General features: G+C 41.9%; 1 protein-coding gene across 1 annotated transcript; it reads left to right on the top strand.

Annotated features, from left to right (window-relative positions):
• Positions 1-4,749: 4,749 nt before the first annotated feature.
• Positions 4,750-77,162, top strand: LOC128686402 (discoidin domain-containing receptor 2). The gene is made up of 9 exons (XM_053773307.2): positions 4,750-4,890; positions 41,577-42,007; positions 60,829-60,931; positions 65,589-65,820; positions 66,823-66,970; positions 67,835-68,014; positions 70,263-70,396; positions 74,365-74,575; positions 74,728-77,162. The coding sequence occupies exons 2-9, from the start codon at positions 41,938-41,940 to the stop codon at positions 76,446-76,448; spliced, it is 2,799 nt and encodes a 932-aa protein (XP_053629282.1). The 5' UTR covers positions 4,750-4,890; positions 41,577-41,937; the 3' UTR covers positions 76,449-77,162.
• Positions 77,163-126,377: the final 49,215 nt, after the last annotated feature.

Below are 126,377 nucleotides of genomic sequence, written 5' to 3'. Positions count from 1 at the left end.
CTCAGAGGATCGATACATGGAATGCTCTTACAGCTCACGTGTTCGGATATCGGAGCCCCTCACCTGAATCGATACCTGGAACGCTATTTCGGGTCACGTGTACCAGATATCAGATTCCTCGCCTCGATCGATAATTGGAATGCCTCCCAGCTCTCGAGTCATAGATACTGGAATCTTCACCTCGATCGATAATTAGAATGCCCCACCAGCTCACGTGCTCCAGATATTGAACTCTTCTCACGGATCGGTAACCGGAATGCCCTTCCAGCTTAGGTAAGCCAGAGATCGGATCTCTTGCCTGGAACTCTCTTCCAGCTCATGTACGACTGACTCTGTCCTGGCCTGACTCTGTACCTGGAATGGTCTTGCAGCTCAGGTGCGCTAGAGATCGGAAGCCTCGCTAGGATCAATACCAGAAACTTTCTTCCAGCTTATGTTCGACCGAGATCGGATCCCTCGCCTCGACCCTTTCTTCACGTGACGCTTTGTTCTTCACGCCTCGCGTCACGCACACAACTCCAGCCCTGGTCCTGCACTCTGCACCAGCTGCACCTTCCTGGAAGTCTGGAAAACTAATGCAGTGCCAAAATATGCTATATGACGTATGATTTTTGCGGAAATTCAATACAATAAGATTTTCATAATAATAATATTGTTGTAGTTGTTGTTTCTTTTATTATTGCTGTTGTGTTTATAATTATTTTTATTATTATTATTATTATTATTATTATTATTATTATTATTATTATTATTATTATTATTATTATTATTGGTGGTGTTGCTGCTGTAGTAGGTGATATCATCAATGGCAAACGATTTAATACTGTTTGTCAAGCTGACTAGACTAATAATATCACACTTCGCCCACTACCGCTCATGACTTCCGTCACCAGATGGCGTCCCAAAATACTCGCCTCCTTTTCTGTAAATGCTGTTGACTAGTTTTATTTTACACTGTCATTCAGTTTTAGACATCAGTCGACTGTAATGTTAACACAGATGGCACAGAAATATATCAGAGTTTTGCAATTACCTCTATTTTGTAAGTGAATAATACTGTGCACTGTTATTCACTTGGAGGAGGAGAAGAAGGAGTAAGAAGAGGAGGTATGTGCGATAGAACGGTCAGAACGGCATGTTATAAATCCCCGTTAGGCAGTGCCTGGCGGTACCTACCATGTACCTACTGATCTGAGTATGTCGGGGGTTAAAAGTCTTGGCTTCTGGCCTCATTTATTAATCTTTGTTGATCTACATTACTGGCTTCTGGCTCTTTATATCTATCATACCTCTCTTAAATTTATGTATTTTGTTTGCTTTCTTGACTTACATATCTCGTTAATAGAATTTTCTCACTGCCCTGAACCTAATAAAGAATTGATTACCTCTACGTTATTGTCTAATGGAATTTGCCGGAGTAAAGATTACGTCATTATCAAGAATATGTTATTTTTTCTCAGGATGAGACCTACAATAGTCGACCAGAACTTATATACATATTTAATGCTATGAGACATAAGGAAACTTGCCAAACAGTATCGCCTTTCACAGAATTTGAACCTATGAGCATTCTGGTGTGAATTTACAGGTTTTCCCGTGCCTAAAGTCATTTTTGGTATTTGACAAATCCTGCTTAACTTTGATGCTCGTCAGCCCACTTAGAAGTTGTTTTCTTTGTCAGGATACCGAACATAGTATTAATATTAGTTATATCGGCTATAATTTGTTGCATCTTGTCTCCTTACATTTTCCAGTAATCTATCAGATACGCTGTCTCAAGAGAACAGTTGAAAAGTTTCGCTACTGGGTAACACAGTAGATCTATTTTCCCACGAAGATATGGTGTCTGGTTCAATTGTTGTACATGTCAAACTCATTTAGTGGTTTAATCACTGTGTCCTTTGTGTTAACTTTTTCTAGCTCCTGCTGGTCTGTTCTAATTTCTCTGTTTTCAGTTAGCTTCATGCATAATTCTGTCAAGATTTCCTTTAATCTTTCGTTCCTCACTTTCATTGATCGTTCATGAATAATCTCCCTCTTAACATAGTCAAATTCCTTCCTATGTTGCTATAGATCAATTCTGATTCCATTTTCAGCTTATAATGGTTTATTATTTATTAATTAGGTATCCCAGAAGAAGTATTATTAAGTGGTTGCCTGATTTTTGTCCAACTTTATCGGGACTACTTTTGCCACAACACGAGAAAACCTCGTCTGATTGCCTTCAAAAGTGTTTTCTTATCAGTAAGAAGTCATTTTTGACTTTATTGGGTTATCCTAAGTTAAATTTACACGTAATTTTTTATGTACCTGTAACATGTGTGCGCCCTCAAGAGAACTGTAAAAAAAATTGAGTTATGTTTTCAAAGCCTATATAAAAAATCCTTATTCCTTTGATTACTTGCTTGTTTACCTAAAATTTGAAAGCGAGTCAATCTTACTTAGAGAAGAGTTTGGGTTGATTTTGGCCAGTGTAGGTCTAAATTTGACATTTATATGGAAGAAACTGAGAAATTGAAATATTGGTTTTTGTGCGTCAATTTCTGAGTGCGTCATTAGATTAGCATCAACAATTCAGTGCTTGATAATGCACATTCCGAGCGGCTTCAAACTTAATATGCTGGTGTATTCCAGGATATTGATCTCTGAGTTAACAAGAGAACTCCTCTTGAGTTAGAATTCAAACCTGGTATTTTTTAGTGAAACGTTTGAATTTTGCGTTAAGTCCTAATTTATCATCCTTATTAAAGAAATTCGGGTATTAGTTTCCATGTGATAACTTCCGAATGTATCTTCTGATTCCCTCCAGATATTCAACGCCGGCATTAGAAAATTATGCTGCACTCTGCACTGTTCCTGTCACGTATATTGAGATAGAGGTGGACTACTGTTATACAATACTGGGATACCTTTCTAATTCACCCACAATAGTTGATTTTTAGGTTCCACTTGTATCCTTGCATAGTCGGTTGTAGTTCTTTTGCTTATTTCCTGTCTGTAGTGCTTCTTTGTATTAATTCCGCGTCCTGTTGAACCTCTCGCTGGCCTCTTCATTTTTGGTCGAACTAAGAGATCTCTCTCTGGGTTTTTATCTGTTTTACTTTTTTTCGTGTCACAGCCTGACACTCCGGCTCTGTTACATCCATTGTCCTTAATTACCTGCTTATAGCTAATGTATGTATGTATGTGTGTGTGTGTGTGTGTGTGTGTGTGTGTGTGTGTGTGTGTGTGTGTGTGTGTGTGTGTGTGTGTGTGTGTGTGTGTGTGTGTGTGTGTGTGTATATGTGTGTGTGTGTGTACTCACCTAGTTGAGGTTGCAGGGGTCGAGTCCAAGCTCCTGTGTGTCCTGTGTGTGTGTGTGTGTGTGTGTGTGTGTGTGTGTGTGTGTGTGTGTGTGTGTGTGTGTGTGTGTGTGTGTGTGTGTGTGTGTGTGTGTGTGTGTGTGTGTGATGTGGTTGTTGGTGCGGTTGCTGGTGTGGTGTGGGTTGTGTGATGTAGTTGTGTGTATGGTTGTGTGTGTGCTCACCTATATGTGGCTGCTTCTAGCCCCATCTCTTCGCTAGCCATTGCTAGGTCCACTCTCTCTCTCCCTGCTCTAAGAGCCTTATCGTACCTCATCTTAAAGCTATGTATTGATCCTGCCTCCGCTACTTCTCTCTCTAGATTGCTCCACGTCCTGAAAAAATACTTCGTAACGTCCCTCTAACTCATCTGAGCTTTTATCTTCCATCTGCGCCCTCTTGTCCTGCCCTCAGTCCTCCTGTCCTCCAGAGTTGTCAGGTTGAACTCCTTTAATCTCTTCTCATAGGACATACTTCTCAGTTCCGGGACTAGTCTTGTTGAAAATCTCTGCTCTTTCTCTAATTTCTTTATGTGCTTGACCATGTGTGGGTTCCATACTGGTGCTGCATACTCCAGTATAGGTCTGACGTATACGGTCTACAGTGACCTGAATGACTATTCTTAACCGTGAAACGCTATTCTTAGATTTGCCAGACGTGCATTTGCTACCGTAGTTATTAGTTGATGTGCCACTTAAGGGATGTGCTCAGTATGACTCTCACCTTAATGTCCTTCTCCTTGAGTAAGGTTTGCAGCCTTTGCCCTCCCAAGCTTGTACTCCGTCTGCGATCTTCTTTGTTCTTCCCCAAGCTTCATTACTGTGCATTTGGTGGGGTTAACTCCAGGAGCCATTTGTCAGACCAGGCTTGTAGTCTGTCCAGATCTCATTGTAGCCTTTCCTGACCCTCGCCAGCTTGTATTCTAATTAATTGCAGGTCGTCTGTGAAAAGGGACACCTCTGACTCTATCCCTTCTGCCATGTCATTGACATATTCAAGAAACAGCACCGGCCCTGGCCCCCTAGGACTGATTCTTGTGGAACCCGTGTCGTCACATGCACTCATTCCGAAACCATGTCACGTACCATCACTCGTTTCCTTCCTGTCAGGTATTCCCTGTGTGTTACCATTTTGTCCTAGGCACATGTCGATTAGACACTCGGCCTGTTGTATATGCGTGCTTGTATATGTGTGTGTGTATATATACTGTGTGTGTGTGTGTTGGGGGGGTATAGGGGTAATGATGGCTGCCTCACACTGGCTGGGCGCAGGTCGACCAAACGCAGTCAGTGTCTAGCCGTAAGTGACGGAGTGGGGTTGTGTCTCTCGCACGCTCCGCCACTTGAGAGAAACTCTTTGACCGTTGTTGTCAGTGGACTTCGCTTCTAACTGACGACTTTTACAAGACATCTTCATGTGTTTCCCCGCTTGTGATGTGAGATTCTTACCTGTGTGTTGAAAATATATCCTCTTTTTTCTGTGAGTTTACAACATCAGTGGATTTAAAAAAAAATAATTCGAGAAAGGCCACTGAAATTTCCAGTCTCTGGTAAGTTTACCCAAAAGTTTGTTATAATTTAAAACTTGAAATTTCAAAAGTTTTCCCCTAAGTGACAATTAACTTCCTAGGATTTTTCTTAAGCTCAGTTTTATGTATATTTATTCCACTTTGCTCGTACTATTGTCTTGTTTTCTTATGGAAAACCTGAAACACATGGTAGATAGTTGAAAATAATTTACTCATTGCCAGCGTGTAGATTATCTACTCAGTACTTGAGTAGATTTACTCAACAAATAGTGAGTGATGATCTACTCATCAATATTTACATGGCTTCAACACAATTGAGTAGATGATTTTAACAACAGCTAGTAGATGGTTTAAACACTAACAAGTAAATGACTTCAGCACTAGGGAATACATAATCTACTCATTAAAACTAAGTGGCTGACCTCAGCACTAGTGAAAGGCTCTACTCGGCGTCAGTAGATGCTCTGCTTAATAGGCAGAGATGTAAACAATAGCACTGTATCATCCTTTGCAGACGATACTAGGATCTGCATGAGAGTATCATCCATTGAGGACACTGTAAATCTCCAAGAAGATAATCCAACTTTCCTAATGGGCAACGGAGATCACTATGATGTTCAATGAAGACAAACTCTAACTATTCCGTTTTGGAAAACTGGAGGAAATAATAGCTAGAACTGAGTATACTATAAACTGATCACACAGAACGAAAAAGTAATGTGAAGGCCCTAGGACTGGCAATGTGTAAGGATCTCTCCTTCAAGGATCATAACAGTGCCACTATCACATCTGCGAGGAAAATGACAGAATGGATAATAAGAACGTTCAAAACAAGTAATACCAAGCCAGTGGTGATCCTTTTTGTATCACTTGTTCTTTGTAGGGAATACTGCTGTACACTGACATCTCCATTCAAGAAAGGTGAAATCGCAGATCTTAGAGAATTTACAGAGAACCTTTACTGCACATGTAAGTTCCATCAAACACCTTAACAAATATATTGGGAACACTTGGAAACACTTGACTTGTACTCACTGGAGCGCAGGCGAGAGATATGCATCATAATCTACACCTGGAAAATCCTAGAGGAACTAGTCCCTAATCTGCTCACAGAAATCACTCCCTACGAAAGCAAAAGACTTCGCAGGCGGTGCAGCATATCCTCCAATGAAAAATAGGGGCGCCATTAGTATACTAAGAGAAAACACAGTAAGTGTCCGGGATCCAAGACTGTTAAACAGCCTCCCACCAGCCATTAGGGGAATTGCCAATAGTCCCCTGGCTACCTTCAAGAGGGAGCCGGACAGATACCTAAAGTCAGTACCGGATCAGCAGTAACAGCCTCGTTGATCAAACTCTGATCCACCGTGAGGCCTGGTCATGGACCGGGCCGCAGGGGCGTTGATCTCTGGAATACCCTCCAGGTAGACTCCAGGCAGAAAATCATCTCAATGTGTAGACTACTTCAGCATTATTGAGTAGTCGACTTCAGGACTACTGAGTAAGTTTATTTAAGTACAGGTACAGCATAAAAGTTCAATTATCATGCATGATGTAAATTACCTAAGATAACCCCCAAAACTCAGTGAATTTATTTTAAATTAGGGTAGTCGACTTCAGCACTGTTGAGTAGGTGACTGCCACCATAGTGAGTAGCAGACTTCAGCACTAGTGGATTGGTTGGCACTCCTCAGCTTACCTACAACTTTGTTACCAAACCATTGTTTTCCTAAGTTCAGGTTGAATGCATTGTTGAGAGTTCTGTCTTGGGTTAAGGCTCGTTAATTATAAAAGTGTCTTGCTCCGAGGAATACAGAAATGCGAAAATTCCCAATGTAAATTGGAATGAATGTAAATTAGAAGAACTCTTTTATCGTGAACGCATCAAAGGCATAAAGGGCCTGTGACATTACTAGCAGTAAGGAAAACTCGAATGGGTTGTACTATAAATGTTTTTTTATTCTGTTAGGGAAGAACAAGGTGAGTTTCCGAAAATAAATATAGTTAAATGAACGACTTTCGGAAGTATGGTAATAGTTTTCGGAACAAAGTTCGTAGTCAGACATACGAATTTAAGTATGTTCCTTATTTACCTCGATCCTACAATAACTGGCACTAGTGAAAGTAGTAGAGGACTCCAGCACCGGCTTTACAAATGAGAAATGGAGCATTAAAATCACGCTATCATGAAGTCTATTTAACATCTATTATGTGGAAGTCATACTTGCATATATTTTATACTCGATTCGAAAGACGCAGATTAATAAGAGATTCCCAGATTACACTTATGCTTCTCAAATTCTTTTGAAACGGTAGAGAATAGAAAATAATTTCATATATGCCTCGACTTTAGCATAGCACTGGATTATGACTTGATTCTGATCAAAAAATGGTGTGATTATTTAAATTTAGTAACTTCGTTGTAGTGTACTGTTGCGGGTGGAATGCTCCAAGGTTCTGTCTTGAAAGCAAGCCTTATTTAGACTAAATGTAAAGGTGTTTTTACTGACTCATAAGTTCAGTTTTATAGAGTGGTTGCATTAAGTACATGATTGCTTTAATCATATAAGCGTAATAAGCTTTTAAGAATTAACATGTAAGACACATATGCAACAGTTAGGTATCTTTATTTCGAAACGTTTCGCCTACACAGAAGGCTTCTTCAGTCGAGTAAAGAGAGAGACTTGAAGACGATGTAATCAGTCCATCACCCTTGAAGTTTTGAGGTGATCAGTCCCTCAGTCTGGAGAAGAGTATATAAGGCTCCATCCTGTCACTTCAACTCAATGTTGTTTCAGACTATGGAACAATACTCTTCTCCAGACTGAGGGACTGACCACCTCAAAACTTCAAGGGTGATGGACTGATTACATCGTCTTCAAGTCTCTTCTGGTTCTATCAACTTTTCTTTACTCGACTGAAGAAGCCTACTGTGCAGGCGAAACGTTTCGAAATAAAGTTGCCTAACTGTTGCATATGTGTCTTACCTAACAACCTGTCGGTATTTTATACCATTTTAATGTTCAAGAATTAACATGCAGTTCTAGCCTCCATGTTATCGTCTTCAAAAGTTTATATTAAGTACAGAAGGAGGATTAAGCTAATCACAAGCATTAGGAGCCTTACCTGGAGTTTACCTGGGGCATTCCGGGGATCAACGCCCCCGCGGCCCGGTTCATGACCAGGCCTTCCTTAGAAAGATCATCTTTTTCCAGATGATCTTTTTCCATTAAGAGTTAAGAAAGGGGCGACATATTAGTGCACAGGTTTATGACTAAGATTATTAAGGAGTTACTATGGCAAACATAACATGAATACATAGCAGTAGGACATCTTTTTAGGGTGAAGATTTAGATGGATGTGCAACATCTGGGTATCATTATTTGTAGACGTTTCGCCATCCAGTGGCTTCATCAATACAAATTCAAGAACATAATAGAAAAAAAATATTAAAATAATGAAGTTGATAAATAAAAGTATATCAATCACAGTTTGATAATGGTCCATATCGGACCGAAATATTATCTGAAGCTTCTTCTCCAAAGTAACAAAGGACTTTCTTAAAGGAGTTAACACAAAAAAAAAAAAATAAGATTTGGAAAAGACAAAAGGCAAAAACCTTTTCAAGATGTATACAAAAAACAGAGTCAAATGAATAAAACAAGCGAATTAAGACTATTTGCATGTGCGCAATCATGCCTTATTGGAGTAACTGACCCATCAAGGAACGTGTCTTGATGCCTATGTAGGGCTCTTGACTCCAGGAACTGGAGCTCGTCTTCCCTAACTAGGACAAAGCTTAATTCCCTCTCAATCCCAGGTGCAGTGATTCCCTACGGGGTAACCTCTTTCACATGAAAATAATAATAACAATAATAATTACAATAACTGAAACCAGGTTTCATTAAAAGAGTCAGAACTTGCATGTTGAGTGCTATACACATGGATAAAAGCTATACCACAGCTATACATGAACAAGAGGAACGGGGGCAGAATGACGTATGTTCAACATAGCTTGAGCTACTTTTACAAAATTAAAGTGGTTTATCCGAGCTTCCACTGAGCTATGAGAGGATACCACACAAGAGACGCGAAAAATTGCCGAGCACGGTCGCTCTCTTGGGTCGAGGCAGACTGACGGATGGGATACAGGGAACGTGCATAAATTAGAAGAAATCAGAAAGGGGACCAGTCACAAATAGTGATTAGCAGAAGTTTGTGATGACCCCCTAACTGCTACTTTTATCTTTGACATACCTTTGATGAGTTTCTACTCCCAGAGCCCGGCCATGGGCCAGGTTCGTCTAGTGCTAGCCTGGTCAACCAGGTTGTTGCTGCTGGAGGCTCGCTGCCCCACATATCCATCATAGCCTGGTTGATCTGGCACCTGGTGAAGATGTCCGATTTCCTCTTCGATATCCGTTTAGATAAAGGACTAATGAAATAAATAAGCTTGATAATTATATAATCTCGAGAAATAGGAAGAAATTTTGTTACTCGGTTGACTTAGATGGTTGACTTTGACACAGAAGTGGCAGACGCAGTTCAGTGAGAATAAAAGTGAGGTCGTAACCCCTTGGAAAGAAAACAGTCATGATTCCTATAAAATAAATAAATCACTATATTAAACCTAATGAGAAGAAAATAGAAGTATAAAAATAGAGTTCGTTTGAACAAAGACAAAAATGATGTTTAGAAAACTGTTTAAGATGGTTTACTTGGGTTTATATCAAGAATTATAACCAATGTAAGCGTCATGGTTATCTTATACGTCTTACCTGTGATATACCTGTGACTGGTTTCTACTACCTCAACCTGACCTGTGGTCAATGTTCTCTGGTGCTTGCCTGGTCAGCACCACACAAGCCTGGAACAAGGCCGGACTCCAGGAGTAGGGAAACTCTGGAAACTCATCAAAGATATATCAAAGATAAAGGTAGTCAACCGGGCAGTTGTTGTTGGCGTCCGGCTGGCCCAAATTCCATCACAGCCTGCTTGATCTGACTGATCTTCTTTAACAAGGCCGCATTTAGATTATGAGACGCAATTTTGACGTTCATATTACATAATGGATATAAACACGCTGGCAAGCATGCAGGAAAAGATGACAAAGTTAAATCCCGGCATTAGGAATTTTCTCCATATAGGTCAAGAACATTAATATTATATTTACTAAAAAAAGTTAGGGCAGATATGACAAATATACGAAATACATGAATATGAATAAGGTGCTGAAAATATCTAAGACACAACTCGCAAAAATTTACTCATTTCGAAAAAAATTTGAAATTACAAAAATCGAAAGGACACAGGAAAACACGGGTTTGTAGGCGTTGCGGATGGCGTAAACAAACACCCAGGCAGCCTCACGGTAAGACAAATTAGTGTAGATTTCATATTAGATTTATACACGAGTTGGGGATGGTTGAGTAATTAGGACATGCCTCACATGATCATGTGTATGATCATACGAACACGGGAGAAAAGCATTAGAGTTATACAGTATAATTCGGTATAGAGTTACATATGTGAGGTAAACCGTAAGCGGCGATTAATAGACATAATGATATCGTAAATTAGTTGTATAGACGGTTGACGGTATGTTAAATTCAGCATACCGTCAAACATACTATCGAATATATTAGACATACCCTCCATAACACAAAGTTTAAAAAATAGGTTAAATCGCTACGTGATTGATACTGGATGACCTAAATTTTCCCTTATTCAATGTTGTGATCTCACCTGCTGCTTTAATTCCATCTCCAAGAGTTGCACATGTGTCTAATTTATCAACGTGTCGGTTCTCTGAACCATTCATCTACATATATATATATATATATATATATATATATATATATATATATATATATATATATATATATATATATATATATATAGATAGATAGATAGATAGGGTCCACCTTCGGTGTAAATTGTGGGACCCATAGCCTCGGAGAAGTGGATAAAAAGGCTTCAAGAAAGAATATTTGGATTTCTTCCTGTAAGCCCTAATTTGCGTGTTTTGTTAAATCAGCTGTGATACTAGTTGCTGTGTAATAGCTAGAGAATGCTTTTCCTGATCGGCTTTAAACTATCGGTGCTAGTGTCTTTTACCTTAGCATTTTTTTTATTTAAAGAGAAAGATACCTAATCTGTGCTCCTTTCACTTTCTTCACACTTTCCCTTCCCTTCCCAACTACACCCCTCCCTGCTTCCCCTTCCCTCGCTTTCCTTCCTTTCCCTTGGTACTCACCTCCCCTCCCTCACTGCCCCTTCCTGATCACGTACATATTGCCCTGTTTCTGAGACAGCTCGTCAGCAACAGGCGATGGACACTGTCCAAATAATATACAGGAAAATATTTATGACAGCTCCCAGTCATAGTAATCAGCGAAACAAGCAAAGCGGAGATAGAATTATATATATGCGTTATTTCAACGATAGTTTTTCTATCCAATATTTGCAATCAAATACTGGATTATTACACGCCCCCAGGCGTGGATTATTACACGCCCCCGGGCAGGTATTGACTGTTGATTCTATTGTTGACTGATCCACCACATAACAGTTGATATTACGAGGGTAGATATGACTAGACATGGCAGTGGAAGTGACATGACAGACATGACATGACAGATTAGGCTGCGTAGGATGTGGTAAACGTATCAGTTGAAGTTCAACATGGGATAATAATTGTCTGCTGCTATATATTATCAAGTAACAAGTGCTGTGCTATATATCTTTGAGTGTATATATATGTGATAGGTATTGATAAATAATAAGCTCTGTAGGATGTCAAAAAAAAGCTAGTTAGCTAGGCTTTTGTTGGTCCATCACCCCTTACCAGCTCTACCGCCCCTCACTCTCACCCGTCCACCCCTCATTTCTTCCCTATCTCACTCTCCCCTCACCCTTTTACCTATCTTTCCCTTACCCTCTAACCGCCATCCTCCCCTCCCTCGCCATTCCCCCCTCAAACCGTCACCCTCAAGTCCCCTTACCTGGAGTCTACTTGGAGAACATTCTGGGGATCAGCGCCCCCGCGGCCCGGTCCACGACCAGGCCTCCCGGTGGATCAGGGCCTGATCAACCAGGCTGTTACTGCTGGCCGCACCACAGCCCGGTTGATCCGGCACCGACTTCAAGTATCTGTCCAGATCCCTCTTGAAAACAGCCAGGGGTCTATTGGTAATTCCCCTTATGCATGGTGGGAGGCTGTTGAACAGTCTCGGGCCCCGGACACTTATGGTTTTTTCTCTTAGTGTACCAATGGCGCCCCTACTTTTCATTGGGGATACTTTGCCCAATCTTTTATTTTCGTAGGGAGTGATTCCTGTGTGCAGATTCGGGACCATTCCTTTTAGGATTTTCGAAGTGTAGATTATGATATATTTCGCCTGCGTTCCCAATGATTACAGGTCAAGTGCTTCCAAGCGTTCCCAGTAGTTCAGATGTTTCATAGAACTTATATGTGCAGTAAAGGTTCTCTATGCACCCTCTAGATCTGCAATTTCACCTGCTTTGAACGGAGATGTTAATGTATAGCAATATTCCAGCCTAGAGAGAACAAGTGATTTGAAAAGAATCATCACTGGCTTGGCCTCGCTTGTTTTGAATGTTGTCATTATCCATTCTATCATTTTCTTTGCAGTTGTGGTCGTGGCACTATCGTGGTCCTTGAAAGTGAGACCTGGAGATTAGCAGACATTACCACTCCCAGGTCTCTCACATTATTTTTCCGCTCTGTTGTATGATCAGAGTTTTTAGTATATTCAGTTCTAGTTATTATCTCCTCCAGTTTTTTGTAACGGAGTAGTTGGAATTTGTCTTCATTGAACATCACGTTGTTTTCCGTTGCCCATTGGAAAACTTGGTTTATATCTTCTTGGAGGTTAACCATGTCATCAATAGATAAGTCTCATGCGAATCCTAGTATCTGCAAAGGATGCCACGGTGCTGTGGATTACATCTCTCTCTATGTCTGATATAAGGATGAGAAACAAGATGGGGGCGAGTACTGTGCCTTGTGGAACAGAGCTTTTCACTATGGCAGCTTCTGATTTAACTGATGACAATTACTCTTTGTGTTCGATTGGTTAAAAAGTTGAAGATCCATCTCCCCACTTTGCCAGTTATTCCTTTAGCCCGTATTTTGTGTGCTATTACGCCGTGATCGGACTTGGCAAAGGCTTTAGCAAAGTCTGTGTATATTACATCTGCATTGTTTTTCTTCCAGTGCATCCAAGTAGATACAGCAGTTGCGAGAGGCAGGAGCGACCTGCTCTGAACCCATGTTGCCCTGGATTGTGCATTTTTGGGGAATCCAAGTGGTTCGCAATCATTCGTCTTAGCACCCTTTCAAAGGTTTTTGCGATGTGGGACATTAGAGCTATTAGTCTGTAGTTCTTAGCTAATGCTTTGCTGCCACCTTTGTGGAATGGGGCTATATCCGTTGTTTTTAGTGACTGTGGAATTTCACTCATGTCCAAGCTCCTTCTCCATAGTGTACTTAGGGCACATGAGAGGGGTTTCTCGCAGTTCTTAATGAATACAGTGTTCCACGAGTCTAGGCCTGGGGCTGAGTGCATGGGCATGTTGTCAATGACTTTCTCGAAGTCTATCGAAGTTAGGGTAATGTCGGAAATCTGGCATACATTGATGAAGCTCTGAGGCTCATTCATGAAAAAATCATTTGGATTGTCGAACTTTAGACTGATTAGTGGCTCGCTAAACCCTCACCCTCAAGTCCCCTTCCGTCTCCCCCCCACTCTGTCCCATTTACTTCATCCCCCAACCAATATGGCATTAAAATCGCTTACATAAAGATAAAGGCAGAGTGAAAGCAGCGCCACGAAGAAAGGAGAATGAAGACAGTTAAAGCAATACAAATGAAGTATTTATTTCATTAGTTATAAATTTTGAGGATTGAAATGAATCGTGCAGAGCAGGTGGGAGGGGTGGGGGGGTTGTGAGGGAGGGGTGGGGTGGGTGTATTTTTAACAGATGGGCGGGAGACGTGTGGGAGGGATTAAAGGGTGGGACTGATAGAGGATGGGTGTGAATGATAGGTGGGAAGAATGGGTGTGAATGATAGGTAGATAATGTGTGAATGATAGGTAGATAATGTGAATGATAGGTAGATAATGCTGAATAAGACGGTTAAATCAACCGTACAGGACCGCTGCATACTTTCAGTTGAGGCTTCAGGGAAGGATGCTTAGCATGGGAGGGGGAAGGAACAGTCAATATGGAGGAGGGAGGAAGGGAGACATTTACAATAGGGGTTGGAGGTGGAGCGTTAATAGTGGGATGAGGGAGAGGGGAGACAGCGGAGGGGTGTGAGGAAGATTGTATAAGAGGAGGAGACTGTGAGAGGGTGGTCCTGAAGGAAGAGAGAGGGAGGGGAGTGGGTGGGGGAGTGGTTGGGGAAAGAGGGGGAGAGAGGGGAGGATATTCCTGTGAATATATGAAGAGTTAGCTTTGTATAATCATGGAACATGAAGGAAATAGTTTGTGGATTCCTCGTCCCTAGCTTTATTGACAAGCTATTTACAGGTTAAGGATTCCTAACTTTATTGGAAAACTAAGAGCTGTTACCTACATCAGCTCATTTAAAAGCATTTTTATTGTTATGAGACATACAAGTAGGGAGCAGGATGAAGTTGGAGCCATCTGTGGGCCAGCATTTTCATTTGATCAACTGACTTTATCTCGTTGACATCATTATGCTGTACGAATATGTTCCATACTCGAGTCATCCTGGGTATATATGATCTCAGATGGAGTGATGTTCTGGATAAGGGTACAGCCAGAGTGAAGTTGCTGCTTTCTGCCCGTCTTGTGGCATAAAAGCTTGTTTCACGCTGTCCTCGAAGTGGATCCAAGTGTGGTACTTTGACAATATTGGCCTTGTACATAACAGTAAGGCCACCCACATCACTCCTGTGTTGAAGGCTCTGCTGCTCTCTCTCTCTCTCTCTCTCTCTCTCTCTCTCTCTCTCTCTCTCTCTCTCTCTCTCTCTCTATCTATCTATCTATCTTTTTCACACAGGGTTTGACAAGGTTAGGTTAAGGATCCCTAGCTTTATTGACAAGCTAAGAGCTGTTACCTACATAACAGGCCTTTTGGACTCCTGGGTTGTAATAGAAACATACAAGTAGGGAACAGGATGAAGTTGGAGCCATCTGTGGGCCAGCATTTTCACTTGATCAACTGACTTTATATCGTTGACGTCATAATGCTGTACGAATATGTTCCATACTCGAGTCATCCTGGGGATAAATGATCTCAGATGAAGTGATGTTCTGGAGAAGGGTACAGCCAGAGTGAAGCTGCTGCTTTCTGCCCGTCTTGTGGTATAGAAGCTTGCCTCACGCTGTCCTCGAAGTGGATCCAAATGTGGTACTTTGACAATGTTGGCCTTGTACATAACAGTAAGGCCACCCACATCCCTCCTGTGTTGAAGGCTCTGCTGAAATGACAGATCTATCCAGGATGGGTCCAGGCGATAAACGAAACGTCTTGTTCTATTCTCTACTCTGTCAAACAATCGCAAATGAGGGGGGTGGGGCAGGCAAACAAAGAAAGTGGAGCGTACTCAGGGTGTGAGTGTACTTGTGCATCAAGCAGATGCGAGATACGTCGAAGTGCTGTAAGATTCCTGGCTCCCTTGTTTGCATGATTTACAACGTGGTTCTTCATGGTCAGTTTGGAGTCAAATTTCACCCCAAGCATATCGACTTCTTCCCCAGGTACCAATACTTTCCCATTCATACTTACTACTGCTCCGGCATTACCATCATGGTACCTAGAGATCATCATCATTTATGTTTTCTCAGGTGCAAATGTTACTTGCCATCGGTTTCCCCAAGCTGATATAGTTCTTAGCTGGTGATTGATATAGCTTAGAGTAGCTGGCATTTCTTCTCTTCGATAAGTAAATGTCATTGTACAGTCGTCTGCATATGCATGGGATTCTGGGATGAGATGAAGGTCATTGAAGTAGACATTCCATAACAATGATCCCAGTACACTTCCCTGTGAACACTTGCCCCAATAGGATGTCTTGCTGATTCTGTCCCATTGAGAATTACCCTTAGAGATCTACCATGAAGGTAATCACTGTGGAGACGTAGGTAGAGCCTGCAGTTCCCAGTGCTTGCAATTTTTCCAAGAGGCCCTGGTACCACACTCTCCTCCTCCCACCATCGCTCCCTCCCTCCCTCTCTCTCTCTCTCTCTCTCTCTCTCTCTCTCTCTCTCTCTCTCTCTCTCTCTCTCTCTCTCTCTCTCTCTCTCTCTCTCTCTCTCTCTCTCTCTCATCCCACCGGCTAGGAGGCAGCATCCAGGGGGGTCGATATCGTGTGTCCCAGCAGTAATTACGGGTTAATTCCCCGCTTCTCTGGACACGTGCTGGCTGACCAAGTTTCCCACAGGTGTGTGTGTGTGTGTGTGTGTGTGTGTGTGTGTGTGTGTCTGTCTGTCTGTCTGTCTGTCTGTCTGTCTGTCTGTCTGTCTGTCTGTCTGCCTGCCTGCCTGCCTGCCTGCCTGCCTGCCTGCCTGCCTGTGTCTGTGTGTGTGTTGTATTCACCGAGTTACGTCTGCGGTAGTTGAGTCTGAGCTCCTGGCCCCTCCTCTTCAAGTACGATCGCACCCATTCTTACTCTTGGAAACTGCGTATCAAATATACCTCTGCTTCTTCATCTTGGTCATCCCACTTCGTTACCATCCTAACTTCCCTGTTTACCTGGAGTTTACCTTGAGAGGGTTTCGGGGGTCAACGCCCCCGCTGCTCGGTCTGAGACCAGGCCTCATCTGTGTCTTTAACATCCATCTTGAATACCTCGTCACTTTACCTCGAATTTCAAGCAGTTTGTCTGCCTCTGTTCTGTCAAATGCACCGAGTATCATGTGCTTCGTAATCATGTTTTTCCTAGTTCTTCAATCTTCTAAATTCGTGGAATTCATTTTATTTAGCCTGTCCTTATATGAAGCCTCAGCTTCGTTGCAATCCTCAGGACCTTGTCGAGTTTTCATACACGCTTGACCAGGTGTGGAAGGTTCCTTGCTGGTGCTGCATACTCCATGACAAGAATGTCCTATGTCATGCAAAAAGTGGTATTTACTGAGGTTTCCGAAGGCCTCTCCGGGATTGGTTAACCTCGCATATGCTGTAGATGTTATGTGACTGATGTGCACCCCTGGCGTGTGAAGCCTACTCCAAGCTTTCTCCTTTATCAACATTTTTAATTTCTCGCTTCTTAAGCCTTACTGCGTTCCTGACCTCTCCTCATCCCCAGTTTTCACGAACTTACACTTATTTGGGTTGAACTCCAGTATTCACTTGTCTGACCACCCCTGCAGCTTGTCCAAGTCTTGCTCTAGCCTGTCTCTATTCACTTCCGTTTTTATTTTTATTAGCTTTACGTCATCGGCAACACAGACGCAGGTGATTCTTTTCCCACATTGAAGAGTAACTCATCGTCTTTCCTGAGGATGAGTTACCCATTGCATCCCTTTGAATTAATCACGTTTCCTCATCAATGTAACTCATTCCTTTCATGACGAGAGCTCATTCCCTCCCTAAAATGTAACTTATTCTCACCACTAATTATACTTGCTCTTTCCCAGAATATAACTCATTTTCCCAGCAGAATGTAACTCATTCCTTCTGAAAGTAAGTCTTTCCCTACCCTGAAGGTAACTCATTTTCACCCTTTGGATAACTCACTCTTCCCCTGAATGTAACGCACGCTCTTCCTAGAATGTAGTTAATTTCTCAGTCTGAATGTAACTCATTCCCTGCAGTGTATATAATTCCAACTTCTGAAGGTAATTCTCTTCCCCCATTTGAATGTTGCATTGATCTTCCCTGAACGTAACTCACCCGCCACTGGTCGCTTCTATTGTGGTACAAAAAAAAAGGTGACCACTAAATCTGCTCAGGGACCATGCAGTGATTAGCAGACGGAGGATCGAAACTGCACGTCTCCTTGAGCAGAATCCTCCAAAGAGGTTTGAAGCTACATCATATACAGTGCAGTCCACTTGGCTTCGTATGTTGTTCATGTTGGTATCAATTATCATTATTATTATTATTATTATTATTATTATTATTATTATTATTATTATTATTATTATTATTATTATAATTATTGTTGGCGAATACGTTCATTATTTACTGGTCCAATTATCGATAAATAACATAGTCTAACCCAACCTAATGTAACCAGGCCGAACTCAACCTACCCTGGCGTATCCCAGCTTAAAACTATCAAAATAAAGGATGACAAGCCAGTGATGATATTGTTAAGGACACTCGTTCGTAATACTAACGGACACTTCGAGGCTGGCGAAATTGTGGAACTTGAAAATGTACAGAGAACCTTCACAACTCGTATGAACTCAGCAGTGTCAGGTGTAGCAACGTTTGGCATAGCAGCGACTGGCGTAGTGACTGGAGTAGCAGTGTCTAAAGTAGCAGTGCCCGGCATAGAAGTGTCTGGAGTAGCAGTGCCTGACCTAGAAGTGTCTGGAGTAGCAGTGCCTGACCTAGAAGTGTCTCTCATAACGGTGTATGGAGTGGCAGTATCTGGCATAACAGTGTCTGGCGTAGCAGTGTATAGGTTAAGTGTTTGGCGTAATAGCGTCTGGCGAAGCGATGTCTGGAGTGGCAGTATCTAGCAAAGCAGTGTCTGGCGTAACAATGTCTACAATATCAATATCTGTCTTAGCAGTGTCTGGCGTATCAGCGTCTGGCGAACGTAAGTTACAAAGGACCATATTGGGTTATACTGGCACTAGCAGTGAAGAATTAATGTAACCTGGACAACCTGAGCGTATTTTAATTTTCATGCTTTTATTTCTCTTATGGGGCAGACATTTATTGTTTGCAGATTATGTTTTCTCTTTTTTCTTCAAGGAAGGACTGTACAAGATTATGGGTGGGAGTTCCTGCAATATTTTACAGGCAAATAAGCTGTTACCTTTTCCATCTCTCAACTGACACCCCTAAACTGCTTAGGAATAAACATTACTGAATACATTGGAACATGTATATACGATAAAAGGTAACGTTAGAGAAATCTTTCAGTTGGTCCTTTCAGTTATTATGTTTACTTGAGTTTTTATGTCTGAAGTTACAACGTGTTCTTATTCATCACCAGCCAAGTAATAATTCGACGTTGATGGAATGACATCTTTGATGAGGATACTGTCAAAGTGAGGTCGATTGATGCGCGTCTTGTTTCATAACAAACATTCCATATCAAGGGACGAAGCACTCCAGAGCTACGCTGGCGTCAGCTTGATAGCTTTCAGATTCTAATCTGTTACGAACTGATGAAAATTGGACACCTGTGCAACATCTGGATATCTTTATTGAAGACGTTTCGCCATCCAGTGGCTTTATCAATACAAATTCAACGACATGAATGGAAGACTGTATACAGAAATTACCTTAAGAAGTAAACCTTAGAGACTGTTACTGTTGCTAAGTACATGTAGAACTGAACCAGTAATCTGGTTACCAACAAGCATCCAGGGAGGTTTTACTCTCCTGTTATATGAGTGGGAAATGGACGCCCTGTTGACCGTTTAACACTGTCAGGACGACTATCCGTTTTCTTTATTTCTAATGGATAGGTAAAAATGGCAGATAATTTTTACAAAGATCTTCAGCCCGTCAAAGGTAAGTTAAGGTAGGCCTTTAGAACACTTGAAACTTTCCAGTGTGTTTTTCATTTGTTCTTATTTCTCTTCAATTTCTAAGGTCTGGTTTGAGACGGGGGAATAATCAGAGAACAATTAACGGAAAGAGGAAGTAACCGAACCAGCAAAGATTTCTAGGACCTAGGTGATAGTGACATATTTAACTTTGCAACAGATCAGCTGAAGTCGGACCGTTTCTGGGTATACCTTACCTTTGATATACCTTTGATGAATTTCGAGAGTTTCTACTCCCGGAGCCCGGCCTTGGGCCAGGCTCGCTATAATGCCGATTAAACGCAAACATGTGATAGATAAATGAATGTTCTTATTTGTGATGAAATTATTCCTTAAGCTTAGTTAACAATTGGCAGAAATTTTTTCCCAGCTGCTGGGCGCCTAACTCTTCTGCCATTTCACATGTGTGAGCCACAGTTGGTAAATGTGATGGTCGATGCTTAGCTAAACCCAGTAGCATCTTGTGTTGACCTTATCAGGCCCGACAACTTTTCCTGTCTCCGATGATTGATGGAGACAGACTGTTTCCTGTCATAGTCTGATAACAGTGCCATAGTTCGTGCAGCTAATTTTTTTTTACATAGGTTTTATAAGCTAATGCCGTTATCTTAGCTCATTTCAAAGCCTAACTCTATTGAAGGTAATACTCCCCAGGATGCGACCCACAACAAGAGTAAGGAAACATGCCCAGTGTTTCCACCCGTGCCGGGGATCGTAACATGAACACTCAGTATGTGAGCTAAGTGCGTTACCAACCAAGCCACGGAACTTCGTATGTTTGTATCTAGTATTTCTATCTTAACAAAGTGGGTCACCAGTAGGTCATCACTGTCTTGACTGAGGATTTAGTTCACTTCCCACCAAGATGATCCAGTGGTGGTTTTCTGACAGATATTAACTTGGGTTGGTTCAAGTATACCCCCAGCCATTATAGTTTTCATGTGAAGATGGAGACTTAAATGAAGATTTTATTAGTGGTGTCGAAAAAGGAAATTGTCATAAAGGATTCTGTTAAAATTGTCATTTATTCATATGCATCAGTTCGCTTTTTTTTGTGGACGGAGCCAAGTTCCTAGATCATTGTAAATCCAAATGTTTTCGCGCTACCGCCTGCAGGATTGATATGAGGTCCGTAAATATTAGCGATTCGGTGGTAAAATTGAACCCAATTATTAGTAATCTTGAAGAAAAATTACAAAATATCATACCATAGCTAAGATCATTTCTATAAAATAAATTTTTGCAAAAGCTTGAGTAAAATATATCGCTTGGATGTAATGCTTCAGTAGGGTCTCTATCTCAACCCGAGGCACAGCTGGTAGCGAGAGGCTGTACCTTGCTGGAGGCCCAGGCTCGTGCATGTAGTTCTCTCTTCACCACTTAAGTTAACTGTACTTAGGTAAGACAAAAGAACTGTTCACGAATTTGGAAAAATCATGCGAAAGCGTGGGTGGGGAAGCGATGTAGCTAGTTTTGCAAATGTGTGGAATAAGTGGTAAGATGCCGAAAGGTGTGGAAAGTGCGATCGGTATAGTTTTCAGTGCTAGTGGAGTTTTTACAAGGATATCCGATATTTCTGTGGTTATTTATCTCTATAAAGGGAGTCGTAAAAGGTGCGAATTGCCAGTGTTTTCGAGAGTGAAGTGGTTATAAGAACTAATGAATCTGTTACTAAGAGTGAGGCGTCATAATTTCTCCTAGCTGATTATATAGCATTTTTGGTAGCTTCAGAAGAGAAGTATCAGAAAGGGGCAAATGGCTTCGGGAGTGTATGTAAAAGACGGAAGATGCAAATGATCACAGCAAAAGCAATTTCCTGCTTGACCAATCAGTCATCGTCATCCGGGGGTGAAAGCACCGTCGAAGCCTGGTACGGTTGCGATGACAAGAATAAATGAGAAATATAGGGAATGAAATATTGGAAGCCAGATTGAAATATATTTATCGATTCCAGTGCGTATGTATAGAGTTGAATGCCTGTGAGTGTGTAGAGTATTATATGTATGAATGTGTACGTATGTGTTTGTGTAATTAAACTTACGTGTAACGGCAAGAAAGCCTACATGTATCTGTGTAGGTATGTACATGTTTGCATTCATGTGTGTTTAACTGTGTGTAGTGATTTCAGTGTTTATCATATATGTTAATTTCAAATTGTTCTTTCCATGATTATCTTTTAAAACTTCTTATATTCTTATATTGCTTTTGAGATTTTCTTCTCTTGATTCGTGACTTCTTCTGTTGTTTTCTTCATTTTCTTCTGTTATTATAACCTTCGAATTTTGTTTATGTTTCCTGCATGGTTTTCTTCTGTTACTTTCTTGATTTCGTAAAAGATTAAAAAGTTTCGAGCGGCTGGATTGATCTTTTTTCCGGAACTTGAAAGTTGAAATTCCCAGCATCGACTCAAAAGAATTTCATAATGCGTGATGTTAGCCACGGATAATTTCTGTTGATGTTGGCCATAACTTAAAGATGAGTTTTCGGGACCGAATATTTCCTATTGAGTGAATAAATGGCTCCCTGGATTGAGTGGTTTACTGGAGTTAATAGTTTCTAGAGTGAACAGTTTCCCAGAGTAAATATTTCCGTATAGTGAACTATTCTCTCCAGTAGTTTACGGGAGTGAATAGTTCCTTGAAGTGAGTAAATCCCTTAGTTGCAGCGTTTTCCCAATCATTTCTCATAGCTGTGAATTGCTGTGAACTTTATTGTTAAATAAATTTGTCAGTAAGTCACATTTGTGTTTCATCTCGTACCACGGAGTTTCATACCACTATTGCACGTTATTACACCAATCTGTATTTTAAAAGGACCTTGAGTTAGTAGAATTTCTTTAAGCTCTTTATGGCTAGAATAAAGTCACTTTGTAGGTTCTATGTAGGGTAAGAATATTTTGAGTTCTCTGAGACTCTCAGAGATTGTAGATTATCTTCGTCTTTTATGTAATGGGAGAGGGGGAACTTGGATTGCATATTACATATTGTAATTATACTGGGTGTGTTAGAGAGAGAGAGACAGACAGAAAGACAGAGACAGAGATGGACACATAGGGACACAGGCAGACAGACAGACAGTGAGTGAGTGAGTTTAACACAGAAGTCAGTCTGTCCGTGTCTTCTCTATAGCAACATCGTCAACACCTCCCGGCACCAGAGTCACCATATTCGGCGACCGATCCATCACATTGATGCTGCTGGCTACAGGCATGACCCGGGTAATCACCAGCGTTTAGTTCACCGCACCACATAGCCTCAACACACTTAACATAGTGGCTGCTGTGAGCTCCACTGCCACTTTAATCGCTGATATATACTGCTTGTGTGCACTCAGGAATGTGGATATCTCTCTCTCTCTCTCTCTCTCTCTCTCTCTCTCTCTCTCTCTCTCTCCTTTAGGTCTTGAGCTCATCCCCGTGAAAAATAATAATAATAATGATAATTGACAATATTAGGTAGGTAGACAGCAGCCACCCAGAGAGGTACTACCGTCCTGCCAGATGAGTGTGAACCAGACATCTGTAGCTGTTTTACACAATAGTAGGATTCCTAGTGTCTTTTCTGTCTCATAAACACACAGGATAACAAGTACGTCTTGCTACTTCTACTTACACTTAGATCACACTACACATGCATGTACATGTGCAAAACAACCACTGTGAAAGAGTAGTGAAATTCCAAGCGCTTTCGTGACTACTCACATTGTCAAGGAACTATGAAAGTAATACATCAAAGGAAGGCAATTAAAGGGCTTAGACTACACCTCACAGTAACCCCCACAACAAAGAAACACCTGACTGTGGGGGTTGACTGTGAGGTGTAGTCTAAGCCCTTTAATTGCCTTCCTTTGATGTATTACTTTCATAATTCCTTGACAATGTGAGTAGTCACGAAAGCGCTTGGAATTTCACTACTTTCACAGTGGTTGTTTTGCATATTTTAAAATCACCTGTTTACTGTGATCTTATTGCATGTACATGTATATGGATACTCGCTCGTCTGAGTTTTCTTCCGTCTTTCATACTTCTTGATCGTCGGTGGTCACTAGAGGTTGCTACCTTCCCTGAGCTGTTTTGGAGGATTAGTGTGGAGTGTTTGAGCACCAGGTCACACTTCTGTAGTGGCTTTGAATCTGAACTCAAGGTGTTGAAGGAGGTGGTTGTGCTTTTCAAGGAGGAAAATAAGAAGCTGAAAATTCGCCTGGATAAGTATAGCAATGAATGTGAGGTGGTTGTGGATTAGTGAAGGGAAACAGGTTACCAGCAGTGAGGAACAGATTTGCAGTCGGTTCAAGTGGAGAGATGTTTCCAGTCAAGGAAGAAGCATCAAAGTGAGGAAGGTTAAAAGAGCAGATTTAAAGGTAGGAAATCGTTCTCTGTTCTCCAGGACAGATGTACATCAGTGGTCAGTGAGGTTAAAAGTACCGCTAACTCCCATGCTAATGAAAGTAAGAATATCGTTGTGATCAGTGACTCAAAGGAAAAAAATATACTGACAATGCTTTCTGTAATATAGATAGGAAAGTGAGACTGTGTGGTTCCCAGGAGCTAGTGTTGGTGACATAGTCAACAGGTTGGATAATTATATGTTAGGTAATAGGAGCAAGCCCAATATTTGCCTCGGTGCTTGTGGAAACGATATTGGGAAGGGCAAGAGACAGTAGCTGCTAGATGAAATATTAGAAATATAAGGGACAAGATATTTTTGGAATCTTGTGGAAGGAACTTATGGGAACAGGATACATTGGAAATCTTGGGGAAAGGGATATAATGCCCACGGTATATGAGCCACTTCTCCGCACATAATGCCGTATTCTATTCAAGATTGATGGACTGACCACATCGACTCTATGTTGAGGGACTGATTGTCTCATTCTCCTCCTGTTCTTCACGATTTTTCTTTGTTGTTAGGTAAGACACATATGCAACAGTTAGACAACTTTATTCCGAAACGTTTCGCCTACACAGTAGACTTCTTCAGTCGAATACAGAAAGTAGGCAGGAACAGTAGAGATGTGAAGACGATGTAATCAGTCCATCACCCTTGAAGTCGTAGAATTTGAGGTTGTCAGTCCCTCGGCCTGGAGAAGTTCAGTTCCATAGTCAGGAACTATCTGAAGATCAAGCGACAGTGCGGAGACTTAAATATTGTCGGAAGGAGAGGTGCAGAGTAGTAGAAGTAGTGAGAATGTAGCCACTGAGAGGTCATGTCCCTCTCAGATCCAACACTTCTCACTTGAAAAGCTTGTCCAAGGTGTTTTCTGGACAAGCTTTTCAAGTGAGAAGTGTTGGATCTGAGAGGGACATGACCTCTCAGTGGCTACATTCTCACTACTACTACTACTCTGCACCTCTCCTTCCGACAGTATTTAAGTCTCTGCACTGTCGCTTGATCTTCAGATAGTTCCTGACTATGGAACTGAACTTCTCCAGGCCGAGGGACTGACAACCTCAAATTCTACGACTTCAAGGGTGATGGACTGATTACATCGTCTTCACATCTCTACTGTTCCTGCCTACTTTCTGTATTCGACTGAAGAAGCCTACTGTGTAGGCGAAACGTTTCGGAATAAAGTTGTCTAACTGTTGCATATGTGTCTTACCTAACAACCTGTCGGTATTGTATACCATTTTGATGTTCATTTTTCTTTGTATAGACTAATGAAGCCACTGTGTGGCGAAACGTTTCCTCAATAAAGATACCCAAGAATTGCACATGTGTCTAATTTATCAACATGTCGGTTCTCTGAACCATTCATCTACAACTGTATATTCCTCAATAAGTGGATAATTAAGCAAAGTGTTCATAACGCCGGCCATATACTTTGCATTAACCTTGATCATCTGTGTTTCTGCCAAACTGGCATACGTGCTTGTAACCAAGCCTAAGCCAGGCTACTACATCAGTCAGTACTTGTAACCAAGCCTAAGCCAGGCTACTACATCAGTCAGTACTTGTAACCAAGCCTAAGCCAGGCTACTACATCAGTCAGTGCTTGTAACCAAGCCTAAGCCAGGCTACTACACCAGTCAGTACTTGTAACCAAGCCTAAGCCAGGCTACTACATCAGTCAGTACTTGTAACCAAGCCTAAGCCAGGCTACTTCATCAGTCAGTACTTGTAACCAATCCTAAGCCAGGCTACTACATCAGTCAGTACTTGTAACCAAGCCTAAGCCAGGCTACTACATCAGTCAGTACTTGTAACCAAGCCTAAGCCAGGCTACTACATCAGTCAGTACTTGTAACCAAGCCTAAGCCAGGCTACTACATCAGTCAGTGCTTGTAACCAAGCCTAAGCCAGGCTACTACACCAGTCAGTACTTGTAACCAATCCTAAGCCAGGCTACTACATCAGTCAGTACTTGTAACCAAGCCTAAGCCAGGCTACTACATCAGTCAGTACTTGTAACCAAGCCTAAGCCAGGCTACTACATCAGTCAGTACTTGTAACCAAGCCTAAGCCAGGCTACTACATCAGTCAGTGCTTTTAACCAAGCCTAAGCCAGGCTACTACATCAGTCAGTACTTGTAACCAAGCCTAAGCCAGGCTACTACATCAGTCAGTACTTGTAACCAAGCCTAAGCCATGCTACTACATCAGTCAGTACTTGTAACCAAGCCTAAGCCAGGCTACTACATCAGTCAGTACTTGTAACCAAGCCTAAGCCTGGCTGCTATAACAGTCAGTACTTGTAACCAAGCCTAAGCCAGGCTACTTCATCAGTCAGTACTTGTAACCAAGCCTAAGCCAGGCTACTACATCAGTCAGTACTTGTAACCAAGCCTAAGCCAGGCTACTACATCAGTCAGTACTTGTAACCAAGCCTAAGCCAGGCTACTACATCAGTCAGTACTTGTAACCAAGCCTAAGCCAGGCTACTACATCAGTCAGTGCTTGTAACCAAGCCTAAGCCAGGCTACTACACCAGTCAGTACTTGTAACCAAGCCTAAGCCAGGCTACTACATCAGTCAGTACTTGTAACCAAGCCTAAGCCAGGCTACTTCATCAGTCAGTACTTGTAACCAATCCTAAGCCAGGCTACTACATCAGTCAGTACTTGTAACCAAGCCTAAGCCAGGCTACTACATCAGTCAGTACTTGTAACCAAGCCTAAGCCAGGCTACTACATCAGTCAGTACTTGTAACAAAGCCTAAGCCAGGCTACTACATCAGTCAGTGCTTGTAACCAAGCCTAAGCCAGGCTACTACACCAGTCAGTACTTGTAACCAAGCCTAAGCCAGGCTACTACATCAGTCAGTACTTGTAACCAAGCCTAAGCCAGGCTACTTCATCAGTCAGTACTTGTAACCAATCCTAAGCCAGGCTACTACACCAGTCAGTACTTGTAACCAAGCCTAAGCCAGGCTACTACACCAGTCAGTACTTGTAACCAAGCCTAAGTCAGGCTACTACATCAGTCAGTACTTGTAACCAAGCCTAAGCCAGGCTACTACATCAGTCAGTACTTGTAACCAATCCTAAGCCAGGCTACTACATCAGTCAGTACTTGTAACCAAGCCTAAGCCAGGCTACTACATCAGTCAGTACTTGTAACCAAGCCTAAGCCAGGCTACTACATCAGTCAGTACTTGTAACCAAGCCTAAGCCAGGCTACTACATCAGTCAGTACTTGTAACCAAGCCTAAGCCAGGCTACTACATCAGTCAGTACTTGTAACCAAGCCTAAGCCAGGCTACTACATCAGTCAGTGCTTTTAACCAAGCCTAAGCCAGGCTATTACATCAGTCAGTACTTGTAACCAAGCCTAAGCCAGGCTACTACATCAGTCAGTGCTTTTAACCAAGCCTAAGCCAGGCTACTACATCAGTCAGTACTTGTAACCAAGCCTAAGCCAGGCTACTACATCAGTCAGTGCTTTTAACCAAGCCTAAGCCAGGCTATTACATCAGTCAGTACTTGTAACCAAGCCTAAGCCAGGCTACTACATCCGTCAGTGCTTTTAACCAAGCCTAAGCCAGGCTATTACATCAGTCAGTACTTGTAACCAAGCCTAAGCCAGGCTACTACATCCGTCAGTGCTTTTAACCAAGCCTAAGCCAGGCTACTACATCAGTCAGTACTTGTAACCAAGCCTAAGCCAGGCTACTACACCAGTCAGTACTTGTAACCAAGCCTAAGCCAGGCTACTACATCAGTCAGTGCTTTTAACCAAGCCTAAGCCAGGCTACTACACCAGTCAGTACTTGTAACCAATCCTAAGCCAGGCTACTACATCAGTCAGTACTTTTAACCAAGCCTAAGCCAGGCTACTACATCAGTCAGTGCTTTTAACCAAGCCTAAGCCAGGCTACTACACCAGTCAGTACTTGTAACCAAGCCTAAGCCAGGCTACTACATCAGTCAGTGCTTTTAACCAAGCCTAAGCCTGGCTGGTATAACAGTCAGGCTGTTCACATTGCAAGTTAAGCGATAAACATTCTTATCTACTGTTATCGTAATGAGTGATAGATCTACTCAGTCTTATAATTGCATTCCTGAAATATACAATTTAATAATGTACTTCCCTATTAATATTATTGATAATGCGAGACACAGACACACCAAAGTCGTACTCTACATTTTCCATCAGGGTAACCTTAATTCCCCACTACTACTACCACTACTACTACCACTACTACTACTACTACCACCACTACTACTACTACTACTACTACTACTACTACTACTACTACTACTACTACTACTACTACTACTAACTACTACTACTACTACTAACTACTACTACTACTACTACTACTAACTACTACTACTACTACTACTACTACTACTACTACTACTACTACTGCTACTACCACCAGCACCACTACCTCTTCCTGCCTATATATACCCGTCCTGCTCCACTTCTCGTTAGTGTGACTTTGTAAATGGTCCAAGTCGGACCGAAACGTCGTCGTAAGCTCCTTTCTTCTATGTGCGGGTTATTTGTGTGTTGTTCCATCAAGGTACTTTTTTTTAGCTAACTTATTAACGTTATCATTAAGGAGTAATTTTGAGTGTCTGTAAATGGTTTCTCCAATACGCATGTTGTTAGAGGTAGGGGAGACAGATGAAAAGAAACCAGATTAATGGAGAGAGGGTTAGGGAGGGTCAAACACTCCCTAAACCAGTATGTTGAGTTACTGTAACAAAACTGTAATGTCCCGGAGACACTTTCTCACCGGAGAGAGAGAGATAGAGAGAGGGAGCGTACGTGCAGGTATTCAACACTGCCTCTCAGTATACGAATATGAACAAATACCCTCATTATAAAAGAGAATAACAGTGACAAACACTCGACTCGCGTTACAGAGTTGATCTTGTCTCAACCCTTCTGTCAGGATTATGAAGATAACACACGATAGTGTCACGCGGCTGCCCTGCCGTAGCCATGGATCACTGTGAGCACTTAGGCCTACGCAGGGATAAGTAATGGGGAAAATTGATTATATAACTGGTTTAAAAAACCGACAAGTCGCCAAAATGTTGCAGAAGTTTCTCATTCAGGAATATGATCGGCCGAATTTAATTTTGTTACGGAGAAAATGCGGACCGATATATAATGTATATATTATGTATATATATAATATATAATATAATGGTCAAGCACCAAAAGTCAGTACTTGGCCAGCCGGACTATGGTTCGTACGTCGGTTTGCTTGCGGCCAACAGTAACAGCCTGGTTGATCAGGCTCTGATCTACCACGAGGCCTGGTCACAGGCCGGGCCGCGGGGGCGTTGATCCCTGAAACCCTTTCTAGGTATACTCCAGGCATATATATAGGCTACAGCAAAGATAGCCCGGCACCACAGCTGGGCCCATAAACTCACATCTCATAGCCTCATTGCTCTATTAAAGTCTCGTAGGTCAATGTCAGATTTCGTTATGTATAAAACCTTTCCTTTGCAATGGATGGTGGCACGAAACATAGCTAGCTTGTTTCTATTGTATTTGCAGCACGACACTGTTGGATTCAGCTAGGCTAAAAAACAAAGCAGCCCTCCAGATGTGCCCGCATGAAGGACAGGTCTGGGGCGAGTGTGACGGCAGATAAGGTTGATCTAGGGTCTCCCGTCAACTCCAGAGACTGAGTCCATCTGTCGTGATTCTCTGCCTGTCTCATGAACGTAATTGACAGGTAGCTAATTCCATTCGTGCCTCACCGACGCTATCAGTGACAGCATCACCGACTTGACTACTGTGAACACCATCACCATCACCACTACCACCACCACCACACATGGTCACCACTGCTACCACCACCACACACGGTCACCACTGCTACCACCACCACACATGGTCACCACTGCTACCACCACCACACACGGTTGCCACTGCTACCACCACCACACATGGTCACCACTGCTACCAGCGCCATACACCGTCACCACTGCTACCACCACCATACACGGTCACCACTGCTACCACCACCATACACGGTCACCACTTCTACCACCACTACACACGGTTACCACTGCTGCCACCACCACACATGGTCACCACTGCTACCACACTACACACGGTCACCACTGCTACCACCACCACCACCACCACCACACACCGTCACCACTGCTGCCACCACCACACACGGTCACCACTGCTACTACCACCACACACGGTCACCACTGCTACCACCTTCGCCACAAACCACCACTGATACCACCACCACCACACACCATCAGTGTTGTGAGGTTTGGGGTTCGAATCGTGGTGCTGCGGTAATACACGACTGCTCTGCACTGGGTTTATTGGTATACAATGGGTCGTCTCGTCTGCCCTCTCCCATAATGTCCATACCTCTCGGCTTTTACATCTATACCCTGCGGCGAGCTGGGGCTTTCAACCGGAGGTCAGCGACAGTGATCCTAACATTCCGTCTATACCACTGATATTCTAAGTCGTGATACTGTAACGTCTATAACGCTGACACCCTCAGCTGTAACATTGTAACGGCTATACCACCGACATCCTAAGCCGTAACAGTGTAACGGGTATACCATCAGGAATGCTACCACCTGCACCACACACAGTCACCATTGCTGCCACCACCTCCCCATCTCCACTTCATCAGCAAAATATTGCTTATTAGTGGACCCCGGCAAAATGAAATGCAATGTTTCACATAAAAGACCACTTTGACAATGATATATGGATACCTGGATACAGTGTACCTAGATGTGACCCCAAAAATGAAAGGGTTTTGGTTTGTATGTCAGAGTCTTTCACTTGCACATTTTAAACCACAAATGATGAAGCTGACGATTTGACAGTAAAAACGTGAGAATTAGAATCTAGTTATTGTTTTCGTATGTACACTGCTCGACATAACTTCCCATCATAAGAACATAAGAACATAAGAAAGGAGGAACACTGCAGCAGGCCTGTTGGCCCATACTAGGCAGGTCCTTTACAATTCATCCCACTAACAAAAATTTGACCAATCCAATTTTCAATTCTACCCAAGAAATAAGCTCCGATGTGCAAGTCCCACTCAAATCCAACCCTTCCCACTCATGTACTTATCCAACCTAAATTTGAAACTACCCAAAGTCCTAGCCTCAATAACCCAACTAGGTAGACTGTTCCACTCATCTACTACCCTATTTCCAAACCAATACTTTCCTATGTCCTTTCTAAATCTAAACTTATCTAATTTAAATCCATTACTGCGGGTTCTCTCTTGGAGAGATATCCTCAAGACCTTGTTAATATCCCCTTTATTAATACCTATCTTCCACTTATACACTTCAATCAGGTCTCCCCTCATTCTTCGTCTAACAAGTGAATGTAACTTAAGAGTCTTCAATCTTTCTTCATAAGGAAGATTTCTAATGCTATGTATTAATTTAGTCATCCTACGCTGAATGTTTTCTAACGAATTTATGTCCATTCTGTAATATGGAGACCAGAATTGAGCTGCATAATCTAGGTGAGGCCTTACTAATGATGTATAAAGCTGCAGTATGACCTCTGGACTTCTGTTGCTTACACTTCTTGATATAAATCCCAGTAATCTATTTGCCTTATTTCGTATGCTTAGGCATTGCTGTCTTGGTTTAAGGTTGCTGCTTACCATGACCCCCAAGTCCTTTTCGCAATCTGTATGGCTAAGTTCTACATTATTTAACTTATAAGTGCTAGGGTTATGGACACTCCCGAGCTTCAGAACCTTGCATTTATCTACATTGAACTGCATCTGCCACTTTTCTGACCAAGAGTAGAGTTTGTCTAAATCCTCCTGAAGTTCCCTAACATCTACGTTTGAATCAATTATCCTACCTATCTTCGTGTTATCGGCGAATTTGCTCATATCACTAGTAATTCCTTCATCAAGATCATTGATATATATTATAAACAACAACGGGCCCAAGACTGATCCCTGTGGAACGCCACTTGTTACTGATCCCCACTCGGATTTAACCCCATTTATGGACACTCTCTGCTTCCTGTCTGTGAGCCATGATTTGATCCACGAGAGCACCCTTCCCCCAATGCCATGAGCTGCTACTTTCTTCAACAGTCTTTGGTGCGGAACTCTATCAAATGCCTTACTAAAATCTAAGTAAACAATATCAAATTCTTTATCGTGGTCAACAGCCTCAAAAGCTTTACTGAAGAAAGTTAATAAATTAGTTAGACAAGACCGGCCTCTTGTGAATCCATGCTGAGTATCATTAATCAAGCTATGCTTATCGAGATGGCTTCTTATAATCTCAGCTATAATTGACTCTAGCAACTTGCCTACAATTGAGGTCAGGCTTATTGGGCGGTAATTTGACGGTAACGACTTGTCCCCTGTTTTAAAAATAGGAATTACATTAGCCATCTTCCACATATCAGACACTACACCTGTTTGAAGAGATAAATTAAAAATATTAGTTAATGGTTCACAGACTTCCATTTTGCATTCCTTAAGAACCCTTGAAAAAACCTCATCAGGACCCGGTGACTTATTTTGCTTCAGTCGGTCTATCTGCTTCACAACCATTTCACTAGTGACTGTGATGTTACATAATTTATCTTCTTCTGATCCACTATAAAAATTAATTACCGGAATATTATTAGTGTCTTCCTGTGTAAAAACCGAGAGAAAATAATTATTTAAAATCGAGCACATTTCATTCTCTTTGTCAGTAAGATGCCCATAGTTATTTTTAAGGGGACTTATCTTATCTCTGACTTTTGTTCTATATACCTGGAAAAAACTTTTTGGGTTAGTTTTAGAATCCCTAGCAACTTTAATTTCATAGTCCCTTTTAGCTTTTCTTATCCCCTTTTTAATGTCCCTCTTAATGTCAATATACTGATTCATAAGGTGACCCTCGCCTCTTTTGATACGCCTATAAATTCCTTTCTTATGCCCTAGTAGATATTTCAGCCTATTATTCATCCATTTTGGGTCATTTCTATTTGATCTAATTTCCTTATAAGGGATAAACGTTCTTTGAGCAGCATGTATTGTGTTCAGAAAACTGTCATATTGATAGCTCTCTTCGTTACCCCAGTCAACAGATGATAAGTGTTCCCTAAGCCCATCGTAATCTGCTAAGCGAAAATCTGGGACTGTTACTGAGTTATCCCTACTATCATACTTCCATTCAATTCTAAATGTAATTGATTTGTGGTCGCTAGCACCCAGTTCCTCTGAAACTTCTAAATTATTAACAAGGGATTCATTGTTTGCCAGAACTAAGTCAAGCAGGTTATTTCCCCTTGTAGGTTCTGTCACAAACTGCTTCAAAAAACAATCCTGAACTACTTCTAAGAAGTCGTATGATTCTAAATTCCCAGTCAAGAAATTCCAATCAATATGACTAAAGTTAAAGTCTCCTAGAATTACTACATTATCGTGCCTTGTGGCCCTAACAATTTCCTCCCATAGTAGTCTCCCTTGGTCCCTATCTAAATTTGGGGGACGGTATATCACACCTAAAATTAATTTTTCATGCCCCTCTGAAAATTCTATCCAAACAGACTCTGTATGTGTTACTTCAGACTTAATACCCGTTTTTATGCAACAGTTCAAGCGATCTCGGACATACAATGCCACCCCACCCCCCTTCCCGATACTTCTATCTACTTGGAACAATTTAAAACCCTGAATGTGACATTCTGCAGGCATGTCCCGACTTTTTGAATTAAACCACGTCTCAGTAATGGCAAATACATCTATGTTACCTGCACTAGCAACTAGTCTCAACTCGTCCATCTTATTCCTAGCACTGCGACTATTTGTGTAATAAATTTTTAATGACCCTCCACTCTCTTTACCCTTCCTGCTCCTTTCTGTTATTCCACTAAACTTATTACTGTCCTTGTCAATTAGTGCCACTGGCTTTCCAATATCCACCTCATTTTGCCTATTACTAGTACTCATGTTACTACCCTGCGACTTCACAGTTTTCCCGCCAAAACCCATACCACTAACTATTCCTAGTTTAAAGACCTAACAGCTCCCTCCACTGCGTTGGCCAGTGCTCCCACCCCACACCTAGATAAGTGAACCCCATCCCTGGCATACATGTCATTTCTGCCATAGAAGAGGTCCCAGTTGTCAATGAATGTTACCGCATTTTCCTTACAGTACTTGTCCAGCCAGCAATTGACACCAATTGCTCTGGACAACCATTCATTTCCAACTCCTCTCCTTGGCAAAATGCCACATATGACAGGTTTCCCACCCTTCCTCCTAATTATCTCTATTGCTGACCTATACCTGCTAATCAGGTCCTCACTCCTACGTCTGCCAACATCGTTGCCTCCAGCACTGAGACAGATAATAGGATTGCTCCCATTACCTCTCATGATGTCATCCAGACGGCTAACAATATCCTTCATCCCAGCCCCAGGAAAACACACTCTCTGCCTCCTACTCCTATCCTTCAAACAGAATGCCCTATCCATGTACCTAATCTGGCTATCCCCAACAACAACAATGTTTTTACCTTCCTTGGCGTCGTCCGTAGTGATGCTCCGAGTAGTTGACTCACATTCGCCAGGTAGCATTACACCACTTGTAGAATTCGTCATGACGTTCTCGATGGTCTTCGTTGGGGTTTCTAGGGATGTCTCACTCACGTCTGCCAATGCTTCCTTGGTGCTCGTTGTGGCATTCCCAGTAGAACACTCACTTTAAAGATCAGCTGTCAAAAACTGAATACTATCGGGAAAGCCTCTCAACCCCAGACTTTAATATCTTATTGGTTGATGATTTCAGTTACCTGGAGGTTATTCCGGGGATCAACGCCCCCGCGGCCCGGTCCATGACCAGGCCTCCCGATGGATCAGGGCCTGATCAACTAGGCTGTTACTGCTGGCCGCACGCAGTCCAACGTACGAGCCACAGCCCGGCTGATCCGGCAGTTGAAGACATTTAAAATACAAGAATGTAATCAACACTGTAACAAGCGGTAATCCCACGAGACAGCTCAGGCGAACACTCACGCAAATGAACTGTCGAAACTCTAATAAATTCAAGGCTAGAAAATACCCTTGTCCTCATATTCATGAATAATGATCTGGTTCGATATATAAATGTGTAGTATATGGTAAACTCAGATTAACCTAACTGATGGTCAGACCTGTATGTACAAGAGTCCACAGCAACAAGACACAGTCGGGAGGATGTTCACACGAGATTCAACTTTAAGAACGGGAACATCAATTGAGATCAAGCAAATCGTGAATACCATAAACCCAGACCATTGTCTGTTGAGAATTACCTCTGTGGCACTAGAAGTATACATAAGGAATATACCCCTAAGGAAAAAATAGAGAGAGAGAGAGAGAGAGTCGCTCCCTTTACAGTTGGAAATGAAGAATCACAAAACTTTTTAATGGTGCTTAAACTATCTGAAGTGTGGGAGGAAACACTGGATAGAGAAATAAAAGATATTGAACCTCAGGTTGAGTGAATCAGGATTCAGGAGAGACAGAATGTGCTAAAAGCAATTAATGAAACAGAAAGAAGTCTAAAGGGGGACAATCCAAATGAATTCTTCGTGAACAAGATCTCCTAAATTTCAGACATAACCTAACCCCACTTAACTTCATATTGATCATGAACCTCAAGAAACCCGCTTAAAGTGCCTTAAGTATTATATGGAGAGGGAGCCTAAACTTGGGGATTATCCCACAGAAATTAAAAACAACAGATGTAGATTTACTCAATAAAGATGGCAGCAAAACAATAGCAAACAATAACTAAACAAACAATAGCTAAATAAGCGTCCCTCTGAACGACTTGATAAAATTTCTTACTCATTTCTGCAACTTTGTAAGCTCCTGATGATGTGTTGATTGCAACACGAAAGGCCTAGAGCTATTATTCAACTTCCCCTGGAAGGAATTCGCAAGAGCAGGCGAAATATACACAAATAAATAACAAAAAGGCACAATACCGTGACTGGAACGATACACAAATAACCCGCACATAAAAGAGAGAAGCTTACGACGACGTTTCGGTCCGACTTGGACCATTGACAAAGTCACACTAACAGAGGTGGAGCAGGACGGCTATATATAGGCAGGAAGAGGTGGAGGTAGTAGTAGTACAAGAATTGTATATAATACCGACGAGATGAAATTAAGACACATGCTCAACACCCGGGCATCCCCATCGTAGACGTTTCGCCATCCAGCCAGCCACTGGATGGCGAAACGTCCACAACAAAGACAACCAGACGCCGCACATGTATCTTAATTTCATCAGTAGTTGTAGTAGTAGTAGAAAAAGAAGAGGTAGTAGTAGTGGTAGTGGTAGAAGTGGGAAATAAGGATGACGAACCAGTCAAAAACAAAGGAAGGGGAGCACTGCAAGAGAGCTAGATGCCCACAGAGGGAGAGCTCGAATCTACGAACCTTGGAACAAGGTACGCAGTGCCTTGTGGTGTGGTGAGAATGGTAAGGCACTGTGTACCTTGTTCCAAGGTACGTAGGTTCGAATCTCCTTCAGCCAGAGATCAATGTTTATATATATATATATATATATATATATATATATATATATATTATATATATATATATATATATATATTATATATTATATATTATATACATACCTGTCTCCTAGCACGTCCGCTCCCTACACAAATTCTTTCACGTAACGCAACACAAGCGCAAACCCTGCACTCGCATACTTTAAAATTCTTCCATTCTTGCAAACTGCCTCATACTCACACGACATACACCTGCATATAAACATGTATGTTCACACACCCGTATAAATACTAACTGATACACACTCCTATCATTGCACACTCGTGTACACACACTGTACATTTTCCACCTCAGGATGTGTACCCATGTACACATCCTGAGATGGAATATGTACAGACAACCTTCACAGCTCGCATAAACTCAATCAAGCACTAAAATTATTGGGCGTGTTTGAAGTCCCTGGAACTGTAATCCTTAGAAATTAGGTGAGAAAGATGCATCATAATTTACACCCGGAAGATACTGGAGGGATTGGTCTCAAACCTGCACGTCAAAATTACTACTTATAAGCCCAGGACGGTGCATTATAATTTCGGTGAAAAGCAGGGAAACGATGAACACACCGAGAGAGGACTTAATAAGTGTTAAAGGACCAAGGCTCCTCATCGCCCTCCCTTCATACATAAGAATTACGAACAAACACCTGGCTGTCCTCAAGAGGGAATTCAACAAATTCCTCAAAAGGGTTTCTGATCAACCGGGTTGTGGTGCACACGTTAGACTGCGGCCGGCGGGCACTAACAGCTTGATCGATCAGACCAGCAACCAGGTCTGGTCTGGGACTTTGACGGTTGGTTATATATCCATCAACATTATGGAGCATCATTATTGTTCTCATATTTGTGTACACATCAGGTTCTTTCCCTACCCTGGCTGGCTGCCAGGGAAGTGCATCCGTTTCACGATTAGGGGAGGAGGATCGAGCCTCCACCACTCTAGCTGAATAACCCACACTGGCGGTGTAGCTTATATATATATATATATATATATATATATATATATATATATATATATATATATATATATATATATATATATATATATATATATATATATGCAAGACAAGCCACAGGGGGGTGGAAATCTTTAACTCAAGTACTTTCGCACTCTCAGTGCATCATCAGGAGCTATGCAAGGTTGCAACTGAAAGAGTGAGGGAGAAGTTTTTCTTTTTCTCAGAATAGCGAAGAGTGAGCCTGTCGTCTCCTGGTTCTCTTAGCATATGGCCAGCAGTCGGCGTCACCCCCACCACTGCCACCACAGCAGTCGGCGTCACACCCACCACTGCCACCACGTAAACAAGTGGTTTTAAAGCAAATGACATACTGCCACCAGCCGGGGATCGAATCCGAGTTATTTAGCCAGCGTCCTAGGAACCTTGTCCGCTACGTCACCATGCTTAAAATATTGGTGTCCAGACACTTGACATGCTGCTCCTAACGTGAGCACATTCTTAGCCATGGATAGCTACAGGAACAATTTCATTTTGCACACATCTACCACCACTACCACTGCGTACACCGCCACCACCACCACCACCACCACCACAAGTATTATCACCATCATCATCATGGTCACACACAAATGTACACAAGCCTGGTTCTCCCTGGCGGTGGTCAAGCCTGCAAGGTATCGTTATACGCCCATGTTTCTGTCAGCACTGACCTGCACGCCAACATGCCCGTACGTCCACATCTTACGTGACCGCGCGCCCACGCCCCCGCCCACCCGCCCGCACACCACGCTATCGCTCCCATCTTTTATAAGTTATTGACTTACTGTCTGTACTTAATCCTCCGAGTGCTGATGGTTCTTGATCCATGGTGCGTGATCCATCAGACTATTGGTGTAGACCATCTGTGGTTGCTCTCACTAACCAGATGAGAGAGAGGAAAGGGAGGAGCGTACAGGGGTTGGGATAGAACGTAGAAGTGTAAGAGAGAAGGCGTAGAGGGGAGGGAAGGAGTTAAATACAAAGAGAGGTGTAGAGGGGAAGAGAGGGGGCACAGAGGTTAAGAATAAGGGTGTAGAGGGGACGGGAAAGGAAGTTCATGGGACGGGAAGGGTGCATAGAGAGGAAAGGAGGGGAGTTCATGGAAGGGAAGGAGGCCATCCTAGGGAAGATGGTCCTGATAGGGGAGGGGGTCAAAGGAGGAGAGGGGGTCATGGTAGGGGATAATGTTAAGCTGCCCCATGAAAAACCATTTTTATTTGGTTTATCAGAATATCATCACTTGTGTGTGTGTGTGTGGGTGTGGGTGTGTGTGTGGGTGTGGGTGTGTGTGGGTGTGGGTGTGAACATAAGCATCAACTTTGCCACGCACTTTCCCCACACCCACAACCAGCACCCACGACAGTACCTGGAGGTTACCTGGAGGTTATTCCGGGGATCAACGCCCCCGCGGCCCGGTCCATGACCAGGCCTCCCGATGGATCAGGGCCTGATCAACTAGGCTGTTACTGCTGGCCGCACGCAGTCCAACGTACGAGCCACAGCCCGGCTGATCCGGCACTGACTTTAGGTATCTGTCCAGCTCTCTCTTGAAGGCAGCCAGGGGTTTATTGGCAATTCCCCTAATGCTTGATGGGAGGGTGTTGAACAGTTTTGGGCCCCGGACACTTATGGTGTTTTCTCTTAGTGTACCAATGGCGCCCCTACTTTTTATTGGAGGCATTTTGCATCGCCTGCCCAGTCTTTTACTTTCGTAGGGAGTGATTTGTGTGTGCAGATTTGGGACCATTCCTTCCAAGATTTTCCAAGTGTAGATTATGATATATCTCTCCCTCCTGCGCTCCAACGAGTACAAGTCAAGTGCTTCCAAGCCCGAGCCCACAGCCTACGCCCACCCCCATAGCCCAGCAGCCCAAGGCACAGTCTCTATGTAACGGAAGAAATCTGATCTAAACTAGAATATGTCTTGCTTAGTATTTCATGGTGTGGACAAAGAACAGTTTGTGTCAGACACTGGCGTCGTAGCAGCTGTGTCGTATATATAACCCTAATTTTTAAACGGGTGGACCGGTAAGCCAGTGGAAGGCCTCGGCCAGATAACCAAAAGCTCCAGCGGTGGGTCATCATATGACTTTTAAGACCCGCGCCAGGAAACACTTGTCCTGTTTCCTAACAAATCTTACCTTTGTCGTGTAGTGTAAGTGTTCAGTTCTTCGTCTGCCACCAGTGTCCAGGTCGTGTCTGTTCCTCCGTGTTACAACTGTTATCTGCAGTGTGAGTGTGTCTGTCTCGGGATCTACACGACCGTATTACCATACAGACGGATGTGCTGTCAGGAATGTGATATGATCTGTTGTCTGGTGAGAGTCAATATAACTTCACTTGAATTTTGTTTGTTGTTGAGATAGAGATATCTTAGTGTTTTTTTTTTTTTTCTTTTTTTTTTTACCTTTGAAGGGTGCCTTGTTGCTAGTGAAAGATATTTGAGTCAAGGAATTGGAGGGCCCCACCCCATTCCTCGGATCAAACCTTATTACCTCCTGTTCCCGAGGTGCTCTGTGACCCCCCTTAAGGGTAGTAGCTAAGGTCCCAGGAAAGAATATATTTCATATGTGTGTTTTTCACACAGGAGTAAATGATTGAGTGATGTAATGTTTTTGTGTACTTGATTAGTTGCTAAAAAATTCTGTAGTAGTTTCTTTAGCGGGAGAACTACACCAAACAATAGTCACTAAGATGGTCACCTGCGACAGTCACTAAGGTGGTCACCTACAGCAACAGTCACTAAGGTGGTCACCTACAGCAACAGTCACTAAGATGGTCACCTACAACAACAGTCACTAAGGTGGTCACCTACAACAACAGTCACTAAGGTGGTCACCTACAGCAACAGTCACTAAGGTGGTCACCTACAGCATCAGTCACTAAGATGGTCACCTACAACAACAGTCACTAAGATGGTCACCTACAGCAACAGTCACTAAGATGGTCACCTACAACAACAGTCACTAAGATGGTCACCTACAACAACAGTCACTAAGATGGTCACCTACAACAACAGTCACTAAGGTGGTCACCTACAACAACAGTCACTAAGGTGGTCACCTACAACAACAGTCACTAAGGTGGTCACCTACAGCAACAGTCACTAAGGTGCTCACCTACAGCAACAGTCACTAAGGTGCTCACCTACAGCAACAGTCACTAAGGTGCTCACCTACAGCAACAGTCACTAAGGTGGTCACCTACAACAACAGTCACTAAGATGGTCACCTACAACAACAGTCACTAAGATGGTCACCTACAACAACAGTCACTAAGGTGGTCACCTACAACAACAGTCACTAAGGTGGTCACCTACAACAACAGTCACTAAGGTGGTCACCTACAACAACACTCACTAAGGTGGTCACCTACACCAAACGTCACTAACGTGGGGTCAGGTTCTCGAATAATGAACAAGATTCATGTAGAACTAAAAGTCGTGTACCTCTCGGATTCACTTCAAGTTGTGGTGTACACTATTCAAGTTGTGGTGTACACTATTCAAGTTGTGGTGTACACTATTCAAGTTGTGGTGTACACTATTCAAGTTGTGGTGTACACTATTCAAGTTGTGGTGTACACTATTCAAGTTGTGGTGTACACAATTCAAGTTGTGGTGTACACCTGAATGACTCTCTTGTTGTTGATTTGCGTTAAACCCAGTTAATAAACCTACCTTTTAATTAAAACCTATCCCGACCATATTTTAACAAAGCTTATAAATAAAAAATAAAGAAAATTAAATATGTTCTTACTGAAGTGTTTCTAATTGAAAATAAACAGTATTTTTTTCTGCCTGAACGTAATCTATTCCACTCGTGGAAGGTACTGTACCATGTAAAAAGAAAAAAATTCTTGTTTGCGTTCCTCCCTCGACCAACGTCTGTTGTCAACCAGTGACTTACCAGCCACAGGTCGAATAGACAAACACCATTTATATGTTCAATGATCATGACTGTACATTGTTTGTTTTCTTTCTTCAGATGATGCATCGTGACTGCTGGTGAAAAGTGTGAAGACAGCGACACAGCAAATTTGAGAATCAGTTGCTCAAGTGAAATCTTCGGCCTTTATGGAAAAACCTGAATTCTTAGATAGCAGATAGAATACCAATTCAGGAATCAGCATGAGTTAAAGTTCAAGCGGTTAACAGTGCTAGTGTTAATGTGAAGATGGTATTGATTAGTGAGGGAAAGTATTTTGTGAAACGACGGCTTACGTGTTGAGGAGCAGCTAAGAAAACAGGGTATCTATTTCAACTGGTTCACTGACTGAAAGTGTATACTTGTAGTACCGAGGTACAGCATCACTCCAGATGCGGGTGTGAGGGAAGTCACCTGCAGGATGGACCCTCCGCTACTATTTCTCTTACTCTTCTGCGTGACTCTGGTCCCCGTCTCCTGTCTTCATACAGGTGAGAACTCCTAACTCATAAAATTTTCTAATAATTTTATAGTTATTTTATATTTATTACATTTTAATATGGGTGTATTTGAGAGGAGGTATCCCGGATGTTCAATAGCATCCGGTCAGATGCTACTTAACATTCCTCAGTATTAGCTACCCCGGAGAGCACCCATTTTTATTCTGCGTGTTTATTATCTGATCGCCTTCAGACCTGCTTTCAGGAATGTGATGTTACACACGCGCGCCCCTACGACCACATCTGTGATCTCCACGTTTACTCCCAGGCTTGTGATCTGCTATACATATCCACACCTACCTCCAGCCTAGGGATCAAAGACACATACAAAGACAAACAAACACACCTACTCTCAGACTTGTGATCTTCCTCTCACATATCCACACTTACGTACAGACTTGTGATTCACACCGACCACCAGACTTGTGATTCACACCGACCACCAGACTTGTGATTCACACCGACCACCAGACTTGTGATTCACACCGACCACCAGACTTGTGATTCACACCGACCACCAGACTTGTGATTCACACCGACCACCAGACTTGTGATTCACACCGACCACCAGACTTGTGATTCACAAGACGACCATACTTGTAATCTTTCAAACACTCATGCCCTGACCTGTGATTCACACCTACGATCACACTTGTGATCTGCCAAACACATCTATACTATAATGCCCAGATATTGATCTGTCACACACATCCGTACCTAACACCAGAACTGTGATCTCTCACACAAATTTCACATCCGATGTTGTTCCTGGTGTCGCTTCGCGTTTTGATCTCCGTACAAATCATGACTGACACTGATGCGCTGGAGCGAGGATAATTCCGCTAGAAACTCAATGCATCTATTTTCACATCGTAGTGAATATCAGTGTTTTTGTCCAGAACCAGACGGAAACGTATTCAAATGACCTGCCATAAGTTGTCATTCAAAATATTAACAAATTCGCTCAGCAGTTTACTTTGACAGTAGCATACAAAACTGAAGTGAAAGAATGTAGAACGAAGCAAAAATGGTACCAAAATAATAAGGTCTGCTTGCCCCCCACCCCCCTTCCACATGACAGCCGTTAAAGATATAAACTTAAGCACACAAAAATATAAATTTGAATTTGACTTGATGAACTACTATGACAAAATCACGGAGGCTGTGGAAGAAGGATACCTGAAGGATGCCTACTGGGGCCAACGCCTCCGTGGCCCCGATCCCAGACCAGGCATCATGGTGGATTACGGCCTGATCAGCCATTCTGGTACTGATGACCGCATGCCATCCAGCGTACGAACCATAGTCTGGAGGACCAGGAACCGAGCTGAGGAACACTTCCAGGTCTCTCTTGAAGACAGCCAGAGATTTCTTGGTAATTTCCTTCATGCATTAACATGTAGTCTACACGATGTCTCGAAAGCATTTGTTTTATCCTCGTAGCATCGTCTGAGGCCTACATGGCTATCATCCTGGCTGATGTGGAACTGTTGGTGCCATGTTCCGAGGTGCAGGATTAGCAATTGCCACCTGCAGGGCTTGAGTGGTAAACACTGCCACTTGCAATGATTCAGGTGTTGCTCGCTGCTACCTGCATCAATTCAGGTGTTGCCCGCTAAAACCTGCAACAATTCACATGTTGATCATTAACCCCCCTCCCCCCTACAGTGATTCAGGTGTTGCCCGCTGAAAATTTTAACGACACGGAGGTTGATGACCCAACAATGGTCTGGCCATCACCTCTGCTGCTCGGTCTCAGACCGAGGTTTCCACTCTCTAACCCACTGGTACTAGTGTGGTGCTCATCACCACCACCTACAAAGATTCAGGTGTTGCTCCCTGCCACCTGCAACGAGGCAGGGGTGACAATTACCACCTGTGAGTGGCAGCAACAGCTGCCACCTGTGACAACTAAGAAGTCGCTATATTGTATTCATGGTAGTCTGCATATTGTAAGCAGAAATATTTTCTTGGAGTTATATAGCGTAGAATTAAATTTAAAATATTTATAGAAAGAGTTTTTTGCATAGTTGGTGTTACGAAGGATTATGCTGCTTACAACACAATATATAATTAATGTATAGCGTATAACGTAACGTATGATAAGTGTTTAGTTTGTTGCCTGACACACGGTGTAGTGTATCTTTTGATATGTTGGGTGTGCTGTTGTGAGTTGACTAGATTGTGGATGAATGCGCCGGGTGTTGTGAGTTGATTATCTTATGGCCACTAGCATTAAAATATCACTGTCATCGTTATTCACAATGTAATTCACAATACTGAGACTTTACACAGTTAACTCGCACGTAGGAGACTTAAGCTTATGACGACGTTTTGGTCCGACCAGTAACTGGTCCAAGTCGGACCAAAGTCGGACCAAGTCGGACCAAGTCGGACTCAGACAACAAAGATAATCCCTCATCACTTAAAACCATACAGACCCCAAACATAATCTATCACCAGTCACTAAGATAATCCATAACCACCCACATCACAAACATAATCTATCACTATATAGACAAAGATAATTAATCACTACTAAGATCACTACAATAATTCATCACTCAGACTAAAAGCCTTCGACAAGTGCGACCATGGCGTGATAGTACACAAAATGAGTGAAGGAGGAATACCTGGAAGAAAGTCTCGGACTTCACTTCACAGAGTGAAGTGAAGTCCGAGACTTTCACAGTGAGAGGCTCTGTTCCTCAAGGTACAGTACTTGCCCCACATCTGTTTCTCATTCTTAGATCCGACATAGATGAAGATTTATTTCATTGCACCGTAACTTCCTTTGCTGATAACACCAGATTCTCTTGAGAGTAGCGTCCATCGAAGTCACAACGAATTTCAAATAATGGATTTTTGTCAAAATATTTTAATTTTAGTGTGTATGTCTGGGCCTGTCTGTCTGCCTGCCTGTGTCTGTCCGTCTGTTACTGTTACCGTCAGGCTCTAAATATTGCTGAGCTAGATAACGTATAATGAGTTTTCACTTGATCAAATATCTGAACTACTGGGAACGTTTGAAGTCCCTTCAACTATGTGCCTTGGAATGTAGGAGCGAAAGGTATCTTTGCCTTTCAGTGGTTCCCACTGAAAGGTTGTTGGCATGATCGACAATGGTATAAGTACCATGCGCAGTCCAGCTTATGCACAGCAGCCTGGCTGATCAGGAACTGATTTGAGGAATTTACCAAGTTCCCTTTTAAAGACAGCCAGAAATTTGTTGTTAATTCCCCTTATGCATGAAAAGACGAGGACCTCTTACACTTATCGAGTTGTTACTTTTATATGAAGCTTCTTGCTTTCATATGGAGTGATTTTGGTATGAAGGTTTAGGCCCGGTCCCTCCAGATCTTTCAGGAATAAATTATAATGCATTTCTCTCGTCTCTGTTCCAGAGAGTACATTTCAAGAAACTTCAAGTGTTCTCAGTTACTTTAGATGATTGACTTAATTTATACTGGGAATGCGGATCCTCTCGACGTTTTCTAGCACTGCCTTGAAGGAAGCCGGTAGTATACAAGAGAATTCCAGTTATGAGAGAACAAGTAACTTCAAGAATGTCATCACTGGCTCGGCATCTTTTGCTTTGAATGTTCTAGTTATCCAGCATATCATTCTCTCTATGGCAGTGATAACAACATGCTGTGAGCCTTGAATATGAGATCTGTCGTCAGTATCACTTCCAAGTCTCGCTCACTGAACTATCGCTCTCTGAATTATTCACGTTTGTCTTGAACTCAATTTCAGTCCTTATTTCCTCCATTCTACCATAGCAAGGCAATTGAAATTTATCCTCATTAAACTTCGAATTGTTGTCAGTGGCCCATTGAAAGACTTGATTTATATCTGCTGGCAGATCTGCTGTTTTCTTGACGGCGCCACTTTTACAGAAATGTTGGTATCACCTTTGAGAGTGGTGTCTATCGAGTATTCCAGTGGACCACTGAGAACATGATGTTCACTGAGGACAAATTTCAGTTGCTCTGCTATTGAATGGAGAAAATAAAGGCTGAAATAGCGCATTTCACATTCAAGGATCACAACTTTGCTGCTGTCTCTTCCACAAGGAGAATGATAGACTGGATAACTAGAACATTCAAAACAAGAGATACTCAACCATTTGCGATATTCTCCCACTCACTTGTTTCCTCCAGGCTGGAGTATTGCTCATAACTAACAGCCCACTTCAAGGCAGGAGAGACTGTAGAGCAAGAAGACGTACAGAGACGTACAGGCTCTGGTGGCCTGGTGGTTAACGCTCTCGCTTCACACAGTGAGGGCCTGGGTTCGATTCCCAGCCAGAGTAGAAACATTGGACGTGTTTCTTTCCACCTGTTGTCTATGTTCCCCATCAGTAAAATGGGTACCTGGGTGTTAGTCGACTGGTGTGGGTCGCATCCTGGGACACTGACCTAAGGAGGCCTGGTCACAGACCGGGCCGCGGGGGCGTTGACCCCCGGAACTCTCTCCAGATAAACTACCCTTAAAAATTCATGATTAATTTATAATTGAAAAATCCTGAAAAAAATGGTCCTGAATCTGCACACCGAAATCACTGTTAATAAAAGCAAGACTTAGGTGACGGTACACAGTACCTCCAGATACAAGCATACGGGAAATTTTCTGATTATCAGGGCTGTGGTGCATACGTTGGTCTGCCTGCGGCAAGCACTATCAGCATAGACGATCATATGAGCAATCAGACCTAATCTGGGACCGGATCGCGGGGGCAGTGGCGCCCTGGAAGCTTCCTAAAGTAAGCATAAGATAAATCACCACTCACAAGCAGCAGAGAGAATCAAGGCAGAGTCCATTAACTTCAATTCCATTAGACTTTACTATAAAAAAAAATATCTGAACACAGGAGAGGATACCCGACACTCTACATGGCAATTACGTCTTCGTAAATACTTAACAAAAGAAGTTCCTGAGAGTATATCTGTATTAAAGAGAAATAAATCTCCATTAAAATAATTTCACCCTGACATTAAGAGATAACAATTCTAAGCTTCCCTTCAGTTCTCTAACGCCGTACTGATCAACAAAGGTCGACGTGGAATGCCAGCGTTTGTTGTTCTTGCAGCGTAGCATAACAACCCATTTTTCTTTTTCAGAAGAACTCCACCCCTTGTGGGTTATGTAGCCCGACGATTGGTGTGTAGGTTCGATTCTCCGTTCACCAATTCTTGGCGCAGATCTTGGCTATCTCCTCTCCTCTCAGTGTTGTTTTTTCTTACGCTAAACACCATTTCAGACAAGCGACACTACTAAAGCTAAGTGAAAAATGAAGAATAAAATCACAGTACCGTCACTGTAAGAATTCACAAGTAACCTGTAAACTGTAGTTGAACTTTAGACGATGTTTTCATCCTTACGGAGCCATTATTACTAGTTAACGAGTGACTGGTGCTTTTAGTACACGATACTAACAATGAACTCGAGGCTTTCTGTTTAAGTGTTGTTGCTAAGGATTCAAATAACTTACGGACAAAAATAGGGAAGAGGAAAGTTGCAGAATTGGTTTTTATTTAGAACACTTTCGCTCTACGTAGAGGTTGATGGAGTTCTACGGAGAGCGAAACGTCGTTCTAACAAAAGTGATGCGTAACGTGTCTTTCTTCGCTTAGTGTTTAAAGAGATTTGAATATACTGTAAAGGGAGAGAGATTGCTGGTCAGCGTCTACCATCCTCCTCCCAGATACACATTTGGGCGGGTCCTCACAGCAGCAAAAGAGGCTAACAACCTCGGACACTAAATACAAACTACAGCGGCCAGTTGACGCTGACGCTCACGACAGGGAACACCTGCTGGGCTGTGTTCCCACACACTAACAACCCCTGACACACCAGGGCCACCGCCCTATACCTGGGACCCAGCCAACAATCTCGTGTTACCTGCTTCTGCTCTCTCTCTCTCTCTCTCTCTCTCTCTCTCTCTCTCTCTCTCTCTCTCTCTCTCTCTCTCTCTCTCTCTCTCTCTCTCTCTCTCTCTCAAGATCTGGTCGTTAACACCTGTTTGAAATTACTAGACATGCTGGATATTCAAACTTACCATGCAGGATGTTCAAAGTTATCAGACATGCTTCATGTTCAAGCAGCTGGAACTTATCACCATTGAACGTCATGTTGTCCACTGCCCACTGGAAAACACTGCTTATATTTTCCTGTAATTTTTCAGTGTCTTCTACCGAAGTGACTTTCATGATTATTTTAGTGTCATCTACAAATTATACAAAACTGTGACAGGTGTTTTTATCTGTCTACTGTGAGGATGAGAAACAGCAGAGGTGCCAGGACAGCGCCTTGGGGAACTGAGCTTTTTACCCCGCTGATGCTGTATTTTGCTCCGTTTATTACTATTTTTTGTGTTGTGTGTGTTACAAACAAGAAAATTCATCTGTCTGCCTTCCCTGTATTGCATATGGCACACATTTTGTGTGCAACACAATAAGTGTTAGGGGCCTAAGATTGTTCAGCTGCCTGCCAACATACATAAGGGAGATTACCAATAGACCCTTGGCTATCTACAAGAAGGCGCTGGACAGGCAAATAAAGTCAGTACCCGATCAGCCGAGCTGTGGTAATTACGTCGGTTTATTTGCGGCCAGCAGTAACATGCTGGTTGATCAAACCCTTATCCACCACGAGGCCTGGTCTCAGACCGGGTCGCGGTGGCGCTGACCCCCGAAACCCTCTCCAGGCATGATCACCCCATGATCACATCTGTCAGACACCTTTGCAGCATCAATGTATATCACATCTGCATCTCGATTTTCTTCCAACGCCTTTGTAATTCTGTCATAGTGGTTTAGCAGCTGTGACAGGCATGATCGTCTTGCTCTAAAACCATACTGGTTTGGGTTATGCCGATTGTGCTGGTCCATGAAATTTGTAATTTGACTTCTCATCATTCTTTCGAAGATTTTTATGTAGGAAGTTAGGACTAATGGTCTGTAATTTTTAGCTAGTGCTCTACTACCTCCTTTATGTAAAGGAGCTGTGTCTACACTATTTAAGGCCTCCGGTATTTCATCTAGATCTAAGCTCTTTCTCCAAAGGATACTGAGGGTTCTTGCTAGTGGTACTTTGCACTTTTTTTGTAAATAGGACATTCCATGAATTTGGACCATGTACTGAGTGGGCATGGTTTCAATTTCTTCGAAATATGTGGAATTGGTAGGGATGTCAGTTTGTCTACAAGGCCTCGTGATGGAGTGAATGGTGTCAATTATTGTATTGCTGAACACCGACTCATACTGTTGTTTTAAAATTTGGTTCATGTCTTATTTATCGTTGGTATACGAGTTTCCTGTCATTAATGGTCCGATTTTACAAGTAGAGTTCTTAGCCTGGTTTTTGCATATGAATAAAAATATTTTATTTTTTCCTTGCAATATCCTGATTGGCCTTTTGTTTCCTCTGTGCTTCTTCTGTTTGGTGTGACATCCTGAGTTTTTGCTCTAAATCGATGATCTCTCGACTATACTAGCTTTCCTACGTCACGACATGTTTATATTTTTAAGCAGTTCAGTAACTCCTTTTCTTTTGTCTCTCTCGTTACACACACACACACACACACACACACACAAACATATATATATATATATATATATATATATATATATATATATATATATATATATATAAATATATATAAAATGTCGTGCCGAATATGTAAAACTTGCGATCTTGGCTTAAATAGCAACGCTCATCTTGCCATATAAGACAAACTAAAATTTGTGTATGCAGTAATTTCGCAAAAATCATTCTGAACATAACGAAAGAAAAATATTTCATTGTGTTTATTATTAAATTATTGTAATCGTATCTGAAATATATTTAGCTGGATTAGGCTAAATTAAATTGCGCTTGTTATAATGTTAATGCAAAATTATAAATTTTTGCGTTAACATTAATAAAAAAAATATATCTTTAAACGTATAAAAGAAAATTTTAGAAAAGACTTAATATTAAATGAGTTGTTGCTAATTGACCAGTTTTACCGATTAGGCACGACATATATATGTATATATATATATATATATATATATATATATATATATATATATATATATATATATATATATATATATCTATGTCGTGCCGAATAGGCAGAACTTGCCATCTTGGCTTAAATAGCAACGCTCATCTTGCCATATAGGACAAGTGACACTTTGTGTATGCAATAATTTCGCCAAAATCATTCTGAACCTAACAAAAAAAAAATATATATTTCACTGTGTTTGTTTAGTATTAAATTATTGTAAACAAATCTAAAATATATTTAGTTGGGTTAGGCTAAAATAAATTGCGCTTGTTATAATAAGGTTAGGTAAGTTTTCTAAGTTCCTTTTAGTGCAAAATTTAAAATTTTTACGTTAACATTAATGAAAAAAATATATCTTTATACGTATAAGAGAAAATTTCGGAAAGGACTTAATTTTAAATGAGTTCTTGCTAATTGACCAGTTTTACATATTCGGCACGACATATATATATATATATATATATATATATATATATATATATATATATATATATATATTTATATATTATATATGCATATTATATATATATATATATATATATATATATATATATATATATATATATATATATATATATATATATATATATATATATATATATATATATATATATATATATATATATATATATATATATATATATATATATATATATATATTAATAGGTCATATAACGGCTATGGAACTGGAAGTAATCATGTTTTATCCTAGGAAATGTACATTAACTTTAATTCATTGGATCAAGAGCACTTTGAAGCATCTCATCCCCTGAAGACTTCCAACTCCCTGACATTTCTCTGCTGTCTGTTTGTCTTTGGCTACACTAATTGTGGGTGTGCAACTCTCATTAGCAGCCACAAGAGAAGCAACGACTACTGGTGTTTAATTAAGCCGGTGAGCGGCGGTGGTTTCTTTAATGTCAGATCAAGTCTGACAAGACGTGTCTGTGTGACAAGATGTTCCAGAGACATACTTCACAGTGTCATCTTCATAAATTCCTCTTATATAAGCTATGTGACATTGATAAAAGGGTAACAGTTACTCTTCTGTATTATTTATTATTATTATTATTATTATTATTATTATTATTATTATTATTATTACTGTTATTATCATGAGGTCCACTTCAAGTGCAAATGTGGGTATCCTTAGTTTCCTAGAGTTTATCAAATGTTTTCGGGGGTATACTTTTATATACCAGGGGCAGGTTTCGAGAGTTTTCTTACTCCCGCAGCGTAACTGTTGGCCAAGCTTGTCTGGTGCTTTCCTGATCAACTAGGTTGCTGCTGTTGACAGTCCGCTGGCCTATCCTGCTTGTTCTGACTCATGACGAATGTATGGATGCTGGTCCCGACAGCATCACTGATATCTTCTGAGCCAACAGATGTTGGTACATTGTTTTCTTATTTTGCTCACAGCACCCCTTTCTTTCATTGTGTTTATTTTAAATTTGCTTCCACAGCTCTTTTTCCATTACGTTACCATCATACTGGGTAGGTTTGGGACCAGGCCCTCGAGTATCTTCCATATATGTGTGTAACCATGTAACTCGCTGCTCCAGAGAGTACATCTTCAGTCCTTTTGGGCGTTACCAGTAGTCTAAATGTTTAATTTCCTCTATGCAGGCTGTAAACGATCTCTGTATTAGTACCAGCGCTGATATATCCCCTGCCCTGACAGGAGCTGTCAACACAGAACAGTAATTCAAATCGACAGAGCAAAAGCAATTTGAATTACGTGACCAGTCGCAATATTTCTCTTGTCTTGAATGTTTACGTTATCCTTTCTAAAATTTGTCTAGCCTTCACATTTGCCTTATTGCGTTTTCTAAATGACAGGTCAGCTAATATCATTACACACAGGTCTTTCAAATATTCTTTCGCTCTATCTGGCGGCCATCCCGTTTTGTATATCGTGTTCCTTTTTGATTTCGCCATTTTCTACATTTCTAAGCAACTGGAACTTGTCACCATTGAATATCATGTTATTTTTGTACTTCTAACTGGAAGACTTAGATTTTATCCTCTCACTTTTCCTCAGTGTCTTCTGAGGATATTTTCATGCTTATTTTTGTGTCATATGCAAATGATGAAAAAAAAAAAACTTTTATGAGTACTTTTATCTATATTGATTTTGTTTTTTATTATTACTTTTTATTTTCCATTTGTTAGAAAATTGAATACCCATCTGCCTACATTTCCCATTTTACTAAATGACCTCATTTTTATGTGCTGTCACTTCATGATCGCATTTATCAAAATCCTTCGCAAAATCTGTGAAGACCTCGTCTGTATTTTAAGTTTCTTCCAAGACCTCCCAAATCCCGTCATAATGGTTCAACAGCGTTGACGAGCATAATCTTACTGCTTCAAATTCATGTTGGTTTGGATTGTGTAGATTACGCTTTTCAATCCAAATTATAATTTGAAGTCTCATCACCCTTTCGAAGACTGATAATATGTGATGTTAGCGCTACTGGTCTCTAATTTCTTTTTCCACCACTCTGCTGCCTCTTTTGTGAAGAGGAGCTGTCTGCCCTTAGTAAGTCTCTTGGTATTTCACCTGCATTTTATACTTCTCCAGAGATTACCTACTGCCTGTACTGGTGGGATTTTACACTTCCATATAAATAACTCAATAATCCGGCCCGGGAACAGCATGTGTTTAGATTATTTCTGTTTCGAATTCCTATCTGGAGAGAGGGTTTCGGGGGTCAACGCCCCCGCGGTTCGGTCTGTGACCAGGCCTTGCAGTTAGTTCTTATGACAGATACATGATTTGAAATGATATTGTTAATGAAAAGTGTAGGTGAGATTTTGCCACTTTAATCTCTAAATGGTGATTATTATTTTACATTGTTGCAATATTTTACCTTGATGATGGTAATGGGCTCTTGATTTGAAGGCCTGGAATTATTCAACCTTCCTTGGGTCGAATCTGAATGTCTCCTATTCCTCAGGGGTTATGTAACCCCTTGATCAAAACAATTCCGAACGGTATCAGTCTTATAACTGCCGAGTCATCCTCCGAACTGGATTCAATATTTTTTGGATTAGGCTGTGTAGGTGCAGTTTTTTTTTGGTATCTGTGAAATAACTCCAGAATGTCTCATCTAGTAGGCTTCAAACTTTTGGTGTTGAGGTGTTTTCCTCAACGGAAATTTTGCCTTGAATTTAGGATGTGAAAGTTATGATGTGCCAGCTTTATTAAAGAAATTTAACTAGGAAATAAGTGGAAAATGTCTCTTCTGGTCAGAAATAAGTCACAGTGTTTGACTCTATTAAGTCAGACACTGTTAAATCAGCATAATGTACTTTTATGTTCACGTAACGTCTGTGTACCTTAAGACTGTTGTTAAAAAATAGTATATTACATATCCAAAGTTTAAATAAAACTTGCACAATTACTTACATATTAAACGCTAGTCAGTCTTAAGATAAGATAAGATAAGATTTCGTTCGGATTTTTAACCCCGGAGGGTTAGCCACCCAGGATAACCCAAGAAAGTCAGTGCGTAATCGAGGACTGTCTAACTTATTTCCATTGGGGTCCTTAATCTTGTCCCCCAGGATGCGACCCACACCAGTCGACTAACACCCAGGTACCTATTTGCTGCTAGGTGAACAGGACAACAGGTGTAAGGAAACGTGTCGAAATGTTTCCACCCGCCGGGAATCGAACCCGGGCCCTCCGTATGTGAAGCGGGAGCTTTAGCCACCAGCCCACCGGGCCACCATGATGTCAGCTTGTGTAGATTCCAATTTTCATCGAAGAAATTGAGAAATTTTAAATACTGCTTTTCATGAGAGATTTTCTGAGTGCCTCATCCAGTTGGCTTCAACTTGATAATGCAACATATAAACGGCTTCAAACTTAATGTACTTGTATATTTTAAGATATTAGTCTCTCTTAGATAACAAGAGAATGACACTTCAGTTTGGCACCAAAGATAGTGATTGTTAATGGAAGGTTTGAATAAGTTTTGGGCTGCTTATGTCCTAAATTGTCATTTTTATTGAAGAAATTTAATAGTTTCCGTGTGGTAACTTCTAAATACATCTGATTCGCTTCAAATGTTCAAAACTAATATTTAACTACATTAGATACTTATGCGACTTGTGCCTATCAGAAAAGGCATTCTCCAGTAACTGATCTAAATCCAACAATTCCAAGTTTTTTTAACATTGTCAATACAGTTTCAATTTTACACTAACACAGTTTGAATTCATTGAGCAATACCTACCCTTGTAGCCAACGAATTGGGTTTAATGTTTTGAAGCGATCAAAAGAGGTTTTCTTTAGTTACTGAATGTAAATTAATATGTATTTAATTAAATTGGCAAATTTGGATTTATATAGCTTAAGGACAATGCAAACATAGAGTCCGGGAAAACACGCAATGACCTAAAATTTAAAGCCGGACAGAGGAGGCTTTCTGTGGTTATCACGCCGATTCCAACTATTGCAAGTTTTTAAGTATTTAAGTATATTGACAAATTTTCCCGCTCACTAACTAAACTTAATACGTACTGTCGTGTTTTATGCATCAGCTGTTAAATATTGAGGCCATTCAGCAGAGGTAGACTTAGATATATTTAACGTGATTTAACGGGAAAATTTCTTGCAGATAAAGGCAGGAACACTTGATTCAAGGCAAGAGACAGTGTCTCCGGATAATTAATAATATCATGCCTCTCACAGACGATATAAAGGCGGGCCATTAACTCGTTAGAACGATTTTTAAAGCCTTTCTATTTTAAGGAAGATATCGACGCATACTCACCTAGACTTTAATTTTAGTATCCGCTATCGTCGAGGTAAGAAGTTCAGTTTTTAGAACGTTTAAAGTCAAGTATCCGAGGGTCACTTGAACGTTAATGTTGTTCTTCTGTGTTCACTCACCATAGTGAATTAATGTTGTTCTTACGAAAGTTTGCTAATTAACCAATTGTCATGTAGCGATGGTCTCGAACCCATTCCAAAAATCTAGCAATGGCTTACTCAGTTTTTTGCCAGAGGGCGCCTGCACATGGCAGTACCTGCATGTAACTCACACTATTACTGTACACTAGGGTTAAAAATTTAAAGCCAGTAAGTAAGAATCATTCGCCAGGTATGAACGAAATAAATAGGAAACTTTGAAAGAAAAAAAACATTCAGGCAACCACTTATCAGTTCCCTTCGGGGATACCTGGAGTATACGTGGAGAGGACTTCGGGGGGTCAATGCCCCCGCGGCTCGGTCTGAAACCAGACACATTTTCTAACACTTCACTAATCTGGCGATATTAAAACTGTTGTTACGTTTTTCTTAGCATTATAATTCGAATGTCCGTTTCTAGTGTTCTACAAACACGGACCCTGAACACACCCCTTACCCCTTAAATCACGGACTGATATATCTCCAGTCAAGAGTTGCTCGGTGAGCACACTAAAAGAATACCCAATAAGTGTACAGGGGCCAAGACTCTTCAACACGCTCGCTTCATGCTTAAGGGGAAATACCCGCAGGTCCCTCGCTGTCTTCAAGAGGAAATTTGATCATTTCCACGAGTCTGTTTCTGAGCAGCAGAGCTATGGTGCATTCACTAATTTGCTTGCAGCCAGCATCAACAGCCTGAGCGATCAGGCCAGCAACCGGGAGGACTTGTCTGAGACCGAGCCACAGGGGTGATGACACCTGAAACCCTCTACTGATAACCTACTGAAATATGCTAACAGCGACTTAGATAATGTTTAAAGAATAATAATTGCCTCTATTAATTCATTGCAAATGCTAAAAGCGCTGAGAGCGCTTAAAAACCTACTGTTGTCTCTGGAGCATAGACACCTGAGATTATAAATCATAAAACGTGCCTGAAAAACGCTGAAATTGCTCGGTCTAACCACCGGGAGATTTAGGCACAAGGAAGGCAGTCCCCAGGGAGATGGTAATGGGGAAAGGCAACCCTCCTGGGAGTTGGACACGGGGAAGGCAGCCCCCTAAGAGAAAATCGGGAAAGCAACCCCCCTGGGAGTTAGACAAGGGGAAGGCAGACCTGCGAGTGGTTGGCATGAAGAAAGTAAAATGTGTGAAGTAATCTTATGAATCTTGTGCAGAGGAAAACACGCCCATTAGAAGACAAAGAGGGAGAGGGGTTAAGGACAGGTGTGTCCGATGATCTTCAAGAGCGGACATACGAGTGCTTGTAAACGTGTCAGCAACGGAAGTACCTTTGTCTAGGACCACCAATCTGCTTGTGGCGGTGGAACCTGACAACTCCCACCTACAGCACAGCGACGTTACTGAACCCACTGAAACACACTAAGAACGTAAAACTAAATTTACAGTTAGTTTCGACTATTACTAGGCTTGGATATCACATATTTGTTTAATTCCACACTGGCGCACATGTGTCAAGCTTGCCATCGAGTATAAAGCACCAGACTGGAATCCACACTTGATCAAGCATGTAAAGATGCTAAAAAAAATTCAGGGGCGCGAATCGCGACTGGTAACATAGCTGATACGGCTGACATTTAGGGAGAGACTTAAATATACATAAATCTTGTGACCTTTAAGGGATTGAAGAATTAGGGGAGATACGATAATAGCATGTGAGATACTCGGCGGATGTATGTATAGAAGTTATAAACACAAAAGAGCAACAAGGATGTCAGTTAAAACTTATTCTGTTTCAGTGTAATGAAGATGTTAAGTATCGTACAATAGATAGTGATGTAAGTAGACTTTACACAAGTTTCAGATATGTATGGCAGGACTCGCAAGGCAGGAAAGTAGTGTTATCAGTCGTTTGTAGTCAGGAGGCAAAGACAGAAGTTGGTATTCTACACAAATAACCCGCAAATAGAAGAGAGGAGCTTACGACGACGTCGTAACGTCGTCGTAAGCTCTTCTCTTCTATTTGCGGGTTATCTATGTATCGTTCCAGTCACGGTACTGTGCCTTGTTTTAGTTATTTCTGGCATTCTACTCTCGCAACAATTAGACGAGTACAAATACACACAAACTGACGTTCGCAGGGAATCGCATTTGTAATTCGATCCTGTCACATCCAGACACCGGGAATCCTTTGAAACAATGTTAAATATACATCACTTTGACTTTTCCTCCCAGTGGAGATAACTGTAAAACGCGTGAGTTGGAATACGCTGTCGTGGTCCGCAAACCTATTAATTACCCTAAACACCCAGTAAACAAGCTGCTGTCTTGTGAAACCTCGCCAGGAACCCGGCACACATGCCAGCGATACCCCCAGGTAACCCGGAACACATGCCAGCAATATCCCCGGGTAATTTGGTACGCATGCTATCGATACCCCAGGTATCGAGAAATGTGGGATCCACACCTGAGTGGAGCCTCGACGATTTGTGGATCTTAGCAGTGTGTGTACTTGCTGAGTTGTACTCACTGCACTGCACTCAGTGTAGTGAGTACCCTCACCGTGGTGTGCATTATAGACCTGCCTGGGGTCGAGTCTACATGTTGTCTCCCCTCAAGGAAGGTTCCTTGATGTTGGTGAGGGGCTCTTGATTTAGGAAATTGGATCTATGCTCCAGTTCCCGAATTAAGCCTGAATGCCTTCCACATCCCCCCCCAGGCGCTGTATAATCCTCCGAGTTTAGCGCTTCCCCCTGGATTATAATAATAATAATAATACATGTCTATTCCGAGAGTTATTACCCCCGTAGCCAGGTCCTAGACCAGACCTAATGGTTGATAACCTGATCACTCAGGCTATTGGTGTTAGGAGCATCCAGTAAAACGTAGGCATCACAGTTCGACTTATGAGGACCTCACTTCAGGCATTTGAAAGATTTCCTCTTGAAGACAGCTAAGGGTCTGATGGTAATTTTCCTTATATATGAAGGAAAGGTGTTGACAAGTCTTGGGCCTCTTACTCTTATTTACACTCCTAGAATATTCGTCGTGTCTCTGGCATTCTTTGGGGAATTTTTCACCGTCTGCCGATCTTCTTGTCTAGGTTAATTCTTGAACGCTGTTCTGATATTTGTAACACACGTGCCACTAAAGTCGCACGGGTTTTGTGTGCACTTCTTGTAAAATATCTTGCATATTGTTTGCTCCTGGATCTAATTATTTTATTCAGTTTGCTGATTTATCTACGCCATTCCCATGGCTGTACACCATTCAACTCTGTTTACCTCCTCTCCTAGTTTGTATGTAAAATTCCAATAGCCACTTGTTCATCGATCTTTTTAGCTTATTTGGGGTTCTTTGGAACTCATTCTTGTCGTCCCAAATGTTATCCTTCTTATCAGTTTTAGATAACGAAAGACAAGAATACACAGTACCGTCTGCCGAACCACTACCTGTCGTAGAGAGTAATATAATTGTACAGGTTTGTTCTAATTATTCTTGAGAATTCAGTATCCTCTACAATCAAAGATACATAGGTTTCAAACATCTCAGGCAGGCCATTATTATTATTATTATTATTATATATATATATATATATATATATATTTATATATATATATATATATATATGTATATATATATATATATATATATATATATATATATATATATATATATATATATATATATATATATAATATATATATGTCGTGCCGAATATGTAAAACTGGTCAATTAGCAAGAACTCATTTAAAATTAAGTCCTTTCTAAAATTTTCTCTTATACGTTTAAAGATATATTTTTTTCATTAATGTTGATGTAAAAATTATAATTTTGCACCAAAAGGAACTTAGAAAACTTACCTAACCTTATTATAACAATCGTAATTTATTTTGCATACACAAATTTTCACTTGTCCTATATGCCAAGATGAGCGTTGCTATTTAAGCCAAGATCACAGGTTCTGCCTATTCGGCACGACACACACACACACACACACACACACACACACATATATATATATTATATATATATATATATATATATATATATATATATGTATATATATATATATATATATATATATATATATACAGTGCCTGCACTCTGAAGGAGGGGTGTTAATGTTGCAGTTTAAAAACTGTAGTGTAAAGCACCCTTCTGGCAAGACAGTGATGGAGTGAATGATGGTGAAAGTTTTTCTTTTTCGGGCCACCCTGCCTTGGTGGGAATCGGCCAGTGTGATAATAAATATATATATATATATATATATATATATATATATATATATATATATATATATATATATATATATATATATATATATATATATATATACATATATAATAGGTAGTAAGTTGGTAGACAGCAACCACCCAGGGAGGTACTACCGTCCTTCCAAGTGAGTGTGAAACAGAAGTCTGTAATTGTTTTACATGATGGTAGGATTGCTGGTGTCTTTTTTTTTTTTGTCTCGTCAACATGCAAGGTTTCAGGTACGTCTTGCTACTTCTCCTTACACTTAGATCACACTACACATGCATGTACAAACATATATATACACACACCTCTCTGGGTTTTCTTCTATTTTCTTACTAGTTCTTGTTCTTGTTTATTTCCTCATAACCATGGGGAAATGGAACAGAATTTTTCCTCCGTAAGCCATGCGTGTTGTAAGAGGCGACTAACATGCCGGGAGCAAGGGGCTAGTAACCCCTTCTCCCTTCTCCTCTATACATTACTAAATTTAAAAAGAGAAGCTTTTGTTTTTCTTTACAAGTCACCCTTCCTCGGGTGACCTATAAAGAAAAACAAGACTTTCTCTTTTGATTGTCATGCATAGTGTGCTTCAGAACACTATGCATGACAGTCTTCATTACTTTTGATAGGATGCACATCAGTGATAACGGCTTGCATTTCAGTTCTTTTTGTCTGTTACATATAGTGACTATACTGGCCGTCCTCCAGCCATCCGGACAGTTGTCTCTTTTCTAGCGATCTGATATACATAGAGTTTTACAAGATTACTTATCCCATCTTAATTAGACTTTACCCTCTCTTGACCACTATTTACATACCCCGCTTATTATTATCTCTGTATTGGAATGAAAATACTGACGAAACACCTGTAGCGACTTTTCCTCCATAAATGACCTGGTACTACGTGTCTTTTATTTCACAATTATTTTAAACAAATAAATACGTCAAAGTTTTACGTTTGTGTTCATCAGTTTAAAAGAAAATTTAGTATGAGCGACGATGTCTTAAAATTCAAATTTGCAATGTCGTAGACTCGTAGACATTTAGGCTTAAAATTCTTTTCAGCAGATATTAAGGTACTTCACTGCAGAACCTGGAACAATTGAGAATACATATGGGTTTCGTTACTTCCTCACCCGGATCATCCCAATTACTCGTGGTTATACTAAAGAATATGTACCTTTTTCTTCATCTTGACCCTAAATAAAAATAAAGGAATGAACATTTCAGTTGTGAGCGTACAAATAATACCTTAAAGTAATATCTTAAAAACAGAATAAGCGTTGAAACCACTGTGGCTGGAAGAGTTTGTAACTAGCACACAAATAGGAAATAAAAACTGGGCTAAGTTTCCATCCGTCCAGGACCATCATCAAGTCACGAGTTAAATGTTTACAATCTAGCAGACTTGCAAGTATTTTTTTTTTCTGTCTGAAGTACGTGTACGAAAACAGATAAGTCATAAAAATTTATTCATACATTCAGTATGTATTTATCTTTACTCTTAGTTGAGTTCTTAATAGTTCTTATTTTTGTAATTTATAAGGCCTGGTTTGAAAACGAGCTAGTGCCATTAAGAGATATAACCAGGCACCGTCTACCATCCTCTCTCAGGGCAGTGTGAGGCAGCGCTGGGTATGCAGAGTGGAGCCATCCCTGATGAACGCCTCTCTGCCTCCTCCTACTTCGACGCCGCTGTCAACGCTATGTACGGCAGGTGAGTGAGAAACAAAGCTCTCCTGCTCTAGTTATACTTGTTTCTTATCTCTCTTATTTCCTTCTTCTGTTGTACTTTATTTTTATTGTGGCGATGTATAACCCATTTGGGATTAGCACTGTTATGCAATGCAATATTCTGTTTTTTTTTTGGAGGAGAAGGGAATTTATAAGATGGGAGGGAGAAAGAGAGTACACGGGAAAGGCAAATAACAGAGAACTTAGTAGTCCACACCGAGACTGCTTCTGTCTTGATTAAGAACCATCATATATTTCCATGTGTATAAGTCAAGGATAGAAGAGCAGAAGGCTCTATTTCTTCTTTCCACTCTCTCCGGCGACTGCCAGCCTGATAATAAGAGGGAGGGATGTACCACACCATATTGGAACAACAACAGACACTGCAAGAGAAATGGAAGGCAGGGAATATTACTACTTGTACTTAATTAGTGCAGTTTCCAATTTAATTTATCGTATTACTTCACTGTCTCTCAGAGTTGTGTACCAGTGGTTCTGCTTCTGCTTATTAGTTTTTTTTTTTTTTTTTTTTTTTTTTTTTTAAGAAAATTAACATTCTTGTCCCTAATAATAGTCTCCATTAGTTTGCGTGAAATTGACGTTAAGATGATGGGACGACAGCTGAGGACACAAGTCTTGTTTTCCCTGTTATTAATATGGAGTAACTAGTTTCCAGTCTGTAGATATCTTACTTGATCTATCAGTATTAATTTTCTCCAAGTATTTTATTTTGTCAATGTTGCATTTTTTCGTGAATATTTAGTCAGCGTCAGGCCCTAAAAAATAAATTTTGCGGCCTACGAACGCCGGTGACATTCATCAAACAATACTACGGACCCGAGGGTCATGTGACAGTTCAAGTAAGAATGTTGTCCTCTGTCGTGTTGACAATTCTGGCGTCCTCCTGCTTCCCTCATAAAGTGCTGCAATAAAGTCATCAGCTACTATTACCTCTTTGTGTCTACAGATTGTCTGATTTCATAATTCAAGAGAGCATCGTTCCCTTGGCTTTGTTTGGGGGGGGGGGGAGACATAATATATCAAGCATAAATTTATTGTTTGTTTCCTTGGAGTTCTACTTACAGTCACATTCTCCTTGCATCATGCTTCTGAATTCCTGTATCATGTATTTCAATGTTGATTAACATAGTCACTTCACCTTGTTTTATGAGTGCCATCCTTTTAAAAATAGTGTAGCCCGTCAAGGCTGTTTCCGCTATTTCGTGATTATTTGGGCCAAACATAGATTTACATAGAGTAGAAATATTTCGATCCCCTGATAATGAATATATAGATTGTTGGTCCCTTAATTAATATACTGCGAGTGTTCATGTAAAAAACTAGTCTACCCAGTTGGGGTACTTAAATTCCTTATCCCACTGGTTACTTACCTTGCTGTGGTAAGCAGTCCGGTCCCCCATCCACACACACCTTGCCTTACCCTCGTGGTCTCCTCGACCTTCACTCTCAGGCAAGATTCTTCCTTATCTCGCGCTTCACACGTCGCTCAGATGAAGTCCATTTTGCTTAAACAAACTTCTGTCAGTATTGGAGCCGTCAGACAGTCCAATATTGTCCAGACTCGTCCTTTCCATTCAAATCCTTTAACCTCTAATTTAGTTCCATGGTTTTTGCTATGTGAAGTGTAATTACCACAGTCTCCTACTGTCTTTGAATTTCCTAAGAGCTTTGTATCTGCCAAAACTCTCATCTACTCTGATGTAAATCATTGATTCCGACGTGAGTCTTGAAAATTGTGTTTTGTGACTTTTTTTTCTTCACCTTTACTCGCACCTGGAAGACAACCTCCTACGCAGGCTGCTACGACAGAATTGTGTGTTCTGCTGCCTTAGAATGGAATCTCCCACCAAGACTACCTAAGGGTGGGTGGTTGGACCGTAATGTGTGGTTCAGACAGAACGTCAAATTTGTTCCATAAAGTAATGAATTTTATCATGACAATACCATTAACAACGATGTAGTTTGCTGCATCGTAAATCTACGCAAACTAGACATTCTTCATGTGTAGAGAAAGAGAGAGAGAGAGAGAGGATGATGAAAGAGACTAAAGTGATGCACACTTGATGGGTGCGTCAATATCTGGCCTGGAACAATAAATCAGCTGTGCTCCCCCGCCACCATTCCCACACCTCATTATTTACCCAATTGTCTGCCAGAGGTACGAGCGCCGCAGAATTTATCTTCAGACAATTTGGAAGTCCAGAAGTGTTGTGCTGGATTCAGTGGCTGTAGTTCTTAATGTCTTCCTAGTCACTTTTTTAAATAATAAATATTTCTGTAAATATTATAGAACCTATAATATTTACAAAGTGCCTACTCTGCCTGCTGAAGACTAAATTTGTTGAAGGTTGTGAAGAAAAGACACGTTGCATATAATAAGCTTCAATTGGACAACGTTTCGCTCTGTATAGGGCTTTCCCACGTAGCGAAAAGTTGTTTCAATTAAATCTTGTTGTGCGACTTGTCTTTTCTTCAATACTGTCTGCAGTAATCCATTAGGCTGAAACTGCGTTAATGTTCTTGTGTCTGGTCAGCGTCAGTTACAAGCCAAGGTCATCTCGGAGTCTGAAAAATCCGTTGATGCTTTTTTTGGTAAAATATCGACGCCGATATAACAATTTTTTTTTTCTGTTATCGGATGATGAGCATTCTAAATTTCAGTGTTTCGAAAAATTGTCTTAGAACTTTCATATTGCATTTCTGGAAATAAACTCTGGAATGCTGATTATTATTTCAGGCGGAAAGGTGCCGTTATCTGATGTGATCGAGTAACGTTTCTTGATGAAATCTGACCTTCTTATTAATCATATTTCCATCTTTTCATCAATATCTTTTTTCTTCCTCTTTTTTATCTTGCTATACTGTGGCTTATCTTTTTCACCATTTAGATGGAAATGTAATATAACTGACTGCAAAAATCTTTGATAAGTGTGACCGTGGAGTAATTGCTCACAAAAGGAAAAACTGGGAAGGTAGGTAGACGGATTTTTTACTTCCTCACAAATAGAACCCAATGAGTAATAGTAAACGGAGTAAAATCAGGGGCTGCTACAGTGAAAAGTTGTGTCCCCAAAGGCGCGGTACTTGCCCCGCTTCTCTTCCCCATTCTCACATCTGGCATAAACAGAAATATCAGTCATAGCACTGTATTATCCTTTGTAGACGATGCTAGAATCTGTACGAAATTGGTATTCATGGGAGACACAGCGAGCTCTTCCTGTGGGCCACTAACAATAATATGAAATCCTCTGAGGATAAATTTCAGTTATGCCATGGAAGAATGGAGGAAATTAAAACCAGGTAAGAGTACAAGACAAATTAAAACCACTCAATAGAAAGTAAGTTAAGTGTGAGAGACCTGGAAGTGATAATGTCAGATCTCATGTTCAAGGTACACAACAACTTTATTATCACAACTTCAAAAAATGGAGTTTGGATAACTAGAACCTTCAAAACAAGAGATGCGAAGCCAGTGATAACTATCTTCAGGTCATTCGTTCTCTCTAGACTGGACTAGCAGCCACCTTCAAGGCAGGCGAAATTGCTAAGCTGGAAAATGTAAAGAACCTTCACAGCTCGTATAAATTCAGTCAAGCACCAGAATTACTGGAAGTGTCTGAAGTCCCTAGAACTGTACTACTTTGAAAGTATGTGAGAAAGATACATCATAATCTACACCCGGAAGATAATGGAGGAATTGGCCTCAAACCTGCACACCGAAATTACTACTTATGAACACAAGAGGCTTTTCAGATGGAGCAGGATACCTGTCTTCAACAGGGAACGTGACATAGTTCTGAAAAAAGCTCATGATCAAACGGGTTCTGGTGCATACATTGGACTGCAACAGCGGGCACTACCAGGCTGATCGATCAGGTCAGCAACCAAGAGGCCTGATCTGAGACCGGGCTGTGGGGAAGGTGACCTCTGGAAGCTACTCCAGGTACCGTCACCACCTTGTTCACTGTCTATACTGCACTCAAAACTAACCTGACGAACCCGGTCTCCCAGATTCTCTCATTCTTAGTGTTCTAGTACTTTTAAACGAGTGTTTTGGCTGTGTATTTTTCGTGGTACCTCATCATTTTAAAACATAAAATGTTTTTGTTTCGTAATGTGTTCAGTGGGCGGGGGGTAACAGTGGTCTTGTTTGGCAGTAACAGACATCCTGACTGAGTTGAAGAGAGATCGAGCCGCGATTAATGACCGGAGGCTCGAGGTTCGATTACTCATTGCGCCAAATGACCCCCCACTGGTTTAGCCCTACATGAAATACACTAATTTAAAACAATATAATCTCACTTCCTAGCTGTGCTGAACTGAAGCTGTTGTGATAAGTATCTTCTCCACATGAGGACATTCGTAGGCTTATAAGCCTGTATATTATGCTGAGTGTAGTGCCATCATTTTAAGGACCATTCTTGGGGGGTGCCTTGATACTGTTCGTGAATGGCCTTTACTGCAAGGAATTCGTGGTACCATCCTCTTGGATCTGGAACGTTTAATAGTCATATTAACTCTGCAATATACTAACACTCAGTATACTTATACATTAAAATGGCAAATAATTTCCATTACTCCTGCAGTGCTACACATGATCAAGTTTGGTATTTGTACAGAGCCCACGTTGAGGCGGGAGGCGGCGCCTGGTGTCCCCGCGAGATGGTGCATGGAGGTGGGCAGGAGTTCCTGGAGGTGAACCTTGGAGTGCTGCACGTGGTAACCAAGGTGGAAGTGCAGGGCAGGTTCGGCAACGGGCAGGGCAAGGAGTTCGCCCGTCAGTACAAACTGCAGCTGTGGCGGCCAGGGCTCGACCACTGGGTCACTTATGTTGACGGTCGCGGACAGGAGGTAAGAATAGCTCCTAACTCAGGTTCTTATCGTGGACAGGAGGTAAGAATGGCTCCTAATTCAGGTTCTTAATATGTTTTATGCTTAGAGCACTGAATCATCCAGAATTTTTTTTAAATAGGTTTTAGATTATGGCTTATGGAATCATAGATATTGTCAGGCGGAATATCGTGGAATTCTAATTCTTCATTTGGCACCAACATTTACTGGGCAACTTAAAAAAAATACTTGCTAAAATTAATGTTATGTTATATAACTTAATAAACTAACCCAAAGTATAGTCAGCATTATTTAACACCATTGAAATATATTAGTTTCGGGATGTGTACACTGTGTTCCTCGATATTAAAAAAAAAAAACTAAATATACCCTCTACTTAGGCAAAACGATGATTTTCTTTATACGCCAAGTTCACAAGTTTGTGCAAAAAACACATGACCCCTACAAGTGTGTCTAACCTCACATAAAACTGCTATTGATCACTGTATCTCTGAGTCGATCAGTAACCTATGGAATTAATAACTTCCTTGAGGCAATAAATAAAATGTTTAAACATTGTGTAGCAATTATTTAATGAGAGGCGAGGAATAGTGCTGAAGAGAGACGAGAGAAGCGGGGAAAGAAAGAAAAGGTGAAAGGAAAATTAAAAAGTATGAGGATAGTAAGGGGAGGTAAAAATGGGGAGGAAATACACGAGGAATGCAAAGGGAGATAAAGAGGGTCAGCCGCAGCACGAGGAATGTAAAGGTAGATTAAAAGGGAGAGGAGAAAGCGGAGGAAAGTAAGAGGAGATAAAGAAATAGAAAGTGCAGGCTTGTTTGTAGCCACTTGTGGAAGCTTCGTCAGTCGGAGTGCTTTTGTGGTTTTGAGTAACTTATTTCTCTTGCTGTTTACGGTTTCGATCAAATAAACAGGAAGAACAGCGATCATGATTCCTAGAACTGTCTTATCATCCAAAACATGGCACACAAGACTCACCCCCCCAACGCCTTTCTTCCGCAGTTACTGGAAGGGAACAGCAACACTTACCTGGCCAAGACTTCCCAACTAAGTCCACCCATGATAGCGGCGCGGGTAAGGTTCGTTCCCTACAGTGATCACCCTAGGACCGTGTGCATGAGGGTTGAACTCTACGGCTGCCAGTACTCAGGTCAGTGCAAACATACACACGTTAAAAAACTTAGAGGGACAATGGCCCCTGTTACTATTTTTGAAGGTTTGGGAGTAAGGAGTGGAGGGCAGGAAGAGAGCATTTGGTAAACTAACTTATACAAAACTAGTAAGAAATAGAATTAACTAATCTTTAACTACTGTAGTTCTTCTCAGCGGAAAGAATCAATAGGGACGTGGTGTATTCTGTAGTCTTCTCAATATTCAGTTTGGTATCTGCATGTATCAACATCCGTGGCCCCAGATTATTCAACATCTTACCAAGTGTCTTACAGAAGAAACTGGACAAGTACTCACACCAGATGCCAGCTCAACCAGGCTGTGATGGATATGTGGGCCACGGGCCATCAACAGCAACAGCCAGGTTGACCAGGCAAACATCAAACGAGCCTGGCCCAAGGCTGGGCTCTAGGAGTAGAAAAACTCTCGGAACTCTTCAAAGGTATAGCAAACGTATGCACATTTCTCTCTCTTTCTCTCCCTCCTTTTTTAATATATATGTATATATATATATATATATATATATATATATATATATATATATATATATATATATATATATATACATGTATATGACAGAGAGAGAGAAAGCGTTAATAAATGTGCTGATACCGAATAACTGAATATTGAAAAGCACAGTACACCACGGCTCCTAGTAGCCTGGGAGTAGATAAAAATGCTACGAGGAAAAACATTTTCCTTTCTCCCTGAGACCCCATCTTTTATAAATGCACACATAAATATATTTTATTATGTAATATGGCACACAAAGTATAAAAGATTCCCTGATGGCACAAAACTATTTAAAGCATACGTTTAAGTCTTTGTTTTACTTCCCCTCCAGATGGGCTTGTATCGTACAGTATGCCTGACGGGGACCCCAGGGGCAGCGATACAGCACTCACTGACTTGACCTACGACGGCTCCCGCAAGGATGGCTGGCTTTCCGGGGGGTTGGGGCAACTAACCGACGGCGAGATGGGTCATACCAACTTCCGTGTCGACGCTCTGGCCATGGGACGAGGTAAGGTAGCGGTCACATAGCAATGGGGGAGGGGGGAGATTCCAACCTAGGTCTACACTATGGAAGTCCCTCACGCCATCTGCCATACCATGTATAGTACATGTCATTCGCATTGCAAAGGATTCTCATGTTTATTTTAAAGCTCGGGTCTCAGAGACTCAGCACTACTGTTGATGTATTAAATCGTGGTACCTTGGTGAACTGGTAACTGTGATATGTCAGGGTATCTTATTAGTGAAAATACTAGAAATTTTGAACAAGTTTCCTAATTATGATTGTCCTAGTACCTAGGCCTTTTGTGTATCCACATCTCTTGCATTATTTTACATAGGATTGATTTGTGGTGCGCAATAAACTAGCTGCTTCGACTTCTAGATCTAAAATCTAATCTTTTAACTTTGTCATCATCATGATGTCGTTTCTTGTAATTTCACACTGAACTTCCACAATGGTACCTTGTGACAATGCCCATATCACGGTCTTCCGTATCGATATGAAAAATCGGTTGACATTGAAAACAGATTTTCCCTCTGGAAACTCTGGTTGGAATCCCTCTCATTATTCTTTACTTAAAAATCCTGTTATTACTGTACCCTTAATTCTGAGAAACTGTTCTGTTAATCATTAACACTTTCACATATATTTTACGTCTTGGAAACAAGCATATCTACTTTCCAATCTATTGGATTTTTTTTTAAGTATTCGTAGTGATGTCTACACATTAAGTGGAATTCTCCATCTTCCGTTTTCACGCAAATTCTCCGATACTTTTCTTGTTATTATGTAATGTGATGTGAAATATTAAAGTTCCTTTGAAAATTAATTACAAAAATTTAATTAGTGCTTGTGACAATCCATAGGTTTTTCAGTGATTCGAGCTGGGGTCTGTGAAAATGACAGTCCATCTTCCTAATGACTCAGCCAGCGCCACCCTGGTTTGTTACAAACGTGTTACATTTTCTTAGTTTATAGATACTAAAAGGAGACAAAATCTTCCGTCTGCTTTTGCTTCAAGCAGTGGAGGATGGTCTCGGTAAAAAATATAGCAGTTGGGTCACAGTTAGTGACCTCTACAAGTCTCCACTAGCTACCGAATATGGCAGGTTGGAGAGTATCCTGTTTGGGTGGTTAAGACGGTGGACTCTCATTTTCTCAGACGCCAGTTCGACTCTCCAAAAAATGTATGGATAATTTGAGAATGTTAAATCTAATTTGCTATAGATTCCTTACCTGCAAATAAAGCTATTGTTTTCGAATTCCCTTTTAAAATTGCGTACAGCATACGTGTATTATATATTCTAAGATTCTTAATGAGTTTACAATGCCATGATTATGATGTGAAACATTAAGGCATAAAACCTGTCGACTACTTACATGTACACCACTTGTCGAAAACACTTTAATCTTCAAAGTAGGGATTAAAGTAAATTATTCATGTATCCATCTGAGAAATATACACCTCTTGGTGCTTGTACCCTGACTAAAGGACAATGATGAAGTGGTCACCCCTGCAACTCAGAGCACAGACCCACACCTCTGTCATTATAATCTTCATCACTGGAAGAAATGGAGTAAAATGTACCCTCTACTGTCTTCCCCAGTGAGAGTAATTTGCCTAAATTAAAGGTTGGAGTAAGTTCCTACTGAAAGTAATGAAGGATACTTTTCAAGTATACTGCCTCAGGACGGCAGTTGTAGTCTCTTGCGTGCTCTCCCCGAGACCTAGTATAGTTTATTGTTGCTTTGCGGTTGCGATGTTATTTCCAGTTGCGCCACACACCCAAGATGTTGAGTAACGCTGTTCACTCATGCTATAGTTTTCCCTCGTGGTATATTCACTTATCACCCACCCAAGGTTTTTAAGGGAATATAGTTCGCTCAAACAGGTACAGAGTAACATCTATTCAGTTACCACGCATCTGAACTCTTGAAATGTGAATCTCGCCATATAGTGAAAGTAACAAAATTTGTAAGGAAAAATCTTTTTTTTTACACTTCTTTTGCTGCTGAATCGATACAACTGTGGAGTTTCAATTACAAAGATGGCAGTTCGGTCCCCAACACCACTCAAACAATTTATGCTCTTCACTGGATATATTTTGTTTTATATCTGGGTTAAATATGGTTCACTTATCCCACACTTCCAAATTTCCGAGTTTTTCGGGCCATGCACTTACTCAGTTTTGTATAATATTCAAGATTCTGAGTGCATTATTGTAGATGTTGATGACCAGTTGCTCCCTGACAGGCTACGAGTGGGTCGGCTGGAAGAACACCACACGCCAGGGGCAACCAGTAGAGATTACCTTCGAGTTCGATTCGGTCAGGAATTTCTCAGCAGTTCACATCTATGCCAACAACTTGTTTACCAAGGATTCCCAGGTAGGCCACTGTTGTATGTTATCTCAAGCGGCTTGTGTAATAAGTGTACACAATTAAGTTAGTTGAAAGGGCCATCTGGAGTGCCAAGTAAGAACAAAGGCTCACAGTTATTTTTCAAAGCAAATGAATAACAGAAACACATATTCGTGTTAAATATTAGCCTAAAATTTACGCAATATCTGAATATCCCACAAAAGAAAAGAATTTATTAAATGTACAAAAGCACATGTTGTCTTTATGGCGCTGGGGTACTATATATATATATATATATATATATATATATATAGTAGGTTGGTAGACAGCAACCACCCAGGGAGGTACTACCGTCCTGCCAAGTGAGTGTAAAACGAAAGCCTGTAATTGTTTTACATGATGGTAGGATTGCTGGTGTCTTTTGTCTGTCTCATAAATATGCAAGATTACAGGCATGTCTTGCTACTTCTACTTACACTTAGGTCACACTACACATACATGTACACGTTTATTTATACACACTCATCTGAGTTTTCTTTGATTTTATCTTAATAGTTTTTGGTCTTATTACTTTTCCTTTTATATCCATGGGGAAGTGGAATAAGAATCTTTCCTCCGTAAGCCATGCGTGTTGTAAAAGTCAACTAAAATGCCGGGAACAATGGGCTAGTAACCCCTTTTCCTATAAATATTACTAAAAAGAATAATAAGAAGAAAATTGTCAAAGTGGGAAGTCTGAATGTGCGTGGATGTTGTGCAAATGATAAGAAAGAGATGATTGTGGATGTTATGAATGAGAAAAAACTGGATGTCCTGGCTTTAAGTGAAACAAAGCTGAAGGGGGTGGGAGAGTTTCAATGGAGAGGAATAAATGGGATTAGGTCAGGGGTTTCAAATAGAGTTAGAGCTAAAGAAGGAGTAGCAATAATGTTGAAGGATAAGCTATGGCAGGAAAAGAGGGACTACAAATGTATAAATTCAAGGATTATGTGGAGTAAAATAAAGATTGGATGTGAAAAGTGGGTTATAGTAAGCGTGTATGCACCTGGAGAAGAGAGAAGTGTAGAGGAGAGAGAGATTCTGGGAAATGTTGAGTGAATGCGTGGGGAGTTTTGAATCAAGTGTGAAAGTAATGGTGGTTGGGGATTTCAATGCTAAAGTGGGTAAAAATGTTATGGAGGGAGTAGTAGGTAAATTTGGGGTGCCAGGGGTAAATGTAAATGGGGAGCCTTTAATTGAGCTATGTGTAGGAAGAAATTTGGTAATAAGTAATACATATTTTATGAAAAAGAGGATAAATAAATATACAAGGTATGATGTAGCACGTAATGAAAGTAGTTTGTTAGATTATGTATTGGTGGATAAAAGGTTGATGGGTAGGCTCCAGGATGTACATGTTTATAGAGGGGCAACTGATATATCGGATCATTATTTAGTTGTAGCTACAGTTAGAGTAAGAGGTAGATGGGAAAAGAGGAAGGTGGCAACAACAAGAAAGAGGGAGGTGAAAGTGTATAAACTAAGGGAGGAGGAAGTTCGGGTGAGATATAAACAACTATTGGGAGAAAGGTGGGCTAGTGCAAAGATGAGTAGTGGGGGGGTTGAAGAGGGTTGGAATAGTTTTAAAAATGCAGTATTAGAATGTGGGGCAGAAGTTTGTGGTTATAGAGGGTGGGGGCAGGAGGAAAGAGGAGTGATTGGTGGAATGATGAAGTAAAGGGTGTGATAAAAGAGAAAAAGATAGCTTACGAGAGGTTTTTCCAAAGCAGAAGTGTTATAAGAAGAGCAGAGTATATGGAGAGTAAAAGAAAGGTGAAGAGAGTGGTGAGAGAGTGCAAAAAGGAGAGCAGATGAAAGAGTGGGAGAGGCACTGTCAAGAAATTTTAATGAAAATAAGAAAAATTTTTGGAGTGAGTTAAACAAGTTAAGAAAGCCTAGGGAAAGTATGGATTTGTCAGTTAAAAACAGAGTAGGGGAGTTAGTAGATGGGGAGAGGGAGGTATTAGGTAGATGGCGAGAATATTTTGAGGAACTTTTAAATGTTGAGGAAGAAAGGGAGGCGGTAATTTCATGCACTGGCCAGGGAGGTATACCATCTTTTAGGAGTGAAGAAGAGCAGAATGTAAGTGTGGTGGATGTACGTGAGGCATTACGTAGAATGGAAGGGGGTAAAGCAGCTGGAACTGATGGGATCATGACAGAAATGTTAAAAGCAGGGGGGGATATAGTGTTGGAGTGGTTGGTACTTTTGTTTAATAAATGTATGAAAGAGGGGAAGGTACCTAGGGATTGGCGGAGAGCATGTATAGTCCCTTTATATAAAGGGAAAGGGGACAAAAGAGATTGTAAAAATTAAAGAGGAATAAGTTTACTGAGTATACCAGGAAAAGTATATGGTAGGGTTATAACTGAAAGAATTAGAGGTAAGACAGAATGTAGAATTGCGGATGAGCAAGGAGGCTTCAGAGTGGGTAGGGGATGTGTAGATCAAGTGTTTACATTGAAACATATATGTGAACAGTATTTAGATAAAGGTAGGGAAGTTTTTATTGCATTTATGGATTTAGAAAAGGCATATGATAGAGTGCATAGAGGAGCAATGTGGCAGATGTTGCAAGTATATGGAATAGGTGGTAAGTTACTAAATGCTGTAAAGAGCTTTTATGAGGATAGTGAGGCTCAGGTTAGGGTATGTAGAAGGGAGGGAGAATACTTCCCGGTAAAAGTAGGTCGTAGACAGGGATGTGTAATGTCACCATGGTTGTTTAATATATTTATAGATGGGGTTGTAAAAGAAGTAAATGCTAGGGTGTTCGGGAGAGGGGTGGGATTAAATTATGGGGAATCAAATTCAAAATGGGAATTGACACAGTTACTTTTTGCTGATGATACTGTGCTTATGGGAGATTCTAAAGAAAAATTGCAAAGGTTAGTGGATGAGTTTGAGAATGTGTGTAAAGGTAGAAAGTTGAAAGTGAACATAGAAAAGAGTAAGGTGATGAGGGTATCAAATGATTTAGATAAAGAAAAATTGGATATCAAATTGGGGAGGAGGAGTATGGAAGAAGTGAATGTTTTCAGATACTTGGGAGTTGAAGTGTCGGCGGATGGATTTATGAAGGATGAGGTTAATCATAGAATTGATGAGGGAAAAAAGGTGAGTGGTGCGTTGAGGTATATGTGGAGTCAAAAAACGTTATCTATGGAGGCAAAGAAGGGAATGTATGAAAGTATAGTAGTACCAACACTCTTATATGGATGTGAAGCTTGGGTGGTAAATGCAGCAGCGAGGAGACAGTTGGAGGCAGTGGAGATGTCCTGTCTAAGGGCAATGTGTGGTGTAAATATTATGCAGAAAATTCGGAGTGTGGAAATTAGGAGAAGGTGTGGAGTTAATAAAAGCATTAGTCAGAGGGCAGAAGAGAGGTTGTTGAGGTGATTTGGTCATTTAGAGAGAATGGATCAAAGTAGAATGACATGGAAAGCATATAAATCTGTAGAGGAAGGGATTCAGGGAAACCGGTTATTTTCATATAGTCGGACTTGAGTCCTGGAAATGGGAAGTACAATGCCTGCACTTTAAAGGAGGGGTTTGGGATATTGGCAGTTTGGAGGGATATGTTGTGTATCTTTATACGTATATGCTTCTAAGCTGTTGTATTCTGAGCACCTCTGCAAAAGCAGTGATAATGTGTGAGTGTGGTGAAAGTGTTGAATGATGAAAGTATTTTCTGTTTGGGGATTTTCTTTCTTTTTTGGGTCACCCTGCCTCGGTGGGAGACGACCGACTTGTTGAAAATATATATATATATATATATATATATATATATATATATATATATATATATATATATATATATATATATATATATATATATATATATATATATATATATATCCTTTGACCGAGACACTCTTCAAGAGTCTGTCTTTTTTTTTTTAATTTATATAAAAATTTCTTTACGTTACCAGATTTGTATTTGTTTACCGTACAGGTATTCTCGCACGCCCGTGTATTGTTCAGTATGGGCGGGGAACACTTCCATGCTCAGGAGGCCGTCGAGTATGAGTATGTGGTGGACCGAATCTTTGAAAATGCTCGCAACGTCACCATCAGACTCCACAACGCTGCTGCCAAATACATCAAGCTGCAATTGTATTTCGCCCTCAAGTGGATCATGATCTCAGAAGTCTCATTTGATTCAGGTGAGAATGAATCTATAGAATTTTAACAGGAATATTTTTTCTAAGTAGTAAGCTCTCAGCATTGGTTATTAGTGTCATTGAATGTAAGTGAATATTATTGCAGCCCATTAAGGAATAAAGACTAATGTACTTTTATAATTATTTCTTTGCAGTGCCATGTCACTGCAACTTGACAGATGAAGATGTAACTTTGTCTGTGTCTACTGAGAAGATGAACGAGGAAAGATTTGTGGAGGAGCGCACCTCTGTGGTCCCAGCAGAGGAGACCTCTGCTTTGCTGCTCGGTGGTCTTATATGTGTTGCTTTAATATTTGGCACATTGCCTGTGGTTCTAGGTGTAAAATACTACCATAAATGGCTTACAAGAAAGTCTAATAAAAAGTCGCCTTCATCACCTGACACTGGCATGGACTCGAGAAAAGTGTCAATGAAGATGAAAGATTTACACATCAATGTGAATCTGTCACCTGTATCCAATGGATATGCCAAGGCAAAAGGAAAATTGTATGGGCATGTAACGATGGATGAAGAGACCACAGCCATGTACCAGGAACCTTTCAAAGGTCCTATACACAACCCTGGTTACTACACTCTGGGACACACCGTCACTTCGTCGGAGATTCCTCTCAAGTGTCCACTTCCCACTGACACCGATGATTCTGTGGATTATGCTATACCAGATGTAAACATGACGCCTCCTCCACCATTTTCCGAGGTTTATTCACCTCCTCCACCTCCTGTACCACTGACTCAGCCACCAGCAACTTTGCCTACAGTGTGCAATCTGCGAGATGTACCACTGGCTCCTGTACCGTCTCTTCCCCCACCTCCTGATCAGGAATATTACACCGCACCGCTTCTGTGCCAGCCTTCACACATTCAAGGTGTGACTGGCACTGTTATTTATGCTGTAGCTGATGACACCAGTTTAGGAAAGGAGCGTCGAGTACCGGAGGTGCCTAGAACACATCTCCGGGTTGTCGAGAACCTGGGAGAAGGAGTTTTTGGTGTGGTGCAGCTGTGTGAATTAAAGGATGCTACAGGGATCGGCTGCCGGAGAGTGGCCATGAAGAGCCTGAAGGTTGGTGCAAGTGAAGATGCGAAGGATGATTTTAGAAAAGAGTGTCGTGTTCTTAGCAGAGTTGATAATCAGAATATTGTAAAGCTATTGGGTGTAGTGAACACCTCTGAACCACTATGCATGTTGTTGGAGTATATGGACTATGGTGATCTCTACCAGTTTCTTCGAAGACATGTGACGGAAGGTATATCAAGTGTGTCATTCAAAGGGGTTTCTACAAGCATAAAAGAGCCACCATTTGTAAGTTACGGTGCTCTTATTTATATAGTCACACAGATTGCATCAGGAATGAAATACCTAGAGACACTGAACGTCGTCCACCGAGACCTAGCAACACGCAACTGTCTGGTGGGCAGAAGCCTTACCATAAAGATTTCAGACTTTGGAATGAGCAGGCCTCTATATTCTAATGATTATTATCGACTGAGTGATAGTCGTGCTCTCCTGCCCATCAGATGGATGGCGTGGGAATCTGTCCTTCAGGGACGATTTTCCACCAAGAGCGACGTGTGGGCGTTCGGAGTAACAATGTGGGAGATACTGACCATGGCCCGCCGGCAGCCTTACGACGAGCTTAGTGACGACGGAGTGTTGGAGAATGTGTCTCACTGTTACCACGACGACGGCTCCGGTATGATGTTACTGCCGCAGCCGGCACTCTGTCCCCGCGAGATGTACGACATGATGGCTGCCTGTTGGAGACCCAACGACCGCCAGCGACCACCCTTCTGGGAGATTCTCATGTTCCTCCAGCGTAAAAACCTGGGCTACACCCTTGACTACTTGGATTGAGGTGTTATGCTTGCTTGTGAGATGTTCTCGTGTTTATACTGACAAGTTATAAATTTACTCAGATGAAATGTACCAGTTTAACAAGAAATATTCGTTTCTTATTATCGAACGCATTCTCAGTGTATCTCTACGTAACTAAGGGGTATCATGTGAACAGTTAAACGCCTTCCTGCCATAAAATTTGATGTTAAAAGCATTATAGTGATTTCAAAAGCCGTAAAATTAATTTCAATCCGTCTTATCATAAAAGAAAAGTTGAGTGACGAAAAATAAATGAAACCAAGAAACCAAAAATATTTCAGTATATTAGTAATTTTGTGCCAATGAGACTAAGTATTACATAGACATAATAGTGATACAAACTCGCAGATTACACATGGTTGCTAGGAAATTTTTGTCATTTACTTTGACACAGGTTTTCAAAGAGGTTTCTTTGCCTACATGTGATTTTCTTTCATGATGTCAAAAAGGAATGCTCTTCTGTGATTCGTTATTGCGTCTAAAATTATTTATGTTTATGGTACACGAGGTCCTATAATGAAATATTTGAAGGTCAGTATCAGATTTCGTCACTACCTGCAGGAACACCACACCACCACCAGCAGGAGCACCATACACCACCAGCAGGAGCACCATACACCACCAGCAGGAGCACCATACACCACCACCAGCAGGAGCACCATACACTACCAGCAGAAGCACCATCCACCAGCAGCAGGAGAGTGTAGAATTTCATCGACCTGCTCAAGTAACACATGACGGCTTTGTTTGGCCTTAATCTTTCTGTATATAGATGTACATTATGTATCTTTATATCATAAATACAAGGCAGTCGTTGTCTACTTTTTGGCTTGTTAGATCTTGTAGTGTAATTGGGTCTTTGTAGGATTGAATGAAGTTTTGCAATATTATATATATATATATATATATATATATATATATATATATATATATATATATATATATATATATATATATATATATATATATATATATATATATATATATGCAAAACAACCACTCTGAAAGAATAGAGAAATTCCAAGCGCTTTCGTGACTACTCACATTATCAAGGAACTTCTCTATTCTTTCAGAGTGGTTGTTTTGCATATTCTGAAAATCACCTGTTTACTGTGATCTTATTGCATATATATATATATATATATATATATATATATATATATATATATATATATATATATATATATATATAATGTATATATATATATATATAAGTCGTGCCGAAAAGGTAAAATCTTGCGATTTTGGCTTAAATAGAAATGCTCTTCTTGTCGAATAAGGCAAGCGAAAATTTGTGTATGCAATAATTTCGCAAAAATCATTCTGAACCTAACGAAAAATGCATATTTCATTGCGTTTATTTATTATTAAATTATTGTAAATTTATCTAAAATATATTTAGTTGCATTAGGCTGAATTAAATTGCGCTTGTTATAATAAGGTTAGGAAAGTTTTCTAAGGTTTTTTGGGTACAAAATTATTAATTTTTGCATTAACATAAATGAAAAAATACACCTTTAAACTTATAAGATAAAATTTTAGAAAGGACTTAATTTTAAAACGAGTTCTTGCTAATTGGCCAATTTTACCTATTCGGCACGACATTATATATATATATATATATATATATATATATATATATATATATATATATATATATATATATATATATATATATATATATAAAACCTTGTTAAGGTACTGTAGTAACGTTTGTAAATATATCTTTGACTTACAAAATCAATATTACTTGGCCTAATTACCAATATTTGTAATGTTGACAGAAGAGATAGAATATATAAAAAAAATGGAAAACTGCGGATTTTATCGCGCCCAGAAAGACCATTTCTGAAACTGTAATAAAAATCTGAACGCTTAATTGTGCTCGGAATTCTCTTTTATAGGAACGTGAGGAAAAGTGGAATGTACAATAGGCGTTCTTATATTCTTACGTGAGGCTGAAAGAGCAGCCACTTAAGTCCAGGTATAATCCAGCCAGGTCTTACTGAATGACTGACGTAATCTCGAAGGTAGCTGTCGTCCCATCTTTATCTTATCTTAAACTCACTCACTCACTCTCTCTCTCTCTCTCTCTCTCTCTCTCTCTCTCTCTCTCTCTCTCTCTCTCTCTCTCTCTCTCTCTCTCTCTCTCTCTCTCTCTCTCTCTCTCTCTGCTACGTACCACTAGTGAGAATAACTAACCTTACACAAGATATTTGTCGAAGGTTAAGTCTGTCAGATTCTGTCAATATATTTAACTTGTATAATGTACATCACTAGTTGTAAACTGCTTAGTAACATGTTTTCACCTGTGGCTGCCACCCGTGTACAGTTATTTGTGTGTACATGTGCACATCTGTTACCAACTTCACATATGTGCACATGTATAGTCATTCGTGTATACCTGCCTGTGTGACTGTGTACACACACATATGCACTTCTAAACTTTATACATGTACAGCTGATTTTGGGCACTTTTTGTGATAGCCAGATATATATACCTTCCATGTGTGAGTGTGTACACATCTGTAAAGCTTATGGTTACCTCCTTGCACATGTGAAAAAAAAATGTGAATTTCTTATCCTGTGACTGTGGATCACAGCGCTCCTGTACGACCTCCTCACCTGTGTACATACCTGCATTTACAAGTGTTCACACACTTTCATACCCCTGCATACACATGTGCACACAGCTGCATACACAAGTGCACACATCTGCGTGCACAGATGCGTCAGAGGCGCGGCGTGGAATGGACTGCAACATATCATCCATGTTTTCCAAGAAAACTTATCGATAGATTTGTAAATAATAAAGCATTTTTACAAGACTTGTGTTTTATCTATTGGAAATCACACACACACACACACACACACACACACACACACACATATATATATATATATATATATATATATATATATATATATATATATATATATATGTATGTATGTAATATTAGGAACCAGCAGCTGTGTCCTGCAGGTTAGCATATGTTTCCCTTCCCAGGACGCAAATATTTTATTGGCAGAAGATCAGAATCTCAGCGGAGGCACAAACAAGTCTTTCGTCTTTCTTAGGAAAGAAACCAAAAAATCCCTCCTATTTCCTCTCATCCTTTTACTGCAAGAGCCTTTATGCTTTGACATAAATTTTCCACCCACACTGACCTCCGCTTCACTAAACATTACTTACCCTTACACTTCATACCGCTTCACAGTGCACTGTGACCCTTGAGGGTTTGACGCATATTTTTTCAGTTGAATTTCCAATCTCGGATCAAACTTCATTAGCCCGTACCTCTTCTACTCCCCATGTGATGTAGGACCCGTCCAAATTAAGTGCATCCCAGTGAATATAATAATAAGCGATTGTGGGCATGTTAAATAGGAGTGGGTGGCGGCAAGTAGATTTTATGACCACGTACTATTGGAGAGTTAGCAAAGTAATACTTCGAAGGAATTCGGGGAAGCCCGACTTGAGTCCTGGAGGTGGGAAGTACAGGGGATATTTGCAGTTTTGAGCTGTAGTGTTGACACGCCACTTGCAAAACACTAACTTCAGAATCAGTGATTGTCCCCACAGGTTTAGTGCTTTCTGTGAATATAATCTCTTCTCTTGGTGTGCATTGATGCTCGCTGAGGACTCTTCATCCAGGGACTTGGAGCTAAGGTCTCGTGAGTGTATACTGAGTATCTCCATTATTCAGACGCTGTATTACCCTTACGGGTTTTCCGCTGCATTATCTACTGAACATGAACCCAGTGATTAAACGACTTCTAATCACTGAAGACTTCGTACGTATTCTTTTTAGTGAATGATCGGAACAATATATTGGATGATAGGAACAATATAATAAATGATCGGAACAATACAGTGGATGACAGAAACAATATAATGGATGATAGGAAAATATAGTGGATCATAGGAACAATATAATAAATAAATGTAGTTGTGATAGGAACAACAAAGTGGTTACTGGGAATAATTAAGTAGTATTTGGTAGGAACAATAAATTGGCTGATAGCAACAATAAGCTGGTTGATAGGAACAGTAAATTGACAGCAACAATAAACTAGTTGATATGAACAATAAACTGGTTGATAGGAACAATAAACTAATTGATATGAACAATAAACTGGTTGATAGATAAATGGTTACATCTAATACATTTAACTACACGAATTAATTTATAGATAAATTCGAATTGTCTGGTTTAGGCTGTAAGCTACATATAAGTTCCCCTCAAGGGAGGGGCTCTTGATCTAGGGAATTGGATCTGTGCTCCGGTTCCCTGAATTGAGCCTGAATACCTTCCACTCAACCCCCCCCCCACGCGCTGTATAATCCTACGGGTTTAGCGCTCCCCCATGATTATAATAATGCATATAAGTTACCACACCAGGGACAATGTCACTCACACATGAGAGACAGTGAGAAGCACGTGAGGGGCAAGATGAGACACGTGTGAGGAACATGGTCACGAATACATAAGAACACGTTTATTTTCACTCCAGTCTTCGAGCTGAGTGAAGATATGTGGTGAAGGTAAACGCGCATCTGAGAGTATTAGTTTATAACAACTTTTAGCACACGCACAAATTGCATATTCTTTGTTACTTTCAGAGTCAGGTGTCTCAAAATTTATCCCCTTATACTTAGTCCTTTCATTTTAGGGAATGAGAGATTGATCAGATGTTTGCTCCACCAGTGGTTGCAGTGTGAGACGTGTAATATAAACATGGACGGGTGTTACTACTCAGTCTCTCCCTCCTCCTTCTCTATCACCATTTCACTCATCATTAATAAACCACGAATTCTTTTACGAGCTCAATACCGACCCGTGATTCTGCGAAGCTCGCTGGTGTGAGTATTTGACTCCCGGTTCCATTCCACTGGATGGAAAAAAATGAGTTAGTTTCCTTACACCTGTGGTGCCCTTGACCACCTATAAATATAAATAGATATCTTGTGTTAGACGATTGTTGTCGGAAACATCCATTATGAAAATTCGTTAAAAAAACTCGTCCATGTAAAAGGTAAATCGTGTGAGAGGAAAACACTAGTCCTGTATGACAGAACTCCAGAACCTCCTGCAAGTATTCAGCTGTTGAGTTAAAAGTTTCCAGGTGACTAATGATAAAAAAAATTATACCCACTCAAGCCTAGTCCGCCCACTAAGAAGGGCGGGCGCGAGCAAATAAAAAATGGTTACGTATAGCCGAGGCTTCCAAACAGCAGATACGACACCTGACGGAAAGCAGTAATTAAATGTTTTATTAACCAGGAAAGATTAGAAGAGACTGAAGAAAAAGGCTTTTATACGTGATATAAACTAAATCCTCTTCGTGTGGATGACACGTCTGTAGCAGGGCTCAATTAGACTGTTAACTTTGTCGTCATTACGCAGCTGCTGGGAGACTACGTAGATAAACACTCATATGTCTGCGATTATTATAAGAGCTTTTCTCTTGCCTGGCTCAGCTAATATATGTGAATAATGAATAAATTACATGTGATTAAGCTGTGGTGAGTCCTTGTGAGGTTGGGATGTTATGCGAGTCTCGCTTTAAGTGGAGGTCCCGCGTCAAGAGTGGGCCCCGTGTTAAGTAAGGGACCAGTGTTAAGTGAAGGACCAGTGTTAAGCGAGGGACCATTGTTAAATGAAGGACCAGTGTTAAGTGAAGGACCAGTGTTAAGTGTAGGACCGGTGTTAAGTGAAGGACCAGTGTTAAGTGAAGGACCAGTGTTAAGTGAAGGACCAGTGTTAAGTGAAGGACCAGTGTTAAGCGAGGGACCATTGTTAAGTGAAGAACCAGTGCTAAGTGAAGGACCAGCGTTAAGTGAAGAACCAGTGTTAAGTGAAGGACCAGTGTTAAGTGAAGGACCAGTGTTAAGTGAAGGACAGTGTTAAGTGAAGGACAGTGTTAAGTGAAGGACCAGTGTTAAGTGAAGAACCAGTGTTAAGTGAAGGACCAGTGTTAAGGACCAATGTTAAGTGAAGGACAGTGTTAAGTGAAGGACCAGTGTTAAGTGAAGAACCAGTGTTAAGTGAAGAACCAGTGTTAAGTGAAGGACCAGTGTTAAGTGAAGAACCAGTATTAGGTGAAGAACCAGTGTTAAGTGAAGAACCAGTGTTAAGTGAAGGACAGTGTTAAGTGAAGGACCAGTGTTAAGCGAGGGACCATTGTTAAGTGAAGAACCAGTGTTAAGTGAAGAACCAGTGTTAAGTGAAGAACCAGTGTTAAGTGAAGGACCAGTGTTAAGTGAAGAACCAGTGTTAAGTGAAGAACCAGTGTTAAGTGAAGAACCAGTATTAAGTAAAGGACCAGTGTTAAGTGAAGAACCAGTGTTAAGTGAAGGACCAGTGTTAAGTGAAGAACCAGTGTTAAGTAAAGGACCAGTGTTAAATGAAGGAGCCAAGTTTATCCACGTAAGGAATGGGACCCTCGTGAAGGGAAGGACCCACAGTGAAAGACCCCACAGTTAGGGACCCAAAGTGAAAAACCCCACAGTTAAGGACCCACAGTGAAAGACCCCACAGTTAGGGACCCAAAGTGAAAAACCCCACAGTTAAGGACCCACAGTGAAAGACCCCACAGTTAGGGACCCAAAGTGAAAGACCCCACAGTCATTGACCCACAGTGAAAGACCCCACAGTTAAGGACCCACAGTGAAAGACCCCACAGTCAAGGACCCACAGTGAAAGACCCCACAGTTAAGGACCCACAGTCAAGGACCCACAGTCAAGGACCCACAGTGAAAGACCCCACAGTTAAGGACCCACAGTCAAGGACCCACAGTCAAGGACCCACAGTGAAAGACCTCACAGTTAAGGACCCACAGTCAAGGACCCACAGTCAAGGACCCACAGTGAAAGACCCCACAGTTAAGGACCCACAGTCAAGGACCCACAGTCAAGGACCCACAGTGAAAGACCCCACAGTTAAGGACCCACAGTGAAAGACCCCACAGTTAAGGACCCACAGTGAAAGACCCCACAGTCAAGGACCCACAGTGAAAGACCCCACAGTTAAGGACCCACAGTGAAAGACCCCACAGTTAAGGACCCACAGTGAAAGACCCCACAGTCAAGGACCCACAGTGAAAGACCTCACAGTTAAGGACCCACAGTGAAAGACCCCACAGTTAAGGACCCACAGTGAAAGACCTCACAGTTAAGGACCCACAGTGAAAGACCCCACAGTTAAGGACCCACAGTGAAAGACCCCACAGTTAAGGACCCACAGTGAAAGACCCCACAGTTAAGGACCCACAGTGAAAGACCCCACAGTTAAGGACCCACAGTGAAAGACCCCACAGTTAAGGACCCACAGTGAAAGACCCCACAGTTAAGGACCCACAGTGAAAGACCCCACAGTTAAGGACCCACAGTGAAAGACCCCACAGTTAAGGACCCACAGTGAAAGACCCCACAGTTAAGGACCCACAGTGAAAGACCCCACAGTTAAGGACCCACAGTGAAAGACCCCACAGTTAAGGATCCACAGTGAAAGACGCCACAGTTAAGGACCCACAGTGAAAGACCCCACAGTTAAGCACCCACAGTGAAAGACCCCACAGTTAAGGACCCACAGTCAAGGACCCACAGTGAAAGACCCCACAGTTAAGGACCCACAGTGAAAGACCCCACAGTCAAGGACCCACAGTGAAAGACCTCACAGTTAAGGACCCACAGTGAAAGACCCCACAGTTAAGGACCCACAGTGAAAGACCCCACAGTCAAGGACCCACAGTGAAAGACCTCACAGTTAAGGACCCACAGTGAAAGACCCCACAGTTAAGGACCCACAGTGAAAGACCCCACAGTCAAGGACCCACAGTGAAAGACCTCACAGTTAAGGACCCACAGTGAAAGACCCCACAGTTAAGGACCCACAGTGAAAGACCCCACAGTTAAGGACCCACAGTGAAAGACCCCACAGTTAAGGACCCACAGTGAAAGACCCCACAGTTAAGCACCCACAGTGAAAGACCCCACAGTTAAGGACCCACAGTCAAGGACCCACAGTCAAGGACCCACAGTGAAAGACCCCACAGTTAAGGACCCACAGTCAAGGACCCACAGTCAAGGACCCACAGTCAAGGACCCACAGTGAAAGACCCGACAGTCAAGGACCCACAGAGAAAAACTCTCAGTAACAATCCACAGTAAGGGACCAACAATATGAAACTCACACTGATGGACGCAGAATGTCTGACCCACCTGGATACCTGGAGGTTACCTGGAGGTTATTCCGGGGATCAACGCCCCCGCAGCCCGGTCCATAACCAGGCCTCCCGATGGATCAGGGCCTGATCAACTAGGCTGTTACTGCTGGCCGCACGCAGTCCAACGTACGAGCCACAGCCCGGCTGATCCGGCACTGACTTTAGGTATCTGTCCAGCTCTCTCTTGAAGGCAGCTGTACGGGTCCCACAATATGATACGTATAGTGAGAAGCTCACAAAGAATATATAAGCTACAGTAACATAACTGAAATAATACACGTAGGAGACTTAAAACTTATGACGACGTTTCGGTCTGACTGGGACCATCATAAGTTTCAAGTCTCTTATGTGCGGTTTATTTTGTGTGAGAGGGACCCTAGCGAAAAGACCCATAACAAAGGAGCCACAGTGAGGGACCTACAGTATGGGACCCTCAGTTTGGGACCAACAGTGAGGCTGGCACAGTGAGGGACTCACGTATTTAAGTCTGTGGTTGAGTACAATTTTTTTCCCACTGTTTCATCCTAACTCAGTTCTTCCACTTTCCGTCCTCGCCATTCCTCTCATGGCCTAAAAAAGCCAGCCACTGAGGGTTTGGTCGAGGCTCAGCGCCACTCCTGTTAAATCCCCACCACATACCTTCATATTTTCCTATTTTAAGTTTTCTTCTTTTATCGATATATTATTTTTTCCCTTTAGTCTATGAAGTTGTTGCTCAGTTTCAGCTGTTTCTTTATTTAATGGTAATTCATTCTTTGCCTTTTTCTTTAACCCTCTTCCTATGTGTCTAAGTTTCTTTCTCTCTCTCTCTCTCTCTCTCTCTCTCTCTCTCTCTCTCTCTCTCTCTCTCTCTCTCTCTCTCTCTCTCTCTCTCTCTCTCATATTTTCAATTTTTCCCTCCCCTCAACGTGTCACGGTGAAAGAGCAAGGAAATACTTTCAGTTTTCAGTTTGTCACATATCGTGGGAGCCTAACTGGCCTCTCACAGCCAGGAATGTGACACCTCCCGGCTACCACACTCTTGCAACATCTTTACATTAACGCTAACACAGCGTGAGGATGTTGCAAGAGGATAAAAGGCTCCAGTCTCATATCTCTACATTATACAAGTACATGTATGGTTATGCTGATGAATTAAAGGAGACCTTTCGCCACTTGTGGTAAAATGTCTCTTATAATAATTATCATGGGATTAATAATTATCCATGTAGGGCGAAATGTCCCACCATAAAGATTCCCAAGTTCTACACATTTGTCTTATTCATCAATTTGAAGGTATTATATTCTTTGATTTAAAGATACTTGTTTAACATAGCAACACTATGGAATCTTAGAGCAGACAACAAAAGATACTGTAACTCGATTGCTGAATGTCTGGTTGACCTTATGGGCATGACCTACTTACACTAGCAGGCCCTGCCCACAGGGCCTACTAGACTGATCATAATTAGCCTCCTTACAGTAAATTATAGGATGTCCCTACATTTAGGATGCTAAATTTCTGGCCCACCTTCTAGGCCTGACCTGCTTTCACTAGTGGCCCCCGCCTACATGTGACCATATCTGCAACTACTGCATTGCTCCACTCCCACTGGCTTCACTACATGGGGCTCCGTTCTCCTATCTCTGTATGTGTGCGAAACATCTATCCGTAAAGATACTCAGATGTTGTACATGTATCTTAATTCTCTAAATGTATACACACATTCATCGCACCTCATACCTGACCACTACTTCCACATTCAGCAAATTACATCTTTATTCGTTTTTATGATCACCACCACTACTACAACTACTACAACTACTACAACTACTACAACTACTACTACTACTACAACTACTACAACACAGACCGGGCCGCGGGGGCGTTGACCCCCGAAACTCTCTCCAGGTAAACTCCAGGTAAACTACAACTACTACAACTACTACAACTATCACTACTCCTTCATCCCTTCACCATTGAATAGGTCTCCTCCTTCATGTGTCAGCATTATATTGATAAAATCTCTGGTGACTGAAACATCTCTCAAATGAAGGTACCCAGCAATAACAACCTGATTGATCAGGCCGCTGGGGCGTTGATCCCCGGAATACCCTCTGGGTAGACCCAAGTGTTTTACACCTGTATTATTTATCAACTTGACAGTAATATGTATCCTTAATCCAGTCAAACAAATATTCGAAAGATGGAAATATTTTTTTTTCTCGATCCAACGTAACAGAAGCCTAACCTTATATACCCTAACACAACCAAACATATTATACTAAAAAGTAACTTTGTGCTATCATACACATGTTCAGGTGGAAAGATAAAAATTATTCAGGCATTTGACAAATGAGACGATATTTCATGTGAATTTATTTCCTAGTAAAATTTATGACATTCTGTAATTTTTTTTCCCGTCACCAGCAGGTACAAGAGTGGGATAAATGCGCGTGAGTCACGACCTGCCTAGTGTAGGCCAGAATGTCTACTGCAGTGTTCCTCTATTCTTAAAGAGTATAATCCAAGCAACATTAACATCAGCAGGGCTGTTCCTCAGCTCTTCATTACCACTGGTGAGTTTGAATGGAATCATAAATAAGAAGGCAACCTCCTCTGCATTAAAATAAACAGTGACTTGTAGGTCAATAATCCAGGGTCTCCAAGCATTTGAAGTCTAGCTGAAGATATGAAGGATCGACAGGTCTCTGTAAACGGTCAACAGGCTTGTGGTGGGCCGGATGGGTGTATGCCACTTAATTTTTTGTGTGTTGGATAAGCGGGCGTGGGTGACAGGACCATGGTGACTCACTGCCTCATTTGCATGATGGGGAAAAGAAGCTGCTGTGTGGCGGAAAATGGATCTTCACCCGCTGGAAACCAATTACGAGGCTCCTCCCACAGTGTCACACCCGTGGATGGCGCTAATCTGGCACGGCACGCTCTTATCCGACCAACCGTGTCATGTGGTTACGTATAGAAAGGGAATTAGATTTGTGCCTCATTAAATGAGCTAATCCATTTGATAGAGCCCAACATCCTGTGCAAGGAGATCTTCAAAACAAATGCTACAGGTATCAGAAAGGAATTTTACAAATAAGTTAATACTTTTGTCAGTAATATTTAAAGAGAAACATACAATGTTAGATAAATTTAATGCCCTGGATGTCGAAACCTTTCCACAGTAGCCGCATAACACCTGTGTCGTTAGTTTCCCATACAGATTGAGGGCAACTTCCGTTCCTCGACATCCTCCTCCTCTGTTATTAAATTAGACACATGTGCAACTCTTGGGTATCTTTATTGAGGAAACGTTTCGCCACACAGTGGCTTCATCAGTCCATACATAGGAGAAACTTGAAGAACAGGAGGAGAATGAGGTAATCAGTCCCTCAACCTTGAGTCGATACCCAAGAGTTGCACATGTGTCTAATTTAACAACATGTCGGTTCTTTGAACCATTCATCTACAATCCTCCTCCTCTGGGGACACCCGACAGTGACACCCTTTCCTTCAAGGTGTACATACAGAAGGTCCGTCAATACGCATAAAGAAAAACACTTTTTGTAACACCATAACAGTCAACCAAATGAAGAGTGGTTACTGGTTTCTTCTTAATTAATAGCTCTCGGTATTTCCAGCACAGAATTTTTCGAGGAAGATTGCGATTACATAAATCAAGCTTTCGCTGGCCTCCACTTCAATTCTTCTTTATCCAGGACTGCTCACACAGGCCACAGAATATCCTACACGCCACTTCCCATGTGAGAACTTCTTAGTTCTTAGTTCTGTGTAGTGACGTTGGCCACAACAGTACTCACGCTCTTAATAGGAGTAACTATAACATGGCTACTGTAGCTACTTCTACATTCAAAGACCTTCGTTAAGTATACGCAGTGGGGAAACTGGGAATAACCTGTCTGCCGCTTATTGAGTACAAGTTAGCGTTTAACAGGGATTATCAAAGCAACGCTGACGCTGTTTACAGCGACTCAGGCTATCGAACCTAAATTAATAAGGTGTCAGTGCTTCGAAGCCTCTCACATCGCTGCTTCTAACACTACTAAATAAAATTCAGGTAACTATAGCATCTCTTCAAACCATGCCCACATGATCTTTCACCATGCCTCACCACACCCACATGATCCTTCACCATGCCTCACCACACCCACATGATCCTTCACCATGCCTCACCACACCCACATGATCCTTCACCATGCCTCATCACACCCACATCGCAACACAGCGATCAGGGGATTTTGCTTCGACGAGGCTTAAACTTGACCTGACATTGCTTACAGCTGACCTGAAATTTCGTACCTCGCGTGTTGCCTCTGCTATATACACTATTTTATGTACGTCGGAGTGAACAAGGTATTAGTACCGAAAGGTTTCCTTTTAAAATATCTTAATGTCTGTACACATGTCCATTTCCTCAAGTAGACTGTTTCATGTATCTAATTCTTACCAGAGATAAAGAACTATCTTAAGTGGAAATATACACTTTCACGAATTTATGCTAAATATTCGTGATAAATATAATGGCCTACTGCATTAAGTCGGTATCCTTACTGCAGTGCTCTTGTTCCTTTGAGTGGAAGGTAGAATATATGGAACCTGACAGATTCGCTAAGAAAATCTCCAGTCTCAAGGTGATAAGACCGAATGAGTTGAATGATGTGATATTTAAATTGTTACAGGAAGAAGGCTGAGAATCAGTAAACCAGCGGTTGGCTCAACCTTCCACGCTATACTGACGAGAAAGGCACCAACACAAATACAAATTTCTAAGCAAAGAAGTAAAACATACAAATGCAGACAACAAGTAAAGATACGAATACATCAACACATTTCTTCACCTCCCTAGTCACAGGGATATCTTAAGTAGCATCTGAACATAAAACGGTCTTGCCAACATGCATTTATGATCCTTAAGGGATATAATTTCAGGAGAAAGCAACCAGAGCCACGGCGGTACCAGCAGCCAGAGACACACGTGGGTTCAGATTACCCCCTTGACCAGTGCCGCACTCACTCTCCCGGATCACTGACTCCACCCACCACATGCCCCCTCGTTCCTGCCAGCATATGAGGGCTACGCTGCGAAGTAGTGGAGTAATGTAGAAGGGCTGTAGTGAGATTGTGAAGTGTTGAGGGAGGTTATGCAGGAATTTGGGGAGAAAGTGAGAGGTTCTTGGAGACTGGGAGAATGTGAACTTTTGTGTGAGGTTACTGAAAGTTGTGATATGTTAGGAGAACTTTAAGAGGTTATGGTCATAGGGCAGCCCTATAACAAGGACCCGGTGAGCATTGTTCGTGTTAAGTAGGGTGCTGTTTATAGCCCTTTTACAAGGGGAGCACTTTGGCAAGGGTCAGGTGAGTCTTTTGCCCTTGCCCTTTTAAGAGATTTCCACTGAGGTTTCCCTTGTCATTATATTTAATACACTTTTGTTCCAAGCTCCAACCTGCCACTAAGCGAAAACCGGCCTACAGTGTAAAAGGAGAAGCAACTCTGCATAGCTCCTGATGAAGCACCGACACGTATGAAAGATCTTGAGCTGAAGATTTCCATCCCCGGTGGCTTGTCTTGCATATATATATATATATATATATATATATATATATATATATATATATATATATATATATATATATATATTATATATTATATATATATATATATATATATATATATATATATATATATATATATATATATAAAGAGAGAGAGAGAGAGAGAGAGAGAGAGAGAATAATAGCTGTAGACCTTTCACACTTGTCAGTGCTTCTTCAGGAGCAATCCAATGTTGCAAGGGTTACAACAGGTAGACAATCTTCGCCAATTATCATAACTCCATCTTCATGCCGTCCTCTCAGCTCTGAGCTGACCACTGAAAGGAGTAAAAATGTATCCATCCTTGCTGTAAACAAATCAATTAAAATACTCATTATCGTAAACTTTTCTATTACTGAAACCTCAGTAATGTCAATATTCATTTCACAACAATAAAGTACATCAGTCATTATTCACCGCTATAAAGTATAACAAATTTATGCTAATAAATAATTAAGTAACAATACCTATAAGGCTTACGTAAACACTGAAGTCTTTATGTGGGACTAGTAATACATTACGTCCAGAACATTTTTCTTTCCTCTTTTTTTTTGGAGCATTAGTATAATTTCTATTGATCCTCTTTGTAGACGGGATATATGTGGCAGGATATAATAATTAGCTCCTCTAATGATGTTCAAATCTGTTAGAAACCCCTCACGCCGGAGCCCAGGACGTGACGCCAGTGCCTCGTGAACATCATCACAGAGCAACGTGTGACATTAGGTTGCTCATTCTCGTTTTTATTGAGGCAATCGCCAGTGTGCGACCCAGTGGTAATGGTGATTGTTTTGGACGTAGCATCATCTGGACCACTGACGAAAGGGTGATGGCGGAAGAGATGATAATAATGACTTTAGCGTAGCCGCTTGCGGTGGTGATGATGATGGTGGTGCTGCTTTATGGAGATGATGCTGGTGGAGATGATGCTCGTAGAGATGATGCTGGTAGAGATGGTACTGGTGGAGATGATACTGGTGGAGATGATTCTGGTGGAGGTGATACTGGTAGAGATGATTCTGGTGGAGATGATTCTCGTGGAGATGGTACTGGTGGAGACGATACTGGTGGAGATGATCCTGGTGGAGATAATACTGGTGGAAATAATACTGGTGGAGATGATACTGGTGGAGATGATATTGATGAAGATGATACTGGTGAAGTTAGTGTGGGTGATGACGTTTTTGGTGGCGACGATACTTGAGATGATGCTGGTGCCGACGATACGGGTGAAGGCAAAATGTGGCTATAATAATGACAATGGTGCTGGTGGTGATGAGGGTGACACTGGTATTAATAATGGTTATGGTAATGCTTATGACTTTGCGTGAATTCTTGGCCAAAGAATATGGCAAAGTGAATAGGGAAGGATAGATAGGATTTAAATTAGATATGGGCTAGAAGAGGGGAGGGGGAGGGAGGAGGACAAAAGATTAGCGACCAATCCACTTTGGCCGGCAAGACAGAGTGCATTTCTGTAGAAAAAAAAAGGTTGGCAAGCGAGATACACGAATATCATATGTACCTGCTGCCAGCAGTAACAGCCTGGTTGAGCAGGCCATGATCCACCGGGAGGCCTGGTCGTGGACCGGGGCGCGGTGGCGTTGATCCCCGGAATACCCTCCAGGTAGGTAGACTCCAGGTCCAGGTAGGTACATATAAATATGAGAAAATGAACGTGTATATGCAGTTTAGGGCAGATGTAAATAATTATTCCTCCCATGTGAACTTTCGTGAGTGTGTTGCAGTATGATATAACAGTGAAGGTCTTTATAGTATTTAGATGCACAGGAAGGAGGCTTAGTGAGAGCTGCTTGGCACCCAGGAGCACCCACTTGAGGCATCCAGGAGCACCCACTTGAGGCACCCAGGAGCACCCACCTGAGGCACCCAGGAACACCCACCTGAGGCACCCAGGAACACCCACCTGAGGCACAGCTCGTCCTCTTAATCACACACATCATTTAAACCATACCATGGGTGGGGATAGAACCTGCGATCAGAGAGTCTCAAAACTCCAGACCGTCGCGTTAGCCACTGGACCAGCTAGCCACAATAAGATTCGTCAACTAGGTATATTTGGACGAATCTTATTGTGGCTAGCTGGTCCAGTGGCTAACGCGACGGTCTGGAGTTTTGAGACTCTCTGATCGCGGGTTCTATCCCCACCCGTGGTATGGTTTCTTTGCAATCGTTTCATTACGATTTCGTGAGGCACACACATCATTTGACTGTTGTAAAGACAATCAAATGAGGGTACTGATGAAGGCTTCTCAACCAGTTCAAATCAGTGTTTTTCTCTACTGTGCTCAGTGGATGCGCGCTTTCTGTTTACACATCAGGGCATTTTATCGTTTTTATCAAATATTTATAATTTTTTAGTTGTGGTATATTATAAATAGTTATTTGGGGGATATAGGATAATCAAATGTCAGCTAACCTAACCCATGTTAACCTAAATTAACCGAGAACTTGATGAAAAGTTTGTAAGAAAAGCCGATGAGTTGTGAGACGGATCCGTTGCTCTGTTGTTCTGCCACTAAGTCGTATATGATGGTGATTTTAACCAGATTATTAAAGTTGCCAGTTTGGGAACGGCAACGTAATATGCAAGAACATTGCAGTTGTGAATTTCCTGTTTGTACGTAGATGGGTTCAGATGGTTGCCAGATGGCATGTTGTAGCAGTAATATATCTTGGATGTTGTGTCCATATATAGTAAGTGATGTAGTGGAGGCACGAAGAGGTACGATTAAGGTCATGGAACAGGGAACTATGAATCGACCCCTGCAACCACAATTAAGTGAGTACACACACACACACACACACACACACACATCGTTCAAGACACTGTACACCGTGTACGTCAGGCCCATACCGGAGTACGCAGCACCTGTTTGAAACCAGCACTTGATCAAGCACGTCAAGAAATTGGAGAATGTGCAAAGGTTTGCGACAACGTTAGTTCCAGAGCTAAGGGGAATGTCCTACGAAGAAAGGTTGAGGGAAATCGGCCTGACGACACTGGAGGACAGGAGGGTCAGGGGAGACATGATAACGACATATAAAATACTGTGCGGAATAGACAAGGTGGAAAAAGACAGGATGTTCCAGGGAGGGGACACAGAAACAAGAGGTCACAATTGGAAGCTGAAGACTCAGATGAGTCAAAGGGATGTTAGGAAGTATTTCTTCAGTCATAGAGTTGTCAGGCAGTGGAATAGCCTAGAAAGTGATGTAGTGGAGGCAGGAACCATACATAGTTTTAAGACGAGTGTGAGGGAAAAGTTCAATGGATAGCAGTAGCAATGGAGTATATAGTAACAATAGTTTCATTGCCGGCTACTTGTTAAGGTAGGGTAAGTCCAGCTCCGGCTATTCCCCCCCCCCCTCCCCTTGTTCCCCTTCCCCGAAAGTGATAGTTTGCTTGCCGGCTACTTGTTAAGGTAAGGTAAGTCTAGCTCCCGCTATTCCCACCTTTTTTCCCCCACCCCGAAAGTGATAGTTTGATTGCCGGCTGCTTGTTAAGGTAGGGTCAGTCTGGCTCCCGCTATCCCTTCCCCTCCTTCTTCCCCCCCTCCCGAAAGGTGACGTGTGGGGCTCCAGTCCAAACAGTAATCACTAGACTCACAGCTCCCAGCACTACTGTAAGTACATGCCTGCCTTGTATTCTAGTGGATTTATTGGTTGAAAGCTTCACTTTTGACCAATAATAAACTTAGTCCTTTCAGTCTTGCTCTAAGTTGACTGTTGTAATAATCACCACGTCTTTTAGGTATTGTACTTATCATGGAGAGTGATTTCTTAAACAGTGGGTAACCTATCTATCTTTCCAGCTTGGATGACAGAGAGGGTCACCTGCCAATCAACGAGTAGAATTGAAGGAGACGGACTAACGTTCTGAGATGTCCCAAATTCTTATCCACTTACCTGTTTGTGTATGCAAGTAGCAGGATATAACCCCTCATCATTGCAGTGGAAAAAAAAACCTGCTTTCCTGTCATCTGGAAAGATTAATCACGGCTATAATGTGAAGAACTAGCCAGTGGGTTGTAACCAACACCTGCTACCCCCTCCCCCCCCATCATCAGCAGCGGCCACGATTTCAACAACACGCAGTGTCACCAACACCAGACACCCAAGTTTTATATATATTAGCGTTGAATTCAGATATCATTTATATTTTTCATTTTTCATTTTCTTTAATGTAGGATCAATATTTCATATTTAAGTGTTTTATATTTTATATTTTCTAATTAATAAAGTTTTTATGTTTATTCTTTTTCTATACATTAATTTTCCTGAGGGGCCAGCCTTAGTAATACTGGCTGAAGTTGTTACAGGGCTGAGTAAGCCTTCACAAGGAGGTTTGATAAAGCTCATGGAGCAGGGAGAGAGAGGACCTAGTAGCAACCAGTGAAGAGGCGGGGCCAGGAGCTAGGACTCGACCCCTGCAACAAATAAGTGAGTACACACACACACACACACACACACACACACACACACACACACACACACACACACACACAAACAAAACCTGCAACCCAGGAAGATAAGCTCATTTGAAGATCAATGTCAGCAGGAGCTTTACCTCACTCGCACTTGGCTTCCCACGCTACATCCCTCTCCCCCTTCCCTCTCCCCTATCCTACCCCTCTCGTTCCTTCTCATTCCCCTTCCTTACCTGGAGGTTACCTGGAAGTTATTCCGGGGATCAACGCCCCCGCGGCCCGGTCCATGACCAGGCCTCCCGATGGATCAGGGCCTGATCAACTAGGCTGTTATTGCTGGCCGCACGCAGTCCAACGTACGAGCCACAGCATGGCTGATCCGGCACTGACTTTAGGTATCTGTCCAGCTCTCTCTTGAAGGCAGCCAGTGGTTTATTGGCAATTCCCCTACTGCTTGATGGGAGGCTGTTGAACAGTCTTGGGCCCCGGACACTTATGGTGTTTTCCCTTAGTGTACCAATGGCGCCCCTACTTTTTATTGGGGGGCATTTTGCATCGCCTGCCCAGTCTTTTACTTTCGTAGGGAGTGATTTCTGTGTGCAGATTTGGGACCATTCCTTCCAAGATTTTCCAAGTGTAGATTATGATATATCTCTCCCTCCTGCGTTCCAACGAGTACAAGTCAAGTGCTTCCAAGCGTTCCCAGTAGTTAAGGTGCTTGACAGAACTTATACGTGCAGTAAAGGATCTCTGTACACTCTCTAGATCTGCGATTTCACCTGCTTTGAATGGAGATGTTAATGTACAGCAGTATTCCACTACGACTCATCATAAAGTTGTCTGGTGGGAGTATGTTCACAGTGTGGTTGTGTGCAACTCACGTTGAGAAATGTGGCGATTTTTTATATATTTCTTTGTATAATTATGACCTATATCACTCCTGATGTCGGTTATCTATCACGACTCACGAAATCGTAATGACACGATTGAGCTAGAGTTCGTTACGGCCACGCTGGCTGGAGATTCATCAGTAAAAACTTGCATTTGTTGTCACAGATGCACTGGCCTGGAGTTTTACGAGTCACTTGCCGCAAATTCAATCACTACCCGTACCTCGAAGCCCATGAGGGTTAATGGGAAAAATTCGGATTTAGTTCGGAGAAAGCTAATATGGACATTCGATCCAAGAAATTAGATTCGTCCATCCTTTTCATGAATCTGATTTCCTCCCATTAACATTACCAGTTAAATATACTCGCTTCCTACTTCTCTAATGTCCTGGCTAACCGTCTGTTATTTATTCATAAATAAACATCAGGAATGATATAGTTCATAATTCTATAAAGAATAAGATAATAAAAAATCATCACTCTTCCCGGTGGGAGTCTTATAATATGTAGTTAATAGTATGATGTAGTTTAAGAAGATAACAACGTACTCTTCACGGCACCTCTGGGCTCAAGGCCGACTCTTTAATCTTTAATTCGTATCTGTATCGGTGACCTCAGCGAATCAAAGACCCCAGTTAGGTTCGGGTAATTTTCTGTCTTCAGGAAAATGTCACGGATAAAGTAGGTCTATCAGATCAGGTCACTGAGGGGTCACAGAGAGATGGCTCCCTGAATGACCTCTGGTGACCTGACCAGATCGGCTTAATTTTCCTACATTATGCTTCCTCAGCGCTTATAAACGGCGAGTGAGGTAATGACTGGGCTGACCTCCAGGGAGGACAGAAGGGAAAGCGAGGGTGAAATGACAGGTGAAGAATACTATATGATGGAGAGAGAACCAGGTGTACTGAGGGAAGGAGAGAGGATAGAGGGAACCCAGGTACACTGAGGGTAGAGGGAGAACCAGGTGTTCAATAATAATAACAATAATACTGAGCACTAGAGAGCTCCCTGGGAACACTCGCTTTGGTGAAAGCTCTTATTGCCCGCTCTCCCTCCCTCCCTCCCTCCCTCTCTCACTCTCTCCCTCCCTCCCTCCCTCCTTCCCTCCCTCCTACTCCCACGTTTGTTTGTCATACACCTGTAACAAGCAGGTTACTCCTCCATCATCCTCACCCTCCACCATCCTCACCCTCCACCATCCTCACCCTCCACCATCCTCACCCTCCATCATCCTCACCCTCCACCATCCTCACCCTCCATCATCCTCACCCTCCATCATCCTCACTCTCCACCATCCTCACCCTCCATCATCCTCACCCTCCATCATCCTCATCCTCCATCATCCTCACCCTCCATCATCCTCACCCTCCACCATCCTCACCCTCCACCATCCTCACCCTCCATCATCCTCACCCTCCATCATCCTCACCCTCCATCATCCTCACCCTCCATCATCCTCACCCTCCATCATCCTCACCCTTCATCATCCTCACCCTCCATCATCCTCACCCCCATCATCCTCACCCTCCATCATCCTCACCCTCCACCATCCTCACCCTCCGCCATCGTCACCCTCCATCATCCTCCTCCTCCATCATCCTCACCCTCCATCATCCTCACCCTCCACCATCCTCATCCTTCAATCTTCTCCTCCATCCCTCTTCCTTCACCACTCCCCTCCATCCATCCTCTTCCATTTTTCTTCTTTTATTACTTCTCTCCACCACGCTTCCTACTCCACCTTAGCTCCTCCATCATCCCATTCGTTGACTCCTCCCCCCATGCTACTCCACCATTCACCTACTCCTCCACCCCTGCTACTCCACCACTCACCTATTCCTCCATCCTTCCAACTCTTCTACCTCTCCTACTCCTCCATCCTCATCCTCCACCATTCCTTCTTCAGTTCTCCTTCATCTTCTTTCTCTTCCTCTACCCTTCTTTCCTTCCTTATACACTGCTGATCATTCTCCACCATGCCTCTTCTAACCCTTCTACTTCCCCTCGTCCTCCTCATCCTTCTTCTACTCCATCCTTTTTCTAAACCTCTCCTTTGTATCCTCCAACGCTCCTCCTTTTCTCTACTCCCTCAACTCTCCTCCATCCCACAACTCCTCCATCCCTCCTATTCATCTATCCATTCTATTCCTCCATCTTTCCTACTCTTCGTCCCATCTATTCCTCCACTTCTACACTTTCATCCCTCCTACTCTGCCCCTCCTCCTCCATCCTTCCTACTCCTTCTCCCTTTCAATTCCAACTTATTTTCTCCACCCTATTCCTCATCATCCATCTCTCCTCCTCATCCTTTCCTTATCCTCCATCACTTCTACTCCTCAACCCCTCTTCTTTATCCCCTCCTTCCTTCTCCCCTCATCCTCCTTCCTACTACTTCACCCCTCCTCATCCTCCATCCCTTCTTATCCTCCACCTTTTCTACCTTTCCATCCTTCCTACTTCACCCTCCTCCTCTTTCATCTCTTCCTCTGCAACACTGAACTTCCTCCCCATTTCTCTTCTCTCCATAACACTGACCTCTACCTCGCCCCGTGCGCCCACTCACCCATCATCTCCCTCACCTCCCCCACATTGCTTTTTATCACGTCTCTCCATCATTTCCTACATCTACTTTACTTCTTCTTGCACTTTTCTCCGAATTGCCTCTCGTGTATTTTCTTACGCTCCGACTGTGAAAAATTTATGTCAGGTCAGGTTAATTCTGGTTCGGTTAATGCATATTAACTTACGTTTACGTATAACTAACGACAACAACGAAAATATAAATAACTGAAGGGAGTATCAGTTCCTCATACCTTCCTCCAATTCCTCTATATTATCCATCAATCCCTCATCTCTTCCAACAATCTTTGCCACTTAAGTTTCCTCTCATCCTCTATCCCTCGTTTCCTCTATCATTTATAGTTAACATTAGCTTTAATCAGTTCAAGATGAATAATTTATTCAATAAACGTGGGTTGTCTGCGATGAGTTTGTTAGACTCTTCCACAAGATGTCATCTACAACTGTTGATTAACAGTAAAATGCTCTATCTGTTTATTTCTAGATGAACAGGAAGTAACAGGGGTAAGGACACTTGCCCTCGAACCTACTGTTGTAACAAGAGGTTCATTCTAAATATTTTGAAGATAATTGCAGATAATTTGTTGCACGAATTCTTTTTGCAGATAATTTGTTGCACGAATTCTTTTTGCAGATAATTTGTTGCACGAATTCTTTTTTTGCTTTCTCGTCTTTCTTCCTCCAGCTTTTAGTTTTTATTTCGCTCATAACACGAGGAAAGCCTCGTGTAATGGGCTTCAAAATTTCAACTCAGATGTGCGGTAACTAGGGAAAAATTCTAGGAACAATGTGCATGTGCAGGCGCCGTATGGCCAAAGTTGTTAAACAACTTTGCTCATAGGGCTAACTTTGTTCCTAGAATTTTGCTCTAGTTACCGTACACCGGAGTTGAATATTTAAAGCCGATTATATTAGGCTTTATCGTTCTATGATCGAAATAAAAATGAAAAGCTGGAAGAAAAGAGGGGAGAAACAAAAGAATTCGTGCAACCAATTATCTACAAAATGTATGGAATGACCCTCTTATCACAGTAGTAGGTTCGAGGGCAAGTCTCCTTACCCCTGATACTTCCTGTTCATCTAGAGATAAATAAACAGAGCATTTTGGTGCTAGTCAACAGCTGTAGATCACATCTTGTGGAAGAGTCTAACAAACTCAATGCAAATAACTTCCAAAAACTTCTGTCAGTACCTTAATAGTTAACAACTGATGAATTTTATGGCCAGGTTGTACCCATTAAGTTTGGTTTTTGTGCAGGAAAATTTGTCACTGCACTAATTTTTATTTTTATTTGATTAAACGTGGGATACGATAACGGAATAATACCTCTTGTGTACGCTGTCAGATGCTCAGTTTTTATTGTATTAAGTTTAGTTAGATTAGGCTCTGATCTGAGTGGGAAATTTAATGTTTGATTGAGTTAGGGCTTTGTTTTTAGGTGTTGTTTTATTGATTTCTGTGTTTTCTTTAAAAAAAAAAGATTTGCATTGCTATTGCGCTGCAAAAACTCCAATTTGGTTATTTTATTAAATAAATGGTGATATTCAGTAACTAAGGAAAGCCTCTCATCAGCTTCAAAATTTCCACACTGGTGTCTCCTACATAGAAAGTTGGTAGTGTTATTGTAGTGTCTAGGTGCCATTTTTAATCTCGTTTGACTTTACTTAATTCCTTGTTTGCTTATTTATTTGCTTACTTATTTACCTTCTTGCTTACTTGCTACTTATAAATTTACACTTCAACTCTTACTGCTTTTTCTCCTTTTCATCTTTTTTTTTTTAGTCATACTCCTACACCGCCACACTTCTTTTTTTTTCCCCTCCTCCTCCTCCTCCTTTTCTTCCTTTTCCTCTTTCTTCCTCTGCCTCTTTTGTTTTCCTCTTCTGCCGCCACTTTCTCCTTTTACGCCTCTTCCACCGTCTCGTTCTCTCCTCCCCCCCCTCCCTACCATGACCACAACAACACGTCCAAGTGCCTGTGGGTGTTTACCTACGCAGATAAACAGGTGGTGGTGGTAGTAATGGTGGTGGTAGTGGTGGTGGTAGTGGTGGTAGTGGTAGTGGTGGTAGTGGTGGTGGTGGCAATTGTGTGGGTGGGGGAGGGGGTGTGGTAAGGAAGGAAAGGAGGGAATCGCTTTTGTGCTTCTCATCAGTCAGTGTTGCGGACCATTACACGTGGTTTCTGGTCAAGAGTCCTACACACTGTCCCAGGTCAAGAGTATTACACACTGTCCCAGGTCAAGAGTCCTACACACTATCCCAGGTCAAGAGTCCTACACACTATTCCAGGTCAAGAGTATTACACACTGTCCCAGGTCAAGAGTCCTACACACTGTCCCAGGTCAAGAGTCCTACACAATGTCCCAGGTCAAGAGTTCTATACACTGTCTCAGGTTAAGAATTCTATACACTGTCTCAGGTCAAGAGTTCTACACACTGTTCCAGGTCAAGAGTTCTACACACTGTCCTAGGTCAGGAGTTCTATACACTGTCCCAGGTCAAGAGTTCTACACACTGTCCCAGGTCAAGAATTCTACACACTGTTCCAGGTCAAGAGTTCTACACACTGTCCCAGGTCAAGAGTTCTACACACTGTCCCAGGTCAAGAGTTCTACACACTGTCCAAGGTCAAGAGTTCTACACACTGTCCCAGGTCAAGAGTTCTACACACTGTCCCAGGTCAAGAGTTCTACACACTGTCCCAGGTCAAGAGGAGTCCTACACACTGATTTAGAGTTTTGCCAACGAAGTGGATAGTTTATTGTGCACCCCACATCCACCTGTGGACAGTAGCGCAAGAGCATTTGGATATACAAAAGGCCTAGGAACTAGGCCCCAAAAGGCTTTACATGAGTACATCTGGAACTGTAGATATAAATCCAGAGGTAGTCATGTAAACCTTTTTGACCTGGGACAGACTGCCTGTCTGTTCACTTTTCTGTTACAAGCATATTAATATATCCGGTATATTATTTTCATTAATAAAATATCTTGACATTTCACGTAGGTCATTATACTATCTCAATATTCCTCAATATCTGGACAATTGAACACATAGTGTTCAAGATAGTGACCATTGGGCTGGCTACAAACATTATATTTGGGTTAATCATCATCTGTGTGTTTGCCAGAAGTACTTGTAACCAAGCCGAAGTCTCGCCACTACAACACTGCAAGTAGTTCCTCCGTCAACGGTACTTATTTACGTTTATGTTATTATTGTGAGTGATGGAGCAACTCAGGCTTCTAATTGCATTCCTATAACATTCAGTCCCAGGTCGAGAGGAGTCCCACACACGGTCTCAGGTCAACAGGGGTCCCACACACTGTCCCAAGTCAAGAGGAGTCCCACACTGCCTCAGGTCAAGAGGGGTCCCACACACTGTCCCAGATCAAGAGAAATCCCACACACTGTCCCAGGTCAAGAGGAGTTCTACACAATGTCCCAGGTCAACAGGAGTCCCACATACTGTCCCAGGTCAAGAGGAGTCCCACATACTGTCCCAGGTCAAAAGGAATCCCACACAATGTCCCAGGTGAATAGGAGTCCCACATACTGTCCCAGATCAAGAGGAGTACTACACATCCTCACAGGTCAAGCAGTTATTTTTCATACAGTTTCTAGTGTCTAATGTATACCTTCATGCAGTTTGTGTGAGAATTATTTACAGTTTAAATGTTTACAATTTCAAGAGCTTTTTAAAACAGTCAAAAATGAGTTTATCAAATATAAACATCTATTTCAAACCTAAATAGTAAGTTTATCTGGCTTCCTATTCTTTAAAGCACAAATGTGCAGCAATGAAATCAATACCTATAAATACTATAACCATTTAGTGTATGTGTACTAATACCAACAAGCAAATAATAATACCACAGACTTTCAACATGGTTGCTGCAATAACAACTAAACATCTTTTCCCATTGTTGGAAATTGTTTTATTGGAATTCTTGACCATCAAAACCATTGAACACATACATTTACTATCTTGATACGAATAATGTTTGTGGAGATATTCTTGAAAATGTACTCACCGGTAATGGCCGATTCAAAATGGCTGTCAGACACCACAGACTATTTTAACGGTGCCTCCATATCCAATTTTTCTCATAATGACCATACATGTGTAGTTATATATCCACAAAGTTTCTCGCTTTTATGAAAAAAAACCATTATTTTGTTGTTTTACTGCTACAAGATGTTGAAATCTGCCAGCCAAAGTTGGGAGACTTCAATTGAGAAAAATGAAGATATTGTCCAACAGTCCAACAAAGGTCCAGCTACGGGAGCTTCAGATCTTCCAGTATAGCTGGAGTTACGATCCCTTGGGAACTGCCATCTCTCATGATAGCCTATCACATACACGGGAGAAATGGAATTTTTATGAAGAAATAAATCTCCATCATCCCAGAGAGGGCGGCTGAGAAATTATATACAGGAGGTAGAGGAAAGAGAAAAGAATGGAGGAAGAGAAAGATGGATGTTATAAGATGTCTAACCTCCCACACACACACACACACACACACACATGTGAGTGTGTGTGTGTGTGAGAGAGAGGAAGAGAGAGTAAACACAATCCCTCTCCAGTATCCCTGAGCACCACTTGGTCAAACACAGGCGGTGTCTGGGATAAGCAGCTTATGAGTATCGATGTTTGCTATCCTGAGGTGAAGGTTAAATGACCATCTGTGGTGGTCCTGTTGTGGTTCTGACTGTGGTAGCCCTGTAGTGATTCTGACTGGTGGTTCTGACTGTGGTGGTCCTGTGAGGTTCTTGCAGTTGGAATATAATAAGCTTCGTGGTGGTAATTTTGTGGTTCTGTGGTGGTCCTTGCTGTGGTGGTCCAGTTGTGGCTTTAGTTGTGGTCCTAATTATGATAATTATGGTTGTGGTGGTCCTGTGGCGGCGTTGGAAGTGAGTGTTGGTGTGATCGTGGCGGTGGTGATCCTGTGGTTGCGCTGGATGTTATACCTGGAGTATACCTGGAGAGGGTTTTGGGGGTTAACGCCCCCCCCGGGGGCCGGAAAATGTGCTGCGGTTGACGTGTTGGTGGCTATTTTGGTCCTTCGATGGTGTTACACTGTGGCGGTATTGGGTGTGGTGGTGTTGTTTTCGTTGTATCAGTGGTGGACTTTTTAGTTTACCTGGTGGTGTTAGTTGTGGGCCAAACTGTGGTGCTGTGGACAATTGTGGTTTTGGCTGTCGTAGTCGTAAGTGTTGTGCTCCTGTGGTGGTCGTGGCTTGGGTAGTCCTGTTTGTGGTGATTGTGGTGGCTCAGAGTGGTAGTTTTTACTTCTTTTCTGGCTATGGTGGTCGTGACTGTTGTGGTCATGTGGTGGTCGCATCTGTGGTAGTTGTGTGGTGGTCCTGTGGTGGTCGTGGCTGTGCTGGTCCTGTGGTGGTCGTGGTTGTGGTGATCCTGTGGTGGTCGTGGCTTGGGTGGTCCTGTTTGTGGTGATTATGGTAGCTCAGAGTGGTAGTTTTTAATTATTTTCTGGCTATGGCGGTCGTGACTGTTGTGGTCGTGTGGTCTGTAAGCCACAGCCTAGTTCTATACTCACCCCCTTTCTCCCACCAGTAACAGCCTGGTTCAACAGACAATCGGCAAGGAAGCCTGGCCTCCAAGAGCAGAATCCTCGAAAAGATCACATGTATGTCAAAGATATCCGTAAATCGTTACTCGCGTGTCTTACGCCAGTTACCTGTCTTATTATTATATTATTTTGCTGAATTTCGTTATATCCATTACAAAATACACTTGTCTGTCAGTCACGCAATCGACTCTTCACTATGTTCATCTTACTTTTTCCCCCATTTTTGTTATTTCCTGCAATATTTCTGTACTGCCTTTGTTAAATGAGTCCCGGAGCTCTAGAAAACACGAAGTAACAGTTATTTCAACAATACTGGTAACAGCTTAACTACAAGTATATTTTCATTCTTTGAAGTCGTTTACCACACATCGCAGTTACCAACACCTTTCAAACTTACTTTCAAACTCCGACGACTACTTCACTAATACTCTGCATATCAACCCTCTCCACACTTGCTGCGATAGTTCAGTTGATGATCATGGCACAGCTGGAGAATTAATGATCGGGCATCTTCTATATATACTGAAAGCGTTATTTGTAGCCCCGTAAGAATTACAAAAGGGCAAAAAATATGAAAGGGAAATCTATGTAGCCAGTGAAAACACCACTTTTCTACAGAGGCTCAAATGGCACCTATCACTTTAACATACGTACACTGTCGTAAATTGCATTAAAAATCAAATAACTCACAGAACGGAGTGAGGTTTGAACCCATGATAAACCAGTTCTAAAACTAGTAGGCCACAGAGGCTTAATAAGATTCATCCAACTACAGTAGTTGTATTTCCACACACACGAGGTCTATCAAAATGCAGATTTTACAGACGAATCTCACACCAGAAAAGCTGTGGCGTGATCTAGCTCAAGTCCCTTACAAAGCCATGATGTTAAGCCGGCATGGTACATTGGATAACAACGTACTGGTCTGTTAGGTTTAGGAATGGCTTGCCATGGGTTCGATCCCTATTCCGTACCATGATAGTTTTACAAGTGTCACTGCGATTTCACAAGTTAAACAACACATTATTCAGTACACGGCATTAGTGATTTTACAACAAAACCACAAATAAACGGCAGGTTAAAATTTTTTAATATAATTCTCACTCTATTTTATAGAAAGAATAAAGGATATTCTCGTCACATAGGGATGATTTTTGCCTTTAAAGTCTTTTTCGAATTTGACGTCTGTATACGTTTAGTTTACTGGAGAAATGCGCAATAATGACTCACGTTCAGTAGATACACAATAAATATAACAAACTAACAAAATGACATTTAGTAAGTAAATAAGTAAGTTTATTAAGGTATAGGTACACATAAATACAGTTACATAATTTATTATACATAGAAGCATATGGGTAGGTTACCTAGAATCCCCCAAAAAAGTCTGACAAATTACCATCACATGTAAGTTCAAAAGTAATTTCTTAACATATTCATGATCTTAATGCAATATTTGTAGAAATGAATAATAAATTAGATCCCTTAAAATTAAAAAAAAATAAGTATAATCAAAATAAATGACATCTGTTCCACAGATCAACTTGTTTTCACCTACCAATAATATGGGCAGCAGATCAACAAAGGCGACCCCAGAGGTCCTGTATTGTTATCAGTAAGCTGTGTCTCGCTGACCTCACTCCTTGAACCCAGTCAACACAGCTCCAGCATGTTGTCGACAGGTGTTGGATGAATTGGATGTTCTACAAGTGCTGTGAGTGGAAGAACCTATTCGGGTGTTTAGATGGATGAGTGTGTGTGTGTGTGTACTCACCTAGTTGTACTCACCTAGTTGAGGTTGCAGGGGTCGAGTCCGAGCTCCTGGCCCCGCCTCTTCACTGGTCGCTACTAGGTCACTCTCCCTGAACCGTGAGCTTTATCATACCTCTGCTTAAAGCTATGTATGGATCCTGCCTCCACTACATCGCTTCCCAAACTATTCCACTTACTGACTACTCTGTGGCTGAAGAAATACTTCCTAACATCCCTGTGATTCATCTGTGTCTTCAACTTCCAACTGTGTCCCTTTGTTACTGTGTCCAATCTCTGGAACATCCTGTCTTTGTCCACCTTGTCAATTCCTCTCAGTATTTTGTATGTCGTTATCATGTCCCCCCTATCTCTCCTGTCCTCCAGTGTCGTCAGGTTGATTTCCCTTAACCTCTCCTCGTAGGACATACCTCTTAGCTCTGGGACTAGTCTTGTTGCGAACCTTTGCACTTTCTCTAGTTTCTTTACGTGCTTGGCTAGGTGTGGGTTCCAAACTGGTGCCGCATACTCCAATATGGGCCTAACGTACACGGTGTACAAGGTCCTGAACGATTCCTTATTAAGGTGTCGGAATGCTGTTCTGAGGTTTATTAGGCGCCCATATGCTGCAGCCGATATTTGGTTGATGTGCACTTCAGGAGATGTGCCTGGTGTTATACTCACCCCAAGATCTTTTTCCTTGAGTGAGGTATGTAGTCTCTGGCCCCCTAGACTGTACTCCGTCTTCGGTCTTCTTTGCCCTTCCCCAATCTTCATGGGATTGAACTCCAGGAGCCAATTGCTGGACCAAGTCTGCAGCCTGTCCAGATCCCTGTGTAGTTCTGGCTGGTCTTAGATCGAGTGAATTCTTCTCATCAACTTCACGTCATCTGCAAACAGGGACACCTCAGAGTCTATTCTTTCCGTCATGTCGTTCACAAATACCAGAAACAGCACTGGTCCTAGGAGTGACCCCTGTGGGACCCCGCTGGTCACAGGTGCCCACTCTGACACCTCGCCACGTACCATGACTCGCTGCTGTCTTCCTGACAAGTATTCCCTGATCCATTGTAGTGCCTTCCCTGTTATCCCTGCTTGGTCCTCCAGTTTTTGCACTAATCTCTTGTGTGGAACTGTGTCAAACGCCTTCTTGCAGTCCAAGAATATGCAATCCACCCACCCCTCTCTCTCTTGTCTTACTGCTGTCACTATGTCATAGAACTCCAGTAGGTTTGTGACACAGGATTTCCTGTCCCTGAAACCATGTTGGCTGCTGTTGATGAGATCATTCCTTTCTAGGTGTTCCAACACTCTTCTCCTGATAATCTTCTCCATGATTTTGCATACTATACATGTCAGTGACACTGGTCTGTAGTTAAGTGCTTCATGTCTGTCTCCTTTTTTAAAGATTGGGACTACATTTACTGTCTTCCATGCCTCAGGCAATCTCCCTGTTTTGATAGATGTATTGAATATTGTTGTTAGGGGTACACATAGCGCCTCTGCTCCCTCTCTCAGGACCCATGGGGAGATGTTATCTGGCCCCATTGCCTTTGAGGTATCTAGCTCACTCAGAAGCCTCTTCACTTCTTCCTCAGTTGTGTGCACTGTGTCCTGCACTTGGTGGTGTGCCCCACCTCTCCGTCTTTCTGGAGCCCCTTCTGTCTCCTCCGTGAACACTTCTTTGAATCTCTTGTTGAGTTCCTCACATACTTCACAGTCATTTCTTGTTGTCTCTCCTCCTTCCTTCCTTAGCCTGATTACCTGGTCCTTGACTGTTGTTTTCTTCCTGATGTGGCTGTATAACAGTTTCGTTTTCATATTGTCGTTGGGCCTCCCTTCTTATCTGTGCATATTCGTTTCTGGCTCTACGACTGCTCTCCTTATTCTCCTGGGTCCTTTACCTTCTATATTTTTTCCATTCTCTAGCACACTTGGTTTTTGCCTCCCTGCACCTTTGGCTGAACCATGGGCTCATCCTGGCTTTTTCATTATTCTTGTTACCCTTGGGTACAAACCTCTCCTCAGCCTCCTTGCACATTGTTGCTACATATTCCATCATCTCAATAACTGGCTTCCCTGCCAGTCCTCTGTCCCACTGAACCCCGTTCAGGAAGTTCCTCATTCCCATGTAGTCCCCTTTCTTGTAGTTTGGCTTCATTCGTCCTGGCTTTCCTGCTTCCCCCTCCACCTGTAGCTCTACTGTGTATTTGAAGCTTAAAACCACATGATCGCTGGCCCCATGGGGTCTTTCATATGTGATGTCCTCAATATCTGCACTACTCAAGGTGAATACTAAGTCCAGTCTTCCTGGTTCATCCTCTCCTCTCTCTCTTGTAGTGTCCCTTATGTGTTGGTACATGAAGTTTTCCAGTACTACCTCCATCATCTTAGCCCTCCATGTATCTTGGCCCCCATGTGGCTCCAAGTTCTCCCAATCGATCTCCTTGTGGTTAAAGTCACCCATCAGGAGCTTTGCCCTTCATGCATGAGCTCTTCTGGCCACTGCAGCCAGTGTATCAACCATCGCTCTATTGCTCTCGTCGTACTCTTGCCTTGGCCTCCTGCTGTTCTGTGGTGGGTTATACATCACTGCTATTACCACCTTGGGACCTCCAGAGTGAAGCGTTCCTGCCATGTAATCACTTTCTTCTCCACTGTCTCCTCTCTCCAGCTCATCAAAATTCCATCGGTTTTTGATCAGCAGTGCCACTCCTCCACTCCCCCTGTTCCCTCTGTCTTTCCTCAGGATCTGGTATCCCATTGGAAAGATGGCATCTGTTATCATACCTGTAAGCTTGGTTTCTGTGAGAGCTATAATGTCCGGTGATGCCTCTTTGACTCTTTCGTGCCACTCCTCCCACTTATTTGTTATTCCATGAGCGTTTGTGTACCATACCTTCAGTTTCCTTTCCAACACTGTGGTTTGGGGGGCCTGTGAGGGTGGGAGACATGGTAGCATACTGTGGGATTCTATAGCTCGGTGTTGGGTGGAAGCTGTGGGTATGGATTGTGGTGTGTGTTGGGATGGTGTGATAGGTTGTGGGGTTCCGAGGATAGTTGTGCATGTGCTTGCCCTTGCTGCTCTGTTCTGCTCTGACTGACCTCTGCTGGTTCCATCCTTGTCTCCTTTCCTAGCTCCTTTCACTTTTTTGTCCTCTCCCTCAGCTGCTATCGTTCTGTTTGTGTTCTGTCTCTGTCTAGGAACACCCTCTTGTACTCTTCCGAGTATTTCAACCATGGTTTCTCTTGGAGGATTCTGTTCCGCACTGTTTCCATCCTGAGAATCAGCTTGATCGGTGGGTTTCTCCCCTTCAAGTTCCCCCCTATTCTCTGAAAATTTACAATCTCGTACATCTCTTCTTCACCTATTTCCGTGATAATTTTCTCAATCTCCTTTCTTTCTTCCTGCCGCCTTTCAGTGTGTGTCCTTTCCTCTCTCTCCTGAAGCCCATGGATAAACACTGATATTGCCCTCTCCTCCTCTGTGTGTGTGTGTGTGTGTGTGTGTGTGTGTGTGTGTGTGTGTGTGTGTGTGTGTGTGTGTGTGTTTGTGTGTGTGTGTATGTGTGTGTACTCACCTATTTGTACTCACCTATTTGTGGTTGCAGGGGTCGAGTCATAGCTCCTGGCCCTGCCTCTTCACTGATTGCTGCTAGGTCCTCTCTCTCCCTGCTCCATGAGCTTTATCATACCTCGCCTTAAAACTATGTATGGTTCCCGCCTCCACTACTTCACTTTCTAGGCAATTCCACAGCTTGACTACTCTATGACTGAAGAAATACTTCCTAACATCCCTTTGATTCATCTGAGTCTTCAACTTCCAATTGTGACCTCTTGTGTCTGTGTCCCATCTCTGGAACATCCCGTCTTTGTCCACCTCGTCTATTCTGTGCAGTATTTTATATGTCGTTATCATGTCTCCCTGACCCTCCTGGCCTCCAGTGTCGTCAGGCCGATTTCCCTCAACCTTTCTTCGTAGGACAATCCCCTTAGCTCTGGTACTAGTCTTGTTGCAAACCTTTGCACTTTCTCTAATTTCTTGACGTGCTTGACTAGGTGTGGATTCCAAACTGGTGCTGCATACTCCAGTTTGGGCCTGACGTAAATGGTATACAGAGTCTTGAACGAATCCTTACTGAGGTATCGGAATGCTATCCATAGGTTTGCCCACACCTGTATGCTGCAGCAGTTATCTGATTGATGTGCGCCTCGGGAGATATGCTCGGTGTTATACTCACCCCCAGATCTTTTTCCTTGAGTGAGGTTTGCAGACTTTGGCCATCTAAACTATATTGTGTCTGCGGTCTTCTTTGCCCTTCCCCAATCTTCATGACTTTGCATTTGGCAGGGTTAAACTCAAGGAGCCAGTTGCTGGACCAGGCTTGTAGCCTGTCCAGGTCTCTTTGTAGTCCTGCCTGATCCTCATCCGATTTGATTCTTCTCATTAACTTCACATCGTCCGCAAACGAGGACACTTCTGAGTCTATCCCTTCCGTTATGTCATTCACATATACCAAGAACAGCACAGGTCCTAGGACTGACCCCTGTGGAACCCCGCTTGTCACAGGCGCCCACTCTGACACCTCATCACGTACCATGACTCGTTTTTGCCTCCCTGTCAGGTATTCTCTGATCCATTGTAGTGCCTTTCCTGTTATGTGTGCCTGATCCTCTAGCTTTTGCAGTAACCTCTTGTGAGGAACTGTGTCGAAGGCCTTCTTGCAGTCCAAAAAAATGCAGTCGATCCACCCCTCTCTCTCTCTCTTGTCTTACTTCTGTCACCTTGTCATAAAACTCTAGTAGGTTTGTGACACAGGATTTTCCTTCCCTGAAACCATGCTGGTTGTCAATTATACACTTGTTTCTTTCCAGGTGCTCCACCACTCTCCTCCTGACGATCTTCTCCATGACCTTGCATACTATACACGTTAGTGATACAGGTCTGTAGTTTAGTGCCTCATGTCTGTCTCCCTTTTCAAAAATTGGGACTACATTTGCCATCTTCCATACTTCGGCCAGTTGCCCAGTTTCTAATGGTGTGTTGAAGATCTTTGTTAATGGTACACACAATATCTCTGCTCCCTCTTTAAGGACCCATGGAGAGATGTTGTCTGGTCCCACCGCCTTTGAGGTGTCAAGTTCGCATAGCAGCTTCTTCACCTCCTCCTTGGTTATATGTACCTCATCCAGCACTTGCTGGTGCACCCCCCTGCTCTGATTTCCTGGAGTCCTACTGGTTTCCACTGTAAATACTTCTTTAAATCTTGTGTTGAGCTCCTGACATACCTCCCGGTCGTTTCTTGTGAATTCCCCATCACCCTTCCTCAGTCTGATTACCTGGTCCTTGACTGTTGTTTTCCTCCTGATGTGGCTGTACAACAGCTTCGGGTCAGTCTTGACTTTCGATGCTATGTCATTTTCGTATTGCCGCTGAGCCTCCCTTCTTATCTGTGCATATTCGTTTCTGGCTCTTCGGCTAATCTCTTTATTTTCCTGAGTTCTCTGTCATCTGTACCTTTTCCATTCTCTAGTACACCTAGTTTTTGCCTCCCTACACCTTTGGGTGAACCAAGGACTCGTTCTGTTCTTCCCATTATTTCTGTTTTCCTTGGGAACAAACCTCTCCTCTGCCTCCTTGCATTTTGTTGCCACATAGTCCATCATTTCTTGTACTGGTTTTCCTGTCAGTTCCCTCTCCCACTGAATGTCTTGAAAGAAGTTCCTCAAGCCTGAGTAGTTACCCCTTTTGTAGTTTGGTTTTTCCCACCCTATTCCTGTTGCTCTCTCCACTTGGAGCTCAACTATGTAGTCGAAGCACAGAACCACATGATCACTAGCTCCCAGGGGCCTTTCATACATGATATCCTCGATGTCAGAACTACTCAAGGTGAATACAAGGTCCAGTCTTGCTGGTTCATCCTCTTCTCTCTCTCTGGTAGTGTCTCTAACATGTTGATGCATGAGGTTTTCCAGTACCATATCCATCATCTTGGCTCTCCAGGTTTCGGGACCCCCATGGGGCTCCATGTTTTCCCAGTGAATCTCCTTGTGATTGAAATCACCCATAACTAGTAACTTTGCTCTTCCCATGTGTGCTCTCCTGGCCACCTCGGCTAGTGTGTCGACCATTGCTCTGTTGCTCTCATCGTATTCTTCTCTTGGCCTCCTGCAGTTCTGTGGTGGGTTGTACATTACTGCAATTATCACCTTATGTCCCTCAGACTGGATTGTTCCTACTAAGTAGTCCCTTTCGCCCGTGCCATCCATTCCTTCCATTTTCTCAACCCCCCACTGTTTTTTAATGAGCAGTGCAACTCCTCCTCCCCCTCTCCTCCCTCTGTCTTTCCTTAGGATTTGATATCCGGATGGAAAGATTGAATCTGTTATTATTCTGGTGAGTTTTGTTTCTGTGAGTGCTATTATGTCTGGGGATTTCTCCTTGATTCTTTCGTGCCACTCCTCATACTTATTTGTTATTCCATCTGCATTTGTATACCACACCTTCAACTTCTTTTCTAAGATTGTGGTCTGGGAGGTGTATTGGGGTTGGGGAAGTGGGAGACCTGATAAGGAACTATGGGTGGGTGCTGTGGGGGTGGAGTTTGTAATGCAGTGGGTGGGGGCATTGGATGTGGCATGGGTGTTTTGGTTTAGAGTGTTTTGTGTGTGTGTGTGTGTGTGTGTGTGTGTGTGTGTGTGTGTGTGTGTGTGTGTGTGTGTGTGTGTGTGTGTGTGTGTGTGTGTGTGTGTGTGTGTGTGTGTGTGTTTGTGTGTGTGTGTGAGTGTGTGTGTGTGTCTGTGTCTGTTTCTGTTTGTCTGTCTTATCTACATTTCCCTCACTATTTCTGGCCTCGTCTCCACTATCACATCTACCTTTAATATCGTGAATGAATTTGATTCCATCACTCCTAATCCAGCTCCTTACTCTTCATAACAATCATTAGACGGAGTATTTGTTAAGAGGGGATTATCTAGGGTGGTGTTCGCTCCTGTTAGTCTATATTCCTCGTTATTTGAGTTAAAAATTATTAATTTTTCCTGTATCATGGCAGTTCATCCTCCTCAGCAATGTCAGTATTTCACTGTATCTGAGAGCCAAGGAATATGAAAAGTTAACCATAGTATTAAAATGCTCGGTGAGTCTCCATTTTCTGTTCATCCTTAGAAGTGACCCGTGGCTTGGTTGGTAGCGCACTCGGCTCACATACCGAGTGTCTGAGGTTCGATTCCCTGTCGGGTGGAAACGTTGAGCATGTTTCCTTACACCTGCTGCCCCCTGTTCATCTAGCAATAAGTATTTACCTGGGTGTTAGTTGACTGTTGTGGGTCGCATCCTGGGGGGGTAGTATACCTCAGATAGGACTGGGCTTTAAAATGAGCTGAGGTAGGATAACAGCTCTAGCCTGAAAAACTGATCTCTGCAGAAAAAAAAGTTTGTATCACTGTTTTGTAATATTTCATGTATTAGCTTTGTAGTATGTTATAAGAAGTTATTTTTTTTCTAATTGTAATATTTCGAAGTTAGCTCTAGGAGGACAGGTGGCTGAGTATTACAGTCAGCGGCTCTAGGAGGACAGGTGGCTGAGTATTACAGTCAGCGGCTCTAGGAGGACAGGTGGCTGAGTATTACAGTCAGCGGCTCTAGGAGGACAGGTGGCTGAGTATTACAGTCAGCGGCTCTAGCAGGACAGGTGGCTGAGTATTACAGTCAGAGGCTCTAGGAGGACAGGTGGCTGAGTATTACAGTCAGCGGCTCTAGGAGGACAGGTGGCTGAGTATTACAGTCAGCGGCTCTAGGAGGACAGGTGGCTGAGTATTACAGTCAGCGGCTCTAGGAGGACAGGTGGCTGAGTATTACAGTCAGCGGCTCTAGGAGGACAGGTGGCTGAGTATTACAGTCAGAGGCTCTAGGAGGACAGGTGGCTGAGTATTACAGTCAGCGGCTCTAGGAGGACAGGTGGCTGAGTATTACAGTCAGCGGCTCTAGGAGGACAGGTGGCTGAGTATTACAGTCAGAGGCTCTAGGAGGACAGGTGGCTGAGTATTACAGTCAGCGGCTCTAGGAGGACAGGTGGCTGAGTATTACAGTCAGCGGCTCTAGGAGGACAGGTGGCTGAGTATTACAGTCAGCGGCTCTAGCAGGACAGGTGGCTGAGTATTACAGTCAGCGGCTCTAGGAGGACAGGTGGCTGAGTATTACAGTCAGAGGCTCTAGGAGGACAGGTGGCTGAGTATTACAGTCAGCGGCTCTAGGAGGACAGGTGGCTGAGTATTACAGTCAGCGGCTCTAGCAGGACAGGTGGCTGAGTATTACAGTCAGCGGCTCTAGGAGGACAGGTGGCTGAGTATTACAGTCAGAGGCTCTAGGAGGACAGGTGGCTGAGTATTACAGTCAGCGGCTCTAGGAGGACAGGTGGCTGAGTATTACAGTCAGCGGCTCTAGGAGGACAGGTGGCTGAGTATTACAGTCAGAGGCTCTAGGAGGACAGGTGGCTGAGTATTACAGTCAGCGGCTCTAGGAGGACAGGTGGCTGAGTATTACAGTCAGCGGCTCTAGGAGGACAGGTGGCTGAGTATTACAGTCAGCGGCTCTAGCAGGACAGGTGGCTGAGTATTACAGTCAGCGGCTCTAGGAGGACAGGTGGCTGAGTATTACAGTCAGAGGCTCTAGGAGGACAGGTGGCTGAGTATTACAGTCAGCGGCTCTAGGAGGACAGGTGGCTGAGTATTACAGTCAGCGGCTCTAGCAGGACAGGTGGCTGAGTATTACAGTCAGCGGCTCTAGGAGGACAGGTGGCTGAGTATTACAGTCAGAGGCCAGCTGTCACACTAGTACCATAATCGTAAATGTTTACAGCAAATAACCGATCATAGGTAGACAGAGAGACTGCTTCGCGGTTAGCGAGCGGAGGATCGAGCCTCCATCACTCTTTCCGCTGAATGATCCACGAGATTTTAACACTTCCCATACCAAAAACACACTTTAACAACAATATTTAAAGTCGAGTATGAGAGAGTACACAAACCTGTGTTGACTGTAGAATTTCTGTATAGGAGACTTAGACGTGGCAGTCTGGTTGAACAGGAAGGCTGGGAGACTTATCCAGAATCTTTATTAATGATAATGTTATTTATTATTATTATTATCGGGGTTCTGGGAAAGATTATGGGGGGCGGGGGAGGTTCAGATCCTCATATTTTTCCTTTGCGACGTCAATTGTATAAACACTAAATATTATTAATTTTATCACTGATGTGTATTTTATATTAGCTGTCCCTTTATTTTTGTTTGCTGTGCTTGTATCAAGGACAGAATTTTAATGAGAGAATAAGTTAATTTATTTTGGTTAATGCATGACCACAGTTTTCAAGATCAAGTTCCCAAGATCAAGTTCCCAAGATCAAGTTCCCAAGATCAAGTTCCCAAGATTAAGTTCTCAAGATCAAGTTTCCAAAATCAGGTTTTCAAGACCCAACTAAAGCTCGAAACTGATTTATAAATCTTAAAACTTTCTTCCTTCTAATAAGCGATTTTCAAAGCCCAATTTTCAAGACCGGTTTTTAAAAACCCCGTTCTGAAGATCCGGTTTTTAATTTCCAGTCTGGAGTTTTACGACTCTAACCGCGGGTTCAAGCCCCGTCCGTGGTATGGTTTGCTTGCAATCGCGTCATTACGATTTCGTAAGTCAGTTAAAGATCCAGCTTTCCAAAATCTGGTTTTTAAGATCAAGTTTTCCTTGCATTCCGGCCCTCAAGTCGCAACTAGCGAGACCCAACTTTGAAGATCCAATTTCAGAAACCCAATTAGCCAGAAATCAGCAGCTCCAACCCTTAGCTTATTTAAAACTTACTGGGCTTAGACTGAAAAGTTTACTAAGAAGATTTACAGCTTAAACTTCCTTAGTTCTCAGCTTCAATTCTTTTTGTTTCATCACTACTACTGCTACTACTAATGCTGTTACTGCTACTGGTACTATTGCTACTACTACTACAACCACTACTATTGCAGCTACTACTACTATTATTACTACTACTACTACTACTGCTGCTGCTATTACTAGTAATATTTTTGTCTTAATACTACAATTTCTACTAAAACTACTGCTATTACTGCTACTACTTCTACCTCCTGAAATCCACCAGAAGAGTGTTCCGAAGGACACCCCTCCCGCGGCTCGCTCCCTGGTCAAGTTTCTTGAGCAACTGGCAGTAAGGGCTCTGGTGGCCTGGTGGTTAACGCTCTCGCTTCACACGGTGAGGGCCTGGGTTCGATTCCCAGCCAGAGTAGAAACATTGGACGTGTTTCTTTCCACCTGTTGTCTATGTTCCCCATCAGTAAAATGGGTACCTGGGTATTAGTCGACTGGTGTGGGTCGCATCCTGGGACACTGACCTAAGGAGGCCTGGTCACAGACCGGGCCGCGGGGGCGTTGACCCCCGGAACTCTCTCTCTCCAGATAAACTGTTTACCGCACGCAGTACAACGTACGAACAACATGCTGGATCATTAGCAAATGACTTTAAGAACCTATTTTGTTTCTCTTGAAGACAACAAGGGATCTATTTGTAATCAGTTTTATATATGATGGGAGGATGAGTAATCTTGGGCCCCTTACACTTATTAAGCTGCCTCTCAGTGTACTAATGGCTCTTCAATGGGGGTATAATGCACTGTCTGCCTTTTGCTCTCGTAGGGAGTGATAACTGTGGGCAGATTTGGGACCAATAATTCCATGATTTTCCAGGTGTAAAGTACGATGTATCTTTCTCGCCTTTATTTCAAGGAATACAAGTCAGGGAACTTTAAACATTGTCGGTAATTTATGTGATTTACTGAACTTAAACATGTAGTGAAGGTTTTCTGTGCCTTCTCTAGATCAGCAATTTCGAACGACTGTTAGTTGACAGCAATATTCCAGCCTAGAGACAGCAAGTGTTTAACATCCTTTGTTTTGAAGGTTCTCATTATCCAGCCCACCATTTACTCCTCACAGTTGTGATTATGACACTGTTGAAAGTGAGATCCTCTGGTATTATCGCTTCCAGATCCTTCGCGGTAGTTTTTCCTTCTGTTAGTGGTTAGAATTAGTTACATATTCCGTTATAGCATATATTTCCTCAAATTTTCCAAAATGATGTAAGGGAAATTTTTCTACGTTGAACACAATATTTTTTTCTGCTGTCCACTGGAACACTTTATTCACATTAACTAGCTGTCACGTTCATGATAATAATAATAATAATAATAATAATAATAATAATAATAATAATAATAATAATAATAATAATTATAATAATAATAATAATAATAATAATAATAATAATAATAATAATAATAATAATAATGAATAACTACTATTTTTGTTACCACTGCTACTACTGCTACCACCACTATTATTACTACTATTACTAGTGCTTCTACTACTGCTATTACTAATATTATTATCAATAATCTACAAGTACTACTTTCATTACTAATTCAATAATTAATCCGAATTATTTTCGGTACTTTCTTTCTCTTGGATTTACATGCTTTATTCGAATTATTTACATGCATTATATGAATTAATTACATGCTTAATGTGAATTATTTATATGATTTATGTCTATTTATATGCTTTACGTAAATTTTTCATTAGCAGAACTAAAAAAAAGTCGTCTTTAAAGCCTGAATTAATGCTAGAAAAGTAATCCATTTCATCCCACGTCAGAGGAAACTCGTGAAGACAAGATACATCTTGCAGAGGAAGCTTTAGTTGGGACAACTTTCCGATATGTGTAGAGCTTTATCAGGTCAAGGCAGGTCAAGGAAGCTGTGCATAAGCCTATAAAACGCATCATCTAATTCAACCGAAGGACTGGTGTCCCATACAGTAGAAGGCCGCACATGACTCCAGAGGTGGACCGCCCGTTGCCCGGACACAGGCTGACAAGACTGTTTTTCCTCGCTTGTTTAATGGTATCTCCCGCGTGTCTCTCCTCTTTTCTCCCGAGTTTTCAACCAAGATCATGTATATTCGCTAACTCTTATATGTGCACGAAACAACTATGATTTATATATGTAAATGACGAAATTGGCCAGAAGCGTCCGCTACAAAAGGGGGATAAAGAGGCTACAAATTTAAGTGCGATCGATAAGAATATCTAGAATATACAGTTTCATTCACTGTGTCAGCAGGATCCACGTCAGTGACCCATTGTGAGAGGCTGACTCCCCCTGGAGTCTGGGGGGTGAGATTTGTGAGTGTCTCTCTTCCCCACCTGGTCATGAAGGGGGCTTTAAGGGGTAAAGGGATGCCCCCTGATGGTCGGGCAGAATGGCTGGGGAAGGGGGCCAGGAAGAGTTTAGAAGGCTCTAAATAAAATGTTTTAGGCAAATTCCACACACACACACACACACACACACACACACACACACACACACGCACACACACACACACACACACACACACACACACACACACACACACACACACACACACACACACACACACACACACACACACGGTGCTGTTGTGTAGGTCAGACACTTGTCTGTGCTTCAACACTTCTGTTGAGGGATGTACAAAGAAAGAGGAAAACACGCAGTCACTGGAAAGAGTGAAAGAGAGCTAAGAGTAAGTATGATTGAGTAATTTTGTCCTGTGTATTAATGTGGAGTTTGGCCTTCCAGCAACTCTCTGGGTTATATTGTGACATAGTTCTCGCTTCAGCGCTTTGGGGAGAATTGCTGGTTGCTTTTAAGAATTTCAAGTATTAAGGTCTACCTACCTGGAGTCTACCTGGAGTCTACTTGGAGGGAATTCCGGGGATCAGCGCCCCAGCGGCCCTGTCCATGACCACGCCATGGCCAGCAGTAACAGCCTGGTTGATCAGGCCCTGATCCACCAGGGCCTGATCAACCAGGCTGTTACTGCTGGCCGCACCTAGTCCAGATTACGAACCACAGGCTGATCCGGCACCGACTTTATAGGTATCAGTCCAGCTCCCTCTTGAAGACAACCAGGGGTCTATTGGTAATTCCCATTATGGCTGGTGGGAGACTATTGAACAGTCTTGGGCCCAGGACGCTTATTGTGTTTTCTCTTAGTGTACTAATGGTGCCCCTACTTTTCAGTGGGGGATATGCTGCACCGCCAGACTGGACAGGTAGGTAACCGCCTGCCAAGTCTTTGCTGAAAGTTGTAAAGTAAAAGGACACAAGTGCAACTAATGTGACATTTATTGTGGCAACGTTTCGCTCTCCAGGAGCTTTATCAAGCCATTACAAACAATACATGGACACAGAGGGTATATAAAGGCTCTGAGTGAGGTGCAGTACTAGTGAGGTACCATTTCGATGTTCACTAGTGGTAGTAGTAGTAGTAGTAGTAGTAGTAGTAGTAGTAGTAGTAGTAGTAACAAAAATAATACAATAAGGAAGAGCAATTGTATTATTTTTGTTACTACTACTACTACTACTACCACCACCACTAGTGAACATCGAAATGGTACCTCACTAGTACTGCACCTCACTCAGAGCCTTTATATACCCTCTGTGTCCATGTATTGTTTGTAATGGCTTGATAAAGCTCCTGGAGAGCGAAACGTTGCCACAATAAATGTCACATTAGTTGCACTTGTGTCCTTTTACTTTACATATTGTCGGTAATTCTACCAACTTTATTGCTGAAAGATGTTTGAAGAAAGAATGCCTAGAAGATTTCAAAGGATTATCATTATGCAGAATATTCTAGTCTAGTAAGTACAGGTACTCTGAAAAGTTGCTTTTAATCATTAAGTCATCTATCTGACAAGTCCATGGAAGTATAGTAGAAGTTCGTAGAAGTGTAAAAGAAGTATACCTGGAGGGTGTTTTGGGGGTCCATGACCCCCCCCCCCCCCGATGACCTGGTCTCGTGCCAGAGTACTTGTTTTTGGGTGTTGTTTTTTTGTGATTTGGAAAAGGATCCCGAAGTTGTGACGTGCTGTTGTTGGGTATGTTGGCTATAATTTCTTCCTAACATTTACCATAATCAAACTCGTCAAGTTCATGAACCCTTGTTACATCATCTTGACATCCTTCATCAGATTAATTGCTGATTCATGCTGTCAGTGGACCAGCTGCACTCTTCTTCAGCTGCTGAAGTCTTTCGTGAGTTTCTTTCAGTTCATTCTCAGTATTGTCAAAGTTTGTTTTGCATGATACATCTGCTGCACTGACAATGTATAGAAGTTATATATCGTGGATCTAGATATGTACTGGGTATTGTGATGTAGTCAGTAGTGTAACTTAAGAACCTAGTTAACACTGACACTTTGAGAGCCGACGGTTTTGCCTGAGCCAGAGAATCTTGGAACAGAGTATACTACTGACTCCGGCCATACAATAGAGCGGAAAAATAATGTAAGGGACCTGGGAGTAGTAATGTCTGAGGATCTCACTTTCAAGGATCACAACAGTGCCACGATCGCACGTGCAAAGAAAATGATAGGATGGATAATGAGAACTTTCAAAACGAGAGATGCAAAGCCCATGATGATCCTTTTCAAATCACTTGTTCTCTCTAGGCTGGAATACTGCTGTACATTAACATCTCCATACAAAGCAGGTGAAATCGCAGATCTAGAGAGTGTACAGAGATCCTTTACTGCACGTATAAGTTCTGTCAAGCACCTTAACTACTGGGAACGCTTGAAAGCACTTGACTTGTACTCGTTGGAACGCAGGAGGGAGAGATATATCATAATCTACACTTGGAAAATCTTGGAAGGAATGGTCCCAAATCTGCACACAGAAATCACTCCCTACGAAAGTAAAAGACTGGGCAGGCGATGCAAAATGCCGCCAATAAAAAGTAGGGGCGCCATTGGTACACTAAGAGGAGAAAACACCATAAGTGTCCGGGGCCCAAAACTGTTCAACAGCCTCCCATCAAGTATTAGGGGAATTGCCAATAAACCCCTGGCTGCCTTCAAGAGAGAGCTGGACAGATACCTAAAGTCAGTGCCGGATCAGCCGGGCTGTGGCTCGTACGTCGGACTGCGTGCGGCCAGCAGCAACAGCCTAGTTGATCAGGCCCTGATCCATCGGGAGGCCTGGTCGTGGACCGGGCCGCGGGGGCGTTGATCCCCGGAATAACCTCCAGGTAACCTCCAGGTAACCTTGTTGATGAAATGTTTCAAATACTGTACCTGAAGCAGTATTTCCCAGACCAGACACTTTCTTTCCTGAAGGTAGATAATTAATTTGTGAAATATTAAAAGTTTGGCAATTAGACTCCACTTATTTCTATCAGATGATGGAATGTGTGTGTTCTAAGTAATACATTGCAACGTCTTATTTATTACTAAATAAGTGCTTTGTGTTTTTGTAGTTCGTTTTCCCCTGAAATAGACTTTAGTTTACTGCAGGCTAGAGGAGAATGACTCATAGTTATAGTTATAGTTATAGCTTATAGTTATGAATGATTACTCTTTGTTTCAAAATACATGGACAACTGTGGTATCCTGTCCCTTCAGTTATTCGACAACACTGACGCTATGATCCCGCACAATACATGAATTTTGGAAGGTGTTATGTTGAATCAGGGGCGCAGTAAGGGGTAGGAAGTAGGGCTGTATCTCCAGGGTCCATGTCTTCCAGGGTGGCCCGGCCTAGATTATTGAACATACGAACAGTACAGCACTGTTGTAAGCCTACTGAACTATGCCATGCTAATAATACAATATGCAGTTTACTGCATTTTCTGGAGACTGTATAAGTCCTACTGGACGAAACGTCTCAATAAAATGCCATAATACACTTATTAATACACATGTCTGTATATAATGCCATTGATATATATTATGGCCCATGCTAGGCAAGTCAAACTCGCCCCACCCACACCCACACATTTACTTCTCTCATCTGTTTTTTTACAGCTTCCCTGAAGCAAGATTAGTTATCAAGAAAGCAAATTGTGTTTGAAATTAGTTTTGATCTTTTATTATTTACAGTGTATTTCTTGACATGAAGCCACGAAGAATAAATATTATAATTCTGTAGGTTATACTTCATCTTCAAATTCTCGGTAAATAAACAAGAACACAGTAATGGTTTATTTAAAAATGGTTTATTTAAAAAAAGAGACTTATATGAACAAGGGGTCCATTTGAAGAACATGGGGTGCGTATGTACAACAAAGAATTTACATTGATATAGCCACTGGATGGCGAAAAGTCTAAAATAAAGATACCCAAATGTTGCATATGTGTCTAATTTTCATCAGAACCTACAATTTTTCGCTACACCTACCAACAAGAACAGTGAACGTCACCCTCGACTCTGCACTGAGACTCTCAGATACACCTCCGTCACCCCATAAAACTTCACACCACGACAAATCCCAAATTTTGTGCAACAGCTCATCGAAGACTTCGACAACTATGCACGACTCACCTAACAAAAGAAGTGTTTATAAGTTTTAAGAATGGGTCGCTCAAAATAGGGCAGTAACTTGACCTGAACTTCTACGCCTACCAGCTGTTCCCACCCTGAATGGTTTTGCCTTACACCATCAAGCGCTCAGCTACTGGGTTAAGTCCTGGCTTTGTTTCTGCGTCTGGAGACACCCCTATCCGGCGCTATTCTTCGTCTATCCCCATTTCACCGCCCTCTCCTTACCTGATAGTTCGTTCGTTCGCGCTTCTCTTTGTGACTTATTAATGGTTCAAGTCGCACCGGGACGTTGTCCTAAGTTTCACTCTCCTAAGTTCGGATTATTTGCGCAACTTGATAAAACAACATCTGAGAGGCTTCAAGCATAATGTGCCTTTATATTTTACAATATCAGTCCCTTTGAAAAATCTTATTTTCACTTTTGCCTCTACATGTCACAATTTACCATTTTTTTTTTCAAAGAAATTTGTATATCAGTTTCTATATGATAACTAGTGAATGCCTCTTCTGATATCCCTCCATAGCTTGAACTCTAATATTTAACTGCCTTGTCAACTTATGCCGCACTCTGCACTACTTCGCTTGAGTGCACTGAACCACAAGGGATTACCATTATATAATACGGGGATCTCTCTCACGGATCCCGCAGCGACAGAAAAGTATAATGAATAGTAATGAATATGATATTGTGTATATGGACTTCAGTAAGGCTTTCGATAGAGTTCCACATCAGAGGTTATTGAGGGAACTTAAGGCACACGGAATAGGAGGAAATTTTTTTTCCTGGGTAGAGGCATGGCTGACAAATAGGCAGCAGAGAGTTTGCATAAATGGGGAGAAATCAGAATGGGGGCACGTCACAAGCGGTGTTCCTCAGGGTTCAGTGTTGGGCCCATTGTTGTTCACAATTTAAATAAATGACATAGATGAGGAAATAAATAGCGACATAAGCAAATTTGCTGATGACACCAAAATAGGCCGTCGAATTCATTCTAATGAGGACACTAGAGCACTCCAGGATGATTTGAATAAACTGATGCAATGGTCGGAGAAGTGGCAGATGCAGTTTAATATAGACAGATGCAAAGTTCTAAATGTTGGACAGGAAAATAACCAAGCGACATATAAACTAAATAATGTAGATCTTAATACTACTGATTGAGAAAAGGATTTAGGAGTTATGGTTAGCAGTAATCTAAAACCAAGACAACAGTGCATTAGTGTTCGCAATAAAGCTAACAGAATTCTTGGCTTCATATCTAGAAGTATAAATAATAGAAGTCCTCAGGTTGTTCTTCAACTCTATATATCCTTGGTTAGTCCTCATTTAGACTATGCTGCTCAGTTCTGGTCATCGTATTACAGAATGGATATAAATGCTCTGGAAAACGTACAGGGGAGGATGACAAAGACGATCCCATGTATCAGAAATCTTCCCTATGATTTCTGAATCTGCACTCTCTCGAAAGGCGTAGAATTAGGGGATGGGGGGATATGATCGAGGTGTATAAATGGAAAACAGGAATAAATAAAGGGGAAGTAAATAGCGTGCTGAAAATTTCCAGCCAAGACAGGACTCGCAGCAATGGTTTCAAGTTGGAAAAATTCAGATTCAGGAAGGATATAGGAAAGCACTGGTTTGGTAAGAGTTGTGGATGAGTGGAACAAACTCCCGAGTACAGTTATTGAGGCTAAAACGTTGTGTAGTTTTAATAATAGGTTAGATAAATACATGAGTGGGTGTGGGTGGGTGTGAGTTGGACCTGACTAGCTTGTGCTGCTGGGTCTGGTGCCGTGGTCCTTCCTTGAGTGGAGGTGACCAGACTGGGTGGGTCATTGGGCTTATCCGGGGGGAATGAACATGGACCTACTCCGCATGGGTCAGTAGGCCTGTTGCAGTGTTCCTTCTCTCTTATGTTCTTATGTGAAAATGTTACACAATACCGACAGGGTGATAAGTAAGACACATGTGTAACAGTTGGGTATCTTTATTCCGAAACGTTTCGCCTACAGAGTAGGCTTTTTCAGTCAAGTACAGATGAGTTAACAGAAGCAGTAGAGATGTGAAGATGTAATCAGTCCTTTACCTTTGAAAACGTAGTTTTGAGCTGGTCAGTCCCTCAGAATACAGATACCTACCTGTTGCACATGTGTCAGAAATACTTATTATTATTATTATTATTATTATTATTATTATTATTATTATTATTATTATTATTATTATTATTAGGAAGAATAGCCAAGAAGGGACATACAGCGCCTGCAGAATGGGAGGCAATCAGGTTCGATCCAAGGAAGGGGAGGACAAATCCTATTCCTTTCACCAAGAATCCCGCATCAGCATCAAACAGAAGTAGACAAGAAATTAGTGAAGAGAGGAAGAACTGTGAGTAGAAACTTGTTAAGTGTCGATCTTATTCTCTTGAGCTGCGCGTAACGTGTTGCTGGGGGTCCACAACTTGACCCAGTCCTGAATGATTTAGTTAGGTTGTGTTGTCAGATTGTGTTGTCAGGTTGTGTTGTTAGGTTGTGTTGTTAGTTTGTGTTGTCAAGTTGTGTTGTTAGACTGTGTTGTCAGGTTTTGCTAGGATGTGTAGTCAGGTTGTGATGTCAGATTGTGTTGTCAGGTTGTGTTGTTAGGTTGTGTTGTTAGTTTGTGTTGTCAAGTTGTGTTGTTAGATTGTGTTGTTAGGTTGTGTTGTTAGGATGTGTTGTTGTGTTGTCAGGTTGAGTTGTTAGTTTGTGTTGTCAAGTTGTGTTGTTAGACTGTGTTGTCAGGTTTTGCTAGGATGTGTAGTCAGGTTGTGATGTCAGGTTGTGTTGTCAGATTGTGTTGTCAGGTTGTGTTGTTAGGTTGTGTTGTTAGTTTGTGTTGTCAAGTTGTGTTGTTAGATTGTGTTGTCAGGTTGTTTTGTTAGGATGTGTAGTCAGGTTGTGATGTTATGCTGTGTTGTCAGGTTGTGATGTCAAGTTGTGTTGTCAGGTTGTGATGTCAAGTTGTGTTATCAGGTTGTGTTGTTAGGTTGTGTTATTAGGTTGTTGTTAGGTTGTGCTGTCAGGTAGTGTTGTTAGGTTGTGTTGTTGTGTTGTCAGGTTGAGTTGTTAGTTTGTGTTGTCAAGTTGTGTTGTTAGACTGTGTTGTCAGGTTTTGCTAGGATGTGTAGTCAGGTTGTGATGTCAGGTTGTGTTGTCAGATTGTGTTGTCAGGTTGTGTTGTTATGCTGTGTTGTCAGGTTATGATGTCAAGTTGTGTTGTCAGGTTTTGTTGTTAGGTTGTTGTTAGGTTGTGTTGTCAGGTAGTGTTGTTAGGTTGTGTTGTCAGGTCGTGTTATTAGGCTGTGTTGTCAGGCTGTGTTGTGAAGTTGCGTTGTTACGCTGTGTTGTCAGGCTGTGTTGTCAGGCTGTGTTGTGAAGTTGTGTTGTCAGGATGTGTTCCCAGATTGTATTGTCAGCTTGTGCTGTCAAGAGGTGTTGTCAGGTGGTGTCAGGTTTTGTTTATACCTTTTGGGTATCGCTTGTCATTATACTCGGGTCTTCTCCTGTACAAATTAGGTCAGCGGTCAGCTTCTGTGTTTACACTTGTTTGGCTAATCTGTGCCCATGCCTCCTGATAGCGGAGTGATAGGCGGAGAGAGGGTAGGGAGAGCGTGTAGTTGTTACCTGCTCGGGAGGAAGGGGAGAGACGGCGAAGGAGGAGAAGGAATTAAAGGAAAGAAAAGTAGCAGGAGGAGGGGGAAGAAGAGAGGAAACTGAGATGTAGGTAGGTATCTGCTAAAGTGGGACGGAGACATCCATGAACATGCTTTAAATCCATGGAGTTCGTACGTAGTGTGGGAAATCTTAGGTAATAATGTTTGATTGTAGGAAGTTAAATGTAGCTAAAGTTTCTTGGATTAAGAGCGAAGGAGGGAGGACTAGTTTGGCTTGACCAGTAGATGGAAAGAGTGAGGGAGGGTCTGGCTTACCCAGGAGGAGGATGTTTGTTGACATACGAAGGAAGGGAAAGTTGGCTTGACCACTGACGATATCCTGTTCGTGTAGGTCTCCGGGGTAATGTTTAGTATTATATCCATCTCTAAGTCTCCTCTCTCTTTCTTTAGAGTTACCTCTCTCTCTCTCTCTCTCTCTCTCTCTCTCTCTCTCTCTCTCTCTTAGTTCATTAGGCACTTTGTCTCTTTTTTGTTCCCTCTTTTCAGCTTTTTGATTTTGAATTAATGTAACCACTTAGTAAATCATACTAATTGCTTGTCCAAGTTATCCAGTATTATTTGGCAGAAAAATTAGTCTTGCATTACTTGTAAATACTGGAATATATAATTGAATATCTTCAGAAAGATCGTTGAGTTATATCATCAACTATTACTACTACCACTACTACTACCACTACTAC

This window comes from Cherax quadricarinatus, chromosome 17 (assembly GCF_038502225.1).
Source record: "Cherax quadricarinatus isolate ZL_2023a chromosome 17, ASM3850222v1, whole genome shotgun sequence".
Classification (NCBI taxonomy): domain Eukaryota; kingdom Metazoa; phylum Arthropoda; class Malacostraca; order Decapoda; family Parastacidae; genus Cherax; species Cherax quadricarinatus.
Note: the sequence above shows the minus strand (reverse complement) of the source record. Positions and strands in the feature narration are given on the sequence as shown.

Excerpts from the sequence above, each read along its gene's own strand:
- LOC128686402 (XM_053773307.2), top strand. The coding sequence starts at position 41,938 with ATGGACCCTCCGCTACTATTTCTCTTACTCTTCTGCGTGACTCTGGTC. Across the intron at positions 42,008-60,828 it reads CGTCTCCTGTCTTCATACAG|GGCAGTGTGAGGCAGCGCTG; the intron begins GTGAGAACTCCT and ends ATCCTCTCTCAG. Across the intron at positions 60,932-65,588 it reads GTCAACGCTATGTACGGCAG|AGCCCACGTTGAGGCGGGAG; the intron begins GTGAGTGAGAAA and ends GTATTTGTACAG.